The sequence below is a fragment of the Bufo gargarizans genome, chromosome 3 (assembly GCF_014858855.1).
Source record: "Bufo gargarizans isolate SCDJY-AF-19 chromosome 3, ASM1485885v1, whole genome shotgun sequence".
Taxonomy (NCBI): Eukaryota; Metazoa; Chordata; class Amphibia; order Anura; family Bufonidae; genus Bufo; species Bufo gargarizans.
This window is the reverse complement of record NC_058082.1, coordinates 237,998,412-238,142,590: the sequence shown is the minus strand read 5'-3', so window position 1 is coordinate 238,142,590 and position 144,179 is coordinate 237,998,412. Positions and strand designations below refer to the sequence as shown.

The window sequence follows — 144,179 nt, the reverse complement described above, 5'->3', positions numbered from 1 at the left end:
GAGGGATCGCAATAGCCATCCCTCGTCCTCATACTGTGAAGAAGATCACTGCATACAAATGCACGGTCTTCTTCACTGAACGACAGCTGACTGGAGCTGGACACCTTTGTGACTGTACAGTCTATAGTTAGGAATCTATAGTGAAGCCATAAGCTTCAAATTAGTAGCTCGGTTTTCCAGCTACTGATGATGTGTGACCCAAAGGGAAACCGAATTCATAAGATGTAGGTGCCTTTCCCATGATAATGATCAGGTATGAGCACTAAGCGTGGAGAGTCCGTTTTTTCTATCCTGTTAGATCATGGTGCAATGCCTGGTATGAAGGTGAGAATTCCCAGAATATTAATCACCATGGCACGCTGTGAACAGACATGAGAATGCTGAAGTCTGCAGAATGGTGAATGCAGGATAAGTAAGACTATATTGATACCGACGTTCAAGGCTCTGTCAGGAGCATCTATCACACATTCTGTAAAAAAAACTCCATACAAAATGGTACTGTTGGTGTCCAATGACTGAGCAGAACAACGAAAAATAATTACTGCAGATTTGAATGAGCTTTAGGGCTCATGTACACTGTTGTTGCCTGTTTTGCGGTCCGTAAATTGCGGATCCCCAAAACACAGATACCGGCTGTATGTGTTCTGCATTTTGCAGAATGGAACGGCTGGGCCATAATAGAACAGTTCTATCCTTGTCTGTAATCCGGACAAGAGTAGGACATGTTCTATATTTTTGCGGATGTCACGGAACGGACATACGGATGCTGTATGCATCTTTTGTGGCCCCATTGAAGCGAATCGCTGCGGATTGGATGCTGACAAAAAGTACTTTCATGTGTAGGTGCAGGATTGTAGCCAAGAAAAAAAATTGATCTGACGGATCGAGAAAAAACTGATCCATATGGGATCATGTCATATCCGTTAAGATTCCTGTAATAATGGACATCATGTCATCAGTGTTAACACAGCCGTATACACTTTATGTCCTGTGCTGTTCATGTTCTCATGGACTTTTAATAAAGAAGTTTTTACTTTTATCGGATGCTATCCACATTTCAAGTGTTCCTGTCACCTTGGTGCAGCTGACTTTCAGGGGGAGCTAGATTTCTTATATATCTTCAGAGCATATACAGTATGTTTATATTGCTGAGGAATTTATGTGAAGCAGTCTCAAACACAAGTCTTTTTTTTTTCCCTTTTTTTTGTTGCTAGGTTTCCTGGTAGATTTTTCATTCTATGAAATTCATTTACAGCATCTCATTGAAAATTCTCTTCCACTTTGTGAATTAAAATGTAGATATAAAGAATTCATAGAATATCTGACAGAAGGCTGCGGGGGGTACCATTTCTCATCACGGAGAGTGCCCACTGCCTATTAGGCGTAAGGAGTCTTATAGGTCAAGCGATGACCCTCTGATTCTGGGAAAATGATATGCAAATTAGGTCTCTTTCTAAAAAGAAAAGAAAGCCGAGCCTCTGCTGCCATCGGATGTCATTTGGTTATGGAATAAACGAGTTCTCTCTTTTGGGGAATTTATCTTATGAGCATGCCAGAAAAATTTATTTTTTCCTAATATTTAGTAAACGTGCTGCTTGTTTCGAAAAAATTTTATTGTATCTTTGTGTCCAAAGCTAACTCAATGCCCAAAATAAGAGCTGCAAAATTCTGTGTTACAAATAGCAAAGGCTCCCAGATGACCCCTCCGCATATTATAGCAAAAAGGAATAACATACAAAGCCCTAAAATTCCTATTTATATGTAGATTGGCAAGCACAGTCATTTCCTGTGTAACCCATGATTGCTGTGACAGAACCATATAATGGATAGGAACATCTCGCCTACCAGTAATTAGTCTGCATTCTTTCTTCACTTTCTTGCTGAGCTAAAATTACCAGCAAAGGCTTACACAAAGTGCTGTTGTTTCTCTTCATTTCAGTGAATCTGTCTGCCTGGTGATCCTCAGCCCTGTACTGCGCATGTGCCGAATGAGCAGCTGTGATTTCATGGCCAGACATGATTACATCTACACTGCCTGGCCACGTCAGTCAAAGTGGTGGGGGCACAACTGACAGCAGAAAATTAGCCTCCGGGTGCAACTGCAACACCCTTGTTGCACCAAGGGGCTCATTAGCACATCATAATTTCTCATATCATTTTTCTCAGAATTGGGATCAGGATGGGTCGAAAGTCCATCATATTCAGGGGGAAAGCAAACATCCAGTGGGCTAGCTTCATTTACAGGTATATGCTGACAGATTCCCTTTAATAGTTTTTAGGAATCAATGTCAGGAATGGGTATAGTAATGGCAACTACTGTGATATGAGATAGTAATGGCAACTACTGTGATATGAGATAGTAATGGCAACTACTGTGATATGAGATAGTAATGGCAACTACTGTGATATGAGATAGTAATGGCAACCACTGTGATATGAAATTCCAGTTAATCCACGACTAAAATAATTCAACATCAGTCCAATACAAATTTGGCAAAGAGTCAAGCAGTAGTCCCTTGTTTTATGCTCTCAACCCAGAAGAATAAAGGCCGTCCAGTCGGCAATAAAGTTTGATCCATGAAGCGCCTGAGAAGAGTTACAATATAGTGAAATAAAATCCAGTAGTCTGGGTGTAACAGGTTTTTTAGAGTCCCTGTATGGTCCCCTGCACTGAGCACCATCTACCTTTTATGACACTCCTTGCATTCAGTATTGATGGTAAGCTCTTATGCACAGTGACCTCTCTGCTTTTGTGTCTGTAAAACGGTTGCCTCCCCACTTTTAAAGATGTTGGCACTATATAAAGATTATTATATGGGCACCAGACCACATGCATGCTGACATTCAAATTTCCATCTGCAAAGCACGGACATATCTGGACGGCTCTCTTTTTCCACATCTATTGATTTGAATGGAAAAGTCTCAGATAGAAAATGGACAAGAATTGTGCAGAAGGACAGCTTGAGTCCACCAGAACTGGATCCAAGGAAGGGGGGCTCCAAGCAGGGGACCCCAAGTCAATAAAAGGCATATGGACAAGGATTGTTTTCATGGGGCACCCCCTGTAAGCACCATGAATCTGCAGCTACAAAATTGCCTGTGCAGCACTAGCTTCAGTGTACGTCTACATGGTCGTGACAAATACATAGTCACTGAGCCCCTCACCCAACTGATGTATGCACATTCACACAGATATGTTAGGAATTAATATATATTGCCAAAGCTTTGCAGAACATGACCTAGCATTCAAACTATCAACCTCATTCTCCAACCTTACTGCAAGAAAAATATTGTGCATTCCAAACAAGATTAGAACCGTATTTTCCCCACACGTCGGTTTCGTAAGTACTTCTTAATGCTCTATTTTTTCAGGTAAGTTTCAATTGAAATACTTTGAATTTTCTTAAGATGCACGGCTGGATAAATGACATGATTGGCATTGTGGAGCTCAAGGGAAACGGCCAACGGTGTCTGTTTCTATGGTTACCAGGCCCAAAGGAACATGGCAATGCATTAGGGTGGAAAAGACAGAGGTAGATAACCAACTCTGTCAACCATTGCTTCAAATTGAATAGTAATTATTGTTGTTAGAATTGTTAATTAGAATTTATTACTGCTCCAAACATAAGATTTTATTACTGGAAACCAGACTACAATTTGTTTTTTAGCACACACAATACTTTTCTGCAGCGCATGCATAATGAATCTTACTTTTCTTAACCACAAAAATGTTATATGTCGGAATAAAAACAAACTCTTTGGTCTGGATGTGGACAAGTTAGTCCTCTATTCGTTCCTTTTGGAAAGCCAACTATAACTTGTAGTACATCCAGCAGTAGTAGGTACAAAGTGCAGTTTCTGTCACAAGATGATGAGGTACAGTGGCTGGATAAATTACAATTTAATGGCACCAAGGTGTGTGGTCTTGCTGATGTCTCTCTCTCATGATTCTGGCAAACAGAAGTATGCAGGCACTTGTGGAGATAGGTGTCTACTGTGTGATACAGGCTTGGAGTTAGACTGGTCCTGGATGTTGCTTAGGTGATGTGTGTCCGATCTGTATTCCCTCACCTGCAGCAGGGTCTGTAAAGCAGTGGTTTGCTGGTCACTCTGCTGACTAGGAAGTAATCTTGATTCTGTGAATCTCTCTGGAGTAGTGGTATCACAGGGGTTCTGTTACATAGTTACATACATAGTTGATATGGTTGAAAAAAGACATAAGTCTATCAAGTTCAACCAAGAAATAGGTGGGGACCAGAATCCCAGAAAGAAGTGAGACATTTTCATAAGTATTAATATTGTTTACTTTCAAGAATTCATCTAAACCCTTTTTAAACGGTCCACTGTTCCTGCTGTGACCACGTCCTGAGGAAGTCTCTTCAACAGATTCACAGTTCTTACAGTAAAGAAGCTTTGCCGCTTCTGGAGACTGAACATTTTCTTCTCCAGTCGGAGACAGTGCCCCCTTGTCTTTTGAGGGCATTTTACATGGAACAGTTTTTCACCGTATTTTTGTATGGCCCATTTATATACTTGTACAGGTTAATCATGTCCCCCCTTAGACGTCTCTTCTTAAGACTAAATAAATTCAATTATTTTAATATTTCTTCATAACTAAGACCCTCCATGCCTCTTATCAGTTTATTCGCTCTCCTCTGTACTTTTTTTTAGCTGCAGTGCATCCTTTCTATGTACTGGTGCCCAGAACTGAACTGCATATTCCAGATGAGGCCGCACCAACGCTTTGTAAAGTGGTAATATTACATCCCTGCCCCGCGAGTCCATGCCTCGTTTAATTCATGACAATATCCTGGTGGCCTTAGAAGCAGCTGATTGATATTGTATGCTGTTATTTTATCTACCATCCACAAGGACACCCAAATCCTTCTCTATAACCCTGGGTTCACACCTAAGCGTTCCTCAAACGCGCGTTTTACGCGCATTTTTGTCGCGCGTTTTTATGCGCGTTTTTTGTAATAGTAAACGCGCGTTTGACGCGCGTTTGTGTCATTGACTGCAGTGTCCTATGGCCACAAACGCGCGTCAAAACGCCCCAAAGAAGCTCAAGTACTTGTTTGAGCGTCGGGCGTTTTACAGCGCGTTCGTACGCGCTGTAAAACGCCCAGGTGTGAACCCTTCCCATAGGGAAGCATTGGTTTTCATGTCTTAAGCGTTTTACAGCGCGTTTGAACGCGCTGTAAAATGCTCAGGTGTGAACCCAGGGTAAGTGATTCACCCAGTGTTACATCACCTAGGACATATGAAACACAGAGATTATTACTACCAAAAAGCATAACTTTTACATTTATCCACATTGAACCTCATTTGCCAAGTTGATGCCCAATCATTTAGAGTGTTCAAGTCAGCTTGTAGTTTATGGACATCTCCCATAGACTGTACAGTACTACATAGTTTGGTGTCATCTGCAAAAATAGAAATGGTGCTATTAATCCTGTCCTCGATATCATTAAAAAATAAATTAAATTATAGAGGGTCCAGCACTGAACCTTGGGGTACACCACTTAGGACCATTCTGAATAGGAATCATTGACCACAACTCAAGCACGGTCCTTCAACCAGTTTTCAATCCAACTACAAACTATACTTTCCAAGCCCATAGACCTTACTTTACCTATTAAAGGTCTATGAGGGACAGTATCAAAAGTCTTTGCAAAATCCAGAAACACTACATCCACAGCCGCCCCTCTGCCCAGGCTACTACTTACCTCCTCATAAAAACAAATCAGGTTAGTCTGACAACTTCTGTCCTTGGTAAACCCATGCTGATTATCACATATAATATTATTTAAAGTCACATACTCCTGTATATAGTCCCTTAAGAGTCCTTCAAACATTTTTCCCACAACAGAAGTTAAACTAAATGGTCTATAATTACCTGTGAAGGACCTAGATCCTTTTTTGAATATGGGCACCACATCTGGATAAGGTCCCTTGGAAAAGGATCTCAAGCATGTGCTTCCTTCCTCCACACAATCTCTCAGGAACTCACCCTCCTGGCAGGATGCAGAACCAGCCCCAAGAGGGGAGGAACGTGGTGATAAACCTTGTACCTGCCAACCATACCTTCTCTGTTAGTGTACAGGGCATAACATAACAATAACACATAAAACAGTTGCAGATATTTCCAGGTCTGGGGTACTGCACTATCATGATAATGCAACCCTGGGTTAGTCATCCTTTAGGAGGAGAAGATGGAGGAGCTGTAGAGCAGCGCCCCTACAGGAATGTAAGTATTGGCATTGGGGGCAAGCTGATGGCACTTAGGGGGGGCAAGCTGATGGCACTTAGGGGGGCAAGCTGATGGCACTGGGGGGGTAGCTGAAGGCACTGGAGTAGGGGAGAGCTGAAGGCACTGGGGGAACGGAGCTGATGGCACTGGAGGATAGTGGAGCTGATGGCACTGGGGGGGAACTGATGCACTTGAGCTGATCGCACGGGGGGGGGGGGGGGGGGACAGAGGATGTGGGGAATGATGGCAGGGGGTCTGAGTTTTTATAAATGAAAACAGTCTATTAATCCATTTTTTCTTATTAGAGTACTCGATTGATCGTAAAAATAATCGGTAGAATACTCGATTGCTAAAATAATCGTTTACTGTAGCCCTAGTGTACAGTACACATCTTGTGCGCTTGCCCTGCTTTCCAAACACAGGCTCTCTTTTGTATGCATTCACTCCTCTGAGCACAGCAGAATAGTAGAGGGAGTGCATGGAACTGTGTACTATATGAGCAGTAAAATATATCATCCTTGGCCACCAGACATTTCTTGAAATTGCTGCAGAATCACTGCGACACACAATTATGGTGCTGCGGGTCAGCTGCTTAGCTACTTGCAAAGAGCGAGCACCCACCTGAAAAGGCAGGAACAGTTTTGCTCTCAGGCTATATTTTAGCAATGATAGAAATAGGCACCTTCCATAAAACACAATAAAAGAACAGCAATAGCCTACAGAAAAAAACTGTAATTCATAGTAGACATAGGAACATGTTTAAGAGGGATTATGCCCTTATCATAACCTAGGTACTGGATTTCCAAAAATAAATTTAATAAGTACACAGTAAAGTATTGATTATCAAAATTGATGCGCTTTGGAGGGTTCAGGCGGTCAATGTAATAAATAAGTAGGAGTTCCAAAATGTATTTATTGAGTCCCCATGAAGAGGCTAACAAAAATGAATTGAGTTTTCCAAGATTTTTTTAACTGATGACCTATTTGTTGCATAAGTCATCAATATCTAATCTAATCTGTGGCTGTCTGACACCAGGGACCCCCACACATTAGCTCGCAGCAGTGTTGCTCACTTCTCTCAGCTCACCAAGCACAGCGCCGTACACTCTACAGTGGCTGTGCTTGGTACCGCCGCTCTGTCCCATTGACTTCAATAGGGCTGAGCTGCGCCTAGGCCATGTAACTAATGAACGTGACGTCACATGGCCTAGCCAAAGCTGAGAAAACACTGCAGCGCTACTACCAGGGCCGGTTCCTTCTCAAACAGCTGATCGGGTCCCGGGTGTCGGACCCCTACTAATCAGATACTAAAGACCTATCCAGAAAATAGGTCATCAGAGAAAACATTTCAAAAAATCCCTTTAATATAGACTTTTTTAAGCAGGCACATTAGGGCATTGGTGACAATATCATAAGGCAACCCTTCAAAAAGAGGGTCTTGTAGTAATGAATGAAGGCGCCTGGCTACACAATTGGTTAGAGAATAAGATTATCCTGTTCTCTGATAATACTGCCTTTTATAAGGCTGAGTTCAGCATTCAGTTTTCCTCCAAGAGAAATAGAAAAACTGGGAAAAACATATCCATTTTAATCCCCAGTGTGCTTTGAGCATCAGTAATGCCCTGTTGGTGTCTGCTCCTTTAGATTTCTGCTATTTTTAGCAGAAGAAAAAAGTCCTGTCTGTAGGACTTTTATTTCCGCCCCAAAAAAACTATATATATATATATATATATGTCAGAATACAGCTTACTCTTTTTTTTTACATTATAGTCAGTGAATGATAGAAACATCCATTTGCATCCCTCATTCTATCCATTTAACAGATCCATTTCATTAGGTTATACTGTTATTCTGACAAAAATAATAATAGAAAAGTCAATGCAGATGTGAACTCAGACACCTAAAAAAAAAAACTCGCTCACAAAATAAATACCAAAGTTTAATATAAATATTATTCTATTTATTTATGATAAAACTATACAGTAATCCAAATCCCATAAAAAAGATGGAACAGAAATATAAGGGGCCACTGCAGTACATGTAATAATGAAATTGTATCAATTAGCATAATCAGAATGTATGCTGGATATTATCTAAAAATAATAATTTGTGCAATATAACAACCTGTACTAACTAGTTCTCTATGAATGATCTAAATGTAAATAAGATGAATACATATATAAAGTTCAAGTGCAATAATATAATCCAACAAAATTAATTAATAATAATAATTATATATATATATATATATACTGCATTATAAGGCTACCCAGGCTGGAAGTGCCATTAAATAAAAGCAGAAAAATATAATACTTAATAAAGTGCATGTGCTATATATATAAAAAAAAAAATGAATACAGACCAGGCTGGTCTGTATATATAAAGTAGTGTGGTCCCTGTTGAGATAGAAGATTTTCAATTTACATCCCTCATTCAATCCATTTAACAGATCCATTTCATTAGGTTTTACTGTTATTTTAACTGAAAATAATAATGGAAAAGTCAACACAGATGTGAACTCAGCCTGAACTTGTGATCAGAAAGGTTTTTGTATTCACTAATTATGAATAAAAGTGTGAATACTGACCTTGCATCTAGGACTTTGAGTATGAGTATGGGCAAGCACTCCTAGGCAACGCAGAATGCCACAGATTTCTGATGAATTTATGTTATTTTTTTTAAGCAGTTATTTTTTAAAGGGAGTCTGTCTGTCACCTATATTTCTACTAATATAACTAACAGTAATGGCTATCAGGACATTGAATAAGCACTGTGAATTGTATGCAATTTGTGTGTCAATGAAATCTTCAGAAAAAAAGCAGTTTTATTCCTTTGGAATATGGCTCACAAGTAGTGTTGAGCGAACTTCTGTTTTAAGTTCGGCGTCTAAAGTTCGGCTTCCGGTTAGCGGAGAATCCCGATATGGATTCAGAATACCGTTGTGGTCCGTGGTAGCGGAATCAATAATGGCCGATTATTGATTCCGCTACCACGGACCACAACGGAATTCGGAATCCATATCGGGATTCTCCGCTAACCGGAAGCCGAACTTTAGACGCCGAACTTAAAACAGAAGTTCGCTCAACACTACTCACAAGTGCCCAGTTAGGCAGGCTTTTCTGTTCAAAGTGCCCAAAACTGCCTGCCCTCCCCAATGTCTACTCCTTCCTATAGCCTCCCAATGCTTCCTCCCCTCCCCTGACGTCAGGTCATACAGTTCCGTTTCTCACATAGGTGCTGTGTGCTGTGCATCTGGCGCCTGCTTGTGAAGATCGGAAGCACAGCACATGGCGCCTTTGCATTACAACATAAATTACATACAGGTATGTTAACAATGCTTATCCAACGTTCTGATGGCCATTACTCTTTTATATTAGTAAAAAAAAATAGGTGACAGACTTCCATTAAAAAAAAAAAAATAATGTAATAAAGAGTCTCCTCCACTTTACCACTTTATCCTTCTTCAGAAAACGTGGAACAGGTTTTAAAAAAAATATGGTTCAATGTAGTTACACCAGATAAGAGGCATACATACAATGAACAAAAATATAAACGCAACACTTTCGGTTTTGCTCCCATTTTGCATGAGCTGAACTAAAAGATCTGAAACATTTTCTACATACACAAAAGACCCATTACTCTCAAATATTGTTCACAAATCTGTCTAAATCTGTGTTAGTGAGCACTTCTCCTTTGCTGAGATAATCCATCCCACATCACAGGTGTGGCATATCAAGGTGCTGATTAGACAGCATGAATATTGCACAGGTGTGCCTTAGACTGCCCACAATAAAAGGCCACTCAGAAATGTGCAGTTTGATCACACAGCACAAAGCCACAGATGTCGCAATGTTTGAGGGAGCGTGCAGTTGGCATGCTGATTGCAGGAATGTCTACCAGAGCTGTTGCCCGTGCAATGAATGTTCATTTCTCTACCATAAGCTGTCTCCAAAGGCATTTCAGAGAATTTGGCAGTACATCCAACCGACCTCACAACCGCAGACCACGTGTAACCACACCAGCCCAGGACCTCTACATCCAGCATGTTGACCTCCATGATCGTCTGAGATCAGCCACCCGGACAGCTGCAGCAACAATCAGTTTACATAACCAAAGAATTTCTGCACAAACTGTCAGAAACCGTCTCAGGGAAGCTCATCTGCATGCTCTCGTCGTCCTCATCGGGGTCTGGACCTGACTTCAGTTCGTCGTCGTAACCGACTTGAGTGAGTAAATGCATTGATGGCGTGTAGCATGTTGGAGAGGCGTTCTGTTCAGGGATGAGTCCCGGTTTTCACTGTTCAGGGCAGATGGCAGACAGAGTGTGTGGCGTTGCGTGGGTGAGCAGTTTGCTGATGTCAACGTTGTGGATCGAGTGGCCCATGGTGGCGGTGGGGTTATGGTATGGGCAGGCGTATGTTATGGACAACAAACACAGGTGCATTTTATTGATGGCATTTTGAATGCACAGAGATACTGTGACGAGATCCTGAGGCCCATTGTTGTGCCACTCATCCACGACCATCAACTCATGTTGCAGCATGATAATGCATGGCCCCATATGGCAAGGATCTGTACACAATTCCTGGAAGCTGAAAACAGTTCTTGCATGGCCAGCATACTCACCGGACATGTCACCCATTGAGCATATTTGGGATGCTCTGGATCGGCGTATACGACAGCGTGTTCCAGTTCTTGCCAATATTGTGCAACTTCGCACAGCTATTGAAAAGGAGTGGACCAACATTCCACAGGCCACAATCAACAACCTGATCAACTTTATGCAATGGAGATGTGTTGCACTGCGTGAGGCAAATTGTGGCCACACTAGATACTGACTGGTTTTCTGACCCCCCCCCCCCCCCCCCCCTGTGCACATTTCAGAGTGTTCTTTTATTGTGGGCAGTCTAAGGCACACCTGTGCATTAGTCATGCTGTCTAATCAGCACCTTGATATGCCACACCTGTGAGGTGGGATGGATTATCTCGGCAAAGAAGAAGTGCTCACTAACACAGATTTAGACAGATTTGTGAACAATATTTGAGAGTAATGGGTCTTTTGTGTATGTAGAAAATGTTTCAGATCTTTGAGTTCAGCTCATGCAAAATGGGAGCAAAACCAAAAGTGTTGCATTTATATTTTTGTTGTGTATATTGAGAAATTTCCTACTTCTCTTCTATTACAAAGCTGGCTGCCTGCAGGAGGAGCTTAGAGCATAGAAATGTATATACTTACTACTGACTGCAACGGAAACTGTAATAATCTCTTTGCACTGTGCTGTCCTTTGTGGTGGCTTCATGAAAATGCAGTGTTTTTTTGTTTGGAAGAGAAGAAGTTCAGTGCCATAGCCCCTACTCCAGGCACCGTAGCAATCATGTGATCTGCTTCTATTGAAGGTACGCCACTGGTTCTAAGCACCTGCATGCCATTGTCCACATAGAGTATTCCTGAGTGAACCATGCCATGTGCAGTGTTATTCAATGGAGGCGGCTGATGGACATGTCTGGTCACAAACGCTGCCATCAGAGGCCATGTTGGGACCAAATGACTATGCTACCCATGGTGGTGGCACTGCTGAGGGGTGGACAACAGCACTGATGTGTCTAAAACAACACATTTACAGAAGTTATGATAATCTGGCAAACCCCTTTAACTCAACGGTAGATTGACGCAATTATACCGCTTTATTGGATTGTTACTCTACATACTTTCATGTATGTACAGTAGTTTTTTCAACAAAAGAGCAACATCGTATCACTAGAATATGCTAACATTTTCTGACAAATGTATATGTGGAGGGGGGTTCCTGGACCATCACAGTCCTCAGAATGAGGGACCATTACACTAGTTTAGCACTATGGCATATTCACAGTTTACTCTGCACAGCATTGTTCACTCACCAGTTGTATGGGGAACTGCCTCAGTCACATATGCATAATTCTCAGTGGGAGACCTAGTAGTCAGACTACCATAGCCCACAAGATATTGCATAAGACTGAATAATGGGACTACCCATTTTAATCTACACACTCATTAATTTCTTGTTGCTTATATGGCACCAACATATTCTGCATGCACACAACCGTATGTATTTTGAGGTCCGCAAAAAAACAGATCCGCAAAAAATACGGATGACATCCGTGTGCATTGTATTTTGTGGAATGGAACAGCTGGCCCCTAATAGAACAGTCCTATCCTTGTCCGTAATGCGAACAATAATAGGACATGTTCTATTTTTTTTGCGGAATGGAAATACGGACAAACAGAAATGGAATGCATACAGAACAGACACAGAATGGAAATACGTCCGTGTGCATGAGGCCTTATAAAGAGATTATGGACTTCAAAAGGTTTTCTGAGATTTTACAACTAATGTCTTATGCTCTGTATAGGTCATCAGTATCTGATCGGTACCCCCACCGATTAGCTGTTTGAGAAGGCACCAGTGATCCTGTGAGCGCCGAAGCCTTCTCCATGCTTACCATGCACAGCGCCGTACATTGTATACCGGCTTTGCTTGGTATCAGGCTCTGCCCCATTCACTTCTAGAGCAGAGCTGCACCTAGGCAACATGACAGATTAACGTGTTGTCACTCGGCCTAAGTAAAGCAGCGAGAAGGCCGCGGCGCTACTGCTCAGCTATTTTTGGAACTCCCATAGCAGTGAATGGAGAGTGGCCCACTTGCATGGTGTACTCTCCTTCACTTCAGGGGAGGCGGCTTTGGAAATGGGAGAAGGAGAATATCATAGCAATATGCCATCAATATCTGAGATGAGAATACCCCTTTAAAAGGTCTTTTGGGTTACTCATAATATCGATAAGGAATAATGAATCATGCGAACACAGAGAATTGTACAGCATAAAGAAGGTAGAAAATAGTTGAATATAAGTAAATCTATTTTACAGTGATTACCATATATTCTGCTGCTATTACATAAGTCACAAAGCAATGATGAGGTAAGGTACAGTATGTGCTATATATCTTGCTGTGCTGGGACTTAACTGTCAGGCAAGATCTGATTTCATGCCACTTGATAGAAATGTACCTGTCCGTCCGCTATTCCTAATGGAGCGTGGTTAATATGCACATGCTGTAGAATGTAAGACAATCATTCTGGGTAACTCCCTGTCTGTAGGGGAGGTAGCTATAGGTTTCCTCATTAAAAAAAAAATCTACATCAAATGTTAATATAAATAATCAAAGGCACATATTATTACAGAAGCTTCGCTGAATCAGAAAATCCTTGGTTTATTAATATGTTGCCATGAGAAATGGTCCTTTTCATTATAATGTATGCATGCATCCTAAATTAAATTGTACAGTTTCAGCAGCAGAAATTAATTTACTATTATTGGATTTCTGTTACAAGAAACAGGATAAAAGGGTAAATGACTCTCATCCACTTATATGAAAATGTTAATTTTTTCCGCTTTTTCGAATATTTCTTTTTGGCGATTGACTCACATATATTACTTAGCCTGGATTGAGTCTGTGAGTCACAAATTGCATCCTATGGACGCATTTGGATTAGCTGTTCTGAAAGATTTTTTTTTTTTTCATTTCACTGGCTTTTGACAGGAGCAGATTGATTGATTCTTTGTTTCAATAGTGGATGTGCGCCATCTGCTGGAGACAAGTAGACACTTCCATTCCCAGTTGTCTTATTAGACCTCATTAACTGTCATGTGCTTGATAATGTGTTCTAGTTACCATATCTGTCATATGGTGGACTATTAATCTTCTACTCTGTGTTCCCCGTTGCTAATACTGTACTTGTCGGTGATATGCCGTAGAAAGAGATTTACATTTGAAATGAAAATTACAGGTTGAATTCTTGCTTATTGTTACAGCAGATATTGGATGCTGCCCAGATATTCTTCTATATTGCTTTCTACAAAATAATACACTTATAGTGCATTATATTGTCTAGCCGGAGAGACAAACTGAGCAAACTGCCTTTATGTGGATGTAACAGTTGTACTTATGGACAGTACTGATCAGTAACATTGGACCTCTTTATATCAACCATCGAATCGAAACATGATGTGTTTCCGTAATATTTATATTTAAAAAAATTATGATTTCGAAAGAAAGCCTAGAACCCCTGCAATGCATTGCAAGAGCTGCTGCAAAGTAGTGTACCAAAGGCTACTTTCACACTCGCGTTTGGTGCGAATCCGTCATGGATCTGCACAAACGCATCCGTTCAGATAATACAAACCTCTGCATCCATTCAGAACGGATCCGTTTGTATTATCTTTAACATAGCCAAGACTGATCCGTCTTGAACACCCTTGAAAGTCAATGGAGGACGGATCAGTTTTCTATTGTGCCAGATTGTGTCAGTGAAAACGGATCCGTCCCCATTGACTTACATTATGTGCCAGGACGGATCCGTTTGGCTCAGTTTTGTCAGATGGACATCAAAACGCTGCAAGCAGCGTTTTGGTGTCCGCCTCCAAAGCGGAATGGAGATGGAACGGAGCCAAACTGATACATTCTGAGCAGATCCTTTTCCATTCAGTATGCATTAGGGCAAAACTGATCCATTTTGGACCGCTTCTGAGAGCCCTGAACGGATCTCACAAACGGAAAGCCAAAACGCCAGTGTGAAAGTAGCCTTATACTGTATGTAAACTAGCATAACCAACATTAGGAGGACTGATGTGCAGTAAGAAAGCTTACAAGGCATGTAAAATCAGACACACACAATAGTTTAACACTTCCTTTTCTGTAGCTCACTTGTTAGTTTTACTGTATAGATTAAGACAGAATGAGCAGAGTCATCTCATTATCATTACAAGGTGAGGGATTTAATTACTGCATTACTGTACTGCTAGAGGCCTACATAAGGGAAGATAATAACACTATGCACACAGGTAAGGCTTAGGTGTATCTCTCCTGCCTGTCTCTGGGGGAGGGGCTTTACTCCATCATTTTCGATTTCGATTTACTTCCAGTCATTGCAGCTGCCACATGCTGCTTTACTGTCTATACCGGCAGGAAAGGTGTGTGCCTCCAATATGTTGGCAACGTTTAACCAAAAAAAAAAAAGGTTTAAGCTTTTAAACACATAATTAATAAGGCTAATAATTAAATACATGAGACATTTTACACTTTTTTAGACATAGCTTTAGAGTGCCAAAGCTAAATTATTTAGAAGGTGTTGCTTCTCAGGACACTACCATACAGAAATCCTGTTGCAACGATTGAGGACCTACTCCCCCCTCCCTCCAAACCCTTTGATCATTACAAGCTTAACATATTTGGAAAATGTTTAAACTTTAGAAAAACTATTTAAGATTACAATCTGTGCACCCAGCATTTTTATTTTTGTTCATAACTTATACTGATGTATATAGTTAAAATTAACCCCTTCATGCATCATGCTGCACAGTTTGTTTACGTAAGAAGGTTGTTCTCCTGAACCAATATGCTTTTATGGTGCAGTAAAGGTACAGACATAGGACCTGTGCCCATTCCATCACTTGTGGGTGCTAGCTGTATTATACAGCTGACACCACATTTTAACAGCAGGGACCAGCGATAACTAGCAATTGAGTGGCTCCCTCTGTAGGCTCATTGGTGACCCTACAATATACGTAAGACTTTTAGGCACTGCCACAGGTATTGCAATATATTACTGAAATGATCAGAGGATCGCAGGGTCAACTCCTTTAGTGGGGCTTAAAAAAGTTTAAGGCATGAACACCTTTGGGGCAAATTTTTTATGATTGCATTTCACTCATTTTGGGTTAAAAATCATTAAATCAGTTGGTCTTTATTAAAAAATCTTCTACAGTTTTTGTTCCAGTTATATGACAGCTCATGTTTAGTCCTTATCTCTTAACTCCTGACAGCTCATAAACACTCATTATAGCTATATTATTATTAAATGGATAAGACGCTGTGGTTTAACTTTTTTAAAACACAGTTTTTCTTTTGTTGATCTTAGGCTCCTCTCCTGAGTTTTTGCCTAATATACAAATTAGGCCTTTGGTGCAATGAAGGCATCACCATTGCGCTTGTTGCACCCAAGCTCCACTCCTTTTTGTGGCCAGCCTCTCCCTGTCGACTTTGAGTGACAGGGCCAGGAAGTGGCAAAGCATGAAAGGGAGTGGCTGACCACAAAAAGTAGTGGAGCTTGGGTGTAACAAGAGCAGTAGCCACACTCTCATTGCACTAAAGGACTAATTTGCATATTAAGACTCTGATAAAAAAAAAAATCATAAGGTGAACCACAGCTATGTGTCTATACAAATAGTCAGAAAGGGAGGTGACTGGTTACAGACCCTCTTTAAACCAGACACAATGCCTTGTAGGCCTAGCTCAGATGAATGTAACAATACCTGTCACTTAACGATCTGTTGCTTTTTAATCCCTATGCAAATGAGCAGTTAAATGCACTGTGGGTGGGCCCAAACCACTCTCCGTACCTTTGCTCCACTTGCTTCCTCTATCAGCCCCTCCCTCTTCTTCTTGATTGACAGGCTCAGACCAGATGACTATGCAGCACCCTGGCCCTGCCAATCTGATGAGTTGACTCCTTTAAACCAAGGCAAGGAAAACCATATTAAGCTTGGAGTTAAAGCTGTGGAATCACCTCTTTGAACTTAAAGGGCCAGTTTCCTATATTGATGACCTAGTCCTTTATGTGCTGGTATGTCAGGATTTTCTTATATTTTTCCTTTTGCATCTAGCCTCTTTATGTTACAACATTTTATTTGTTATCAATGTTACATAATTTTGAATAACCTTCCATGAAAAATAGTTTGTAAAAAAGTAAATATGAGCCTAGAACATACTGTCTATTGCGGAACAAACTGCATACTGATGTAATATTAAAATCTTAATAGAAAAGACAGCATATATAATGGCCCAGATTAATTAATATGCCTATGCCTAGAACCTGTCTAAAAAGTGGCACAAGTTGGCACAACTAGGGTTTCATCACTTTTTTCTGACCTACTCAAAAAGGGGTGTTTTTTGTCATGAAGGGCCTAAGCTTTTCTGGAAAGGGGGCAGGGCCTAATATGCACCATTTTGCTCCAAAGTTGCACCACAATACTAGCGTAAAAATAAGTCTCAAAGTAAGCAATCCAATATTTTGTATAGAGTCAGAGAAAAGTATATATTCCTGTACCATATTAATTATCTACCCTGAGCCACTGTGATCAATCTGGTGCATGTCCAGACAGCTGGTGGAAGCTTATGCCATCTACAGGATTAGTAAATCTGGGCCAAAGTGTAAGACTAAGACTATACCAAGACTCAGGCACAGTGAGACCGAAAAACTAAGCAGTGGAAAATATAAAAAATGTGAAAAAGAAAAAAATGAGTTAAGAATTCTGCTCTGGGTACAGCTGTGTTCAAAATAATAGCAGTGTGTTTAAAAAAGTGAATAAAGCTCAAAATCCTTCTAGCTTCTATTTCCATACACACAAATGCATTGGGAACACTACACATTCTATTCCAAATCAAAACATGAAGAAAAATATATCAAAATGTGTGTTGTTCCTCTAAACCAGTGGTGCCCAACCATTTTTCGTCTGAGGACTGCACTAGACTTGATATAAATTTCGCAGGCCGGAACCAGGTAGCTTTGCCAGAAAGAAATGCAAATGCTGTGAGGGGGCACGTGTGAGCATTACTACTGTGAAGAGGGTACATATGGGCATAACTACTGTGAGGGGGCACATAGCTGGGCATAACTACTGCGAGGGGGCACATATCTGGGCATAACTACTGTGAGGGGACACATATCTGGGCATAACTACTGTGAGGGGACACATATCTGGGCATAACTACTGTGAGGTGGGCACATTTTAGGGCATAACTACTGTGAAGAGGGCACATATCAGGGCATAACTACTGTGAAGAGGGCACATATCAGGGGATAACTACTGTGAAGAGGCCACGAGTGAGCATTACTACTGTGAAGAGGGCACATATCTGGCATAACTACTGTGAGGGGGCACATATCTGGCATAACTACTGTGAGGAGGGCACATATCAGGGCATAACTATGTGAAGAGGGCACATATCTGGGCATAACTACTGTGAGGGGGCACATATCTGGACATACCTACTGTGAGGGGGCACATATCAGGGTATAACTACTGTGAGGAGGTCACATATCAGGGCATAACTACTGTGAGGGGGCATGTGTGAGCATTACGTCTGTGAAGAGGGCACATATCTTGGCATTATTACTGTGAGGGGGCACATATCTGGGCATAACTACTGTGAGGGGGCATGTGTGAGCATTACTACTGAGAAGAGGGCACATATCTTGGCATTATTACTGTGAGAGGCATGTATACACTGCACTACATACATTACACACATGTATACATCACATACTGCGCTGTCACCTTCTTCTGCAGGTCTACCTTGATGTCTGGTCTTTAGGCTTCAGTCAGATCCTCCACCGCTATACTTGCGCCGTGTGCCCGACACCACCAGGAGCTGGCTCCTCCTCCTTTCATCTCCCGCCGGCTTCTCCTACAGCAGGGTGCTCTATGGCTCCAGTGCCCGCCCTTACCAATCAGGGGCATAGCTAGAAATAACTAGACCCCATAGCACAAATTTTTAAGAGCCCCTCCTCCCAGATCTCCCACCCCTTCCAGAGCTCCCACCCAAACACCCCTCCAGGACCTCCCACCCCAACATCCCCCAACCCCCTCCCCAGATCCCCCCTCAGTGTCATCCACAGATCCCCCCTCAGTGTCATGCACAGATCCCCCCCTCAGTGTCATGCACAGATCCCCCCCCTCAGTGTCATGCACAGATCCCCCCCTCAGTGTCATCCACAGATCCACCCCCTCAGTGTCATCCACAGATCCACCCCCTCAGTGTCATCCACAGATCCACCCCCTCAGTGTCATCCACAGATCCCCCCCCAGTGTCATCCGCAGATCCCCCACCTCAGTGTCATCCACAGATCCCCCCCTCAGTGTCATCCACAGACCCCCCCCTCAGTGTCATCCACAGATCCCCCCCTCAGTGTCATCCACAGATCCCCCCCTCAGTGTCATCCACAGATCCCCCCCCCCCCTCAGTGTCATCCACAGATCTCCTCCCCACCCAGAGCCGCTTTCTAGCTAATTTATTCACTGCACTTGCCTCTATGAAATTGAAGAGAAGCGCCATAATCTCGCACAGGCGCACTGGCAAACGCCAGGAAGACAGTGCATGGGCACTTCGATGCCTCTGCCAGTGCGCCTGTGCGAGATTACGGCGCTTCTCTTCAATTTCACAGAGGCAAGTGCAGTGAATAAATTAGCTAGGAGGCGGCGCTGGTCGGGGAGATTGCAGGCACAGGCAGCATCGCTTTGCTGCCTGTGCCAGTCGCAGAGCGCCCTGCTCTGATAAAGTCCTGTTACTGCGCGGGCCGCATGACACGGCTTCGCGGGCCGCAATTGGCCTGCGGGCCGTAGGTTGGGCATCACTGCTCTAAACAAATTGAAGAAAAGTGAATATTAGACTGTTCAAAAAAAAAAAACTGTGTTTGTATTCTTCTTTACAAACTCAAACATTCACTATATAAAATGAAAAATGTTTGAAGATTTTGCTTTCCTTTGAATCACTTAACTAATATTTAGTTGTATAACCACTGTTTCTGAGAACTGCTGTACATCTGTGTTTCATGGAGTCAACCAACTTCAGGTATTCCAGCCCAGGATGTTTGGACTACATTCCACACTTCTTCTCTATTTCTTGGTTTTGCCTCAGAAACTGCATTTTTTTATGTCACCTCACAAGTTCTCTATGGATTAGGATCCAGGGATTGGGCTGGCCACTCCATAACGTCAATCTTGTTGGTCTAGAACCAAGATGTTGCACGTTTACTGGTGTGTTTGGGGTCATTGTCTTGTTGAAACACCCATTTCAAGGGCATTTACTCTTCAGCATAAGGCAGCATGACCTCTTCAAGTATTCTGATGTAGTCAAACTGATCCATGATCCTGGTATGCGATAAATAGGCCCAACACCGTAGTATGAGAAACATCCCCATATCATGATGCTTGCACCACCATCCTTCACTGTCTTCACAGTGTACTGTGGCTTGAATTTAGTGTTTGGGGGTCGTCTGACAAACTGTCATTAGACCCAAAAAATCTTACATTCATCAGTCCACAAAATGTTGCGCCATTTCTCTTTAGGCCAGTCAATGTGCTCTTTGGCAAATTGAAACCTCTTCAGCATATGTCTTTTTTTCAACAGTGGAAATTTGCGGGGGCTTCTTGCAGATAGCTTGGCTTCACATAGGCTACTTCTAATTGTAACAGTACTCACAGGTAACTTTAGACCTTCTTTGATCTTCCTGGAGCTATTTTGGCTATTCTTCTATCCATTTGAATGGTAGTTTTTCGTTTTCTTCTACGTCTTTCAGGTTTTGGTTGCCATTTTAAAGCATTTGCGATAATTTTAGCTGAGCAGCCTATCATTTTCTGCACTTCTTTCCCCTCTCCAATCAACTTTTTAATCAATGCATGCTGTTCTTCTGAACAAAGTCTGGAACGACCCATTTTCCTTAGAATTTCAGAGAGAAATGCACTGTAACCAGCATGTACAACATTGCTGCCTTCCTTCTTTAAATAAGGGGAATAATGGCTACCTGTTTTTCAAAGAATAAATGACTTCACTAATTGAACTCCACACTATTATTTTGAACATTCCCCTTTCAATAAGTGATTGAATTACAAAGAATCAGCAGCATGTATGGCATGACTGTTGGGTCTGTTGGATTTCTATTACTCTACTACACCTGCTAGTAAATTATTTGCCATGTAGAAATATCATTTCTGACAAAAACAGTGATTGATCAGGTTAGTGATGTCTGACTGCTATTATTTTGAACACAACTGTACATATATGAAGTAATGTTGAGATTTGTATAAAGATTTTAATTTTGGGATTAAGGAATTTAAGGTGTGTTGAATACATTGAAAATAGGACACAGTAGAGTAGATCTTAATTATATGTATAGATCAGCATTTCTCAACAGAAGGTTCAGCAGAGCCCTGGAATTCCATAGGACCACAAAAGCAATTCCACAATGATCAGGCAACCTGATGTCAAGTGAGATCACGGCATCCCCTGCAGCGAATGGGGATGTCGGTAGTTGCTTTGAATGCTGTGAGTCTCGCTGACGAGACCCACAGCATTCATGCTGCAATTCTTAACAAATACCTTCATTATTTGGTGCAATTTGGACCTTAAAATATCTATAATCTGATGATTTATCTGATAATATTTAAATAGATATTGAAGCACAAAAACAAAACTCACCTAAACGATCCCTAGCTGCTGCAGTTCTGACCGAGTCAGTAATTATGCTATGGGCAGAGTTAGAGGTGTGTACTACCATGAAAAAAATTACCCTGATGTGTGCCGCACATATCGTCCCTCTTTGCGATTTTCAAAGGTTGAGAGGTATGTAATCAAGCTGTACTGGAATGGTTGACTTGCTCTTAAACATCATCTCAAGTGACAACAGATACACACATGAAGGAATTGGTGGGTTCCTCTGAAACCACACTTAGGCCCCTTTCACACGGGCAAGTTTTCCGTGCGGGTGCGATGCGTGAGGTGAACACATTGCACCCGCACTGAATCCTGACCCATTCATTTCTATGGGGCTGTGCACATGAGCGGTGATTTTCACGCATCACTTGTGCGTTGAGTGAAAATCGCAGCATGCTCTATATTGTCCGATTTTCACGCGACGCAGGCCCCATAGAAGTGAATGGGAAGCGTGAAAATCGAATAGCATCCGCAAGCAAGTACGGATGCGGTGCGATTTTCACGCACGGTTGCTAGGAGACGATCGGGATGGAGACCCGATCATTATTATTTTCCCTTATAACATGGTTATAAGGAAAATAATAGCATTCTTAATACAGAATGCATAGTAAGGACCTTTGATGACGTCACTCCGGTCATCACATGGTACGTCACATGATCTTTTACCATGGTGATTCACCATGGTAAAAGACCATGTGATGACCGGAGTGACGTCATCAAAGGTCCTTAACCGGTATTTAATGCAGCAGCTCACCCCAGGTCTTGTTCAGTGCAGAGGAGACACAAGTGGACTAAGGTGGTTTAATTTTTTATTTTATTTTTTAACCCCTCTAGCGCTGTTTTACTATGCATTCTGTATTCAGAATGCTATTATTTTCCCTTATAACCATGTTATAAGGGAAAATAATACAATCTTCAGAACATCAATCCCAAGCCCGAACTTCTGTGAAGAAGTTCGGGTTTGGGTACCAAACATGCGCGATTTTTCTCACGCGAGTGCAACGCATGCGAATGTTTTGCACTCGCGCGGAAAAATCGCTGCATTTTCCCGCAACGCACCCGGCTCTTATCCGGGCAAAAAAACTGACACCCGTGTGAAAGAGGCCTTAGATGGCATTGCCCAGGAACTGCCTGTGTCTCACCTGTCCTGAACTCTCCTCTTGCTTTTTCTGCTCCTTCTGCTAGCCAAGTAATGTATGCCACTGGATCTGCTCTGCTTTTCAGTGAGGATGAGCTTTTTGTGGACAGCAGTTACAGGCCAGCACAGACTTAGAGGAGACGTCCGCTGCAGACTCCTCTAGGCGAGGGAGCACATGTTGCGAGAGGTAAAGGACATGTGCAAGAAACAGGCAAGGGTGACATTAGTGAGGAACAAACTGATGTAGATGATGTAGTCAATCGTACGTGGGAGCTGGGTGAAGAGGGGGCATTGTTATCATCGGGGGCGAGGATGTCACCGTGTACGCGAGGCAGCAGGGTGGAAGTATACCCTTGAGACAGCAGGGTGGAAGCATGCCTCAAAGACAGCAAGGTGGAATCAGTGGAGATCTGCAGCCAAATGCGGCAGGGGTACACCAACTGCTACCACCTATAAGGAACCCACTAGCAGTGCACGGGTTCATAAAAGCAGTGGTAGCCAGGCATCATGCAGTGGAGAAGGGAAATTCCCTACTCAGCAGTGTGAGAATTTTTCAGCAAGTTGCTGGGGAGACGTTAGCATGGCAGTATGCAGGATATAAGGCAAAAGGTGAGGTGCAGCCACGGTGCCAATGTTGGCAGGACAGCCCTGCGTCAAGACATGGAACATCGCCATAAAGTGCTGTGGGAAAACCGTCCCACTCATTTAGTGTTACAGCCTGATGCAGTAAGCACTGCATCTCCCACTGACCTGCACACCCTCTCCAGCAGTCAGGGCTCGCCAACATCAGCAGAAGGAAGCTCTTCTCCCTTTCCATCATCTCTAGCTCCGGATGCTCTTCTTTCTCATATGTTTTGGCAGCAATCGATCACCGAGGCGATTGCTAAAATACTTTAGTATGCGTGCACTTATCCAACAGTGCAGAATCTGAACATGCACCTGGCCAAATTGCTGGTACTACAGTCCCTCCCTTTCCATGTAGTTGTCTCTGCACATTTCAGAGAACTGATGGCTTGTGCCCTTCCAAGGTGGAAAGTCCCAAGCCAACATTACTTTTCCAGTAAAAGCTGTACCAGCCCGGCACATATAGGTTGAGCAGAAGGTGGGCCAGCCTTGGGCCTCTCGGTGTCTGGTACAGTTTACACTAGCGCTGAAATATGGAGTTGCAACTATGGTCAAGGACAATATATGTTGTTCATAGCCCTCTGGGTAAATGTTCTGACGGAGCACACCAGCAACTTGGCCCCCACGTTGTAATACTGGGATTTCTGCGCCAATGTCGCCCCCTGCCTCCTCATCCTCCACTTTGTCCTCAACCTTCAATGTAGGAACAGTTCACAGTGGTCCTCCAGCATATCACCTATGCAAATTGAGGCACTGTCACGCGGTTCTGCACCTGGTCAGCCTGGGCGAACAAAGTCACACCAGGGAGGAATTGCTAAGCGTCATCAATACAAAAAACACTGTCTGTCTCCTTGCCAACTGGAGATCGGAACCATGGGGCTGACTCATGCGCCCTGCATGGTGCACTTCTTTAATCTCGTTGTCACCTGGTTTCTCAAGTCTTCCACTGGACTGCAAGAGCTATAAAAAATATTCAGGAAACTGTGCATACACCACAGCCACTCTTACCATGCAAAATACACCCTCCTTTAGCTGTAAAGGCAAAATGCTCTTTCCCAACATCGCCTGATATGCAACGTTTCCACCCATTGGAACTCCATGCTACAATGTTATACCGCTTGCATGAGACGAGGAAGGCGGTCAACGATTTCTTAATACAGCAGACGGACAGATGTAGTCCCCAGTGTAACTTCCACATTAGCCAGTGGCAGCTCATGCATGACACATGCCTTTTTCTCAGGCCCTTTAAGAAGGCCACTTTATTTGTCAGTCAGCAGAACTATGGGATTAATGATGGCATTCCACTTCTTCACGTCCTGGAGGAGATGATGACAAATCTGATTGGCTAGGGGACAGAAGACATGGCACCTAAATCTCACGGCCACCTGAGCCCCTAGGAGGATGAGGACAAGGACATAAACGCCCAGGAACTCTATGCACAACTAGGTCATTTATCTGCCCAAGCAACAGGAGAGGAGCAGGAAGAGCTGGAGGACGACAAAGACAATGCAGGTGACCCCGATAGACAGTGACAGTATGCAGTGGAGATGGAGGGGGCAGACCTTCCGAGTCCCTTGTGCAAATGACCAGTTGCATGCTTTCTTGTATGCTTATTTAGAACCTTATTGTCAGGATTCAGCAGAGGGATGATTACTGGCTATTAAATCCTTGCTACCAGTCAAAAATGGGGGCATTTTTTAGACCTTCTGATAGGGATACGAAAAAGGACTACTACAGAGACTTGCTGTGTAGTCGGTTGGTTGCTGCCTATGAGCACCATCGCCCATCCTCAAAAAGGTCTGACCAGGAATGGCCAACCTGAGGCTCTTTAGCTGTTGCAAAACTACAACTCCCAGCATGCCCACACTGCCTACAGCTATCAGCCTACAACAGGGCATAGTGGGAGTTGTAGTTTTATAACAGCTGGAGAGTCACAGGTTGGCCATCCCTGCTCTACGCTCATGCTCCACTGCCAGCAACTCCATATGCAGCAACTTTAGTCTGGAGTCTATGATAAGCAGTTTTCTTCACCCGCCTACTGAAGAAACAAACCAGAAGCAGTAGGACATGCAACAGAACCTCAACCCGCAGGTGGTGGCATACTTGGACTGCACCCTGTCCCCCATGATCCAAGATCTCCTGGACTACAGGGCATGCAAACTTCAATTGTGGTTCCAACCGAGTTTTCCATGGGTGTGCTTTCCTTCCCAGACAGTAGTGTGGCTTCCGAGCGGGTGTTCAGTGCTGCAAGGGGCATAGTTACCCCTGTGAGAACTCACCTTTTCTCCCAAAATGTTGAGAGACTAACCTTCATAAAGATTAATTAGGCGTGGATCAACCAGGATTTCCAGACACCAATGCCTGATGCAACAGACTAGATCAGGGGTAATCAACTGGCGGACCATGGTGAGAGTGTGGAGCATGGTGGCCAGCTGTCCGGATCGCTCCTCTGAATTGTATCTGTGTCCTTGGGAAACAGATACAGTTGAATGAACTGGTGAAGCAGGAAGCCATCGGCTCTCTGCTTCACTGTTCACCTGCCACCGGTGATTCGGTGCCAGCAAGCGCGATGCGATGATGTCATCATGCCTGCTGCACCGAACCACAAGCAGCACAGCACAGAGCGAAGGTCTGCTCTGCATTGTGCTGTCTGTGGCTCGGCACAGCAGGCATGATAATATCGCATCACGCCTGCCAGAGCTGAATCACTGATGAAGAAGCAGCAAATCAATGTTGGGGAATATTGTCTGAGGGGCAACTAAGGGGCCATCATTAGTGGCACTAAGGGTACATTCTTATTGTGTTGAGGTCCTAAGGGCATTGGGTGGGATTAAAGGTATTGCTATTTTTCAGAAAAGAAATAGCTGTAGAGCAGTACACACCACCCTCCTTGTCCCTCCTTAAAAAATGCTTTTGCGCCTTACACCTTCACCCAGAGGCAGACCCAGGTACAGTATGTGGACCTTTACAAAAAGTACTTGAGTGCCACTGGACTAGATAATTTTGCCACTAATGATCATACTGTGGTGCGCTGGCACACCAGAATATTCTGCAAAATGGGTCATTACTTCTGGCTACCCACCTGCTGCCTCTACTGCCATTGCTACAAAGGGGGTTCCTGGCCTACTGATTTCTTCATGTTAATTTTTTTAAAAGGATATGCATGCCACTGGACCTTGCTATTACACTGCTATCTGCTACTTTTGTGATTACTATTGTGACCGTTGCTGCCATCACCGTTCCCACTCTGTAATAGGGCTACTACTGCCACATCTCCACTGTCATGTGACCACTACTGCCAATACTACTGCTGCCACCATCCCCACTCTGTCATGGGGACACTACTGTCACTGCCACCTTCCCCACACTGTCATTGGGCCACTACTTCTGCTATCACTGTCCCCATTCTGTCATGGGGCCACTAATGTCACAGTCACTGCCACCTTCCTCACTCTGTCATGAGACCACTACTGCCGCTCCCACATACCCACTCTGTCATGGGGCCACTACCACTGCTGCCACTATCCCCACTCTGTTATGGGGCCACTACTGTCACTGCTATTGCTGCCACCATCCCCACTCTGTCATGGGGGCACTATTTCCACAGTTACTGCCACTGCTGCCACCCTACCCACCATGTCATGGGGCCACCACTTCAATTTTGGGGCACTGCACGGTTAAGTCCAGGGGGATAAATTAGACCTGATGCTAACATTGACCTTGTAATACTGACGCACATTGATTTGAAACCTAACAAAAGGGATTAAAAGGCATGTGTTTGGACTGCTACAACATGCATTAAAATAACCTTTTTTTCTCCACTTCTTTATTGGCACTGCCTCCATTTCTTTATTTTGTTCCACTAAAGAGCTATTTGGACACAGCTCCTGTAGGGACGCGCATGTTTTTTTTTTTTTTTTTGCTTTATTGAAGGGTGCTGTATGCTTTTCTTTTCCTTTAAGAGAAGGGATTTGCTATAAATCTTACTGTTACTGCCACTGCTGCTGAAGACTTGAATCTTGGTGCACTGCACAGTTAAGTGATAAATTAGACCTGATGCTTTTTTTGACCTGTAATACTGACACACAGTAATTGGACAGCTAACAGAAGGGATTAGCTATGAATCTTGGTGCCCTGCACAGTGATGTAGACGACGATAAATTGCAACTGCCTGTAAGGCCTCATGCACACGACAGTTTATTTTCACGGTCCGCAAAAACAGGGGTCCGTAGGTCCGTGATCCGTGACCGTTTTTTCGTCCGTGGGTCTTCCTTGATTTTTGGAGGATCCAGGGACATGAAAAAAAAGTCGTTTTGGTGTCCGCCTGGCCGTGCGGAGCCAAACGGATCCGTCCTGAATTACAATGCAAGTCAATGGGGACGGATCCGTTTGACGTTGACACACTATGGTGCCATTTCAAACGGATCCGTCCCCATTGACTTTCAATGTAAAGTCTGGAGTTCTTTTATACCATCGGATTGGAGTTTTCTCCAATCCGATGGTATATTTTAACTTGAAGCGTCCCCATCACCATGGGAACGCCTCTATGTTAGAATATACTGTCGGATATGAGCTACATCGTGAAGCTCAGATCCAACAGTATATTCTAACACAGAGGCGTTCCCATGGTGATGGGGACGCTTCAGGTTAGAATATACTACAAACTGTGTACATGACTGCCCCCTGCTGCCTGGCAGCACCCGATCTCTTACAGGGGGCCGTGATCAGCACAATTAACTCCTCAGGTGCCGCACCTGAAGGGGTTAATTGTACTATCATATCCCCTGTAAGAGATCAGGGCTGCCAGGCAGCAGGGGGCAGACCCCCCCCCCCCCTCCCCAGTTTGAATATCATTGGTGGCCAGTGCGGCCCCCCCCCTGCCTCCCTCTATTGTAATAAATCGTTGGTGGCACAGTGTGCGCCCCCCATCGCCCCCCCCTCCCTCCCTCTGTTGTAATAAATCGTTGGTGGCACAGTGTGCGCCCCCCATCGGCCCCCCCCTCCCTCCCTCTATTGTAAAAAAACTTTGGTGGCACAGTGTGCGCCCCCATCGGCCCCCCTCCCTCCCCCTCCCTGTATTGTAATAAATCGTTGGTGGCAGTGTGCGCCCCCCATCGGCCCCCCTCCCTCTATAGCAGTAACAACATTGGTGGCCAGTGTGCGGCCTCCCATCTCACCCCCCCCCCCCCGATCATTGGTGGCAGCGTAGTTCCGATCGGAGTCCCAGTTTAATCGCTGGGGCTCCGATTGGTAACCATGGCAACCAGGAAGCTACTGCAGCCCTGGTTGCCATGGCTACTTAGCAATAGTACAATAGTAGAAGATTCATACTTACCTGCTTGCTGCTGCGATGTCTGTGACCGGCCGGGAGCTCCTCCTACTGGTAAGTGACAGTTCATTTAGCAATGCGCCGCACAGACCTGTCACTTACCAGTAGGTGGAGCTCCCGGCCGGACACGAACATCGCAGCAGCAAGCAGGTAACTATGAATCTTCTACTATTGTACTATTGCTAAGTAACCATGGCAACCAGGACTGCAGTAGCGTCCTGGTTGCCATGGTTACCGATCAGAGCCCCAGCGATTAAACTGGGACTCCGATCGGAACTCCGCTGCCACCAATGATCGGGGGGGGGGGGGGGGCGATGGGGGGTGCACACTGTGTGCCACCAACGATTTATTACAATAGAGGGAGGAAGGGGGGGCCCGATGGGGGACGCACACTGTGCCACCAACGATTTATTACAATAGAGGGAGGAAGGGGGGGGCCCGATGGGGGCGCACACTGTGCCACCAACGATTTATTACAATAGAGGGAGGAAGAGGGGGGCCCGATGGGGGCGCACACTGGCCACCAAGCTATTATTACAATAGAGGGAGGGAGGGGGGGGGCCGCACTGGCCACCAATGATATTCAAACTGGGGAGGGGGGGGGGTCTGCCCCCTGCTGCCTGGCAGCCCTGATCTCTTACAGGGGGATATGATAGTACAATTAACCCCTTCAGGTGCCGCACCTGAAGGGGTTAATTGTGCTGATCACGGCCCCCTGTAAGAGATCGGATGCTGGGAGGAGGGGGCAGTCTTGTACACAGTTTGTAGTGTATTCTAACTAGAAGCCTCCCCATCACCATGGGAACGCCTCTGTGTTAGAATATACTGTCGGATATGAGTTTTCATGAAGTGAAAACTTAGATCTGAAAAAGCTTTTATGCAGACAGATCTTCGGATCCGTCTGTATGAAAGCAACCTACGACCACGGATCACGGACACGGATGCCAATCTTGTGTGCATCCGTGTTCTTTCACGGACCCATTGACTTGAATGGGTCCGTGAACCGTTGTCCGTCAAAAAAATAGGACAGGTCATATTTTTTTGACGGACAGGATACACGGATCACGGCCTCGGCTGCAAAACGGTGCATTTTCCGATTTTTCCACGGACCCATTGAAAGTCAAAAAACGGAAAACGGCACAACGGCCACGGATGCACACAACGGTCGTGTGCATGAGGCCTAATACTGATGGCACAGTACCTACAGAACGGATTAACTATGAATGTGGATGCACTTTCCCCCTGCACTCTCCCTACAGTTTAAGTTCCAAGCCTTCACACTGAGATTGGGCCTGAATAATTATGATTAGGCAGAGGGGCCTGGTTATACCGGATTTTTCGCGATTCATGACAAATTAATTTGGAACGAATCAAATTTCTTGACGAAGTTCAGCGAATTGTCCGAATCAAATTTTTCAAAACTTTGCTCATCTCTAGTAACAACATATCCGCATTTATACTACATTTCATTCCAGCAAAGGAAAAAAAGTTAATTACATACAGCAAAACTGCTTTACATTAATTACAAAATTGAGTTACATTAATTTAAGTCTGCAGTGTGTCTGCGAAAGTTCCCATTTATCCAGGTCATGGCACCGTATATAAGTGGTGATAAGTCAGGGCTTGGTTTTTATTTTTATTTTTAAGACGTTTCTTCGAATTTTACAGCATTGCATACACTACTAGTTGTGAATTCCGGCAAGCTGTTTCAGCAGAGAACAGCCTGCCGGAATTCACTGGATCTGGCACTGTTGCGGACAGAATGCCTGCCAGCCCCATTAAGTATAATGGGTCTGGCAGAGATCCAGCTGCATTCTGGAAGACAATGCGTTGGATCAGCCGGACACAAACTGTTGTGTGCTGCGGTTTGTGTCCGGACGATTCCTGGCATTGTCTGCCAGAACAGCCCGACGGATTTCACGGTAGCCTAACACTCTTCTGAGACAGTTTAATGAAACCAAATGGCTCCAGTCATGCAAATGCAATCAATATCTTACCTCCATGACTGAAGCACGAGTCACCAGTATCTAATGCAGAAAATTCTTAAGCCATACTCACTGAGAAAGCCGGTCAGAAAGCAAAATGTCTTCAAGAAATACAAGTCCAGTTGCTCTGGCTTATTGCTATTGATATGTCTGCTGTGTGTTTTGTCAAACTCTAGATAACCGCAGCATAATTGCAGGTATCTTGTTGTGCAGGTATCTTGTTGCAAAAACCGCATGCGTTTTTTTAATGCATTTTTTTCCGCTGAAAAAATGCAGCACAGGGTGTCTCAACACCCTAAGAAAGGGCTCTTTACATTTAAGTGGTAATCCTGGTTCAGCAAATAAATATTATTTTAATTATTTAATTTCAAGATTTTTGCTTGCTGTCATTTAACCCCTTAGTGGCTGCCAATACACCTTTTAACTGATCTAATGTTTTAGCTTGGCACTGGTTTTCTATGCTGATGTAGCTGGTGCTTGGCTGTCTCTTAACAGCCAGTCTCCTACTTTACCAAGATTGGAGAAACCTCTAATCCTGGCTGTTTAACTGCTTGGATGTCATTTTTAAGAGTAACCGCTGCATCTAAATGGTTACAGATGCAACGGGCCTCTCTTTCACCACCATTGGCCCCACACAAAATGATCACTGGGTGCTGATGGTTGGTATGGCAGCTGGAGATTGAATAATGGTCCCTGCGTCCGCCAAGTGTGGTAGCCTATAAGCCCCTTCCAGAGATGGTGTCTAATAAACTGTATATTAGTGTAAAATGGCAGGTAGTACACACAGCATTACAGACGTAGTGCAGAGTATTAAGTTAGCAATCAAATTATCACATGTTCAAGTCCCCTCCTCTAGGACTACAAAAATGTAAATACAAATTCAATAAAGTTTTCATTAAAAAAAAATTACAAATAAAAAAATCTACATTTTACCAATTATCTTTTTTGATGGAAAAAAAAAACATAATTGGTATTGTCACATTCAGAAAAATCTGAGCAATGAAACATTGCTAAAATTGCTATTCTTGGTTCATTCCCCTTGCAAAAAATGGAAAACAAGTGATCCCAAAAGTTATGTTACCCTAAAATGAGATCAATAAAGACTACAACTCCTCCCACAAAAAACAATTAAAAACTGTTCCATGTAAAATGCCCTCAAAAGACAAGGGGGCACTGCCTCCGGCTGGAGAAGAAAACGCTCAGTCTTCAGAAGCGTCAAAGCTTTTTTACTGTAAGAACTGTGAATCTGTGGAATAGACTCCTTCAGGACGTGGTCACAGCAGGAACAGTGGACAGTTTTAAAAAGGGTTTAGATGCATTCTTAAAAGTAAAAAACTATTAATGTTTATGAAAATGTGTAGAAATCTGAGTCTCTCTTCCTTCTGGGATTCGCGTCCCCACCTATCCCTTGGCTGAACTTGATGGACTTATATCTTTTTTCAACCGTATCAACTATGTAACTATGTAAATGAGCCCTTAAAAACCTCCAACAACTGTAAAATAAAAAAGTTCTGTCTCTTGGAATATGGCAACAAAAAGACAGTTAAAGGGTTTTTATTACACAGTAGCAAAACAAACTACTGTATATAAGATTGTTAAAAAAAAATCTGTTTTTACCGCATTTCACCCCTCTCCTCCAAAAAAATAATACATGTCATACATTATATGCGCACCAAAATGGTGCTGTTAAAAAAAAACAAGCCTTCATAAAGCTACAGAATGTTCATGGAAAAAACGTTATAGCTCTTGGAATGTGAAAACCTTCAGTGCTGGTCACTAAATGTTAATAGAACTTACATTTTTTTTAATCTGAGCTCAGCTAGTCGCAACACAGATCTCTGATATACAGAATGCACCTATGCTTATGACATAACCACAACAGATTTTTATGAGGTCTGTTTGGGAGTCTGATTTAACATTGGGGTCTGATCTGAGGTCTATTTGGGGGTCTGATTAACACTGGGGGTCTGGTCTGAGGTCTTTTTGGGGGTCTGAGCTAGAGACTAATTAACTTTGGGGGTCTCATCTGGGGTCTTTGAGGGGGTCTGATTAACAACAGAAGTCTGAACTGAGGTCTAATTAACATCGAAAGTCTGGTCGGTGGTCTGTTTAACACTGGGGGGTCTGATTGGGACTCTGAGCTGAGGTCTGATTGACATTAGGGGGTCTGATCTAAGGTCTGATGGAGCTTAGGGGGTCTGGGGATTTTTCTCTTCTAAAACCCAGGTGCGTCTTATAGGGTGAAAAATATTATAATGAAGGCTTTTACTAAATAACAGCAACCAGAGATCTTCAAAACCATGAATAATTGCAACAAAAACTACACTGATCACCCATAGCATCACAACTACTTACAGATGAAGAGAAAAACATTGATTATCTCATGACAATGACACCTTTAAGGGTCAGGTTATATTAAGCAGCAAATGAACAGTTCTTGAAGTTGATGTGCTGGAAGCAGCAAAAATGCAAATGTCAGGATCCTGTGGATAGGTGATAAATGTTCTTCCTTTAAAGGGGTATTCCCCTCTCAGACGTTCTGGCAGGGGCATGGCATGAATGTCTGATAATGCGGGTACCACCTTTGGGACATGCAAAAACCTCTATAAAGGGGGAGGAGGGGTCCCCTGACCCTGCCTCTCCTAGATGCAGTAGCCATTAAGGGAACAGAGTAGCAATACGTGATTATCTATATCAGTCCCAACAGAAATTGAATAGAGTTGCAGTGCACATTTGTGACCACTACTCCATTCAGATTCCTTTAAAACAGGGGCTCGAGACCCTGTTCTAATAACCTAGTCAGCAAAAGCCTCCAGGATTCACATTTATCAACTATCCTGTGGACGCTTTCCTGGGATAACTAGGATAACCCCTATAACAAACTAAACCATCAGAGCTCCTCACCAGTCATCTTTCGACTGTCTAGCAGTAACAAAAGGCTTGGCCCATAAATCAAGCTCTTATAGTTATTTACTAACAGCACATTAAATAATCATCAAAGAAGATTTGAAAAGAAAAATATTTTAAAAAAGTAACCAGATGCTTACTGCCTGTAAGACTTACTGACTTGTCATCTCAGTGCTTTGCTGAATGTACTGGAAAGAAAATAAATAAAAATGAAATAGTGGTTAGAAATATTGGGACAGCGCATCTTTATTTCAATTGTTATTGGAAGAAATTATTAAAATACACTTAAATAATTTACTGCGTTGTAAGAATACAGGATGAATAAAGTCGTACTGTGAAATCTTAGCAGTCTTGGCAACATTTAAAATTGCCAAATGCATAATTTATCCTGTTGGGTCAAAAACATTTTGAATGAAGCAGAAAGAATCAAATATAACAGTCTTTAGCAGACAGACTGGTTTTAAGGCACTGGACTTCTCTGCTTATTTATTAAAGTTTAACAGTCATGTTTTCATAAAAAAATAAATTTTAGCATACAGTATGTTACTGCTGAAGCAGCATTATGCATAAAGCGATCTTTAGTTTCTTCACATACCACTGTTTTCCTTGAGTTTTTCCCTAAGTTACAGCTGTTTAAACATTTACAATATGAGGAAGACTTTCTCAAGATGGCTCCTCTGCCAGTTCTCTGAGGCCAAAACTGCTTTCTCTCACTTTACATATACACTTGCTGTAGCCAGAAGCTCCCTGCCAGCCAATCAGATTGGATTACTGAGAGACACGCCTCCTCACTCTGAAGCCTACGGGTCCATTCACACATCCGCAAGTGTTTTGCGGACAAGAATAGGACATGTTCCATTTTTTGTGGGGCCGCGGAACGGAAGTGCGGTTCCGGACAGCACACTGTGTGCTGATCGCATCTTTTCCAACCATATTTAAAATGAATGGGTCCGTACCCGTTCCTCAAAATTGCGGAACGGATCGCTCATGTGAAAGAGGCCTTACGGTAACAATCAAATTATCGCTAAAAAGTGCAGTAAATACAAATTGAATAAAGTTTATATTAAAAAATATCACAAGTTTTAAAAATCCAAACTTTTTTCATGGAAAAAAAATGTAAAAACCCAAGATTCAACCCGAAAAAGTTCCAGCACTCACGTTTTCTTGGTAGCTTAAAATTCTTGTCTTTATTCAGGCAGTAGAAACCATGTACAGGACATACACCCACTAGTGTAGAAACATTGACGCGTTTTGAACAAAGTTCTTATTCTTAACTGTTGAGAATTTTGCTATAGAGGCTCACCTGCCTGTTCCGTGCACACGGGCGATCCAGTGTGATTGAGTGAGCTGGACATTTGCTTTATCTACTGCTGTAAAAACCCAAGCTAGGAAATTACAGTTAAAATCTTTATAAAACTGTTTTTTTTTTTTTTTTAAAGAGAGTTTATTGTGAAAACAGAAACTATATAAAATTAGCATTGACACAATTATATTAGCTCAGAGAATACATTTACCATGTATGCTGAACAACATAAAACGAAAAAAATGGTATCAAAGAAGAAAAAAATAAATAAAAATAGTAACCAGATCCATATTGTCTTACTGACATGTCTTCTCCGTACTTTGATGAATGTACTGGATAGCAAATAAACTAAAATGAAATGTTAATTCAGTGTTAATAGCTGTCGAAAATATACAATCACAGACCAGGATGGTAACATGTTAAATCCATACAAAGAGAAGGTCTCACAGCGTTCATTACCTACCATCCACAAAAGCACAGTATACCAGCAATCCTATTTATCGGCTTGTTTATATAGTCATGCATAGCTGTGCTGTATCATGCAACAAAAATATAGGAAAAAGGGTCATATTTACCAATATGTGGTCAAAACGCTACAAAGTCCAAATACACAAGTGAGATCACATGGAGACAACCAAGTGGGCGGCATGGTGGCTCAGTGGCTAGCACCAATGCCTTGCAGCGCTGGGGTTTTAGGCAGTAGAGTAACTAGAATTGAATAGGCCCCACAGCAAATTTTTGAATGAGCCCTTTATCCATGCAACCCTCACTCCTGCGGCTAGTCAAGATCACTCTCTCAGACCAGGCCAGGCAGCCGCTCCATCCATTTCCTACACATATATACTGTATGTCATGTTACTGAATATACTGTCACTGTATAATACTGTTGAGAGGCCCTCCCAGGAAGGCCTCTTCTGAGTTTGGGCCCCGTAGCAGCTTCCCCTGCATCCACTATAGCTACGCCTCTGGTTCTAGGGTCAAATCTGACTAAGGGCAACATCTTCATGGATTCTATGGGGGATATTCATCATCTCCCTTGCACCTAAAAAGTGGTATGAGATGCGCCCACTTTATTAAGAGGCAGATGCCTCTTAACAAATCAGGCACATCTCTGCCCTGCCATGCACGAGAAGTCTACATCAACTACAGGCTGGCGTAGACTTCAGCTATAACTACTGCCACTTTCTGGAGAAAGTTCTAGTAAATGAGGCGGGCGGTGCAAAGTCCCAACCATTTCAACTAAACCCTGCCCCTTTTTTGGACACTTCAGAAAAGCAGCGAGAAGCCTAAAAAGTCACAAATTATGGTGCACATATGGCTTGCACCATAATAGTGACATAAAGGGCTAAATAAATGTCTCTCATTGCGTTTGCGACTTTTAAAAAAAATTGCCGCCTTCGGAACTTTACCTAAAGAGACATGACAAGGGCCATAAAGGGGCATGGTTAGCTGACCCCCCCCCCCCCCCCCCAATCCCCCAACAAATTTGTCTTCATTTACTGTTTTCTGGGGAAAATTAAGCCAGAACTCTACGGCAGCTCTGAGCTGTTGTAGATTACTGTTTAGGCGCATCCTTTGGTGGCACAAGGGATATCAGAAAGTGCCCGTCTTGATAAATCTCCCCCTATGTGTTCTCCCTGTTTTTGTGTGGGTTTCCGATGGGTGGTCAAGTTTCGTCCCAAATACATACAAATAAGGAATCTGGATTGTGAGCCTCACTAGGGACAGTGAAGACTATTGGGATCATTCATTTATCAAACTGGTGTAAAGTAGAACTGGCTTAGTTGCCCATGGCAACCAATCAGATTCCACCGTTGATTTTCCAAAGGAGCTGTCAAAAATGAAAGGTGGAATCTGATTGGTTGCTATACCAGTTTGATAAATGACCCCAAATGTCTGTAAAGCACTACAGGATATGTTGGTGCTATATAAGCAAGCGCAATAAATAAATAAATAAATAAATAAAGACAGAGCGGGAGTGGAACAAGTATGTGTACACATCTGCAGGAATTCAGGAGTCCTGCCCCTTTATCAAGCATGCATTATAGGTTCCATCAAGTAGTCATACTGCCATCATCGTGTGACAGCCCAAACAGTGGCGTAGGGATCGCCATAGCAACCATAGCAGTGGCTATGGGGCCCTACGCCACTGGAGGCCCGTCTGGGCCGCCTTCTGTTGATTTTTTAAAATTTTATTTACACACACACAGCACAGGCAGCCAGGCCCGAGCCGCGGACCGCCCGCCCACTACACTAGACTACTATAGTGGGCGAGGCGCAGGCGGTCCGGTTGGGGAGAAGGAGTCAGGACTGGAGCAGGGCGAACACACAGCAGATGAGGTAGGTGGTGGATGGGGCGGGACGGGGCGTACCTGAGGGACGGAGCCAGCCACCAGCGCCGCAGGCCCGCAGCGCAGGAATCCTCAGTTCCGGATCTCAGTTGAAGAGGTAGCGGGCGTGTTTGGGGGGTGGGGCCTGCTGCCGGCGACTTGCGGCGCCATTGTGAGATGCAGGGCAGGCTAGGGGAGGGACGAGGGCGGGCACAATTAGTGGGCGGTCTGTCCGTGGCTGGGGAGGAGTCAGGAGCAGTCAGAGCAGCACAGATAGAGGTAGGCAGGGGGGCGTACCTGAGTGGAGGGAGGAGGGACTGGAGCCAGCCAGCCACCAGGTTGGAGAAGCAGCAGAGGGAGGTGGACTCAGGCGGTGGAGGGGGCCGGTCCTCTTCTCTCTGCTCGGTGCTCCTGCCTCCTCCTCAACTGGTCTCCACCCCAGTCTCCAGTCCTGCCAGTCTGTGCCTGCTGTGACTAGTGTGCTCTAAATAAAAGTAAGTGAAAGAAAGTGAGAACTTATGATTTATGAGATACTTGATCTAAATTCTGAAGTTAAAAAGAGCTGCCTGCAGAGTGGGGCCCCCGAGAGAAGCAAGGGGCGCCCTCCTTATCATTGCAGGTCTGCAGGCAGCTCTTTTTAACTTCAAACTTCAGATCATCAGACTCTCACTAATTACAAATTTACAGCACACACACCCTGGCCTGTAGTGTCCACCATCAGACAGGGGAGGGAAGAAACCCCAGAACTAGAGTGTGCCCCCAACTTGGGGGACACAGACACTCTAGTTCTGGGGTTTCTTTCCTTCCCTCCCCTGACACTACAGGGGTGTGTGTTGTAATTAGTAAGTGAGAGTCTGATGATCTGAAGTTAAAAAGAGATGCCAGCAGTGATAAGGAGGGCACCCCTTCTTCTTTTGGGGGGCACACTCAAGTTCTGGGGTTTCTTCCTCCCCCTTATATGACAGACTAAGGGTACTTTTGCACTTGTGGCAGGACAGATCCAGCAGGCTGTTCAGCCTTTCGGATCTGTCCTGAGCGGTGGGAGAACTAGGATGGGTGTTTGGGTGGGAGCTTTGGAAGGGGTGGTGGGAGGCCCGATAGATAAGTGGGGGGGGGGGCATAAATTTTTTTTGCTATGAGGCCCATGCATTTCTAGCTACGCCCCTGAGCCCAAACCAAACTAATAATAACATATCCAACAGAAACATACAAAATATCAGCAGATATCAACAGAGACAATGGTGGCAAAATATAGTTTTTGACTTAAAGGGAATCTGTTACCAGCAACCTTCCTATCAAATTGTTTGCATAGACACATAGCTGTGGTTCACCTGATTAAAGCATTGTTTTTCTTTTGTTGATCCCCGGCTCTGTTGCTTCATATGCTTAATATGCAAATTAGGCTTTTGTTGCAATGAGGCCATTACCAGTGCTCTTGTTGCACCTAGCCTCCATTCATTTCTGTAGTCAGTCCCTCCCCTGCTGCTTTGATTGACAGGGCAGTGGACAGTGGCAAAGCAGTAAGGGAGGGGCTGGCAACTCAAGAACTACAGACTGCATTTCACAGAACTGAACTGTGCTTCATATCCTCTGTTACAGGGGTGGACTGGCCATAGACCGAAATTTCCCAATGGGTTGATGCCAAGGGGGCTGCCGGTTGGATACATAGATATCTGATGCTCTCAGCATTAATTAATGGTAGTAGCATCTGGTACTTATGCACCTGGTTGGCAGAAGAACATGCCCTGCTGCATTCAACTGTATTGCTGCGGGGGTGGCAGTATTTTGTGCTGCACTACAGTACTGCAGACCATACCTGCTTATATTGGCCCTGCCTTCTGTCGATTTGGACCTGCCAACAACATGGAGCCACTTTTAAGTTTTTTTTCCAGGGCCAACAATGTGGAAGGGAAGCAGTGGTAATCATTAAAACATAACTTTTAATGTATAAAGGCTAAAAAAAAAATATAATAATGCCCTTAAATAAATAAATAAAAATAAAAAAATATATAGCATCTTGCGCATATATAGATTAACCAACAAATTGAAAAAAGGCTGGTAAGAAAGTAGATGAGCCTTACCAATCCCGTAGTTCTGCCTGATGTGAGCGTAGCTCGAAATGGAGTGCAGCAAGCGACAAATCTCTCCTGACGGTCCTCAAGATGCTTTTCTTTTGATGTCACATACGGCTTCAACACGTGATGGGTGGGGACAGGGACCTATTCTGTTCCTAGTAGTCCCTAATCAAGCTGTTAGACCCTAATGACCTCCTAATACAGAGTCATCGCCCTGAAAAGAGTGGCCCCGTCCGGAACCTTGCCCTGATCTCAAGGCCCTGGGCAGCCCTCACGCTGTAGTACAATATATATGTTTAAAACTAGCGGGATGCCTGTCTCATCGTTCCCAGAGACACCAAGCATTAACCAGGGACACTGAAAACCAGGTAGTGTCCCACCTACCTAAGGAGTATTATCACATGCATGCTCTAATCTATGACACATAAGTGGGATTGCGATTCTGCATCCCCTTCAAGGACTTCTTCTGGGATTACCTACACTCCTTGCTAGCAGTAAGTGCATTGCTGGTTTCTATATAGGGGAATATGGATATACCTTTTTGCCTATATGAAGATACCCAGTACTTATTGTCCTATCTTTCTCCTGTTAAATGTTTGTATTTCAGGAGACATTAGCCCCGTGTCCCCTGATGATTATTGGGACACGTTATAGGTTTCTTTTTGCACTTCTCTATTGTTTTTTTTCTGCACGTTATAGGTTTCTTTTTGCACTTCTCTATTTGTTTTTTTTCTGCACTTTATATTTGTTACTACAAGAAATTTAGACTAGCACATTCATATTCATAGTCACAGGTGCATATCCAGTAAACATGGAGCTGCAGCGACACATGTCTCACCCAGCCATGAGCAAGCCACGCCCCCCAAGCAAACATGGTTGGGGGGCGTGGCTTGCTCATGGCTGGGTGAGACGTGTGTCGCTGCAGCTCTCCCGCCATTCCAGCTTATTCAGCTATTTCTACGCTATAAAATCTGCTTCCATCTGACTGCCATGGGCAGAAAAACAGCCAAGAACGCTGCGGACACCGATCAGCAGGGTGACGGAGCCGGCATTCAGAAATTTTTCGGTTCCCAGCCGAGCACAACGGGACAGCAGGGAGCCCTCAAGATGGCCGCCGGCACCTCCACGCCGCTTCCAGAGCGCGGCTCCTGCTCGGCCCCCTCAGATGCTAACTCCAGGAGTCCCTCCTCGTGCACCTCCGATATCGGATGGGACCTACAAGCACAACTGAGAGCCTTACCTACAAAGGAGGACTTGGAACACTCGGTCTCCCGCCTTGAACAGACTTACAGATCAGAGATGGAGGTACTGAAGGGGGAGATTGTTCACTTGGGTCACCGGGTGGAGGCTTCTGAGAAATCACAGGAGGCCGTCTTTGAGCACCTTGCAGACCATCAGCAGGTGCTTTCTGCTCACTCCATGCAGATCTCCCAGATCTTATCCCATATTGACGACATTGATAATGGTCACCGGAGAAATAACCTCCGGATAAGGGGGCTGCCAGAATCCGTTCTGCCGGCTGACTTGGATGCCTCTGTCCAGGCGCTATTTAGATCTTTACTAAAAGGCTCTGATGATTCACCTATTGAGCTGGACCGGGTCCACAGGGCCCTAGGGCCTAAATCAGCAGACCCCAACAGACCGCGGGACATTGTATGCCGAGTGCATTTTTTCAAAATCAAGGAGGACATTATGAGGGCCGCGCGGCAGTCCGAGGACTTGTCCTACCAAGGGGCCCAAATTCAGATCCTGCCTGACTTATCTAGGAGGACACTGCAATTACGTAGAGCGGTCCGCCCTATTCTTACCCTGTTGAGAGAGAAGGACATCATATATCGCTGGGGCTTCCCGTTCCAGCTACATACCAGGAAAGACGGCAAGATGGCGACGTTACGAGACCTGGAGGATCTCCCTAAGTTCCTTGAGACTTTCTCTTTGCCTAAGGTTTTCCTCCCAGAATGGCCAGTGTTGCCATCCCCTGCACAGCTGCCAGAGAGAGCTCGGTGGACACAAGTATCTCCGCGGTCAGCGAAGTCAAAGAACACGCCGTGATACCCGCGTTTACTTTTCTCATGTTGGACTATCATGTGCCCACGTGATGAGTGATCCTTCACTCCTGTTCTATATTCCTCAGGGTCCTCGTACTTAGTTTTTCTGCACATTGTTCCTGTTAGTCTAATCTGTCTGTTTTCAGCCCTCATTTACACTCTTTTGTGAGTGTTACTTGCAGTTTTGTTTAGTCTGGCTATGACCTGGCTCCCATATCGGGGCTAGTGCATGGGCAGTAACATGTTTACTAAATAGCTTACTCCGGTTTTTCCTTCATTTTGAATGGCGGGAGGATGCCTGCTCGCCCTGAGCTTCCACCGCTCCTACCTGTCTACTTGGTGTGGCGGAGACCTCCCTGAGATGCTGAATCCTCAGGCTGAGTGCCACCAGTTTTTGCCTTGTGTATTATCTGTGAGTCTTTGTCTTGTTAACCCTGTCTTGTCCTCTCTCCCCTATTGTTCTTTCCTTCCCCTCCCTTCCCTGATATGGTTGTACTTAGATTCCCTAATCCTACTTCTCTAGATGGCGTCTGTTAAGTTCGGTTCCTATAATGTGAACGGACTTAATGAACCCGCTAAGCGCAATCAAATCTTGTATAGTATGCATAAACAAAGGGTCTCGATAGCTCTTTTGCAGGAGACTCACTTTAAGGGTCTATTCACACGTCCGTTTTTTTCTTTCCTGATCTGTTCCGTTTTTTGCTGAACAGATCTGGACCAGATCTGGACCCATTCATTTTCAATGGGTCCTGAAAAAAAACGGACAGCACAATGTCTGATTTTTTTTCAGGACCCATTGAAAATGAATGGGTTCAGATCTGGTCCAGATCTGTTCAGCAAAAAACGGAACAGATCAGGAAAGAAAAAACGGACGTGTGAATAGACCCTTAGACTGGACATGTGCCCTCCTGCAAAAGCAGATATTACACGACCTGGTCGCACTGTACTCACTCAGAGTCCAAATCTCGGGGTGTGTCCATTGCCGTCCATAAATCAGTACCTTGTGAAATTTTAGACACAGTCTCCGATGCTTCTGGTTGTTTCCTCTTCATTAAGGTTTCCCTGTCGTCTAGACTCCTAATAATTGCTAATGTTTACTTTCCTAATGCAGGTCACTCGCGTTTTGCCTCCAGGATGTTTTCCACCTTGATTGACTTTGCGGATGGGCTGCCAATTGTCCTAGGAGGGGACATTAACTTTACCTTGGACGTGTCCCTGGATGCCTCCTCTAGAAGGATCTGAGGGCCTGGAGGGGGCTGCCAATGTCTTGGTTTGGTAGGATTCACACACTTAAAATGAATATTCTCCCTCGCATCTTATACCTATTTCGCACCATCCCCATACCCCTCCCGAACACCTTCTTTAAGACTTTGAGGTCTATGTTCCTTAAATGTATCTGGGCCGGATCCTCCCCTAGACTGGGGATGAGATTTTTAACACGGAGTAGGCCAAGGGGAGGCGCGGGGGTCCCGGATTTATCTACCTACCATAAAGCGTCAATCCTTTCATACATATTGGGTTGGTTTCACAATGGTCAATCTAAAAGGTGGGTCCAGTTTGAGAAACTCACGGTAGGCTATCCAACCCAAAACATACTCTGGATCTCTAAGTCCAGGAGACCCTCGCATCTCCCCCTACTGACCTCGGGTGTCTTGAAAATCTGGGATAGAATAGCTCTACCATTAGGCCTCACTAAGTCCCCCAGCCCTATGACCCCCCTTCTTAATAATCCTGACTTTCCTTTGGGAATGGGTCGTACATCATTTCTGGGTTTGGTCCTCACAGATAATCCTACTATATCTACGGTCCTGGCGAGGGGCTCCCTTCAGCCACTCTCCTCTTTCCCGGAGAGGTCATCTATAGGGGCATGGTTTAAGTACATTAGCTTAAGAGACTTCCTGTCCTCCTTAGGCCCCATTAACACTCTATCTAGAGACCTCACCCCACCCCATTTGAGGCGTTGTGTACCCAAACTCCCCCCCCCCACTCATTTAGTGTCTCTGGTCTACGGGCTACTCCAGGGGAAGGACGACTCCATCTCCGATCTACCCTTTGTAAGGGTCTGGGAAAGAGAATTGGGGAAATATTTTTCTTCTGACCTATGGGAGAAGGCATTCGAGTTATCTCATAAGTCTTCTATAAGCTGTGGACTCCAGGAGAAGAATTTTAAGATTATGTCCAGATGGTATAGGACCCCGGTCCTTCTGTATTCCTTCTTTCCTACCTGCCCTAGCTCTTGTTGGAGATGTGGTCATGAGGAGGGTAGCATGCTCCATATTTGGTGGTCCTGTAGCAAAATCACTCCTTTTTGGGGAGCTATTAATGATCTGTATGACATGGTTAGCAGTAGCTCCTCCAGATGGACCCCTGAGGGCGCTTTGCTCTCCATGTTTCCTGGCTCTATCTCCACATTGAAAAAGGGTCTCCTGAGATTCTTTGTTCAGGCAGCACGCCTGGTTATCCCTAGATTATGGAAATCGACTTCCCCCCCTCTCCCTAGGGACTAGCTTATCACTTTTGATAAAATCTTCAGAATGGAGGAGCTCTGGGCGGAGGACATAGGTAACTCCACTAAGTTCTTAAAGATTTGGACTCCTTGGATCTTGTTCAAGGGTTCTCCTGAGTTTAACACGTGGCTAAATAGAGATGTCGCCAGTCCCTAGGGGGATTACACCTTTCATGCAGATGTCATTTCCTTCACCTGCTCCATTAGCAGCGCCTATACTAGTGAGTACTTCACTTATGGTCCGTGAAGCCTAGGATTTGCTCCGCACGGTTCTTTAAACTTCTGCTGGTATTATCAGGGTTCCCCCCCCCCCCCTCTTTTCCCTCCTGTTGGTCTGTGGTCTTGTCCTAGTATATGTCTTCTGTTGTGTAGTTTACGTTTGAGCTTTATATCCATATGTTCTCCCGTAACTGGGATCTTGTGTTTTCTTTACAATGGAAGCTGGGTTCCCGAGTTATACTCTGGTACTCATTTTATTACAATGAATCTGCGTACATGTATTGTGATTGTTTGAAAGTGTACACAGCTGTACACAGCCTTGAGTTGTAATCGGGCTGTTTTCATTGTATTGCTACTATATTGGCTCGTCTAATAAAAGAATGTGAACCATAAAGCAAACATGGTTGATAAAAAAATGGCTGCACAACTTTACACATACAAACAATAGAGCTGAGGAATGGGGATCATTCTAAATTATAGTGGTATTATACCTACTATAAATGGAAAAATCTCTTAGCGCACATTTTGATCAAACTTGTGTCGGGCCCGTCTACCAGGCGTCAAGGTGGCTTCGCAGACGGGTACCTAACACTAATTTACCGCCTCTCTTGGACTTATCTAAGCCTACATTTTCAGGGCAGTGTTATATGCCGGAATTACACGCTGGATCCGGAAAAACGCAAGTGAACTGAAAGCATTTGAAGACGGATCCGTATTCAAAATGCGTTCAGTGTTACTATGGCAGCCAGGACGCTATTAAAGTCCTGGTTGCCATAGTAGTAGTGGGGAGCGGGGGAGCAGTATACTTACAGTCCGTGCGGCTCCCGGGGCGCTCCAGAATGACGTCAGTGCGCCCCATGCGCATGGATGATGTGCCATGTGATCACGTCATCCATGCGCGTGGGGCGCCCTGACGTCACTCTGGAGCGCCCCGGGAGCCGCATGGACGGTAAGTATACTGCTCCCCCGCTCCCCACTACACTTTACCATGGCTGCCAGGACTTTAGCGTCCTGGCAGCCATGGTAACCATTCAGAAAAAGCTAAACGTCGGACCCGGCAATGCGCCGAAACGACGTTTAGCTTAAGGCCGGATCTGGATTAATGCCTTTCAATGGGCATTAATTCCGGATCCGGCCTTGCGGCAAGTCTTCAGGATTTTTGCCCGAAGCAAAAATCAGTACTTTCTCTGGCCAAAAAACGTTCCGGTCCGGAACTAAAGACATCCTGATGCATCCTGAACTGATTTCTCTCCATTCAGAATGCATTAGGATAAAACTGATCAGAATTCTTCCGGCTGCCACCAATGATCGAGGGGGGGGGGGGGGGGCCGCACACTGGCCACCAATGAAATGAATACAATAGAGGGAGGGAGGGGGGGGGGCCGGGGGGGCCGCACACTAGAGAGAAACCTCAGCTCTGAAAAATCTTTTATGCAGACGGATCTTCGGATCCGTCTGTATTAAAGTAGCCTAAGGACACGGATCACGGACACAGATGACAATCTTGTGAGCATCCGTGTTTTTTCACGGACCCATTGACTTGAATGGGTCTGTGAACCATTGTCCGTCAAAAAAATAGGACAGGTCATATTTTTTTGAAGGACATGAAACACGGATCACAGACGTGGATGAACAACGGTGCATTTTCAGAGTTTTCAACTGACCCATTGAAAGTCAATGGGTCCGCAGAAAATCACGGAAAACGGAACAACAGACACGGATGCACACAACGGTCGTGTGCATGAGGCCTTACTTTCACAGTTGGGCATTCCTTCAATGTTTGTATTTTTTTTTTCCAGGGCCTCTTTAAATTCCGAGTCCAACTCTTGATTACATAAACATGCCAACTGATACTTGGCGTAGAGGGCATACCAAATTTGTAGGCTGGAAAATAGGCACTTGGTGCCACTTAGAAACTATAATTTAAAGAAAGAGCAGATAGGATCCACAACATGGAAAACATACACAAACTTATTGAGGGAGAACTAAGAAGTGTTAAAACATAGCACTAGTTGTGGACAATTTGGCATTATTAGGCCTTTTTTCCTTATGCCACTCATGTTATCATAGATTTAATGGCCACAAAGGGTTAAAAAAAAGAAAAAAGAAAAAAAAAAGAAGCCATAGTCACCCTCATAGATTCCTCACGCTAGAAATTCCAGGAAAGGTCTGCTCAGTCAATCATTAGCTGAAGTGCTGAAGTGGATCACCGATATGGCAAGCAATTTATTAAGTAGGCCTTCCCTGGCATTTTGGCATGTCAAACCTGGGACCAGGTAATGTATTACAGCAGATACTAGCATTGGATCAGCAGCAGAAGGGGATCAGTGAGGGTTAGTATGTTTTTTTTTTTTTTTTTTTTTTTAAGCATTTGTGGCAAAAACTGAAATGTATCTCCCCTGAAAACCCATCTAAAAGACTGGGGTCACTTTGATTCCTCTTAGTACCATAATTTTTCAATCTGTCAAGGTAAATGTAAAAAGAAACATCATAAATTTGGCACATCCCTTGCATTTTTTTTTCCAAAACCTGTGACAGGTTTGGTTAAGAATAGGGATGAGCGAATTTGTGTTTTCAAATTCGGTGTACAAGGTTCGGGTCCAGGTTATCTAAGAATTCCGTTATGGATTCCGCTACCACTTATGGTCCGTGGTAGTGGAATTCATAACGGAATTCTTAGATAACTCGAACCTTGTACGCCGAAATTGAAAACACAAATTCGCTCAACAATAGTTAAGAGACCTTCTGCACAGGAGCTGGTTACTAACAAATAAAACCTTAATGTATATTAATAAAATTAAAAATATATTTTTTTTTTACTCCATAACAACACATGAAACTAGACATCTGGCATATTGTAAAAATGCCACCAAGCACTTGATAGTCATAACCACTTTCATCCAATTTGGCATAAAAAAAGTTTTGTAAGAACTGCTTTAAAAAGTAATGTGTGTGGCGAAAATTCTAACCCAAAGTAGAGTTTTTAGACACATCTAAGGCCCCTTTCACACGGGCGGGTGAAATGAGTGAGTTGAACGCATTGCACCCGCACTGAATCCGGACCCATTCATTTCTATGGGGCTGTGCACATGAGCGGTCATTTTCACGCATCACTTGTGCGTTGCGTGAAAATCGCAGCAAGCTCTACTTTGTGCATTTTTCACGCAACGCAGGCCCCATAGAAGTGAATGGGGCTGTGTGAAAATCGCAAGCATCCGTAAGAAAGTGCGGATGCGGTGCGATTTTCACGCACAGTTGCTAGGTGACGATCGGGATGGGGACCCGATCTTTATTATTTTCCCTTATAACAGGCATCCTTAAACTGTGGCCCTCCAGCTGTTGTAAAACTACAACTCCCACAATGCCCTACTGTAGGCTGATACCTGTAGGCTGTTCGGGCATGCTGGGAGTTGTAGTTTTGCAACAGCTGGAGGTCCGCAGTTTGAGGATGCCTGCCTTATAACATGGTTATAAGGGAAAATAATAGCATTCTGAATACAGAATGCATAGTACAATAGGGCTGGAGGGGTTAAAAAAAAAATACAAAAAAATGTAACTCACCTTAATCCACTTGTTCGCGCAGCCAGCATCTCTTCTGTCTTCTTCTGTGAGGAATAGGACCTTTGATGACGTCACTGCGCTCATCACATGGTCCGTCACATGATCCATCACCATGTAGTAAAATTGAGTAAAAAATGTTATTTATAAAAAAAATACCAAATTTACCAATTACCATTTTCAAATTTCAATTTCTCTGCTTTTACAATAGATAGTAATAACTCCAAAAATAGTTATTACTTTACATTCCCCATATGTCTGCTTCATGTTTCGATCATTTTGTAAAAGACATTTTTTGGGGACATTAGAAGGCTAAGGGTACTTTCACACTTGCGTTTTCCTTTTACGGCATAGAGTTCCGTCCTAGGGGCTCTATACCAGAAAATAACTGATTAGTTTTATTCCCATGCATTCTGAATGGAGAGCATTCCGTTCAGAATGCATCAAAATGTCTTCAGTTCAGTCTTTTTGACTGATCAGGACAAAGATTAAGGCCTCATGCACACGACAGTATTTTTTCACGGTCCGCAAAACGGGGTTCCGTTGGTCCGTGATCCGTTACCGTTTTTTCGCCCGTGGGTCTTCCTTGATTTTTGGAGGATCCACGGACATGAAAGAAAAAATTGTTTTGGTGTCCGCCTGGCCGTGCGGAGCCAAACGGATCCATCCTGAATTACAATGCAAGTCAATGGGGACGGATCCGTTTGACGTTGACACAATATGGTGCAATTGGAAACGGATCCGTCCCCATTGACTTTCAATGTAAAGTCAGGAGTCCCTTTTATACCATCGGATCGGAGTTTTCTCCAATCCGATGGTATATTTTAACTTGAAGCGTCCCCATCACCATGGGAACGCCTCTATGTTAGAATATACCATCGGATTTGAGTTACATCGTGAAAACTCATATCCAACAGTATATTCTAACACAGAGGCGTTCCCATGGTGATGGGGACCCTTCTAGTTAGAATATACTACAAACTGTGTACATGACTGCCCCCTGCTGCCTGGCAGCACCCGATCTCTTACAGGGGGCTATGATACGCACAATTAACCCCTTCAGGTGCGCACCAGGCAGCAGTCATGTACACAGTTCGTAGTATATTCTAACTAGAAGCGTCCCCATCACTATGGGAACGCCTCTGTGTTAGAATATACTGTCGGATCTGAGTTTTCACGAAGTGACAACTGAGCTCTTAAAAAGCTTTTATGCAGACGGATCTTCGGATCCGTCTGTATGAAAGTAACCTACGGCCACGGATCACGGACACTGATGCTAATCTTGTGTGCATCCGTGTTTTTTCACTGACCCATTGACTTGAATGGGTCCGTGAACCGTTGTCCGTCAAAAAAATAGGACAGGTCATTTTTTTTGACGAACAGGATACAAGGATCACGGATGCGGCTGCAAAACGGAGCACCTAGGTCCACTAGTTGTGTAGCCACCATCTATTCTATTTACTGATTCTGTAGTTTACAGAAACACCCCATATGTGGTTGTAAACTGCTGTACGGGCACACGGCAGGGTGCAGAAGGAAAGGAACGCCATATGGTTTTTGGAAGGCAGATTTCACTAGTATAATTTTAAGCTGCCATGTCACATTTGAAGACACCTGATGCACCCCTAGAGTAGAAACTTCAACAAAAATGACCCCATTTTGGAAACTACGGGATAAGGTGGCAGTTTTGTTGGTACTATTTTAGGGTACATATGATTTTTGGTTGCTCTATACTACACTTTTTGTGAGGCAAGGTAAAAAATAATTGCTGTTTTGGCACCGTTTTTATTTTTTGTTATTCACATTGTTCATCTGACAGGTAAGATCATGTGGTATTTTTATAGAGGAGGTTGTTACAGACACAATACCAAATATGACTGGTTGGTTGTTTCAGTTTTACATAATAAAGCATTTTAGAAAAAAAATAAAAAATTGTGTCTCCATATTCTGAAAGCCATAGTTTTTTTTTTTTTTTGGGCGACTGTGTTATGTAGGGGGCTAATTTTTTTCTGTATGACATGACAGTTTGATTGGTACTATTTTAGGGTGCATATGACTTTTTGATCGCTTGGTATTACACTTTTTGGATGTAAGGTGTCAAAAAATAGCTTTTTGACACCGTTTTTATTTTTTACCATGTTCATGTAATATTTTTTTAGAGCAGGTCATTACAGACATGGCAATACCTAATATGTATACTTTTTCATTTTTTTATTTAGGTTTAACACAATAATATATTTTTTTAAACAAAAAAAAAATCATGTTTTAGTATCTCCATATTCTGAGAGCCATAGCTTTTTTTTATTTTTTGGGCGATTGTCTTAGGTAGGGAATCATTTTTGCGGGATGAGATGAGCAGTATTTTGGGGTGCATATGACTTTTTCATCGCTTGCCATTACACTTTTTGTGATGTAAGGTGGCAAAAAATGGCTTTTTTTTACACTCTTTTTATTTTATCTTTATTACGGTCTTCACCTGAGGGGTTAGGTCATGTGGTATTTTTATAGAGCAGGTTGTTACGGACGCTGCGAAATCTAATATGTCTACTTTTTTTTTTTTTTTACATTTAACACAATAAAAGCATTTTTAAAAATCATGTTTTAGTGTCTCCATAGTCTAAGAGCCATAGTTTTTTTTATTTTTTGGGGAGATTGTCTTAGGTAGGGGCTCATTTTTTGCGGGATGAGGTGACGGTTAGATTGGTACTATATTGGGGGGCATATGCCTTTTTGATCGCTTTAGTGTCTCCATAGTCTAAGAGCCATAGTTTTTTTTATTTTTTGACGGTGTTCACCTGAGGGGTTAGGTCATGTGATATTTTTATAGACCCGGTCAACACGGATGCGGTGATACCTAATATGTCTACTTTTCTTTTTTTTCCCTATTTAAAAAATAAAAAAATTACTTTATTTAGGGAAAAGGACGCTTTTTTTTATTTGAAACTTGAAATGTTTTTTGTAAAACTTTATTTTTTTTTACTTTTTTTTTTGTCCCACTCTGGGACTTCAACTTTTGGGGGTCTGATCCCATTTACAATGCATCACATTAAGTGTGTAAGTGTGCAAGTGTATTACACACTGTAATACACTTCAGCCAGCTTGCCTGTGAGATCCAGGGGGCTGGATCTCACAGGCTGTCACGGAAGGCAGACACGATGCCTAAGTAAGTTTTCTCTGACACAATCTGGCACAATAGAAAACGGATCTGCTTCTCTGATTGACTTTCAGTGGAGTTCATGACGGATCTGTCTTGGCTATGTTAATACATAATACAAATGGATCCGTACATGACGGATGTATACGGTTGTATTATTGTAACGGATTCGTCTTTGCAGATCCATGACAGATCCTCCCAAAACGCGAGTGTGAAAGTAGCCTAATATAACTGAAATAAAACCTGTCTGGCAATGTGAAACAGGATAAAATTCTGTGAACTGATGAGTCAAATGTGGAACTTTTGGGGAAATAAGGTTTAAGGGAGCAATTAATGTTTCACATGGGTGATAACTTTTGAAAAAAATCTGTATCGATATCTGTAATAATCATGTAATAACAGCATTTTGTATTTATTTGGATTATCTTTGTCTAATATTAAAAGTAGTTTGATGATCTGAGATATTAAAATGTGACAAATATGGAAAAGTAGAAAAACGTAGATCCAATCCCAGCAGTAGGTAGATCCAATCCCAGCAGCTGTAAAGTGGGACTGGCTGTGCATTACAGCCAAGATCCTGCCCCAATCCTGTGGAGACACTGAGCAGTGCCCATGAGATCCTCTTGATGGATACATCCATCATGATCTGGCAACTAGCACCCTATCATGAGAAATATATTTGTCATTCCTCATTAAGGGGTTAATGCTGCTTCCCAACTTCAAATGAGTGCTGTGTCCCTAAATACAACACCTCGAATATTTAGAATTTAAAAGTGAAGGGTTAAGACTTTCACATTTGAGATTCTATAGTATACTAGCAGAAGGACCCGGCTTCGCACGGGTATATTTCATCTATTTAATGTTTCCGTGTGTCATAAAAAAATATCAACAGTTTCCCCCATAACAGTGACCTCTACAGTGCCCGCCCCTTTAACTGTGACTTTCACTGTGACCGTCAATTTAACTGTGGATTTCACTGTGACCGCCCCTTTAACTGTGACTTTCACTGTGACCGCCCCTTTAACTGTGACCACCCCCTTTAACTGAGACTTTCACTGTGACCGCCCCTTTAACCACCTCCGGACCGCCTAACGCACATGTGCGTTCCGGAGGTGGCAGGCTGGCGCACAGTCACGCATCGGCGCGTCATCTCGCGAGACGCGAGATTTCCTGTGAACGCACGCACACAGGCGCGCGCGCTCACAGGAACGGAAGGTAAGCGAGTGGATCTCCAGCATGCCAGCGGCGATCGTTCGCTGGCAGGCTGGAGATCCGAATTTTTTAACCCCTAACAGGTATATTAGACGCTGTTTTCATAACAGCGTCTAATATACCTCCTACCTGGTCCTCTGGTGGTCCCTTTTGTTAGGATCGACCACCAGAGGACTCAGGTAGGTCAGTACAGTCGCACCAAACACCACACTACACTACACCCCCCCCCCCCCGTCACTTATTAACCCCTTATAAACCCCTGATCACCCATGATCACCCCATATAAACTCCCTGATCACCCCCCTGTCATTGATCACCGCCCTGTCATTGATCACCCCCCTGTCAGGCTCCGTATGATTTTTACGGATCCACGGATACATGGATCGGATCTGCAAAAAGCATACGGACGTCTGAATGGAGCCTTACAGGGGGGTGATCAATGACAGGCGGGTGATCACCCATATACACTCCCTGATCACCCCCTGTCATTGATCACCCCCCTGTCATTGATCACTCCCCTGTAAGGCTCCATTCAGACGTCCGCATGATTTTTACGGATCCATGGATACATGGATCGGATCCGCAAAACACATGCGGACGTCTGAATGGAGCCTTACAGGGGGGGTGATCAGTGACAGGGGGGTGATCACCCTGATTACCCTGATCACCCCCTGTCATTGATAACCCCCCTGTAAGGCTCCATTCAGACGTCCGCATGCGTTCTGTGGATCCGATACATGTATCCATGGATCCGTAAAAAATCATGCGGATGTCTGAATGGAGCCTTACAGGGGGGGTGATCAGTGACAGGGGGGTGATCACCCTGATTACCCTGATCACCCCCTGTCATTGATAACCCCCCTGTAAGGCTCCATTCAGACGTCCGCATGCGTTCTGTGGATCCGATACATGTATCCATGGATCCGTAAAAAATCATGCGGATGTCTGAATGGAGCCTTACAGGGGGGGTGATCAGTGACAGGGGGGTGATCACCCTGATTACCCTGATCACCCCCTGTCATTGATAACCCCCCTGTAAGGCTCCATTCAGACGTCCGCATGCGTTCTGTGGATCCGATACATGTATCCATGGATCCGTAAAAAATCATGCGGATGTCTGAATGGAGCCTTACAGGGGGGGTGATCAGTGACAGGGGGGTGATCACCCTGATTACCCTGATCACCCCCTGTCATTGATAACCCCCCTGTAAGGCTCCATTCAGACGTCCGCATGCGTTCTGTGGATCCGATACATGTATCCATGGATCCGTAAAAAATCATGCGGATATCTGAATGGAGCCTTACAGGGGGGGTGATCAGTGACAGGGGGGTGATCACCCTGATTACCCTGATCACCCCCTGTCATTGATAACCCCCCTGTAAAGCTCCATTCAGACGTCCGCATGCGTTCTGTGGATCCGATACATGTATCCATGGATCCGTAAAAAATCATGCGGATGTCTGAATGGAGCCTTACAGGGGGGGTGATCAATGACAGGGGGTGATCAGGGAGTCTATATGGGTGATCACCCCCCTGTCATTGATCACCCCCCTGTCATTGATCACCCCCCCCCCCCCCCCCCCCCGGTAAGGCTCCATTCAGACATTTTTTTTGGCACAAGTTAGCGGAAATTTGTTTGTTTTTGTTTTTGTTTTTTCTTACTAAGTCTCATATTCCACTAACTTGTGTCAAAAAATAAAATCTCACATGGACGCACCATACCCCTCACGGAATCCAAATGCGTAAACATTTTTAGACATTTATATTCCAGACTTCTTCTCACGCTTTAGGGCCCCTAAAAAGCCAGGGCAGTATAAATACCCCACATGTGACCCCATTTCGGAAAGAAGACACCCCAAGGTATTCCGTGAGGGGCATATTAAGTCCATGAAAGATTGAAATTTTTGTCCAAAGTTAGCGGAAAGTGAGACTTTGTGAGAAAAAAACAAAAAAAAATCAATATCCGCTAACTTATGCAAAAAAAAAAAAATTCTAGGAACTCGCCATGCCCCTCATTGAATACCTTGGGGTGTCTTCTTTCCAAAGTGGGGTCACATGTGGGGTATTTATACTGCCCTGGCTTTTTAGGGGCCCGAAAGTGTGAGAAGAAGTCTGGGATCCAAATGTCTAAAAATGCCCTCCTAGAAGGAATTTGGGCCCCTTTGCGCATCTAGGCTGCAAAAAAGTGTCACACATCTGGTATCGCCGTACTCAGGAGAAGTTGGGGAATGTGTTTTGGGGTGTCATTTTACATATACCCATGCTGGGTGAGAAAAATATCTTGGTCAAATGCCAACTTTGTATAAAAAAATGGGAAAAGTTGTCTTTTGCCAAGATATTTCTCTCACCCAGCATGGGTATATGTAAAATGACATCCCAAAACACATTCCCCAACTTCTCCTGAGTACGGAGATACCAGATGTGTGACACTTTTTTGCAGCCAAGGTGGGCAAAGGGGCACATATTCCAAAGTGCACCTTTCGGATTTTGCAGGCCATTTTTTACACATTTTGATTGCAAGGTACTTCTTACACATTTGGGCCCCTAAATTGCCAGGGCAGTATAACTATGCCACAAGTGACCCCATTTTGGAAAGAAGACACCCCAAGGTATTCCGTGATGGGCACGGCGAGTTCCTAGAATTTTTTATTTTTTGTCACAAGTTAGCGGAAAATGATGATTTTTCTTTTTTTTTCTTTTTTCCTTACAAAGTCTCATATTCCACTAACTTGCGACAAAAAATAAAAAATTCTAGGAACTCGCCATGCCCCTCACGGAATACCTTGGGGTGTCTTCTTTCCAAAATGGGGTCACTTGTGGCGTAGTTATACTGCCCTGGCAATTTAGGGGCCCAAATGTGTGAGAAGAACTTTGCAATCAAAATGTGTAAAAAAATGCCCTGCAAAATCCGAAAGGTGCACTTTGGAATATGTGCCCCTTTGCCCACCTTGGCAGCAAAAAAGTGTGACACATCTGGTATCGCCGTACTCAGGAGAAGTTGGGGAATGTGTTTTGGGGTGTCATTTTACATATACCCATGCTGGGTGAGAAAAATATCTTGGTCAAATGCCAACTTTGTATAAAAAAATGGGAAAAGTTGTCTTTTGCCAAGATATTTCTCTCACCCAGCATGGGTATATGTAAAATGACACCCCAAAACACATTCCCCAACTTCTCCTGAGTACGGCGATACCAGATGTGTGACACTTTTTTGATGCCAAGGTGGGCAAAGGGGCACATATTCCAAAGTGCACCTTTCGGATTTCACCGGTCATTTTTTTACAGATTTTGATTGCAAAGTACTTCTCACACATTTGGGCCCCTAAATTGCCAGGGCAGTATAACTACGCCACAAGTGACCCCATTTTGGAAAGAAGACACCCCAAGGTATTCCGTGAGGGGCATGGCGAGTTCCTAGAATTTTTTATTTTTTGTCGCAAGTTAGTGGAATATGAGACTTTGTAAGGAAAAAAGAGAAAAAAAAAAAATCATCATTTTCCGCTAACTTGTGACAAAAAATAAAAAATTCTAGGAACTCGCCATGCCCCTCACGGAATACCTTGGGGTGTCTTCTTTCCAAAATGGGGTCACTTGTGGCGTAGTTATACTGCCCTGGCAATTTAGGGGCCCAAATGTGTGAGAAGTACCTTGCAATCAAAATGTGTAAAAAATGGCCTGCAAAATCTGAAAGGTGCACTTTGGAATATGTGCCCCTTTGCCCACCTTGGCAGCAAAAAAGTGTGACACATCTGGTATCGCCGTACTCAGGAGAAGTTGGGGAATGTGTTTTGGGGTGCCATTTTACATATAACCATGCTGGATGAGAGAAATATCTTGGCAAAAGACAACTTTTCCCATTTTTTTATACAAAGTTGGCATTTGACCAAGATATTTTTCTCACCCAGCATGGGTATATGTAAAATGACACCCCAAAACACATTCCCCAACTTCTCCTGAGTACGGCGATACCAGATGTGTCACACTTTTTTGCTGCCAAGGTGGGCAAAGGGGCACATATTCCAAAGTGCACCTTTTGGATTTCACCGGTCATTTTTTACACATTTTGATTGCAAAGTTCTTCTCACACATTTGGGCCCCTAAATTGCCAGGGCAGTATAACTACGCCACAAGTGACCCCATTTTGGAAAGAAGACACCCCAAGGTATTCCGTGAGGGGCATGGCGAGTTCCTAGAATTTTTTATTTTTTGTCGCAAGTTAGTGGAATATGAGACTTTGTAAGAAAAAATAAATAAATAAAAATCATCATCATTTTCCGCTAACTTGTGACAAAAAATAAAAAGTTCTATGAACTCACTATGCCCATCAGCGAATACCTTAGGGTGTCTACTTTCCGAAATGGGGTCATTTGTGGGGGTTTTCTACTGTTTGGGCATTGTAGAACCTCAGGAATCATGACAGGTGCTCAGAAAGTCAGAGCTGTTTCAAAAAGCGGAAATTCACATTTTTGTACCATAGTTTGTAAATGCTATAACTTTTACCCAAACCATTTTTTTTTTGCCCAAACATTTTTTTTTTATCAAAGACATGTAGAACAATAAATTTGGCGAAAAATTTATATATGGATGTCGTTTTTTTTGCAAAATTTTACAGCTGAAAGTGAAAAATGTCATTTTTTTGCAAAAAAATCGTTACATTTTGATTAATAACAAAAAAAGTAAAAATGCCAGCAGCAATGAAATACCACCAAATGAAAGCTCTATTAGTGAGAAGAAAAGGAGGTAAAATTCATTTGTATGGTAAGTTGCATGACCGAGCGATAAACGGTGAAAGTAGTGTAGTGCCGAAGTGTAAAAAGTGCTCTGGTCATGAAGGGGGTTTCACCTAGCGGGGCTGAAGTGGTTAACTGTGACTTTCACAGTGACCGCCCCTTTAACTGTGACTTTCACAGTGACCGCCCCTTTAACTGTGACTTTCACAGCGACCGCCCCTTTAACTGTGACTTTCACAGTGACCGCCCCTTTAAGCAGTAAAGAAATATGGCTGGGTTGTTATGGAAACCTGGAGTAAAACTGTGTTTATGGCAGTCGGGATTTGAAGAGAAAGAATTGCAGGCTTGTATTTGGGGGGGGGGGGCAATTTTTTGGGGGAATATCTCAGTAACGGTACGTCCTAGAGAGCTGAGACCCGGTCTAAAACCTTCCTGGACACCTGATTTACCTGTGTGCCAAATTTGATGAAGATCGGTCCAGTCGTTTGGTCGCGCATAAAGAGCGTCTAGACAGACAGAAACTCATTTTTATATATATATATATATATATATATATATATAAGAGATTGTACATACTTAGCTTTCGATTTTTGGTCTATAGCTCACATCTCAGAAAGTTGTCCTTTATCTAGCTCTACTACTAGGATCCACAGAACACTAAGTATAGTGGCTTGAATATTTCCAGACACTCTGACTCAGCTTTTTGGAAGACCAGTTGTCCCCAGAGTAACATGGGTTACATCTCAAGATCTGTCTGGCTATGCAAGAACATTCATTCCAATTTGGTTTATGACAGAGCAGAATTAAAACAAGTAACTTTGAAAGCAAACTATCCTTAAATGGTTAATATTCCTGAAGGTTGTAAGGTCAGACATGAGTGAAACGTCATATTTGTGAGGTATGTTAAGAGATACTGCTTCATACCAGGATCTGCTTTTGTATTATGCATTTATATCACAATGAAACAAATACATGGAAGGGTGTTAGTGGAAATATCTCTGTGCATACTAATAAACTACACTGAACATTATATCATTAACCCCTGAAGTACCAAGCTGATTTTGGTATTAAGGCCCTGAGGAATTGTTTTTTGGTTTTGCAACACCGCATTCAGACAACCATATCTTTATAAAGGGAACCTGTCATGTGGATATTTGATTATAATCTAACTAATTATATACAATCATTAACTACTAAAAAGTACCTTAGATGTATTCCCTTACTGGTGTGACAGATGGTTACCTCATAATATACACACAAAGATGCTGCATGCTAATGAGCTGATTTGAGTCCAGCGTGATGTCATTGAGTCCAGCATATATTTAATTCAGAGCTATAGCCACTCCCCTGACCACCTGCTGCTGATTCATATGGAAAAAAACTGTCATTCAGCAGCAGGTGGGCAGGGAGAGTCAGGAGCTCATGAATATTCATGACTCATCATTATCAGCTGGAGCTTTTCAATAAAAGATGTTGGCAGATTGACTGGGTCAATTAAAGAAAGTGACCCAGCATTTTGCTAAGATAATCAGTCATTTATGTTGCCCTTAGTTAGGACACCATAAAACTGGTGACAGGTTCCCTTTATATTTTCCATTAAAAGGATTATGCCAAGATTAAAATTTTAAAGGCGTTATCCAAGACTATAACAGACTACCCAGGATGGGTTACCCACAGTTATAATCATACTTACCTGGTCCCCTCCGCTGGGTTCGGTTTCCACCACGTCACAACCGTCTCTTCATCTAACTGCTGTGCTGAATTCAACATCCTGTTGACAGGGCGGGAACACGTGACCACTGCACCCGATCGGTAGTCACAGTAGTAGTGACCTGCTCCCCTTGCATCTCAGGGGAACATACAGAGCAGAGAATCAGGGAGGGAGGCCAAGAAGCCCACTATGACATATTCCAGTCTTATAAAAGTGGCCGGGAGGGTCAGGACTATGATGATGATTGCATGTTGGACATGATCTGGGAGCCAGATCTGGGTACTGACGAGGAGGAGCAGAAGACATCAGAGAAGAATGGTGGTGGCCGCAACAGCAATAAAAAGTGTAGGCAACATACTGCCTAAATCTCCAGTGGTAGTGCCGCTGATAATGTGGGTACAGGCTCAAAATAAGTCAGACCAAGGCCAAGCTTGACTGCTGCTAGCTGTGTGTGAATATGAGTATCTACGATCTGGCGTTTTTTTCTCAAGGAGAGCACACAAAACTATAGCCGTGTGTAAGATCTGCAGGATTAATACAAACCGGATTCCAAAAAAGTTGGGACACTAAACAAATTGTGAATAAAAACTGAATGCAATGATGTGGAGATGGCAAATGTCAATATTTTATTTGTAATAGAACGTAGATGACAGATCAAACGTTTAATCCGAGTAAATGTATCATTTTAAAGGAAAAATACGTTGATTCAAATTTTCAGTGTCAACAAATCCCAAAAAAGTTGGGACAAGTAGCAATAAGAGGCTAGAAAAAGTGAATTTGAGCATAACGAAGAGCTGGAAGACCAATTAACACTAATTAGGTCAATTGGCAACATGATTGGGTATAAAAAGAGCTTCATAGAGTGGCAGTGTCTCTCAGAAGCCAAGATGGGTAGAGGATCACCAATTCCCACAATGTTGCGCAGAAAGATAGTGGAGCAATATCAGAAAGGTGTTACCCAGCGAAAAATTGCAAAGACTTTGCATCTATCATCATCAACTGTGCATAACATCATCCGAAGATTCAGAGAATCTGGAACAATCTCTGTACGTAAGGGTCAAGGCCGTAAAACCATACTGGATGCCCGTGATCTGCAGGCCCTTAAACGACACTGCACCACAAATAGGAATGCTACTGTAAAGGAAATCACAGAATGGGCTCAGGAATACTTCCAGAAACCATTGTCAGTGAACACAATCCACTGTGCCATCCGCCGTTGCCAGCTGAAACGCTACAGTGCAAAGAAGAAGCCATTTCTAAGCAAGATCCACAAGCTCGGGCGTTTTCACTGGGCCAGGGATCATTTAAAATGGAGTGTGGCAAAATGGAAGACTGTTCTGTGGTCAGACGAGTCACAATTCGAAGTTCTTTTTGGAAATCTGGGACGCCATGTCATCCGGACCAAAGAGGACAAGGACAACCCAAGTTGTTATCAACGCTCATTTCAGAAGCCTGCATCTCTGATGGTATGGGGTTGCATGAGTGCGTGTGGCATGGGCAGCTTGCATGTCTGGAAAGGCACCATCAATGCATACAAATATATTCAGGTTCTAGAACAACATATGCTCCCATCCAGACGTCATCTCTTTCAGGGAAGACCCTGCATTTTTCAACAAGATAATGCCAGACCACATTCTGCATCAATCACAACATCATGGCTGCGTAGGAGAAGGATCCGGGTACTGAAATGGCCAGTCTGCAGTCCAGATCTTTCACCTATAGAGAACATTTGGCGCATCATAAAGAGGAAGGTGCAACAAAGAAGGCCCAAGACGATTGAACAGTTAGAGGCCTGTATTAGACAAAAATGAGAGAGCATTACTATTTCTAAACTTGAGAAACTGGTCTCCTCGGTCCCCAGACGTCTGTTGAGTGTTGTAAGAAGAAGGGGAGATGCCACACAGTGGTAAAAATGGCCTTGTACCAACTTTTGGGGGATTTGTTGACACCATGAAATTCTGATTCAACATATTTTTCCCTTAAAATGGTACATTTTCTCAGTTTAAACTTTTGTTCCGTGATTTATGTTCTATTCTGAATAAAATATTAGAAGTTGGCACCTCCACATCATTGCATTCAGTTTTTATTCACGATTTGTATAGTGTCCCAACTTTTTTGGAATCCGGTTTGTATAAGCTGTGGGCATTCAAACACAAACATTTGTACCAGGGCTCTATTGATCCTGTGGGAAAAAAGAACTGGCCAGCATTCCAAATCGTAACAAGTCTGTCCTCCTTCTGCTGGCCTTCTTTGTGGCAGTCAGGCTGCGTCCCCAAGCAGTGCAGTGTCCTTGTTATCATCATCAGCTTCTTTTTCTCCTGCTCAGACTCCTTCTCCTCTCCATCTTGAGACATTCATAACGGAATGTATGGTCATGAGAAAACTATTTGCAGCAAGCCCAAGAGGAGCTGGTGCAGAGGATGGGAGTGGTAGTGGCCCTGATGAAGTGTTGTGTCACAATGTACTCCTTCAGGCTGTTGCCCCCTAGGGATCGGTGCACTGGAAATATAGTAATAAAAAATGAGGGCAGAATTAAATGTATAAAAGTCTCTTTTACTAAGTGCAACATATCACTCCTAATACATTCAATAGCAGCTGATTTCAAGTGCAATTTCCTAGCACCAGAAAGGAATATGGAGGCAGGCTGGATGTCTGCAGTTTAGCAATAGTATTGTACTGGCCTCGTAGTAGTCTGAGTAATGGGTGTCTTAGCCGTAGTCGCTCAAATTATGCAGTGTCTGTAATGCTGGTTGTAGCTGTTCACTCTGCTGTATGTCTTCTGAAGGATTTACTCTCTGGAGAATCCCCTTGAGGAGCATAACACAAAAATATACAATAGTAGTACCTCTAGGTCTGGGGTACTACATATTTTAGACCAGAATTAGCTAGTGTGTGTGTAAGTTATACTCCCACTTGGCCAAGCTTCTAGTGGCGCAGTTGCTGCCATACCACTTAGTTGTGGAAAATGTGATACAGTTCCATGCCTTCACTCAAATTTAATTATTTTCTAAAATGTAATTCTCTATGCCTTAAGCAGAACTTTTTGACAGGTGACTCAGGGGCGCAGTTACACACCTTCTCCAAAATGTAATTCATCTGTATGCCATCAGTCAAACATTTTGCAAGGTGTCCATAAAAATTGTCTTGTCAGAACAAGCCACTGTTTCTTCTGACAATTAACACTTGCATGTGTATAAATACAGGAAGGCATTCTGGCTCCATTAAGGCATAATTTTTGAATGTAGTTCAGAACAAGCCACTGTTTCTTCTGACATTAAGATGTGTGTCTATAAACACGGGAGGGATCTGATCTGTTAAGGCCTAATTTTTGGATGCTTGTTCCTAACTAGCAACAGTTTTTTTTTCTTTAACAGCATGTGCGTTTAAACCATTTTTGGAAAGTTTCTAATATTAAATGCGACAGCTCAGTGTGTTTTTAAACATGCTGTTTGTGAACATGCATTTTCCCATAGCTATATATGTCAGTGTCACTCAGCGTCATTGCATTCAAGAATTTAAAGGAAAATCTGAGTCCTAGGAGACCTCAGAGTATCAAATACCAATTTTCAGACCAATTAGGCTACTTTCACATATGCAATTTACTTTCCGACACCATGTCAGTCAAAGGTGCTGAATCAGTTTTTTTTGGGACATGAAAAAAACTGATCCACATTGACTCACAATGGTTTCTTCATTTTCAATATAATACAACCGGATCAATTCTGAACAGATGCAGCCGGTTGTATTATTCGAATGGAAGCATTTTGCTGTGGTTTTGAGATCTCCTGCCGGATCTCAAAACCGGATAGCATAAACGCTTATGTGAAAGTAGCCTTAGAGCACTTTTAATTCAAGACAAATCAAATTTCAAGAAGTTCCCTCTTCTCTACAGTACTAGTACATCTGTCCTTGTGTGCATTATTGTAGCAGGGCCGATATCACAGCTAGCATCACAGTAAAAGACCAGCATTACTTTTCTACCGTAAGGAAAATAACGTTTAGCAGTTTTAAAGATTCTCATTCTTGGTCACATGTTCAGATCTAGGAGAAATAATACAGTGAACTGAAATTATATATTGCATTTAGAAGCATTAACTTTTCTGCTGGAACTCTGTAGATGCTTCTAGGAGTACGGGAACAGAACAGCTACTTACAAGAACTTATAATCAATAACCAATTAAACTATAGAGTTCAGACAAATGTGTACCCAGGCTCTAGGAAAACAAATTCACAGGGCTTAAAACTATTTTGCTCTTTCTTTCCTGCATGCATTGATCCAAACTTAGCAGAAGGTCAAAAGCAATAAGAGATCTTGCCTGTTGGTGCACATACAACAATATGGATCAGGTTATTAAATGTTATGAAAGCAGATGCCAGAATATGTTGGTTTTCTATAGGGCGAACAGACAAAATTTTTGTAATTAAAGGGGAAAACGTATTGGCAAGACAGTGTCACATTAATCGATGATCCAGAGTTATTGCAATCCCTAGGGTCAGGATATATTTCATCTATTCATCAATATTACTCAGTGCAGTAGTAAGCCGCTAGGGGATGACATGCATATAACTGGACTTTAAATAAACTTAAGGCATGTCATTTTTCAAGACGTTTATGGAACTTAGCATCAAATTGGCACCGTGTATGTAGAGTAGAAAAGCAGGAAAATAGGTGAAGACTGGTTAACTACTAACTGAAATGGTGTTGAAAGGTCAAAAATTAAAATAATAGCACTAGCTACTGAGCAAGGACACCTTATGTAGGGAGACATAGTACAGTTTACTGGGGTCACTATGCTTGTCTGGGTCAAAAAGACGGCTAAGTTGTTCTGAGGGGCACTGTTTGGCTGGCGCTATTATGGGAGGCACTGTCGGGCTGTGTGGATTCTATTTAGAAAAATGTAAATTAGCAATCCTAAGAACACTGTTACTATGGTATACCCAGTGCAGGGTGAAATTATTTTTGTTACAAACATTTATGGCATATCAACAGTGTATGCCATAAATGTCTGTTCTCTGAGACCCTATATTTGGAAATACCCCTGTATTCAGCACTCCAGATAGGAGAAGATCAGGGGGAAATATGGCTGCTCCTATGTAACTATCTCCACTATAGTTAATGACAGTCACCTCATCTTGTTCTTTTGAAGCGGCAAATAGTGAAGCACGGGACCACCATGCTTTCCATAAGTAACAGTTTAAAACATTAAACTTCCACAAATCAAACATTTAAAGTGTTTGTCTCACAACACTTGTCGCCAATTCACAGGATAGGGGATAAGTGTCTAATTAGCAGGGGTCTGTCCACTGGGGCCCATGCCAATCACAAAAAAAGAGGGCCCAGGGTTCCCCCATTTGAAAGTAGCAGCGGTCATGCTGGGCGAAGGACATAGTAGGTGAGGGTAAAAGTTGCTCATCTGGCTTTATGGTGGCAACATGCTTACTGCAAGTAGTAGGCATTCCTGAAGAGGTGGGTTTCAAGGGTACTTTTGAAGGTTTGGATTTTGGGAAGAGTCTGATGTATGTACTGGGCTAGCGATTTCTAGAAAAGGGGAGAGGAACGTGAGAAATAGCCTAGTACAGCGCTTAGTGATCTCTGGCAGTCCCAAAGACTTCAATGGAGGGGCACTGCTGATGCATGAACATTCATCCATTCAAACAGTTAAACACAGGAGTCCCCTATGTTTTGTTCAGTAGCGGACTCCAGTGGACAAACCATTACCATTCAGACACTTATGCCCTATCCTGTGGACCCAGAACATTTTTTACTGACAACATAACCATGAGAGGGCTAACTTATTTGATTCGTCCCTAGTGATAGTTGTTATCCCTCTTATTGTAGCATGTAACTGGTATCATGAGAAAAGAGGTCTGCATACTGTATGGTCAAGATACCATGTGGAAAGGAGGGACAGTAGAAAATTGAAACTTTATAGAGGTTTGTGTGTGTGAGGTGCAAGTGTTTGAAGCCCCCCCGATGCAACCCTAGAGTATAAACTCCATAAAAGTGACCCCATCTAAGAAACTACACCCCTCAAGGTATTTAAAACTGATTTTACAAACGTCGGTAACCCTTTAGGTGTTCCACAAGAGTTATTGGCAAATGGAGATGACATTTCAGAATTTTAATTTTTTGGCAAATTTTCAATTTTAATCCCTTTTTTCCAGTAACAAAGCAAGGGTTAACAGCCAAACAAAACGTAATATTTATTGCCTGGATTCTGTAGTTTACAGAAACACCTCATATGTGGTCGTAAACTGCTGTACGGGCACACAGTAGGGCACAGAAGGAAAGGAATTCCATATGGTTTTTGGATTTTGCTGGACTGTTTTTTTTTCACCATGTCCTACACCATGTCCCATTTGAAGCCCCCCTGATGCACCCCTAGAGTAGAAACTCCAAAAAAGTGACCCCATTTTAGAAACTACGGGATAGGGTGGCAGTTTTGTTGGTACTAGTTTAGGGTGCATATGATTTTTGGTTGCTCTATATTACACTTTTTGTGAGGCAAGGTAACAAGAAATAGCTGTTTTGGCACAGTTTTTATTTTTTGTTATTTACAACATTCATCTGACAGGTTAGATCATGTGGTATTTTTATAGACCAGGTTGTCACGGACGTGGCGATACCTAATATGTATACTTTTTTTTATTTATGTAAGTTTTACACAATGATTTCATTTTTGAAGCAAAAAAAATCATGTTTTAGTGTTTCAATAGTCTGAGAGCCATAATTTTTTCAGTTTTTGGGCGATTATCTTAGGTAGGGTGTCATTTTTTGCGGGATGAGATGACGGTTTTATTGGCACTATTCTGGGGTGTATATGACTTTTTGATCGCTTGCTATTACACTTTTTGTGATGTAAGGTGACAAAAAATGGTTTATTTAGCACAGTTTTTATTTTTTACGGTGTTCATCTGGGGGGTTAGGTCATGTGATATTTTTATAGAGCCGGTTGATACGGACGCGGCGATACATAAATAAAAAAGCTCTATACCCAAAATCCCGGTGACCGGTTCCCTTTAACCTCTTCAGGACACATGACGTACTGGTACGGCATGTTGTCCTGGTACTTAAGGACACGTGACGGCGGGCGGTGAACGGAACCCGGTGCCTGCTCAAATCATTGAGCAGGCACCTTGGCTAAATGCGCGGGGGGGTTGCGGCTTTTACCTGCGCTTGCGGCGATGATCGGAGATGCCATTGGGTCCCCCTGCGGCTGTAGGGGGGACACGGTGGCATGGAAGGCAGCGCGATGCCTAAGGAAGGCATCACGCTGCCTTCCGGTGACGAGCCTGTGAGATCCAGCCACCTGTTGAGAAAATTATGTTCACCCCCCCCCCCCCCAAAATTAAAAAGTTTAAAGTAAAAATAATAGGGAGAAAAAAGTATACATATTAGGTATCGCCGCGTCCGTATCGACCGGCTCTATAAACATATCACATGACCTAACCCCTCAGATGAACACGGTAAAAATAAAAAAATAAAAACTGTGCTAAATAAACTTACATAAATAAAAAAAGTATACATATTAGGTAAGTTTTACACAATAACAGCTTTTTTTAAACAAAAAAAATGATGTTTTAGTGTCTCCATATTCTGAGCCATATTTGTTTTTATTTTTTAGGCGATTGCCATAGTTTTTTTTATTTTTTAGGCGATTGTCATATGTAGGGGCTCATTTTATGCGGGATGAGGTGACGGTTAAATTGGTACTATTTTAGTGGGCAAACGCCTTTTTGATCGCTTGCTGTTGTACTTTTTGTGATGTAAGGTGACAAAAAATGGTTTATTTAGCACAGTTTTTATTTTTTTATTTTTACCGTGTTCATCTGAGGGGTTAGGTCATGTGATATGTTTATAGAGCCGGTCGATACGGACGCGGCGATACCCAATATGTATACTTTTTTCTCCCTATTATTTTTACTTTAAACTTTTTAATTTTGGGGGGGGGGGGGGGGTGAACATAATTTTCTCAACAGGTGGCTGGATCTCACAGGCTCGTCACCGGAAGGCAGCGTGATGCCTTCCTTAGGCATCGCGCTGCCTTCCATGCCATCGTGTCCCCCCTACAGCCGCAGGGGGACCCAATGGCATCTCCGATCATCGCCGCAAGCGCAGGTAAAAGCCGCAACCCCCCCGCGCATTTAGCCAAGGTGCCTGCTCAATGATTTGAGCAGGCACCGGGTTCCGTTCACCGCCCGCCGTCACGTGTCCTTAAGTACCAGGACAACATGCCGTACCAGTACGTCATGTGTCCTGAAGAGGTTAAAGGGAACCGGTCACCGGGATTTTGGGTATAGAGCTGAGGACATGGGTTGCTAGATGGCCGCTAGCACATCCACAATACCCAGTCTCCATAGCTCTGTGTGCTTTTATTGTGTATAAAAACAAATTTGATACATACGCAAATTAACCTGAGATGAGTCAGAGCTTAAAAATATTACTCTTCTTTGGTAACAATATAGTAAGATATGACTCTTTTATGTTAATTTGCATATGTATCAAATCTTATTTTTGTTACTGAATAAAGGCACAGAGAGCTGAGGGGAATGGGTATTGCGGATGTGCTAGCGGCCATCTAGCAACCCATGTCCTCAGCTCTATACCCAAAATCCTGGCGACAGGTTCCCTTTAACTACTATGAGGCCACCTCCACCTGTAAAAGAAAAAAAAAAAAGGGGGACTAGAAAAAAAAAGTTATGGGGATCAGAATATGGTGATGTAAAAAATGTTTTTTTTCAAAGTTTTAATATATTTTTACACTATTTAGACATGTGGTATCGTTATAATCGTAATCACCCAGAGAATTAAGGGCACAGGTCAGTTTTGCCGCAAAAGGGAACGCCGTAGGGACAAAACCCGTAAAACAGTGGAGGAATTGCGTTTTTTTTTTCCAAATTCCACACCATTTGGGAGTTTTTCCTGCTTCCCACTACATTGTATGCCATATTAAGAGGTGGCATTAGAAAGTACAACATATTAAAAAAAGAAGCCATACACTACGTGCACAATTATTAGGCAAATGAGTATTTTGACCACATCATCCTCTTTATGCATGTTGTCTTACTCCAAGCTGTATAGGCTCGAAAGCCTACTACCAATTAAGCATATTAGGTGATGAGGCATCTCTGTAATGAGAAGGGGTGTGGTCTAATGACATCAACACCCTATATCAGGTGTGCATAATTATTAGGCAACTTCCTTTCCTTTGGCAAAATGGGTCAAAAGAAGGACTTGACAGGCTCAGAAAAGTCAAAAATAGTGAGATATCTAGCAGAGGGATGCAGCACTCTTAAAATTGCAAAGCTTCTGAAGCGTGATCATCGAACAATCAAGCGTTTCATTCAAAATAGTCAACAGGGTCACAAGAAGCGTGTGGAAAAACCAAGGCGCAAAATAACTGCCCATGAACTGAGAAAAGTCAAGCGTGCAGCTGCCAAGATGCCACTTGCCACCAGTTTGGCCATATTTCAGAGCTGCAACATCACTGGAGTGCCCAAAAGCACAAGGTGTGCAATACTCAGAGACATGGCCAAGGTAAGAAAGGCTGAAAGATGACCACCACTGAACAAGACACACAAGCTGAAACGTCAAGACTGGGCCAAGAAATATCTCAAGACTGATTTTTCTAAGGTTTTATGGACTGATGAAATGAGAGTGAGTCTTGATGGGCCAGATGGCTGGATTGGTAAAGGGCAGAGAGCTCCAGTCCGACTCAGACGCCAGCAAGGTGGAGTACTGGTTTGGGCTGGTATCATCAAAGATGAGCTTGTGGGGCCTTTTTGGGTTGAGGATGGAGTCAAGCTCAACTCCCAGTCCTACTGCCAGTTTCTGGAAGACACCTTCTTCAAGCAGTGGTACAGGAAGAAGTCTGCAAGGTAAGAAAAACATGATTTTCATGCAGGACAATGCTCCATCACACACGTCCAAGTACTCCACAACGTGGCTGGCAAGAAAGGGTATAAAAGAAGAAAATCTAATGACATGGCCTCCTTGTTCACCTGATCTGAACAAGGAGGGAAAACAGTACACCTCTCTGAACAGTGTCTGGGAGGCTGTGGTTGCTGCTGCACGCAATGTTAATGGTGAACAGATCAAAACACTGACAGAATCCATGGATGGCAGGCTTTTGAGTGTCCTTGCAAAGAAAGGTGGCTATATTGGTCACTGATTTGTTTTTGTTTTGTTTTTGAATGTCAGAAATGTATATTTGTGAATGTTGAGATGTTATAGTAATAGTCACCTGCACACACAGATATCCCCCTAAAATAGCTAAAACTAAAAACAAACTAAAAACTACTTCCAAAAATATTCAGCTTTGATATTAATGAGTTTTTTGGGTTCATTGAGAACATGGTTGTTGTTCAATAATAAAATTAATCCTCAAAAATACAACTTGCCTAATAATTCTGCACTCCCTGTAGTATGGATATGTGAACGGAAAAATAAAAAAGTTATGGCTCAAGGAAGATAGGGAAGAAAAATGAAAACGCAAAAACTAAAGGGGTCTTTAGGAAAAGGCAAAATCTTTGTTGCAGGTCCACATGATCAGTGCCGCTTACATGCACATATAACTCACCAAAACAACTTTTTTTTTTGTTGCATTTGTATTATTTTACAGTAATATAGAGGTTTTAAAAATCTTGTTCAGTCAGTAAGATATTTTCTAGAATTTGCCCTACAGCTGGGTTAATATAATTTGGCCAATTCTACAATGTCAATTTATTTATGTAATTACCGGTAATTTCTTCAGGTGAAGAGAATGGGAAAGTAATTTACATATTTTTAAATATGACATCTGACAACTATTTGTATGTTGCAATACATGTTAAGAGTTCTGACAGGAGGAAGTAGAAGTACGTCATCACACAGTCACCTCCTGCGGCTAAACAGGCAGTGCTAATTGTATTATGTCCCCATGGTGAGGGAAAACAATACAACCACTATGAGCATTCATAGTGTTAAAGGGGTATTCCCATCTGCAAGATCATATTTGAGAAGTTTACACTAATGCCATAGATATTTTTTGCAATTTGCTTGTATTATTTAAAATGCACCCTCTTACGCCATTGTTGACATCTGCCAACCCATAGATACGGCCACCGCTTCACGCAGACTGCACTTACTTTTCACCCAGGCGGCCGGTCATTCCCATAAGATCGCGCACGGTGCAGCGCATGCGCATTTCTTCTATCTTCACGGCCGCGTCTGATACAGAGCCGTGCATGCTCTGTATGCAGCACAGCCGTAGGAGCGAGCGGGGGAGAAAGGAGCTGAGCGCGCAGGAGCAAGCAGCAGAAAGAGGATGTGACTTAAAGACCCGGAGGACCAACAGCCTATGTAAGTGGCTGCAGCACATAATTCCCTCATCCACTAAACCACCAACGATTTTATATGTTATAACAATCAAAGGGGGAGAACTCTATATAGTGGAGGGAGGCTGGGCACAACAAAATATAGGAAAATGGACCCTGGGGACAATAATATTCTGGAAAATGGACCCTGGGGACAATAATCTTCTGGAAAATGGACCCTGGGGAGACTAATCTTCTGGAAAATGGACCCTGGGGAGACTAACAGGCAGTAAAATGGACCCTGTGGACAATAATATGCAGGAAATAGGACCCTGGGGACAACAATATGCAGTAAAATTGACCCTGGGGACAACAGTATGCAGTGAAATGGCCGCTGGGGGACAACAATATGCAGTGAAATGGCCGGTGGAGGACAACAATATGAAGTGAAATAGCAGCTGGGGGACAACACTATGCTGTGAAATGGACCCTGGGTACAACAATATACAGGGAAATGGCCGCTGGGGGATAACAGTATGCAGTGAAATGGACCCTGGGGACAACAATATGCTGTGAAATGGCAGCTGGGGGACAACACTATGCTGTGAAATGGACCCTGGGTACAACAATATACAGGGAAATGGCCGCTGGGGGATAACAGTATGCAGTGAAATGGACCCTGGGGACAACAATATGCTGTGAAATGGCAGCTGGGGGACAACACTATGCTGTGAAATGGACCCTGGGTACAACAATATACAGGGAAATGGCCGCTGGGGGACAACAGTATGCGGTGAAATGGACCCTGGGGACAACAATATGCTGTGAAATGGCAGCTGGGGGACAACACTATGCTGTGAAATGGACCCTGGGTACAACAATATACAGGGAAATGGCCGCTGGGGGATAACAGTATGCAGTGAAATGGACCCTGGGGACAACAATATGCTGTGAAATGGCAGCTGGGGGACAACACTATGCTGTGAAATGGACCCTGGGTACAACAATATACAGGGAAATGGCCGCTGGGGGATAACAGTATGCAGTGAAATGGACCCTGGGGACAACAATATGCTGTGAAATGGCAGCTGGGGGACAACACTATGCTGTGAAATGGACCCTGGGTACAACAATATACAGGGAAATGGCCGCTGGGGGACAACAGTATGCGGTGAAATGGACCCTGGGGACAACAATATGCTGTGAAATGGCCGTTGGGGACAACAATATGATGTGAAATCGACGCTGGGGAGAACAATATGCAGTGAAATGGGCGCTGGGGACAACAATATGCAGTGAAATGGGCGCTGGGGCAACAATATGCAGTGAAATAGGCGCTGGGGACAATTCTATGGAATGGAAGGACGCTGGGGACAATTCTATGGAATGGAGTGACGCTGGGGGGACATTATGGAATGGAGGGACGCTGAAGACAAATCTATGGAATGGAGAGACGCTGGGGACAAATCTATGGTATGTAGTGATGCTGAGGGAAGACAATATGCAGTGAAGTGGACAACAATATGCAGTGAAATGGTCACTGGGGACAACAATATGAAGGGAAAAGGCCACTGGGGACAACGATATGATGTGAAATGGACACTGGGGAGACAATATACAGGGAATTGGCGCTGGGGACAATTCTATGGAATGGAGTGACGCTTGAGGGGACACTATGGAATAGTAGGACGCTGGGGACAATTCTATGGAATTGAGTGACGCTGGGGGGAACACTATGGAATGGAGGGACGCTGGGGACAAATCTATGGAATGGAGGGACGCTGTGGACAATTTTATGGAATGGAGGCACGCTGGGGACAATTCTATGGAATGTAGTGATGCTGTAGGAGGACAATATGCAGTGAAGTGGACGCTGTGGACAACAATATGCAGTGAAATGGCCACTGGGGACAACAATATGAAGGGGAATGGCCACTGGGGACAACAATATGATGTGAAATGGGCGCTGGGAACAACAATATGCAGGGAATTGGCAAATGGGGACAACAATATGCAGGGAAATTGGCGCTGGGGACAATTCTATGGAATGGAGTGACGCTGGAGGGGACATTATGGAATGGAATGACGCTGGGGCCAATTCTATGGAATGGAGTGACGCTGGGGGACACACTATGGAATGGAGGGATGCTGGGGACAAATCTATGGAATGGAAGGACGCTGTGGACAATTCTATGAAATGGAGGGACGCTGTGGACAATTCTATGAAATGGAGGGACGCTGGGAACAATTCTATGAAATGGAGGGACGCTGGGGACAATTCTATGGAATGTAGTGATGCTGTAGGAGGACAATATACAGTGAAGTGGACACTGTGGACAACAATATGCAGTGAAATGGCCACTGGGGACAACAATATGATGTGAAATGGGTGCTGGTGACAACAATATGCAGGGAATTGGCCAATGGGGACAACAATATGCAGTGAAATGGGGGCTGGGGGCAATTCTATGGAATGGAGGGACGCTGGGGACAATTCTATGGAATGGAGTGAGGCTGGGGGGGAACTGGAATGGAGAGACGCTGGGGGGAACTGGAATGGAGGGACGCTGGGGGGGACACTATGGAATGGAGGGAAGCTGGTGACAAATTTGTAGAATGGAGGGACGCTGGGGATAATTCTATAGAATAGAGTGAGGCTGGTGGGGGGACACTATAGAATGGAGGGACGCTGCGGACAACAATATGCAGTGAAATAGATGCTGGGGACAACAATATGCAGTGAAATGGGCGCTAGGGACAATTCTATGGAATGAAGGGACGCTGGGGACAATATTCTATGGAATAGAGGGACGCTGGGGGGGGACACTATGGATTGGAGAGGTGCTGGGGGAGGACACTATGGGGTGGAGGGAAGCTGGGGACAAAGCTATGGAATGGAGGGACGCTGGGACGAATCTATGGAATGTAGTGATGCTGGTGGGGGACACTATGGAATGGAGGGACGCTGGGGACAATTCTATGGAATAGAGGGACGCTGGGGGGGACACTATGGATTGGAGAGACGCTGGGGGAGGACACTATGGGGTGAAGGGAAGCTGGGGACAAATCTATGGAATGGAGGGATGCTGGGACGAATCTATGGAATGTAGTGACGCTGGTGGGGGGGGACACTATGGAATGGAGGAACGCTGGGGACAATTCTATGGAGTGTAATGTAAATTGTTTGAATGGAGGGACACAGAGGGGATGACCTTATTGAAGGGAGGACAAAACATACAATGCAACAGCACTCTGCAAACCAAATAAAGTACAAAAATGAGTTACAGACGTGGACAAAATTGTTGGTACCCTTTGGTCAATGAAAGAAAAAGTCACAATGGTCACAGAAATAACTTTAATCTGACAAAAGTAATAATAAATTAAAATTCTATAAATGTTAACCAATGAAAGTCAGACATTGTTTTTCAACCATGCTTCAACAGAATTATGTAAAAAAATAAACTCATGAAACAGGCATGGACAAAAATGATGGTACCCCTAACTTAATATTTTGTTGCGCAACCTTTTGAGGCAATCACTGCAATCAAACGCTTCCTGTAACTGTCAATGAGACATCTGCACCTCTCAGCAGGTATTTTGGCCCACTCCTCATGAGCAAACTGCTCCAGTTGTGTCCGGTTTGAAGGGTGCCTTTTCCAGACTGCATGTTTCAGCTCCTTCCAAAGATGCTCAATAGGATTGAGGTCAGGGCTCATAGAAGGCCACTTTAGAATAGTCCAATTTTTTCCTCTTAGCCATTCTTGGGTGTTTTTAGCGGTGTGTTTTGGGTCATTGTCCTGTTGCAAGACCCATGACCTGCGACTGAGACCAAGCTTTCTGACACTGGCTAGTACATTTCTCTCTAGAATTCCTTGATAGTCTTGAGATTTCATTGTACCCTGCACAGATTCAAGACACCCTGTGCCAGACGCAGCAAAGCAGCCCCAGAACATAACAGAGCCTCCTCCATGTTTCACAGTAGGGACAGTGTTCTTTTCTTGATATGCTTCATTTTTTCGTCTGTGAACATACAGCTGATGTGCCTTGGCAAAAACTTCGATTTTTGTCTCATCTGTCCACAGGACATTCTCCCAGAAGCTTTGTGGCTTGTCAACATGTAGTTTGGCATATTCCAGTCTTGCTTTTTTATGATTCGTTTTCAACAATGGTGTCCTCCTTGGTCGTCTCCCATGTAGTCCACTTTGGCTCAAACAACGACGGATGGTGCGATCTGACACTGATGTTCCTTGAGCATGAAGTTCACCTTGAATCTCTTTAGAAGTCTTTCTAGGCTCTTTTGTTACCATTCGGATTATCCGTCTCTTAGATTTGTCATCAATTTTCCTCCTGCGGCCACGTCCAGGGAGGTTGGCTACAGTCCCATGGATCTTAAACTTATGAATAATATGTGCAACTGTACTCACAGGAACATCTAGTTGCTTGGAGATGGTCTTATAGCCTTTACCTTTAACATGCTTGTCTATAATTTTCTTTCTGATCTCTTGAGACAGCTCTTTCCTTTGCTTCCTCTGGTCCATGTCGAGTGTGGTACACACCATATCACCAAACAACACAGTGATTACCTGGAGCCATATATATAGGCCCAATGGCTGATTACAAGGTTGTAGACACCTGTGATGCTAATTAGTGGACACACCTTGAATTAACATGTCCCTTTGGTCACATTATGTTCTGTGTTTTCTAGGGGTACCATCATTTTTGTCCATGCCTGTTTCATGAGTTTATTTTTTTACATAATTCTGTTGAAGCATGGTTGAAAAACAATGTCTGACTTTCATTGGTTAACATTTATAGAATTTTAATTTATTATTACTTTTGTCAGATTAAAGTTATTTCTGTGACCATTGTGACTTTTTCTTTCATTGACCAAAGGGTACCAACAATTTTGTCCACGTCTGTATATTGCTAATGCTATGCTTATAAATTAGAGATGCTTGGCAAATCATTTTGTACAAAATTATTTGAGCCCGTCTGCCACACATCAAGGCGATCTCTGTAAGACGGGAACCTAACACTAAGTTTAACCTGTTAAGCGCCATGACAGCGACCATGAAGTTCAGGGGGTGTAGGTTCCTGATCAGCCTGTTTGCCTCATAGGCCGATTTTAAATTAGCATGAGTATAAAACTTAGTTTGCTCTGCATGCATGTTGGTACTTGTGGTCCCTGGATTCAATGGAGGCCATTTTGGCACCGAAAATAAAAAAAAACAAAGGGGGCCCAGCATGCATGCGGAACCTACACCCCCTGAACTTCATGGTCGCTGTCATGGCACTTAACAGGTAGAACTTAGCGTTAGGTTCCCCTCTTACAGAAATCGCCTTGACGTGTGGACGACGGGCTCAAATAATTTTGTACAAAATGATATGCCAAGCATCTTTAATTTATAAGCATAGCATAAGCAATATAATTAATTTTTGTACTTTATTTGATTTGCAGAGTGCATTGTATGTTTTGTTCTATGTTGTGTTTTCGGCCATGGCAACGTGCATCTGTGCATTGGGATGTGCTGACTAACCCCCTTTTTTTCTTTGCATTATGAAATGGAGGGACACAGAGTGGATGCCATTCTGAAGTGGATGGACACAGGGGAGGCCATTACTGGAGGGACACAGAGGGGATGACATTATTGAATGGAGGGACACAGAGGGCATGATACTATTGAATGGAGGTGATCCAGCGCCATTCCCGACAGGCAGCCACATCATAATAGACCTCTGAAGAAGGTCTTCACGGGCCAAAACGTCCGGTCGCTATATCTTATGAATGTGATCACTGTAAATTTCCTATGACAGAACTGGAACATGAACTTTATGTGATGTAATATAAATAAATAATTAATTGCAGACAAAAAGAGACTGTGTGCCGCAATTCTCTACTATTATTGAATGGAGGGACACAGAGGGCATGACATTATTGAATGGAGGGACACAGAGGGCATGACATTATTGAATGGAGGGACACAGAGGGCATGACATTATTGAATGGAGGGACACAGAGGGGACGACATTATTGAATGGAGTGACACAGAGGGGAGGACATTATTGAATGGAGTGACACAGAGGGGAGGACATTATTGAATGGAGTGACACAGAGGGGAGGACATTATTGAATGGAGTGACACAGAAGGGATAACATTCTGAAGTGGAGGGACACAGGGGACGACATTCAAGTGGAGGGACGCAGATGGAGGGTATATAGTGGGGGAGATGGACAATGATGGCGGACATTGTGGAATGGAGTGACACAGGGGAGGCCATTATGAGTGGAGGGACGCAGATGGAGAGTATATTGTAGGGGAGATGGACAATGATGGCGGACATTATGGAATGGAGTGACACAGGGGAGGCCATTATGAGTGGAGGGATGCAGATGGACAATGACGGGAGACATTGGGGAGGCCATTATGAGTGGAGGGATGCAGATGGAGGATATATAGTGGGGGAGATGGACAATGACGGGAGACATTGGGGAAGCCATTATGAGTGGAGGGATGCAGATGGAGGGTATATTGTAGGGGAGATGGACAATGATGGCAGACATTATAGAATGGAGTGACACAGGGGAGGCCATTATGAGTGGAGGGACGCATATGGAGGATATATAGTGGGGGAGATGGACAATGATGGCTGACATTGTGGAATGCAGTGACACTGGGGAGGACATTATGAGTGGAGGGATGCAGATGGAGGGTATATTGTGGGGGAGATGGACAATGACGGCAGACATTGTAGAATGCAGTGACACAGGGGAGGCCATTATGAGTAGAGGGACGCAGATGGAGGGTATATAGTGGGGGAGATGGACAATGACGGGAGACATTAGGGAGGCCATTAGGAGTGGAGGGATGCAGATGAAGGGTATATTGTAGGGGAGATGGACAATGACGGCAGACATTGTAGAATGCAGTAACACAGGGGAGGCCACTATGAGTAGAGGGACGCAGATGGAGGGTATATTGTGGTGGAGATGGACAATAACGGTGGACATTGTAGAATGCAGTGACACAGGGGAGGCCATTATGAGTGGAGGGACGCAGATGGAGGGTATATTGTGGGGGATCCTGAGGAACTCCTATATGTAATGTAGTTACGATAACCAAGTGTCTACAAACCAGCACTAGCGTGCTGAAAAATTTTAAACACGGCATACAAACTCCGTGGGACGCCACGTGACACTCCCGACAACACATGAACTGCCTCTTGGAAGAGACTCGCAGACCGCGAGACAATTCCTCGGCTATACAGCGAGCAGAGCTCCACCAAGCTGGCCGATATCTGCTGAAACAGAAGCCGTAGACACGGTAAAACCGTACCAACTAAACATTAATGTACTACTGTTGACATTATCTTTATAAGCCACAACTTTGTCAGCTAAGGAAGAGCACCTACATAATCGCATACTATACAGAGTGACACTAATTTGCGGATTATGCGAAACTGTTAAAACAGATACAGATCAGGTCATATTGGGTTACAGTAGGTCTGACTGATCAACTAATCCTTCAGTGCCCTTGGCCTCTTACAACCTGATATATTTTATTCAGTTTTTTATATTATACAGAAAAGTGGAATGATAAAGGAGGATCATTGGGACAACATACACCAACCCAGTCCAGATTTGGTGTCATCCATACCTACCACCTAGAATACATGCATTTATGTTTTAATACCCTATGATCCCAACCTTAGTATTTTGCATCCTGTATTTTAAAACTCTTAATTTGCTACATTTATACTTCCAATATGTATATTGATGTCTGCAACATCCAAACGGACCTAGCCTGCTGTCTCTACTCCCACACACACAGCCCCAACTGGGAGTTGCCTGTTGGAATACAGCTAGCCTGAAAACGTCCTATATATTTACATGCATATATGATATATGCTTTTTATGTTTATTTTGTATATACCCTTCATATTATCCTTCGGGTATTTTTAATTATGTATATAAACTACAAATTGGCGTGGAGATGAAAAGCAGGAAGTGCTCAACCCCATATGCGGTGGTGCATCTATACAGGGGGGGCAGATCCTGCACTTGTGGTCCGCTGCTAATGGCAATCCCCGGCAAAAATGCATACAATGGAAGGATGCCTGCAGCGGACCACAATAGACATGTGATAAACAATAAAACAAAATAACAATACATTTTACAAAGACAGGTGCACTCTGCGGTCTTACTAAACCCTCATACTGATGTAAAATTGAGAGGTTAGTTAACATATCCTACTGTGGAGGACATATCTGAGCCTGAGCACCGCCCCAAGGTTTCTCAAGTAGCTCAGGACCTAACGCTAAACCTACCTCTCTCTCCCTCCTCCGATTGTAAACATGGCTGCATGCTGGAGGTAACTGGGAGTGTGCTGTGAGTCCTGTAATTTGCTCACTGGCTCCTGGTATTGCCCATACGGCACAGGTAGGTTTAGCGTTAGGTCCCGAGCTACTTGAGAAACCTTGGCGCGGTGCTCGGGCTCAGACATGTCCTCCACAGTAGGATATGTTGGCTAATCTCTCAATTTTACATGAGTATTTTTTATTGTGATTGCAATTTTAGTAACAATCCTAATAAAACATCAATCTCTACCTACAACTCGGGGTGATAGAGTGCCTGTTCCACTACAATCTATACATTTTCACTCTTTAACAGGGCTGTGGAGCAGTCCTGGAACATGAGCACCTAGGTCCACTAGGTGAGTGGGGTGAGCCGCTATCTACAAAATTATATCATTAGAAATGACCAGATCCAACACAGAGCATTGGCCCTAGTGGGAGCTTCAATTGTTGCATAAAACCGAGGGATGATGTAAATTAGGGAAGGGACTGGTAGTCACTGGACTCTGCTGATGTCTTACTGACCACTCTCTTTCACCCTCTCCAGGCACTGTGCACTGCACAGGAAGAGGAACTTCTGGGCTCCCATGTTATTTTTCCCCTCCCTCCATACCGGCCTTCCACCCTCAATGACACTCCCCCTGGTCCATCATGTATATTTTCATTGGCGGGGCAGTGGCTGACAATCTTCCTCCCTGACTCTCCCTTTCTCAGCCATTTCAGTGGTGGCAGTGGCTGACGTCACAGTGGGAAGGAATGCTCTCCCTCCTTCTTGCTGTGTGGCCGCAGATGAGAGCATAGCCTGCGCATGAGTAGGCTTATTCCCTCCTGATGTCTTCTCCTCTGTGTACCCACTGCCCGGCAGCAAACCATCCAGGACCCGGTACACTGCCACAGCCTGGTTGTTTGGGACCACTGGCTTAAAGGACAGGGCAGGATCAAATGATATCCCCAGGCATCAGACCTGCGAGACTGAGAAAGTGTTGTGCTATTAACGGTAATGGACTGGTTAGGTAAGGGGACTGAGTGACGCGTGGGAAAGACCATGAATTCAGTTTTCTCCATGTTGAGTTTTAGGAAGCGTGAGGAGAAGAATTAAGCTATATACTGCGATTCTAATAGCAGGGAAGTGACATCTTGGCCAGAGAGTTTCTGTAGATTCCAGTGCCGTCAGCATAGAGGTGGTATTGGAAGCCATGGGACTCTATGAGTGGTCTCAGGCCCATCGTATAAATGGAGAAAAGTAGGTGACCCAGGACAGAGCCTTGAGGAACACCAACAAAGAGGGGATGTGACGAGGAGATGGGGACGTATGAACGTGGAACGCTGAAGGTTCTTTGAGGTACAGGGAGATCCAGGAGAGGGCTAGGTCTGTTGTTGAGGGAAGGAGGAGAAAGTGGTCAACAGTGTGACAGTGACAGCTCATTTCCTCCTCTGCACAGGTCACAGACTATGCCTAGAAACCTCTCCTGAAGTCAATGTGGTCCTCTCCTCTCCATTGTGTCTATAGACCAAGGGGCTGCCATAAAGCTTTTTTTTTTAAGCTGTTAACAGCTCAAGCAAGATGGCCGCCCCCTAAATCATGTGTAGAAAATAGAGTTAAAAAATCTACAATCAGAAAATAAAAACATATTAGAAAAAAGCCATGTGTTCCTATCTGGTAAAAATGTTTGGCGTCACATATCCTATAAGGTAAATAGTGCAGCAGACTGCGAGCCATCCCTTCCCTCTGACTGTAGAGCAGGCTGAGCTGTGGTGGACAGCAAGCCTATAGGATGGGTGGGTGCCTCCAGCAGTAACCCGTCTATCACACGCACCACAGGGCGCAGCGGGAGTTCCCGCGAGAACGGGCGGGATTGTCGCTCACATCCCACAGCCAGCCGGTCACCGCCTCTCGCCTGCGTCAGGCACCACGGGACCGGATCCAGGAAGTGAGCGGGGCTCAGCGCTGCGGGTCCTTATCTCGGCAGTGCACTGGCGGCCCCTGCTCCGGCCTGGTGACGTCACCGCCCGCTTAGCTGGGCCTAAAGTAGCTTAAGCCGGGGAAGCAGCCCAAAGGATAGGCTGGTGTGCAGCCGCCTCCCTGGCATGGAGCAGTGCCAGCTCCGGGGCACCTCCTGCCACCTGGAAGTGGACATGGGAGATGAATGAGCACAGCTGTTTTGCAGGTAGGATGAGTGTTGTGTCAGTCAGCTGCTGCACAGCCTGTCAGTGACGTGAGAGCCTGGCCGGGCAGGGTTCACAGAGGGGAGCAGCCACTGGTTGTACCAACTATAGGGAAGAACCCAAAAAGTTACACAGTCTTATGTCAGACATGTATATGTGGGCACTGTGCATATCGCTCATGTATATGTAGAGGCACACCTGTATATCACACACACATATGTGGACGCACATACATATATCACACGTGTGTATATTAAATGTGTATGTAAATGCACCGTCTTATATCAGACATGTATATGTAGCCACGTGTGTGTATATTGCTCATGTATATGTAGATTCACACCTGTATATCACACACACACACACACACGTATATGTGGTCACACGTGTGTATATTAAATGTGGATGTGGATGCACAGTCTTATGTCAGACATGTATATGTGGGCACTGTGCATATCGCTCATGTATATGTAGAGGCACACCTGTATATCACACACACATATGTGGACGCACATACATATATCACACGTGTGTATATAAAATGTGTATGTAAATGCACAGTCTTATATCAGACATGTATATGTAGCCACGTGTGTGTATATTGCTCATGTATATGTAGATTCACACCTGTATATCACACACATCACACATGTATATGTGGTCACACGTGTGTGTGTGTGTGTGTGTGTGTATTACACATGTATATGTGGATGCACAGTCTTATATCAGACATGTATATGTGGACGCATACATGTATATCACTTATGTATGCACTTTATAGGACGAATCTCATAAGTCCATATGGAATTATCCGTCTTACTGCATAGCAGTCCTATATACGGCCACCAGTGTATGGGAGCAGTATTGCTGCTAATATATGTATACCGCCCTTTATTGCTCTTGATGTGCTCTGTTAATCCGATTTTTCTGTGTGTACAGCATTCTTCTCATGCAAATACCTTCTGCCTTACATCATAATTCCATCACGGATTTCCAAAACAATGCAATTCTTCCTAATTTTTTTTCTTCTGTTGAATAGAGCTGCAACGAGTTCCTTTTTTCTAACTATAAATTCAGAGCCACTAGGGCAGTGATGGTGAACCTCTTAGAGACCGAGTGCCCAAACTGCAACCCAAAACCCACTTATTTATCGCAAAGTGCCAACACGGCAATTTAACCTGAACACCAATATCATATATCTTCCATGTACTTTATCATTTAGCTATAATATCCTGCCTACATTCAATGTGCTGCCTGTGCTGTTCATAGCATGTCCTGCACTATTGAATGGCAGGCAAATTCTAAGGCATATTGGTACACCATAGACTTTCTCCAGGGTGCTGGTGCCCACAGAGAGGGCTCTGAGTGCCGCCTCTGGCACCCGTACCATAGGTTCGCCATCACTGCACTAGGGTATAATTCAGACACAGCCTAAGGCTACTTTCACACTTACGGCTGTTCACCCTGTCGGATCCGTCCTTCCGCCGTACTGCCCCATTGACTATAATGGGGCGGAGCTCCGGTGCAGCACGGCAGTGCACGGCGAAAGGCCGCCAGACTAAAAGTCCTGCATGTCCGACTTTTTAGTCCGGCGGCCTCTCACCGCGAACTGCCGTACTGCGCAGGAGCTCCACCCCGTCCCCATTATAGTCAATGGGGACGGAGCGGCGGTACGGCGGAAGGACGGATACAACTGGGTGAACAGCCTGTCTGATCTGTCCTGCCGCAAGTGTGAAAGGAGCCTAACACTGGTGGTGACCTGTATGAAAACATCTGGACACCTATCTTCTTATTGACATCTTAGTTCTTTCTGGTTAACCACACTATTTGGCCTCTTTCACACGGGCGTTGCGGGTGACATGCGGGAAAAGATGCGAGTGCGTTGCAGAAAAATGTGCGATTTTTTTATATATTTTTTTTTCCCCGCGAGTGCAAAGCGTTTTAATGCGTTTTGCACACGCGTGAGAAAAAAATCACCATGTTTGGTACCCAGACCCAAACCCCAACCCCGACTTCTTCACAGAAATTCGGGCTTGGGTTAGGTATTCTGTAGATATAGAATATTTTCCCTTATAACATGGTTATAAGGGAAAATAATAGCATTTTTTTTTTTTTATACAGAATGCTTAGTAAAATAGGGATGGAGGGGTTAAAAAAAAAAAATAATTAAACTCGCCTTATTCACTTGTTTGCGCAGCCCGGCTTTTCTTCTTCTTTGAGGACAGGAGAGAAAGGACCTTTAGGTAACGTCACTGCGCTCATCACATGGTCCGTCATTAAGGACCATGTGATGAGAGCAGTGATGTCACCAAAGGTCCTTTTCCTCCCAGGTCATCAAAGAAGAAGAAAAATAACGAGTCGGGCAGTGCGACCAAGTGGATGAGATGAGTTTAATAATTTTTATATACTTTTTTTAACCCCCCCATCCCTAATTTACTTTTCTGTATTCAGAATGCTATTATTTTCCCCCTATAACCATGTTATAAGGGAAAATAATAAAGATCGGGTCCCCATCCCTATCATCACCTAGAAACCATGCGTGAAAATCACACCGCATCCGCACTTGATTGCGGATGCTTGCGGTTTTCACGCAGCCCCATTCACTTCTATGGGGCATGCGTTGCGTGAAAATTCATGCAAGCAAAAAAATAAATAAGAGAAAACATTCCCACAAGCAATCCTGGGAACACACGCTCCGCACTGGAGGCAGCAGGACCTGATGCTCCCAGTCTTGTCACGTCACAAAGGCCCTTTTTTTTTTTTTTTTTTTTTTTTTTTTTTTAATTACACAGTCTACCCGTTTTTAATGGATGTTAGAAAGGTGCAGTCCTGTCTAAATGGGCCCACTAATTAAAAAAAAAACAGCCATGTGAATAGCCCCCTAAACTTTATTTGATTCTGAAGGCAGCCATGTTTTATTGGCTGTCATTCTGCAGCCTCGGGAGTGGGCATTTGAGTGCTGCTGGGCAGATACCCGCTCAGGAGAATGTCGGTGGCCCTAATTATTTCACTCCATGCCACCTTAGGCATGTCAGGGACGTATTACACTTACAGTCAGTATTTTACCATTGCCAGATTTTCTGCCTTACCAAATAGTTTGCTTACTGGTCCTTTTTTTTTTTTTTTTTTTTTTTTTTTTTTTTTTTTTAAGGACCTCGTTTCTTTGCAATTTTTGGTGGTGTCTACTATAAATCAGTGGACAACAACTTTGAAAATGTAGGTGGAAGAAGCATATTTAAAACCACATGGGCTTCCTGGCTCCTGACATACGACTTTCCCTTACCAGACATCACGTGTACCTACCTAGTGGAGCGCTGGGTGTGCACTCCTGAATACATATTCATTAAGTAAACACCTCCTCGATGAAAATGAGTGTGACGACTCGTAAATGGTCATCGCCTACACTTGTTATGGTAGGGTTTACAGATAAGTACAGTGATCTCTCAACATAGAATTGTCTTTTCTGACCCATCGTAAGTTGAAACCAGAATCAACATACAATGTCTCAGACTCAGCTCCAACCAATCAAGGACACTTCTCCGGTAAAATAGCTGTATTAGTTACTAGTTAGCAGCTATTCCAGACTGTTACATGTAAGGACGTGTTTTATCTGTTAGGCTACTTTCACACTAGCGTTCGGGGCTCCGCTTGTGAGTTTCGTTTGAAGGCTCTCACAAGCGGCCCCAAACGGATCCGTACAGCCCCAATGCATTCTGAGTGGATGCGGATCCGCTCAGAATGCATCAGTCTGGCACCGTTTGTCCTCCGCTCCGCTCAGCAGGATGTCCGCCTGGCCGTGCGGAGGCAAACAGATCCGTCTAGACTTGCAATGTAAGTCAATGGGGACGGATCCGTTTGAAGTTGACACAGTATGGCTCAATTTTCAAACGGATCCGTCCCCCATTGACTTTCAATGTAAAGTCAAAACGGATCCGTTTGCACTATCGTGAACAAAAAAAAAAAAAAAAAAAAATATTTTTTGTTCATGGTAATGCGAACGGATCTAAGCGTTTGCATTATAGGTGCGGATCCGTCTGTGCAGACACCAGACTGATCCGCTCCGAACGCAAGTGTGAAAGTAGCCTTAGTTATCTGCTTATTTTTCTTAAATACACATTTTCTCTTATCTTGGATCACATTTTGGGGCTTCAAAACCAATTACTCAACTTACGTTGGTTTCAACATACAATGGTCCTCCTGGAACCAATTTTGTAACTTGAGGGCCAAAATTAGTACAGGTGTAATATAACACTCCTCATGAGATATATCACCTTAACGTTATCTTTTATTATACATGTTGCAGATATTTCTGCTTCTGAAAATCTGTTCTGGAAGAGCACATGTAGCTGGTTTGCTGTAGAAAATCCACAGCGGATCGTGCTTGTTTTTGTGGTGGCTTCACTTACAGGATCAGAGCGGGTCTTCTACTGCTTTCGGCTTTTGACATTTGACATGTCGTAGATTGAAAACCTGCTGCTTTTATGCTGCATTTTTGTGGATCATGCAAATTATCTGCCTACAATTCCACCATGGAGAACACCACCAAGTCTGGCTGTACCCTACACCTGAATGGGGCTGTTTCTACAGGTTGTAAAAGGGAACCAGTTGTGTTGAACATGACGTCTGAGCTGCAGGCGGCATGTTATAGAGCAGGAGGAGCTGAGCCAATTGATATATGGTTCTATGTGAAAGGATTCAGTAAAACCTGTAATTTAGGCTACTTTCACATTAGTTTTTTGCTGGATCCGGCAGGGTTCAGCAAAAACGCTTCCGTTACTGATGACACAACCGCCTGCATCCATTATGTACTGATCCGGTTGTATTATTTTTGGCATAGCAATGATGAATCCTGTATGAACACCATCTAAAGTCAATGGAGGACGGATCTGTTTTCTATTGTGTTTGAGAAAACAGATCCGTCCCAAATGACTTACATTGAGGGTCATGCCGAATCTGTTCTGCTCCGCATCCCATATCGGCAAGAAAACGGCAGCTTGCTGCGGTTTGCTCTCCGGTATGAGAACAGAACGGAATGCATTTTGGAACATTCCGTTCTGTTCAGTTCCGTCCCTATTGACAATGAATGGGGACAAAACAGAAGCGTTTTTCTCCGATATTGAGATCCTATGACTGATCTCGATACTGGAAAAGTTAAACGCAAGTGTGAAAGTAGCCTCATCCATCTTTGCTGTTTCTGAGCCTAGGAGTCATGTGGGCGGTGCCATCCTTTTATCCCACATTTAGGGAATGCTATCAGTCATTGATAAGATGACCCACTTTACTGAGCTCCGAAAGAACAGGTTTAGGCCTCGTGCACACGACCGTTACCGGCTGTGGCGTGTATTGCGGCCTGCAAACTCTTGAATGGGTCCGCAATCCGTGCTTCTGTGCAGTTCCTCTCCGTGCCTCCGCACCGCAAAAAAATAGTACTTGTACTATTATTTTACGGTGCGGACAGATTGCGGTCTCCAATGCACGCAACGGCTCTGTGCATTAGGCCTTACTGAACCTTTTCACGGGCTGCTTCTCAGTCTTCATTCAGGTGGGCTGTTTGGTGGTCTTTCTCTGAAGGGTTACTTGCCGTTCAGACAGATCCTGCCGGCTTCAAAATGCTTGGAAGCCAGGGATCATTGCACATGGTAGTGACTTGTGACTTGCTTCCATTAGAGACAGACTGACAGGCTTTGATGAATTGCTGTTATTTTGAGGAGGTGTAAATGTGCGCTTCTTGGTATTTTGGGTTCTTCGTAGTCTCCTGCAGTTGCTGGATGATATTCCGAGAGCGAGGTGACTCTGGTAGGGGCCATTGTTATTTGCTGTTCTTGCATGATTTATTCTAGACATTTTAAATGGTGGGGTCAGTTTCACCCAACTGTGCAAATGTAGATTTATTAGTCTGACTCATTTCTAATTATACGGCTCCCCTCTAAAAGCAGGAGAGCCTCACAGATTTACACTAGGCTTCATGTGCGTATGGTACTAGTTTGTGCTCACTACGGCTCACGATCAGTACAAGTCTTCTTACTCAGAAGGAACACAACATGCTTTTAAAAAGGGTCAGTTTTTGTGTGGATGAGATTTGTTCAAGAGACCTCTATATGGACAGCATTTCTTAGGGCTCATGCACACAAACGTGTGTCGGCTGTTCCGATACACGGGCACCGTCCGTTTCACCGCCGCAGACGGATGCAGACCCATTCAACTTGAATGGGTCCGTGATCCATCCACACCGCAAAATGAATCCTTCTGGATTGCGGACCCATTCAAGTAACTGGCTCCGCATCGATGATACAATGTGCTCACGACCATTGCCCACATATTGCGGACCCGCTGTTCGTGGGCAGCAATACGAACACGGTCGGGCAACGGCTGTATGCTTATAGGTTTGGTAATAATGTGGATCCGTTGAAAATTTCTTTTTATTGTGGTGGTAGAGTATTTGTAGCATATATTACAGTAGTGCTTCTCAAACTGTGCCATGTGTCACACAGCGGTACTGAGCAGTGTAATTGTGAATCCTAACACTGGAGTGAGGTGGAAAACTTGATGGATATGCCTCTGCCTTTCTCCAGCAGCCGACTCCTCTCCTTTCCATCTCGAAAGACTTCAGATGAATCAGCGCTCCAGACTGAAAAAAATATCAAGGAGCCATTGGCTCCTAACCTGAACAATTTCGGAGCCAAATTTAAAATGCATATAATTACCATTTAATAAAAAATGGCATGTCTTACCTAGGGTTGTCACTAAACCCAAATTTTTATTCGATTTCGATACCATAAAAGTGTTGCCATACTCGATACCACGCGAAAAAAATAAAACACCAAAAAAGCTGCGTGCAGTCCGCATTTTATAGAACGTCTGCACCATAATAGAACAGTTCGATCCTAATTTTTGTCGGGCCAAGGTGACAAAAAAATGCCAAATTGCATGTTTTTTTTTTTTTTTTTCTGTTACGGCGTTCACCACATAGGAGAGATATTAATAGTTTACTCTTTTTCGGTTGTGGCGATATGTAATATGTTTCTTTTTTATTGTTTATATGTTTTTGATTATATATTTTATATGTAAAATTGGGAGAGGGGGGCGATTTAAACTTTTAATTTGGCGTGTTTTTTTTTATTTTTGTAATTTTTTTTTTATGGTAGGCCTTCACCTACCGTAACTGATGAAATACACTGTGCTGGTCCGGCACCACAAATCTGAATCTGTAACTGCAGTTAGTCTGAGCCACACCCCCTGTCTCCTCGTTTGCTCTCCATGTCCCTACAGCTGCTGTGGTTAAACACAAGCCAGGGAGTCAATGGCCCAGATTTACTAAGGATGTCTAGACCTGCACCAGGGGCTCAGGCTGGATGATAGATCTGGTGCAGGGATAGACACTTTTCTCCGACTATGTATCAACTATTTAGTTGGCTTACTTTGAAGCAGATTGTTATGCCTGAATTATGGTGGAATTTTGGCACAAATGGTGCACATTACAGAAAATAGCGTAGAAACCCTTGATGTGCCAAATTGTGCCGGCTTGGTGCACTTTTTTGGACAGATTTTGGTAAACACACATTAATAAATCTGTCAGCAAGGATAGTAGGATTATAAAGTCCAGGTCAATACTAGTGAAAAAACATGACTATTAGGTAATTGCCAAACACATGCTAAGATGCCCATACACCATCAATAGCTGTTGGCCGAAATGTGCCCGGGCATAATGCACATATTGCACATATCAAACCTGGGCTACACAAAGGCTTTTTTTCTAGGGTAACACCTTGGTTCAGCCGTGCTGCAGTCTGAAGGATTGCACTGACTTGTATGTAGTCTGTGCAGTCCAGGCCTAGACCAGTGCGTACGTTACTAACCTTTGAACATCAGGTACAAGATAAGGAACCATACACTGATCATATTACCATCATATGATGCTGTGTTTACTATGTTTGACCTATTAGTGCTGTATTATGTAAGGTTTCAAAAGGGAAGGCCAGTGGTTTAGACCTCATGCACATGACCGTATGTATTTTGCAGTCCGCAAAAAATACGGATGGCGTCCGCGTGCATTCCGTATTTTACGGAACAGCTGGCCCCTAATAGAACAGTACTATCCAGACGGAAACGGAATATACACGGAGTAACGTCAGGTTTTTTTTTGCGGACCCATTGAAATGAATGGTTCCACATATGGTCCCATGTTTATGGACACATGTTCCAAAATTTAAGGCGACGGCCACATTTCTTAAAATCTCATCCATTTTTGCTGATACTGTACAGCACTGCAAATCTGCCGCATGTAAGTCCCCTGGGGCAGATCCACTGTGTTCATGCCATATGTGAACATACCATGAAGGATTTACCGCCATGAATTCTTGGCCTACACATGAACCTTTCGAGGCTGAGTGTTTCTTTCTAGCTCTTCCATACTTGAAGATTTTTTTGGCATTTTTATTGTGTGGTATCGCAATACTTTTTTATGGTATCGAAACCAAATCAAAATTTTGGTATCGAAACCATCCTAGATAAATGGTCTTCAGAGAGGTTGTCTTATGAAAACGGCCTCATGGCTGAATTCTGAAAGTGGTTGTCTCAGATGAGATTAACCTCTTTAGGCTGCATTCACTTGGCCATAATGCTGTCATTTGCAGTACCAGCCAAGTGGATGAGATTTTAAGATTTCTCAACCACATGCTGCAAAACAGTCTGTAGTGTAAATTTGCCATAAATAAATTTATGCTGCAAATGTCCACAACAGATTTCCCCCTTTGCAATGTGTAGGGTAAAATCCATGGCAAGTCAAAGTCTGCAGTGGAATCTGCGATGTGTGGCCATACCCTTAGGCCTCTTGCACACGACCGTATGGCTTTTTCAGTATTTTGCAGTCCGCAAAAAAATACGGATGACGTCCGTGTGCATTCCGTTTTTTTTGCGGAACAGAACAGCTGGCCCCTAATACAACAGTACTATCCTTGTCCGTAATGCGGACAATAAGGGTCCATTCACACGTCTGAAAATGGGTTCGCGTCCGTTCTGCAATATCGGGAACGGGTGCGGACCCCTTCATTCTCTATTGGGCCGGGAGAGATGCGGAGAGCACAGTATTAGTAGTCCCGGCATCCAAATTTCTGGAACGCGGTCCCGATCTTCCGGACTTCGGACCTGAACTTCCGGGTCGTTGCTCCGCAAAGAAATAGAACATGTCCTATTCTTGTCGGACAATTGCGGACAAAAATAGGCAGTTCTATGGGGGGTGCCGGCCGCGTGTATTGCGGATCCACAATTTGCATATCCGCATTACACTACGGACGTGTGAATGGACCCTAATAGGACATGTTCTATCTTTGAACAGGACGAATTTGCGGACCCATTGAAATTAATGGTTCCGTATACAGATGCGGACCCATTATTACGGATGTGTGAATGGAGCCTAAGGCTAGATTCACACGAACGTTGTTTGTTTAGGTGTCCATTCCGTTTTGTTTGCGGATAGGATGCGGACCCATTCATTTCAATGGGTCCGGCAAAAAAAAGATATATATAGAACATGTCCTATTCTTATCCGTTTTAGGCATTGTTACAATAGATCCTCAAAAAAATGGATGGCATATATTTTTTTTTTTGATCCGCAATTTGTGGACCGCAAAACACATACGGTCGTGTGCATGTAGCCTTAAAGAGGACCTTTCACCTAAAAAAATAAATAAAACTAAGACCATAGCTTAACTTACATGCCCCTATGAAGTCTTGATCGTTTTTTCTTTTTTCAAACTGTGCCCCCGTTTGTCCGCTATGCCCTCCGGAATAATTCCCGCCGTCTATGCTAATGAGCCAGCCTCAAATGGGCTGGCTTTAAAAGTTCTCCTCGGCGTGCCTTCTATCTTCTCCCTGGCACGGAGCGCATCCAATCAGCGCGCTCCGCTCTTAGCCAGGGAGAAGACGCTCCAGTTCTCGCGAGACTTCAGAGAACTGGAGCGATTTCGTCTATCCGGCTAAGAGCGGAGCGCGCTGATTGGATGCGCTCCGTGCCAGGGAGAAGATGGAAGGCACGCCGAGGAGAACTTTTAAAGCCAGCCCATTTGAGGCTGGCTCATTAGCATAGACGGCGGGAATTATTCCGGAGGGCACAGCGGACAAACGGGGGCACAGTTTGAAAAAAGAAAAAACGATCAAGACTTCATGGGGGCATGTAAGTTAAGCTATGGTCCTAGTTTAATTTTTTTTTTTAGGTGAAAGGTCCTCTTTAAAGAGAACTCGCTACCTCTCCTGACTTTCATAAATTATTGAATTCCATGCAATAATGATTCTGAAGTGTATTTTCTTATAACACTATGTTTTTCCATTCTTCTGTTATTGCTACTAAGGCTGCTTTCACATTAGCGTTTTTTGCGGATCCATCATGGATCTGCAAAAACGGTTCCGTTACAGTAATACAACCGCATGTATCCGCCATGAACGGATGCGGTTGTATTATGTCTTCTATAGCCATGACGGATCTGTCATGAACACCATTGAAAGTCGATGGGGGACTGATCCATTTTCTATTGTGTGAGAGAAAACGGATCTGTCCCCATTGACTTACATTGTGGATCCGTCTTGCTCCGCACCACATGGCGGACAGAAAAATGCTGCAAGCAGCGTTTTGGTGTCCGCCTGCAGAGCGGAGTAGAGACTGATCGGAGGCAAACTGATAATTTCTGAGCGGATCCTTTTCCATTCAGAATGCATTAGGGCAAAACACGTTTTGGACCGCTTGTGAGAGCCCTGAACGGATCTCGGAAATGGAACGCCAAAACGCTAGTGTGAAAGTAGCCTAATAAGTTTATTAATGTAATTTAAACTGGGTGTTACTGGTTGGTGGTGTGTCCTTGCATTGTCTGATACTGTTCAGTCAGTGCTGTCCATGCCAATCTGTTTAGGGAAACGCTCCCAAATGGTAACACTCAGTTGTAAATGTATCCATAAGCGTCTGTAGGAATAATAGAGAAACTGCACAAGAATTAGTTATAGGAAAATATGTTCCAGAATTATTTCATGGTAAATGTAAGTACCATAGTTTTCACTTTAGAAGACCACTTTTTGCCCCCAAAAGTGGAAGGAAATGGCAGTGCGTCTTATAAAGCGAATACTAATGAGTGCTTCCATTATGGTATGCTGCAGGCGCAGGGAGTTGTGAATGTAGCGCTGCTAGTGCAGGCTGTACTCACCGCTCCTTGGTCGTCTTTGGGTGCTGCACTGCATAGTCCTGACTGCATACAGCATTCGCTCATCATGACCTGGCACTATGCGACGTCGGGGCACAGTGCAGCGCGGGCCCAGAGAAGGCCAGGAAGCATTGAATGCAGAAAGAGCATCTGGATGTGCAGAGCGGCAGCGCCATGTATTTTCTAAAGTGAAAAATATGGTAGTTACTAAAACAGACATGTCAGAAGAGGATAAAAAGAGGATTTCCACAATACTGATCTATGAGTAAATTAGAAGTCTGATGAGATGGTGAAAGTTTGATTTATGTAACTAGGCACTTCCAGTTGTCACTTTTTTTGGTAAAAATGGAAGTGATAGTTGTCACCTCTGAATGGGCGTCTAAAACTGATGATAAAGCCTTCTAACAAAGTCTTCTAACAAGAGTTTATTAGACGGGAGTTAAAATGTTATATAACACCCATGGCTTGAAAAGAGATTTTCTTGTATGTATGGATGAGATGTGCTTCTCTCACTTACTTTAGTCCAAGTAGGGATGTGCATGTTTGCCTGAATTATGTAAGGATTCTTCATACAGGACGTTCTAAAATGTCCAGTCTAAAATGGTTAAGGCCACATGAGTCATTGGCCCACAAGCAAGAAGCAGGGAGGAATCATGCATTCAGATGGAAAAAATGCTGAATATTCTAAAAACAAATATATAGCACTATATTAAATATAGTGCTATATATTCGTAATGATGAATATTCATAATTTTTTCCATCTGAACACATGATTCCTCCCTGCTTCTTGCTTGTGGGCCAATGACTATAGCACTATATTCTAAATATTCGCAAATTCTCGAAGTGCAGATATTTGCGATTAAAATTCGCTATTCGAATATTCACGTTCAACACTATTCTCTACATGATAAATGCCATTTGCAGAAGTGACTCATCCCCTTTAAGTTTCAGGTATTTGCAGTTAAAGGGGTTCTCTAGGAATAAATAAAAAAAAAAGAAAATTCTGAAATATTATTTTATAATATATTCACAAATACCTTTCATTACTTAGAATGGCTTGTTTTGTCTAGGGAGCAATCATTAGGAGAAATAATATGGACGCCGTCCTATCATTTCACAAAAAAACTGTCCTAATCGCACAGGAGGAAAAGTTGCTTCAACACAATGAGCCATAGTGCTGCCTCATCCTCCTCTCTGCTCTGCTTGTCAGGAATCATGATCCTGAATACAGGTGGGATCTATGGGAATGGAGATGCTGAGGAGCCATGAGAGAAGGGTGGGGATGTGACTAATGAGCAGCAGCTCTTGTATGCAGCCTCCATTACCACAGTCTGTCCTGTCCGTCCTCTCTGTACTTCGTCTCCTCATGAACTAGATTCCCCAGAGATTCAGCTAAAGTTCTTATCATCTGTATTCGGGATCATAATCCCTGACAAGTAGGAGTAGAGGATGAGACAGCTCTTTACCTCAGTGTTGTAAAGTAACTTGTCCTCATGTGTGATCAGGTCAGGTTTTGTGTGAACTAATGGGACAGCGGCCATTTTGTTTCCCCTGATTATTGCTCCCCAGACAAAACAAGCCATTATAAATAGTGAAAGGTGTTTGAGAATATTTTTTTTATATATATTTATAATAAAGTAATATTTAAGGTATTTTCATTTTCCTAATTCCCGGAGAACCCCTTTAAGTAAGGACACATGTTACTGAAAACAGTGCATAGTATGGGGAAGCCTTCTGAGACTAGTTTATGTTCCAAGCAAAATTAATGAAAGCACTTCCTGGGTTTGCTGCCTAATAAAACAATGGCTGGAAGGGTGTGTTGCTACTGTAGCTTTAGTTTCATAGGGGTTCTTTTTGTACTAAAATATATTAGTCCATTTTTTTTTTTATATCCTTTGAATTGAATGCATCTCATGTAACGTGTGCAGTATGTGTTGTTTTTTTTTTTTTTTTTTTTCTTTTTTTAAGGTTGTCTGGTGCAGTTTTTGTAGCCAAAACCAGGATTGGATTACAAAAAAGAGCATAGAGCAACTATGTATTCTCCTGTCGTTTTAGTTTCAAAAACTGCATCAGAAAACCCAAACATGTAAACCCAGCCTGCAGATGGAAGACTCTCATTTCTAAGTGTTAAGACCTGTAGAAAAAAACTTCACTGCCTGCCTCCCACCAGCCCAGTCTCTTCTGCAGAAGGAAGACCTGGCAGATATGAGAAGAGTAGAACTTTGTGAATCACAGCCCTCTACTCCTTGTAATGGGGACTGTGTCTGTGAAGCGGGGCTGTATTTTACAAATATTTTTTTCCCTTCACAACATTTAATACATCCATCAGAAAAGCGACATTAGAGCAGGTGACCGACTGTATTTGTGAAGCAGGATATATTTTTAGAATTTTGGGCTCGTCAGCTTGAAAATTGAATACAAAACTTTGTCTTTCTGTAGGAGTCAGCAGAGACATATAAAACTCATCTATAGATGTTTAAAGGGGTTTTGTCACTACAGAATAGGGTTGTTGCAATACCCAAATGTTGATTCGATTTCGATACCATAAAGTATTGCGATACCAAAAAAAAAAAAAAAAAAAAAAAGCAGCGTTTTATGGAACGTCTGGCCCATAATCAAACAGTCTGATCCTATTTTTTGTGGGGACAAAGTGACAAAAAAATGGCGAATCGCGCAGGTTTTTTTTTTTCCTGTAACGGCGTTCACTGCATAGGAGATTTTTTTTTAATATATATATATATATATATATATATATATATATATATATATATATATATATATAATTTTTTTTTTTTTTTTTTCAATAGTTCACGCTTTTTTGATCGTGGTGATATGTAATATGTTTGTTTATTTATTTGATATGTAAAATTGGGAAAGGGGGTGATTTTAAAGTTAATATTTTGTTTTGTGTTTTTATTTTATTTTTTATTTAATAACTATTAGCCCCCTTAGGGTCTAGAACCTGGGATCTTTTCCTCCCTTGTCCTATTCACCCTAATGGAGCTCTTTTAGGGTGAATAGGAATAGGATTTCTCACTCTCCCTGTGCATAGTACACACAGCAGCAGACTACCATGGCAGCCAGGGCTTTAGTAGTGTCCTGGCTGCCATGGTAACCGATCGGAGCCCCAGGATTACACTGCTGGGGCTCCGATCAAAAGCTGCCACTGCCACCAATGAGGAGGAGGGGACCCTGTGGCCACTGCCACCAATGATTATAATACTGGGGGGGGGGGTTGGGAGGGGCGCCATCAAAGTTTATAGTACTGGGGGGGGCAACATACTGCGCCACCAATGTTAGATAAGTAACTCATTAATACAAATACAGGAGGCGGGTTCCGGCAGCAGAAACAGATGGCCAGCACTCGACCTCTATGACAGGGCGCTGCGATCCGCGGCAGTTAACCCATCAGGTGCCGCATAAACTAGTCTGTATTTGTATTAATAAGTTACTTATGTTCATTGGTGGTGCAGTGGCCACAGTCCCTCCCCTCCTCCGCCCCTCTCTTCTCATTGGTGGCAGCGGCACAGGGGGGACGGAGAGAGTCCTTCTCTCCTGTGCTGCTCAGGAGAACATCGAGCGCACTGAGAGCAGCACGCACCATGTTCTTTGATACTAGGCTGTGCAGTCAAATCCCGGTATCGAATCAATACCAGTACAAAAGTATCGATTGGGTATCGATAATTCGATACCCACTACAACCCTACTACAGAAAAGCATTTATTGCGTATAGGGAGTTAATACAAGGCACTTACTAATGCCTTGTGATTGTCCATATTGCTTCCTTTGCTGGCTGGATTCCTTTTTCCATCACATTATGTACTGCCCATTTCCATGGTTATGACCACCCTGCAATCCAGCAGTGGTGGCCGTGCTTCCACACTATAGAAAAAAACACCAGCCTGTGTGCACTCCTACGGTCTCAGCCACCAGAGAGGCCAGCACTTTTTCCTATAGTGTGCGAGCAGGGTGGACGTAACCATGGAAACGAGCAGTGTATAATGAGCGCTGGAAAAATGAATCCAGTCAGTAAAGGAAGACTATTTCTCTACAACAGGCCACTCTATCCAGCCGGCTTCCCCTATGACCCAAAATCCTCCATAAGCCAAAATTAGTTTGTACTTACACTTATCAGGTTTGTCCTTACTCATAATTTTTTCTTTTTTTTTCTTTTTGTTGCCCGCTCCTACCATCATCTCAGGGGTAGAAGTGGACATGCTAATCTCCTCCTGGGCTGGTGGGAGGATACCACAGTGTTTCCAGCAGAGGAGATGTGGTGGAATCCCAAAATAGCTTTTTTGGTCTAGGTTTATTGATGTTGTGTTTTTAGTCTGGACAGGCACTTTCCAAGTTTGTAACAGCACTCAACCTCAGCCTCACCTTTAGGGTCCATTCACACGTCCGTTTTTTCTATCCTGATCTGTTCAGTTTTTTCAGGAACAGATCAGGACCAGATCTGGACCCATTCATTTTCAATGGGTCCTGGAAAAAATCGGACAGCACAATGTGTGCTGTCCGTTTCCGTTGTTCCGTTCCGCATGTCCGTTTAAATATAAAACATGTCCTATTCTTGTCCTGAAAAATCGGATCCTGGTACAATACAAAGTCAATGGATCCGCAAAAAACGGATGACATTCGGATGTCATTCCGTATGTCATCCGTTTTTTGCGGATTCCGTTCCTGGAAACACATAACAAATTTTTATTTTTTATTTTTTTTTTAATTTTTTTTCAAAGAAATCCAAACAACTTTATTTGATTATTGAAATGTATACATGTTCCCGTTTTTTGCGGATCCGCAAAAAACGGATGACATACGGATGACATACGGAAACATTTTCAGGAACAACGGATCCGCAAAAAACGGACCGTTTTTCAGGATGAAAAAAAACAGGACGTGTGAATGGACCCTTACATCTGAAATCAACCCAGATACACCACCCTTTTCTTGACGTTAGGGTCACTAACACTGGCGGTAAACTGGCCACCAACAACCTCCTCCACTGACAAAGTTTTCATCCCTCCTCTCTCCGCTGTAGTATATCTAGAAGTCAATATCTGTGGTGCACAGAAACTGCTCTACGCAGGCTGACTTTTACGCAGAGGCCAGGGGACTTTTTGGCCGATTCAAGGTGAGAGGATATCCCCCCCCCCCCTTCAGTGTCCTCCACTCAGCTTTCCATTCTGCTGAACGTCAGGATAGAGATCAATTGTTGGTCCTCAGAAGTAGGGTGGGCTCCGGGGGTGTTACCAGGATTATTGGAACCTTCGATAATCATAATCGAGCAGTTTGTGATATACTATCTGAGTATTGGCCCATTCTCTTTATATGGAAGTGTGACATGTAGGCGAGGAAGGAACTTGTCTGATAGCCATTGCTCTAGACCCCCAGTTGTAGGCACCTAGCCGGAGAGGCGCCCACTTGGTATTTTCAGATGTGGAGGCTGTAAGACCTGTAGCTATATACATCCCTCCAAAATGTTCATATCGGCGGTAACTAATCGGACATACTCTATACGGGACTTCCTAAATTGCAAAAGAAAAGGAGCACTATACCACTGTAAATGCACGGGTCCACTGGGTTACATTGGAAAAACCATTAGAGAACTATGTAGGAGTATCCTAGAACTTTTGAATTACATTGACAAGAAAAAAGATACCCCAGTGGCGAGACACGTGCATAACATGGATGTGGTCCTCGAGCCCTTATGTTTTTTGCGATTGAGGCAATTCGTCCATCACTGAGATGTTGTAATTGGAATAAACACATATTACAAAAAAGAATCCGAATGGATATATAGATTCAAATCTCAATTACCTGGAGGCTTTAATAAAACTCACTTTTACCTGCTTCCTTTAGCATCAATACTTCAGTAGATTCACAATTAGAATCATTAGCCTAAGGGTCCATTCACACGTCCGTTTTTTCTTTCCTGATCTGTTCCGTTTTTTCAGGAACAGATCAGGACCAGATCTGGACCCATTCATTTTCAATGGGTCCTGGAAAAAATCGGACAGCACAATGTGTGCTGTCCGTTTCCGTTGTTCCGTTCCGCATGTCCGTTTAAATATAAAACATGTCCTATTCTTGTCCTGAAAAATCGGATCCTGGTACAATACAAAGTCAATGGATCCGCAAAAAACGAATGACATTCGGATGTCATTCCGTATGTCTTCCGTTTTTTGCGGAATCCGTTCCTGGAAACACATAGCAAATTTTTTATTTATTTTTTTCAATTTTTTTTCAAAGAAATCCAAACAACTTTATTTGATTATTGAATGTATACATGTTTCCGTTTTTTGCGGATCCGCAAAAAACGGATGACATACGGAAACATTTTCAGGAACAACGGATCCGCAAAAAACGGACTGAAATTCGGATTATAGAAAAATACTGACGTGTGAATGTAGCCTAAGTCAGGGCTTGACAAATTTCTTTCCTTGGAATCTAGGATCCAGCAAATTTTTTTTTTTTTTTTTTTTACCTAATAAAGCCTTATTTTTTAGCGACAAAAATAACACCTCTTAAATGATACCGGCCGGGATTTCTTCTGCGTGCAGGAGCGCACGGCCTCATCAGTTGCTATGACGCGTGCGCTTCCTGCTGCCGCCGCAGTACGGTACTACACTAGTATGATCTATACCAGTGTACTACTGTACTGCGACGGCAGCAGGAAGCGCACAGCGTCATAGCGACCAATGACGCCATGCGCTCCTGCACTCAGAAGAAATCCAGGCTGGTATCACATGGTCCGTGTTCCACGGACGTGTGCATGAGTCTTTACGGTGATGAGACTACTCATCTCCGGGAAACGCTGGAAGAGTCTTCGTACAGGAAAACGGAAACCCCGCCGTAGTCACCTGGCCCGCTTACGGGACATGTGGAGAGCGCCTAGCGGGCAGGTGAGCGCTGCCACGTACATGTCGTGTGTCACTCCGCAGCCAGCTGACAGGAAGAGGTTTTTTTTCTCCCAGGCTGTGAGCTCTGCACTGCGATTGGCCAGCACTACAGCCTAGGAGAAGGAGACGCCCAGGAGAACAAGGGCAGTTTCCTCCTACTATAACCAAGTGACCGAACATGCCGAAGGGCATAGCAGGAGAACGGAGCGGCGCCCAGGGATAATAGTAAGTGCAGTGAGATCCCTGGGCGCCGCTGTACAGATCGTGACACTTGGTTCACAATTTTTTGCCAGATAAAAGGTCCTTGCTCCAGTGGCTGCGCCCGGCTGCTGGTGTGCTGGGCCTATTTTCAAGCAGGGGCAAATACCCCTGGCGCCTGGGATTTGTCGAGCCCTGGCCTAAGGGCTCGTTCACACGAATGTGTGCTACCAGTTGCTGTATTGCGTACCGCATTTGTGGATTCTCAATACACGGGCACCGTTCTGTGTGCATCACTTCAATGGGTCCACAAATCCGGAGATGTGGAATGGAACACTAAGGAAACACTTCAGAGTGCTTCCTGGGGTTTCGCTCCGTGCCTCCGCACCGCAAAAAGATAGAACATGTTCTATCTTCTTGCGGAATGGAGGGATTGCGGACCCATTCAAGTGAATGAGTCCATGATCCCCATGCGGCTGGGCCACGGTCGGTGCCCATGCATTGCGGTCCACAGCACAGGCATAGGCATGGGCTTCACACGATCGTGTGAACGAGCCCTAAGTCAGCATATCTGCAAGAGAAAAAAAAAAAAGCAAAAAACACAGATTAAAGGCAATTTATTTGCTTCTGTATCTAGGCCACCTTTTTATGGGGCCCACCTGTTCGCAAGACTGTCCCTGACTTAGAATACCAACCAATAGCGTGGCTTCCTAGTCTGGCATTATGTGCCCATTATAGAGGTGGGCTGCCTGTCGGGTATAAGATATGTGTAAATATTATCTAACTCCACCCTGACTGCACCTGCTTCCTCCATGCAGGCCCTGTTATCTATGCTGGCGACTGGATGCTGTAGGTGCATGGATATGATCCCAGTAAGGCGAGGGAGGTGTGTCTTTGCACATTATACACATGTCCACCTATCAATATCCTAAACACGTCATCACGTATATACCTATTAGTCTTATGTCCAGCATGCGTCCGGATTTCTGTACTAATGTGGAGGCGCACATCACCACCTTTTGATAATCTGTGAGCTAGCATCCCCTAGGACACACGTTACTTGCAACACTCTGTTGAGATAGATGCTTACATGAGGTTTAGGGGCAGGGCTATGACGTGTGATGGAGGGGCAGGGCTATGACGCAGTGAGAATACTTAACCTCAGGCCTCTTACACACAAACGTATTTTCTTTCCGTGTATGTTCCGTTTTTTTGCGGACCGTATGTGGAACCATTCACTTCAATCTGTCTGCAAAAAAAAGTTAGTTACTACATGTGCATTCTGTTTCCGTATGTCCGTATAGAACATGTCCTATTATTGTCCGCATTACGGACAAGGATAGTACTGTTCTATTAGAGGCCAGCTGTTCCATTCCGCAAAATACGGAATGCACACGGATGACATCTGTATTTTTGGCGGATCCGTTTTTTTGTGGACTGCAAAATACATACGGTCGTGTGCAAGAGGCCTTAAGCTACTTTCACACGAATGTATTTTGTGTCCGTTCCGGCTGAGGACCCATTCATTTCAATGGGTCTGTAAAAAAATAAAATAATAATGTGGACACCATGTGCTGTCCGCATCTGTATGTCTGTTTCTGTAGCCCTGCGAAAATTTTTGAGTATGTCCTATTCTTATCCGTTTTGCAGACAAGGATAGGCATTGTTACAATGGATACGCAAAAAAAACGGATGTCATTCCTATTTTTTGTGGACCGCAAAACACATACAGTCGTGTGAATGTAGCCTAATGGAAGGTCATGAAAAACAAAAAAACTCACTGAAAAAAGTAGCCTAAACGGGTGAAAATGCTCCAAACCCAGACACTGTAGCGTGTCTATAACCGGGGGAGCAATTCCTCCTTTTCTTTTCTTTTTTATGGAAGGTCATGTCCTTACAGGAAGCACCACATTGTCACATAACCAAGGGTCAGAGCAGACCTCGCAACTAAATTTTTACGAGTATTTTTATGAGTTGTGCCTATTGCCAACCTGAGCAAACCTGACCTACATATGACAGTTAAGGCTGCAAAAAATTATATTTTATAATTGTAAGTGTGTAAAGTAGAAGCCCGTATCCATCACACAATAGTATATACGGTAACAGCTGATACAGACAAGATTGGCCACTGCAACCCCAGCTTCCACATTGGAACATGCATTGAGATTGCAGTCACTTCTGTGGTTTTCACTTTTTTAAAGGGGCATTCCGGTTATGAGCCGGTAGAGTGCATGCTCAACCTGCTGCAGCACCTCAGTGTTTACCTGCATGCCTTTGAGTGTATAATAAAGGTGTTTTAATACGTATCGTGCATAGTTTTGGGCTTTTCTCTGTGCACTTGTTGCTAGTAATAAACCCTCTTTCCCTGTTTACCACTCTTGACCAGTAGGGGAATCCCTCCGTCCGATATTAGGCAGAATCGGGGATAGAATCATCAGGTCCTACACAGAACATCAGATACACAAATCACGGGTGGCGCCAATTGCAGAACGGCGCGGACAGCCATTAATATAACTGCCTATTCTTGTCCGCAAAACAGACAAGAATAGGACAGGTTATATATATATATATATATTTATATTTTTTTTGCGGACCATGGAACGGACAAACGGATGCAGAAAGCACACGGAGTGCTGTCCGCATCTTTTGCGGCCCCATTGAAGTGAATGTTATTTGACATTCAGAGGCAATAACTGTGGGATCAGTGATTTAACAGGACCGATGTCTCAATTTTGCTCAATAAACAATTTGGATCAAAGAGATAATTACACGTTGTGTTGCCTATCTGAACTGTGAAGCGCTGATGAATATGTTGGCGCTATATAAATAAAGATTATTAGAAAAGCACAGCATGAACACCATAGGCATGGTGTGTACCAACAGGGAACATCTATCAAAGGTTGGGAACCTAGAATATATATCGCAACCCATGATGGGCATGGCTTACAGTGCACCAATGTGTGCCAAAAATGATGGTGCAGTATTCTGGTACAAAGTAAGTCATTATAAAGGTTATGGCATGATTGATGTAAAAAAATGAAAATGAGCCCCATACTACACATGGATCCAGAGATTTTCCCATTCGTTGTTCCAGTTTCTCTGCTAGATTTATTTCAGGATGGCAGCTCAGGGGGAGTGTCATGTCTCAGGGGGAGTGTCATGTCTCAGGGGGAGTGGCCTTTCTGCTGTAGCTCTTTCCCTGCCACATTTTCTAATTTTTCATATGGCTGGATGCAGTTGAAGATGTATACTTGCTGAGGTGGACAAGAAATAAGAAACAGAACTAACAGCAGGTGGCACTATACAAATAAATTTCATTAAAGAGGACCTTTCACCGGATTTTATTAAATGAGATAAGTATCTGTACTTGCGGGGTACCCTGATGCTGCTACCCTGCCTGTTTTGTTAAAATAGCGCTCCTACGCCATGCTGTACCCCCGGTGTTTTGCCCGCTCAGTAGCAATGGGGAGGAGACACAGTCTTTCTCTGTGGGCGTCTCCTTCTCCCTGGCTGTAGCGCTGTCCAATCGCATCGGAGAGTGTCACAGCCAGGGAGCTTTTTTCTGACACTCTGCACTGCGATTGGGCAGCGCCACAGAGAAAGGCTGTGTCTACTCCCTGTTTCTCCTGAGCGGGGAAAATACTGAGGGTACAGCGCGGCGTAGGAATGCTATTTTAACAGAACAGGCAGGGTGGCAGCATCAGGGTACCCCGCAAGTAGAGGTACTTATCTCAATTAATATAATCCGGTGAAAGATCCTCTTTAAATAACTCTGTGGCGAAGTTAAATTTTTTTATTACATACCGAAAAGTATTCCAGGTGATGCTTTGAAAAATGTAGAATATTTTTCATGGCACAACCTCTTTAATAGGTGGTATAAACTAGACAGTCTAAGGCTAGGGCTTCACGGCACAATAAGTCGCGCAACAAAAAGGGAACAACTACACTGCAACATGGATTTTGCAGTTGCAGTGCGACATCATTGACTATCATTATAAAAAAAAAAAATATGTCACGCGGCAATAGGTTGCGTGACACACATCTTAATGGTGCATCAGATTTATCATCCAGCATCAGCCACTGTGATAAGTCTGGCTCACCTTTAGACATCTTTAATCTTAGTTTGCACTGTCCTAGACAGTATTAGTAAGTCTAGGGTTGAGCGAATTGACTTTGGATGGAACATCCGAAGTCAATTCGCATAAAACCAAGCATTAGTTCGGGGATTTTTTTTTTTTTTTTTTTTTTTTTTACAGTACAAATTAATTTATGAAGTTATTGCTCGAGGTCTCGTGAGACTTCATGAAGCAATAACTTTGGCTCATCGGAGCCAATACATTCTAATACTGTACGGAGCTCCTAGTATCTTCATATGCACTTCCCCATAGAGACATAAAATCAATACAGCGACATATTTATTCTTACTCGTACTGTATGCTGCCATGGGTACTAGTCCAATATGTCTGCATTCCGTATGTAGACTAAAATGAAATGTAAAATTCCTGCCTCAAGGGAAGCACTTTGATTTGTCCCTTTAAATCTTCCATTTCCTTTACACTGCTTCTTATATTTCAGTAGGCTTTTTACAGAGTACTGGAATGTGTTTCCACGACTAGGAAGCCTCAAACAAGTAACACCATTCCCTTATCTACAAATAGACAGTGGCAACGCTTCAGCGAAGGAATTCTACGTAGAAGAAGGTGATAAAGAGATAAGTCCCCAGTAGTCATAGCGGGCATATTTCCAGGGAATTTCATGTAGGTTACATTGATACAGTAGAACGAATGATGCTGCTTTTCATAGAATATTATATTAAGAATAGTTGACCTGAGATCATCGCCCGGTGTAAACAGTTCACAACAAACGCCTCCAAAACGATCGCTTGTCTTCAGCCCATCTCCCTGTATGAACAGGGAATGTTAGGTGTATGAGAGGAGGGTTCACCCCTTCGCAATCAGTGAAAATGAAAGTAATAGAGTTCGGATCGTCCTTCGGCGCTTGTTATGGCCAGAGAATCCGTCTGTGTAAAGGGACTTTTAGAGGATTTCCACAAGGTGAAATGTTATTACATGTAATACATATATTAGGGTACAGTAGTCAGATGTAGCTGAAATATTTCTCAACAAATCTATTACATTGAGGGCATGTGGTAGATAAAAAAAAACTACTGTGTGTACTAAAATCTGCACAGTTTTTTTTTTTCTTCTGTTTTTAGTAAAACATGGGGGGAGATTTACTAATCAAAATGTGCCAAAATTGGGAAGTGCGGAATCGCCCATAGACTGCAATGGTAAATCATTGCAGTCTATGGTAGGAGTGCTTAGACAGTCTCATGTTAAAGTCCCATAGGGGAAACAAGTTTTAAAAAATTCTAATTGCACCCATTTTACATTTAAAAAAAAACATCATCAGTATCACTGTCCCAAAATGCTCACACTATTAAATATAAAAGGATTTATCCCTTACAGAAAAAAACTAAAAGCGGTCACTGTTTTTTGGTCGCTTCACCTTCCAAAAATAATTGAAAAAAATATATAAAAATCCGTACACAGCCCAATCCATGAAAAATGAATCGGTGGTGTTGATGAAAATTACTGGGATCTTTGTAATCGCATTGACCTCAAGATAATGCGTTGTTTTTACTCTGTAAAAACCATGAAATTGTGTTTTTAATTTTAATCCTAAAAATAAAAAATAAAATTCAAATCTCACTTGGGAACTTTTTATTTAATTTTTTATGTATAATGCATTGTAATACTGTATTTGGATAATCAAATGTATTACTGCTTTTTGCTAAAAGAAAACCAACTGTGGACATGCCTGAGGTACAGAATGTCCAACTAGTTACCGTAATTACTTTTTTATTTTTTTTGGGCCGTTTTTCTATTTGCCCTACAGGTGCTTTGACTGTGGCATCTAGTGGCTTAAATGGCAAGAATTGGAGTGTCTTTACAATGCATCTTGTGCACGTTTAGGCCTCTTGCACGCGAACATATATATATTTTTTTTTCGTGTCCGTTCTGTTTTTTTTTTTGTTTTTTTTGCGGACTGTATACAGAACCCTTCATTTCAATAGGTCCACAAAAAACCAAACGGAAGTTACTCCGTGTGCATTTAGTTTCCGTATGTCCATATTCCGTTACACAAAAAAATAGAACATGTCCTATTATTGTCCACATTATGCGCAAGGATAGTACAGTTTTATCAGGGGCCAGCTGTTTCGTTCTGCAAAATACAGAATGTACACGGATGTCATCCGTATTTTTTGAGGATCCGTTTTTTGCAGACCGCAAAATACATACAAAGAGGCCTTACTCTGTGAATCGTCCTACAACAAGGCGTGCCTGATGAAAGCACTTTAGGCTATATTTTGCACAGTTGCTTTATATTCCTCAGCAGCTTCTTGAATGCTTGCTTGAGGAGGGTCTTCAAGGAACTGCAATTACTATTTACTACTGGTAGAAAATAGAAATTCCGGCGTTGGATTATTCATGTGTGGCACTTGTCTGTGTCCTGGGTTTTGACCTTTTGTAAAGCTAATGTTGACACTGGCGTAGTGTACACAGCTAACCTCTCCAGGACTGGCACACGTACAGGACAGTTTTTTCAGGCCCAGACTACTTCTGTACGAACAGAAATATGCGTGTCTGTATGAATTCTTCATCCTGAAGATCAGCCCCAGAGGTTGGCTTCTGGGAACTCGTTGTGCATGGCAGGGTACTTTCACACTAGCGTTATTCTTTTCCGGCACAGAGTTCCATCCTAGGGGCTCAATACCAGAAAATAAGTGTTTATCCCCAGGCATTCTGGATGGAGAGAAATCCGTTCAGGATGTCTTCAGTTCAGTCACTGAACGGCGTTTTGGACGGAGGAAATACCGCAATGCCGGATCCGTCCTTCGGGTTCTTACAATGCATTTGTAAGACAGATCTGCATCCAGATCCATCTACAAATGCTGTCTGTTTGCATGCAGTTCCTGCGACGGAACTGCTTGCCGGATCACTCTGCCGCAAGTGTGAAAGTACCCTAAATCATAATTAGTGAAGGTCACTTTGTGTCAGAGCTCCAAGAATCAACTAGCAGTGCTTATTAAAAAAATGTAAACCGGAATTACAGCTGGAAGACGTGAACTCCTCCAACCCACTGCATGAAAAGTAAATTCAACAAGAACTTTTCTATAAAAAGTCAATTGCTGCTGTTTTGTGGTATATTTGCCAGTTTTTGGCGCTTCCTTTTTTTTAACTCAGATGGCAGTGGGTTTTTTTTTGTGTGTGTGTGTTTTTTTTTTTTCAAAATGCAGCATGCTTCTAGGTATGTCAAAAATTTGTGACCAAGAAATTCATGGCTTTTCTACACGCCCAAAAACTGCCACAGCAATTAAAAAATGATATTCTACAAGAACATGAAGATCTGACCCTGTCTGTTACTGAGTAGCTGACTAAATATGTTGATATCTCTACTTGGTTACAATCTCCTGACCTGATTCAGTTATCACAATGAGGAAATGAAATATTCTGATGTTTGCCAACCTTGGCATAAAATCTGAGTATATCAGCATTTTAAGGTGGTTCAGCACCCCTGGGGGGGAAGCTCTCGGGCAGACCTGCCAGCATGGAAGGACCTGTGGAGGAAATCATACTTGCCTGAAGTTTTGGATCCCCCGGGCCACTGCTGAACTCGGCATCCGGTTGGACATTGGTGATATGATGCACGATATGCCACGTGACCTGTCAAGTGACACATGGGGCACACGTTGCTGCAGTGACCTCGTGACCCGTGTCACACCAGACTTGAGAGCTGCAGTGGCCCAAGTGGGGGAAGGGTGGAGGCGATGAAACCCACCGGTGGGGATCAGGTAAGTATGATTCCCTCTACAGGACTGGCCATGCTGGGGGTGGGATTTGCCAGAGAGTCCCCCAGGGGTGACCAACCTTTTTGACTGTAATCCTACTGTGAGATTTTTAAGGCCCCCAAACAAATTAGGTTATGGTCGGCCGAACCCACTGTTTATCTAATGTGTATGTGGAGCTTTCGACTCCCCCGATAACAGTGGAGAGAAGGATTAGACCCTCTGAAATGCAACACCCGATGGATTTTATTCTCCAGGGAGAGGTGTCTTGCAGCAGCTTTCTCTTCTCTCCACATTGAAAACACATACACTCTGGCGTGTTTGTACGGTGGCGGTCGGCCGATCTATTGAAAGTGTACGGGGGAGCTATTGAAGGTGTGTAGCACCTTTTAGGCTATGTTCACATTTGTGTTGGGAATTTGTTTTTTCTGTTCCATCATAGGAGCACAAAAACGGAGCATGATCAACACCAGTGGCACCTAACGGCCCCCATTGACTTTTATAATGTAGTTGGTATGGTTCCATCATGGCGTCCATCATCATTTTATTAAGAAATATAGTGCTGCATGCTGCAATTAAATATGACCAAATCTGTGGTGGAGGCTCTACCTCCACAGCAGATATGAACAGGGCCTTGCATTGTAAATATGTTCAGTAATTATTTGTAATAGTGAAATATAGTATGGCATTTGTGTTTAAAGGCATTGTGCCCCCCCGCCCCCCCCCCCCTCCCAATTCTGCTGGACCCTCAAACAGAAGATTACTTGTCTGCTTCCCGGCGCCGGCTCCCCTCTTTCTCCAGCAGGCCCTTTGATGCTCCCCTTGGGTCCATTGATGTAAACGTCCAGTTTGACTTCACCGCAGCCAATGACTGACCCCGGTGGTGTTTAGCACCCCTTGTATCATGTGATTATTTGTCATGACACAAAAGGTGCTGAGGCGATGTCAAACTGGATGCATACCAGGCCTGTTAGAGAAGGAGAGGGGAGCCGGCACCAGGAAGCAGGTAAGTCATCTTCCTTTTGCAGGTCCGGCAGAATCGGGAGGTTCTCTCGGTCCCCCCCCCCCCCCCCCCCCCCCTTCCTTTCTGGCACAACCCCTATAAGGCTCAATTGCAGACTTGCAAACTCCATCATTTTTGCTGGAAGCGAAAGTAGCTCAGCATGCAGTGCTGTTTTCCAGATAAAATGATGGACATCTGGAAATATGTTTTCACATTAAGAAAGTCGCTTTCTCTGAAATATTGGCAGGAGTGTTTAAAATACTTTTTTCTTTTTTTTTTTGTGGCAGAAAATGCCAGAACGGTCAGAAGACCACAACCACTGGTGGGCGTTCTGAGTCCCGTCCTGTCCCGTCCTAATCCAGCACGCATCCGGAGATGGCACAGAGCAGTCATCAGCTTGACATCCAGGTATTAAATGATCTGCAGCAACGCTTCCCTGAGATCCCACTTGACGTGGTATCTCATTGCATGATGCAGGTATGTGCTAGCATCTTGATAGTATCTTTGCTCTGTGTATTGTCTGTATTCTGCTATTTTACTAATAAAGTTCTGATAATGCTACCTGAATACTGTTCTATGCTGCCAATAGTAAAAATTCCATCCTGATTGTCTGCATTTGTGTAAGGCTCTATTCACATTAAGCTTGAACCATACAGTAGGGATATATTTTGTTTTTGGTGAAAAAAATGTCCACATCTTAGGCCCCTTGCAGACGAGCAGGTCTGGATGCGTTCCGGGTGCATTGCGGCTAACCCGCGCAAGTAGGTACGCAATTGCAGTCAGTTTTGACAGCGATTGCGTTCCATTATTCAGTTTTTATCGCGCGGGTGCAATGCGTTTTGTACACGCGTTATAAAAACTGAATGTGGTACCCAGACCCGAACTTCTTCACTGAAGTTCAGGTTTGGGTTCGGTGTTGTGTAGATGTAATTATTTTCCCTTATAACATGGTTAAAAGGGAAAATAATAGCATTCTTTAATACAGAATGCTTAGTACAAGGTCAATTGAGGGTTAAAAAAAAAAAAACACCTCTTCCAATTGATCGCGTAGCTGCCGGTCTCCTGTTCTTTCTTCATGACCTGTCAAAGGACCTGTGGTGATGTCACTGAGCTCATCACATGGTCCATCACCACAGGTCCTTTAGCCGACAGCTCATGATTAAAGAAGTAAGAAGAGATCGGCAACTACGCGATCAAGAGGAGGAGGGGAGTTAATTTTTATTTTTTAACCCTCAATTTACCTTCTACTAAGCATTCTGTATTAAAGGGAAAATAATACAGTGAATAGACTGTCATCTTAGCAACCATGCGTGAAAATCGCACCGCATCCGCACTTGCTTGCGGATGCTTGCGATTTTCACGCAGCCCCATTCACTTCTATGGGGCCTGCGTTGCGTGGAAAACGCACAATATAGAGCATGCTGCGATTTTTCCCGCAACGCACAAGTGATGTGTGAAAATGACCGCTCATGTGCACAGCCCCATAGAAATGAATGGGTCTGGATTCAGTGCGGGTGCAATGCGTTCACCTCCCCATTGCACCTGCGCGGAAAACTCGCTTGTTTGAAAGGGGCCTTAGAGGCTCTATAAGGAGTCTCAATAGCAGGTTCTGTTTTCGGCAGGAAGAATAGCACTAGCTGATATCTGTTGGACTTCATTATGTGTCGATAGGATTTGTCACAACTGGTGTCAGGATCCAGCCCTGTATCATAGGTATCCATTTGTGTAAGAAACTACAATGCAGAGGTGAACAGAGCGTAAAAAAAAGTGTCAAACATACACTACTCACAAAAGGTTAGGGATATTTTGCTTTCGGGTGAAATTTATGGAAAACGTAAAAAGTGAATGCTACAGTGATATTGTATCATGAAAGTAGTGCATTTAAGTAGAAGCATGCAATGGTTATTCCTAATCTCAAACAATTTATTGAAACAAAAGCCAACTACGGTGGTGGGCATAACCCCACAAAGAAAAATTTCAATGTATCAAAAATGTATGTGCCCTTGAGCATCAATTACAGATTGACAACAATGTCTCATGTTGTTCACAAGTCGACTTATTCTTTGTTGAGGCATGGCATCCCACTCTTCTTGAAGGGCGGTCCTCAGGTCATTGAGGTTCTGGAGTACAGAGTTACGAGTCTCTACACGACGACTCGGCTGATCCTATAGGGTTGTTATGGAATTCCGGTCTGGAGAAAGTGCAGGCCCCTCTATTTGAGGTACCCCAGTCTCTAGCAGCTGTTCCCTAAGGATGCAACCTCGATGAGCTGGCGCATTGTCCATGAAGATGAAATTAGGCCGGTGTTGTTCATGCAGAGGCACAATGACTGGATTAATGATGTTATTCAAGTAGTATGGGCTTGTCACTGTACCATTCACAAAGTGTAGGGCTATTCGGTATTGACTAGACACATCTGCCCAGACTGTAACATCACCACCACCACCAAAGCCAAACAGTGGCTAATGCATAGAGCTTTTCTTGACGTCTCCAACTTTGTTGGCAGCCATTATTTCTGCTTAGTGTGAATCGACTTTCATCAGTGAACCAGTGGGGTCCCTCATCCAGCGTAGATGCTCCCTGGCCCGAGCAAGACGATGATGCCTGTGGTCCGGTATCCTTGCAGATCGCTAGCACGCAGACCACGCTGTAAACTGTTTTGAATTGTCTGGTGTGACACTTGGTGCCTTTCGTCTTTAAATGTGCCTGGAGTTGTGTGACATTCATCATCTGGTTCCTCAGTGCATTGTTCATAAGGAAGCGGTCATCAGTGTAGGATGTGGCCAAAGGACATCTATGCCTTTCTGTGACTCTTCCAGTCTCTCTGAATCTCTGTTGTAACCTGCTGATGACACGCTAAGCTCAGTGGCCACTTATGTCTGAGAACATCCTGCTTGAAGCCTCCCAATGGCGAGGTACTGTTGATCAGTTGTTAGGTGTCGTCTTGGTCTGATTATGTCAAAATGTGAACAGCATGATGAGGAGGACTGTTTTAAATACCAATTCTAATTGAACTAGGAAATGTTTTGGGTGCATTTTTGTGTCATCCTAAAATTTCACCCACAAGCCAAATATCCATAACTTTTTGTGAGTAGTCTATACCAGTGCACATGCTTTTTGCAACTTTAGGCCTCTTTCACACTTGCATTGTCCGCATCCGGCATGTACTCCACTTGCCGGAATTACACACCGGATCCGGAAAAAACGCGAGTGTACTGAAAGCATTTGAAGACGGATCCGTCTTCAAAATGCTTTCAGTGTTACTTTGGCACCCAGGACGCTATTAAAGTCCTGGTTGCCATAGTAGGAGCGGGGAAGCGGCATACTTACAGTCCGTGCGGCTCCCGGGGGGCTCCAGAGTGACGTCAGAGCGCCCCATGCGCATGGATGACGTGCCAATGCGATCACGTGATCCATGCGCTTGGGGCGCCCTGACGTCACTCTGGAGCGCCCCGGGAGCCGCACGGACGGTAAGTATGCTGCTCCCCCGCTCCCCACTACACTTTACCATGGCTGCCAGGACTTTAGCGTCCCGGCAGCCATGGTAGCCACTCTAAAAAAGCTAAACATCTGATCCGGCAATGCGCCGAAACGACGTTTAGCTTAAGGCCGGATCTGGATCAATGCCTTTCAATGGGCATTAATTCCGGATCCGGCCTTGCGTCAAGTCTTCAGGATTTTTGGCCGGAGCAAAAAGCGCAGCATGCTGCGGTATTTTCTCCGGCCAAAAAACGTTCCGTTCCGGAACTCAAGACATCCTGATGCATCCTGAACGGATTTCACTCCATTCAGAATGCATTGGGATAATCCTGATCAGGATTCTTCCGGCATAGAGCCCCGACGACGGAACTCTATGCCGGAAGACAAGAACGCAAGTGTGAAAGAGCCCTTAGAGAATGTCCTTAAAAGTGTATGTACAACTTTGAGCAACATTGTATATACTGTATGTCACTGTGAGGATGTCGTCTACTTGAGACCCTCCTGAATTAAAATGGGTACCATATAAGAATACATATCCCATACCGCAGCAGAAATGCATGGTTGCTCACAGCTTCACCCAACCATAATATGGGGGTTTTCTCAGCAACTATACCCGTGGTCGGCAGCAAATTGTTAGGTTGGTCCAGGGGTTGTCCAAATGGGACATCCCCCCTTAGTTAGATTATATTTGGTAGTATTTCATGAATAGATATAATTGCTGTTGTCAGCGATCATGCCGTATTTGAAATTACCCATCAAACATACTGCAATAAATCCATGAAAATGGGATATATTAGAGATGGATAGACGGATGGGTAGATTTTATATACGCTAAAACTCCATTCCGACATCCGTAGAATGGGTCCGCACCCGTTCCGCAATTATGCGGACCCATTCATTCATTCTCATTCCGCGGCTCCGGAAAAAAAATAGGACATGTCCTATTGTTGTCCGCAATTGGGACAAGAATAGGCAGTTCTATGGTGGTGCCGGCCGGGTGTATTGCCGATTCGCAATGCACTACACACGTCTGAATGGACCCCAAGTCTCAGATTTACTAAAACTGTTGATGTAGGCTAAGGTTCCATTCACACGTCCGTATGTGTTTTGCAGATCCGCAAAACACTGACATCGGCAATGTGCGTTCCGCATTTTGTGAACCGCACATGGCAGGCACTCTCATAGAAAATGCCTTCTCTTGTACTCAATTGCAGACAAATGCAGATGCGGAAAGCTCATACCAGCCCCATTGAAAATGAATAGGTCTGCACCTGTTCCGCAAAATTGCGGAACGGATGCGGACCCATTTTGCGGACGTGTCGATGGACCCTTAGGCAGGATGTCCAGATCTGCACCAGATTTATCACAGTGGTTCAGGCTGGATGGTGAGAGACACTTTTCTAACTGTATACAAACTGTTGGTTGGCTTACTTTGAGACTGAATTTTATGCTAGAATTGTGGTAGAGTTTTGGTGCATCTCGGGCTACTTTCACACTTGCGTTCGGGGCTCCGCTTGTGAGTTCCGTTTAAGGGTTCCCACAAGCGGCCCCGAACGCATCCGTACTGCCCTAATGCATTCTGAGTGGATCCGCTCAGAATGCATCAGTCTGGTAGCGTTTGCCCTCCGCTCCGCTCAGCAGGTGGACACCCGAACGCTGCTTGCAGCCTTCGGGTGTCCGCCTGGCCGTGCGGAGGCAAACTGATCCGTCCAGACTTACAATGTAAGTCAATGGGGACGGATCCGTTTGAAGTTGACACAATATGGCTCAATTTTCTAACGGATCCGTCCCCCATTGACTTTCAATGTAAAGTCTGGACGGATCCTTCTGAGCTACTTTCACACTTAGAATTTTTTCTAAAATATAATGCAGACGGATCCGCTCTGAACGCAAGTGTGAAAGTAGCCTTAGACTTCCTGTTGAGCCCTGCCCACCTATTCAAGCAAGTTGGAAAAAGTGTAGGAACTCTTGTTGCACCAAAACGCACCACTTTTTAGACAGATTTTAGGCACAAACACATTAGTAAACCTATGTGCGCTGAAACATTTTTATTCTTCACTGTAGACAATTATGTGATCTGGCAAAACCACTGGGCTGTATGTCCACCTAAAAACATCTCAAGCTTGACCACAGTTGGCATTAGTTATATAGTCCTTCAGCACAGGATCTTTAGGGGATTATACACACTGAATCTACAAAGTAATTAGAGCTGTGATGACCTTTCGGATATTGGTTGGCACCATTAATACATGACTCGGCGTGATTGGTCACTACTTTGAGTCTTTTTGTTAAAGGGGCTGTCTCACTTCAGCAAATAGCATTTATTATGTAGAGAAAGTTAATAGAAGGCACTTACTAATGTATTGTTATTATCCATAATGCTTCCTTTGCTGGCTGGATTCAACAATATTTTGCCCCCGATAAACCCCTTTAATAGACAGGCACCAAGCTAGTGTATGATTAGAGTGCTAGATAACATGCTGCAATGCACCTTAAAACAGTCATGCATTACAGACTGCATTTAGTAACCAATATCATGAAACACCAGCGGCTCACCCTTTCACCTTAAATGGATGAGGTGCTCACCTAAAGCGGCCCACCCTTAGGCCCAAAAAGCATAAACTGTGTATATATAAATAGTGGCACACTGCAAATGGGAGTACTAAAGCCACTAGGCGGATGTAATTTATTTAAAGGTACAAATTAAAATGCTAACACATAAAATACTATAATAGGCAACGTGGTGTATACCGTACAACCTCCAGCACACAAACCCCAAAGCAATCCTAAACTGGCTGTACCATCCCTTTCCTTAATCCAGTAGAAATGCTTCTAGGATCGTCCAGCTTAGGCGAACAGTCAATAAACTAGTGCATTCAACCTGCCGAATGTGGTGTATGCAGGTGACTATAACAACACTGTGGAGGACTATATCATCATTACATTCAAAGTCCAGGTATAATCCAGTACGTGCTATATTTGGATCAATAAACAGTCACTGGTACCTTAGAAGCTGCTACAGCAGCTGTGCCTGCAAGTGCACACAAGAATCGGCAGCACTCCTAAATAGGAGATGGGCCTTCTTCACTGTGTTGTAGCAGCGTTGGTTCCAGGCGGCCGCACACCAGCGGCGTCCCACATGGTGTGCTGAACCCCTACGTGGCGTCCCACGTGATCTGGTTGCTCCAGAGATCAAATGGAGCTGAAGTGATGTCACTGGTAAGCAACGATTTTCCGGATCGAATGTCTTTGAATTTTCCGTCTTTCTCAAATTTTTCAATTCTTTTGATTTTTCCTTTTAGAAAGTGATATTGTCTCTCCTTAATTGCTGAGACATTCGCTCACTCCTTACGCCAGACGCGTTTCGAGGTGCTGTACCTCTTCCTCAGTGGCCTCGTACTGGATTATACCTGGACTTTAAGTGTAATGATGATATAGTCCTTCACGGTGTTATAGTCACCTGCATACACCACATTCGGCAGGTTGAATGCACTAGTTTATTGACTGTTCGCCTAAGCTGGACGATCCTAGAAGCATTTCTACTGGATTAAGGAAAAGGATGGTACAGACAGTTTAGGATTGCTTTGGGGTTTGTGTGCTGGAGGTTGTATGGTATATACCACTTTGCCTATTATAGTATTTTATGTGTTAGCATCTTAATTTGTACCTTTTTAATAAATTACATCCGCCTAGTGGGTTTAGTACTCACATTTGCAGTTTGCCCCTATTTATATATACACAGTAACCAATATCAGTTGGTGTAATACTCCTCATACACATGGATAAGAAGAACATGCCACAGGAGGTATCAATCCAATGTATGCATACAAACATGACAAATAATGCAATGTCAAAATATCATGACGTCAAGAGGGTCCCAGCAACGGTAACTGTCAGGACTGCACCAAAACTGTAAAGTGTGAACTGGACCATATAGCGCTTGATGCACTTGTTTTTTTTTTTCCTTTCGCAGATACTTGTCATTCTGTTCTCCTAAATGCAGAATAGTAATCTTACATTCTCCCCATTCATTTCTCCTACTTTTTCTTGCGCTAAATGATGGGCTTTTGTGCACAGTGCTGCATGACGACATGTATTGTAATATAGAGAACGGTGTAGTATCAGTCGTTCCACTCTGCTGCATGTCTGGGTGGTGCTGCATAGTGTAGTGTCTGTGTCATGGCTTTATTCTAATCTGGGAGAAAAGGAATCTTCTGTCCCTAATTACCCATCATAAATCTAATTGTTTCTTGCCACCTTCGAGAACAATAGCTTGCAGTTAATCTATGCTTCTTCATTAGTCTTATGGCAAGGAAAGTTATTAATATTTACAGTACAGGTACAGCCCACAAATAAAAGTGGTTTGTCAGGGCGACTGGAAAAATGGTATCTGTGCCCATAAAAGAAAACGAAATACTGTAGAGTTTGTCTAGAGAAGGATAATAAGTTGAAAGGTGGCACACATATATAAAGGTGTTCTACTCAGTGACCCTATTCACTAGTTCTGTTATTAGAAGGAAAAATGGGAAATTTCTAGCTGATCAATACACTCTGTCCCAAAAAAGTCGCCACCCAAAAAATATAAATGCTCTAATATTTTGTTGGACCGCCTTTAGCTTTGATTACGGCACGCATTCGCTGTGGTATTGTTTCGATAAGCTTCTGCAATGTCACAAGATTTATTTCCATCTAGTGCTGCATTTATTTTCCAAGATCTTGCCTTGATGATGGTAGTCTGACTGCTGCGCAAAGCCTTCTCCAGCACATCCCAAAGATTCTCAATGGGGTTAAGGTCTGGACTCTGTGGTGGCCAATCCATGATGTCTCATGCTCCCTGAACCACTCTTTCACAAGATGAGCCCGATATATCCTGGCATTGTCATCTTGGAATATGCCCGTGCCATGAAGGAAGAAAATATCCATTGATGGAATAACCTCATTCTTGGAGCACATACTGTTGTTGAACCTAGACCTGACCAACTGCAGCAACCCCAGATCATAGCACTGCCCCCACAGGCTTGTACAGCAGGCACTAGGCATGATGGGTGCATCACTTAATCTGCCTCTCTTCTTACCCTGATGCGCCCATCACTCTGGAACAGGGTAAATCTGGACTCGTCAGACCACATGAGTCCAAGCTTTATGCTCCCTAGCAAATTGAAGCCTTTTTTTCTGGTTTGCCTCACACGGCCGTGTTCCGAGAGCGGACCATGGAAACCCTGCCGGATTCCTCCTGACAGCATGAGTGCACGGCGTCATTGGTTGCTATGACGCTGTGCGCTTCATGCAGCCGCTGCTGTACAGTAATACTAGTGTATTACTGTACAGCAGCGGCTGCATGAAGCGCACGGCGTCATAGCAACCAATGATGCCGTGCGCTCATGATGTCAGGAGGAATCCCGGCAGGGTTTCCACGGTCCGCTCTCGGCCACGGAACACGGCCGTGTGCATGAGGCCTTAAACATAGCCGTGAGTTCTACTGTTGTTTTTCTTCGATTTCACCAAACGTTTAAGTGATCGCCGCTCACAATCATTCAGGATTTTTTTCCCGCCACATTTCTTCCTCGAATACGATGGGTCCCCACTGTCCTTCCAGTTTTTAATAATGCGTTGGACAGTTCTTACCCAATTATAGTAGTTTCTGCAATCTCCTTAGATGTTTTCTCTGCTTGATGCATACCTATGATTTGACCCTTCTCAAACAGACCACAAGATGTGTCTTTCGACATGGTTGTTTAGGAAATGAGAAGCAACTCATTGCACCAGTTGAGGTTAAATAACTTGTTGCCAGCTAAAAGATAATCGCCCATGCAGTAATTATCCAATAGGAGGCTCGTAACGATTTGCTTAGTTAAATCCAGGTGGCGACTTTTTTTTTGGACAGGCAGTGTATTTTGACAGTATTATAATATGCTAGAAACCCAAACAAACAAAAAATGGCACCTCAACATTTTCATGAAATTTTCCTATAAGGGCTCATGCACACAACCTTTTTGCGGATCTACAAAACAGAAATGCGGGACACAGGGTGCTGTCCACCTCTTTTGTAGCCCCATTGAAATTAATTGGTCCGCATCCGATCCACAAAAAATACAGATCGGATGCAGAGTGAACTTACGGTCGTGTGCATAAGGCCCTTCCTGAACACCATGTTCAGTATGGTTTTCCTGCCTTGTTTTCCCACTTCTCAAAATACACATAATGATATGCATAAAGTAAATGTTGTGAAGGTTCACTGTGACACCAGGGGAGAGGGGTGGAAGCCTTGTGAGGTTAAGGGAGGAGCAGACAGCGGGGAAGTGCAGCGGGCTTGGGCACTTTGAAAAGGAAAGTCTGCCCAGCTGGGCACTTAGGAACTGGACACAGAATAATCACCCAGATGACATAAAGGGATGGTTATAATGCTTTTACAACGTTCTGATGGTCATTGCTGGTAGTTATATTGGTGAAATTTACTTAACAGTCTCCCTTTAAGGATAGGTAATCAATGTAAATTCCTGGAAAACAGTTTTAGGTACACAGACGTTTGAGAAATGTAGGTTAAATTATGGCTCGGCGGAGGCGAAAGTTCACGTGTTGTGAATATAGACAAAGGGCAAGTTGCTGCCAGACAACTCTGGTGGCGGTAGATCAGAAATGTTGAGAGCTATCAATCTGATCCTTTATTCCTCTGACAACTGCATTTTTTTTGCTCCAATGACTGCAGTGGGGAAAACCGCATCAAACCGTTCCAAGATAATTTGCTAAACTGTGTGTGTAAAATTGTGTGTATTTATTAGTAAATGTATATAATGTACTTACGGTACATTATATACTAATTATAGGTCAATATCTACTTTCAGAGAAATTGCTCATGGGGTATTTTGTACAGTTTCCGCATATATTTGAAGACTGCCTATGGAAACTACATGCTGTTTTTTGTTTTGTTTTTTGCCATTTCTAATTGTGATTTTTCTTTTGTTTCTTTTTATTATCTGATTAAAGAACAATGGCAATATTGAAGCTTGCCACAGAGTGCTGCGCCAAGAAAGCTGCAAGTACCTTTATATGGAGGGCCACAATCCAGAGGACAGCAGAACCAACGGCAATCTTTTGCACATCAATCTTGGCATCCATTCAGGCACAAATTTCCAGGGAGGAGATGGAACACAAGTGAATGGACGTCCCCTGGTTCACAGTTCAAGTGACGGCCACATTGACCCACAGCGTACTTCTGGCAAGTTTATCTGTTTGGTTGAGCCCCAGTCGGCGCCAGCAATTGTGGCACAGAATTTCAACCCATTTTTCTTGAATGACCAGAGTCGAAACTCGCCGACTCCACCCCCACAGCCTCTTCAGCAGCAAGGTGTGAACACCTCAGCTATGCAACCTTCGGTGCCAACATATATGCACTTACCTCACTATAGTCAAAATCCAATTACCGTAACAGTGTCGCAAAATATACCTTCTGCTCACAACGTGCCAAGAGCTTTACAAATTGTTCCCCAAGTTCAAAGCAATCCTTACGGGACTCCAAACTCCATTTACATAAGGCAGTCATCACAAAATTCTCCAGGCAGGCAAACCCCACAGAACTCACCTTGGACACAATCTCCTCCAGTTCCTCTGCCTAGCTATAGTCCTTGTCCTCTTCCTTTATACTCGCAAGGTTATCAACCTACACAATATTCTCCAAAGCAGACTCAGATCCCACAGTCTGCTTTTTGTTCCCCTCCCACATCTCAATGCACATCTCCTTACAGCTCTCCACAGCATCACAGCCACCAGACTTCCCATGTGTTTATGCCACCTAGTCCATCAACCGCTTCACCTCATTCTTATCAGCAAGCTCCACCTTCTTATCCTAAACAAAGTAGCTTATCCTATCTTCCCTATGGATCTGGCATGAATAAGGCTCCTATGAACAAGATAGAAATTACTGTGGAGTCACCGCAAAGACCAGGAACGGCGATGAATAGAAGTCCTTCACCAATAAGTCATCAGTCTTCCCAGAGGAGCCAACAGTCTGCATATGCCTCAAATGCACGGCCAGGGTCTCCATCAAGAGCTATGCCTGGCCAGCCAAAGACTCCTTATGGTGTTAACCCATTGTATATTACATACACACAACCACCTGCCACTTCTGGCTCTCCAACCCCTTCTCCTCGCGTCCTGATGTCCCCATCTAACCCGGCTTTTTTAAAAATCACTGTTGCACGGGCTCCTACTGAAAATCTTTTAAATATTGTGGACCAAGAGCAGCATCCAGGGACTCCAGAACCTATACAGCCCATTTCTTTGATGCCAATTTCAGGTGTAGAAAAAGGTGTTCCCAAATACCACAGAAGTTCAAGTTCTGGCTCAGATGATTACGCGTATACACAAGGTACTATTTTCTTCTTCTTTTTTGGCAAGTGGCTAATTAATTGTCATCATTAATGCACTAAAGTCTTGTTTAATAATGCAGAAATTGTGATGATTAAGTGAACAGCTTTTTAATTGTGTTTTATATTCAGCATTCTTTTAAAGCAGGATTTTTTAGACAATTTAAGAAATGCACTTTTGCTGTAAGCCACTGAATACCTTCTATGCAGAGATGTGATCACGGAGATGACGTCTTAGTTGCCAACAATTCCAGATCCACCTGGATTTCCCTGCACTGTCCTGTGTAATGGGACCACAAAGGTGTCTTTACACATACAGATATCTGTAGCAGAGTACTCTTACCCAGATTCCTGTGCCCAGGGGGCCCTGACTTCTACCCAGTATATTCTCAGGCTATAGTAATGTGTACATGCATCCTGTAATGTTATTAAGCTGCATAATATGGGGACAGGTCTACTTCACTGTTGGCGCTCAACAAGCACAGTAAATTAATGAGTCTGTGGTATTGGTGAGGGGATCAATTCTTGTCCCCCCTCCCTCACTAGCAGCTGATGTCCACGGAATATGCATGCCGATAGGACCGCCGTCAGCCTCTCACTATAGTATTGCATCCTGCAGTATTATTATGCTGCATAATATGAGGAATGGTTTGCCGTACTGTTGAATAATAGGAGTGATCATGAGCATAGCAGATCAATACTTATGAGGCCATGTTATTGATGAGGGGATCGCTTTTTGCCTCCCTTCCCCACTAGCGACTGATCGCCATTGAATATGCATGCCGATGCGATCGCTGTCAGTCTCTGGTGACAGGCGAGTGGGAAAACGCTTTATGTGAATATGGCAGGCTATTAGGGCCATCCATCTTTGTTAGGTTTTATTAGGCAAATGGTGCAATTTGTGTATATTATTTTTTGGGTTGATAGTGCAGCAGACCTGTCCACCTGTCAGTAACACACAGGACCCCCCCTGATTCTTCCTTGTAATTAAATCTAACATGATCTCTTAGTTCATCATATTTTCATGCTGCCCTATCTGACAAGTAAAACAGCAAGCAGCTCTAGTTGTAATGTTTCTATGGTGTCTGCATTGTGTAATGTTCCCTATGAGTCAGAAGCATGCACTGTGCTTAATCCATAAATCCATGTGGGATTAGGCTGATAATGCTACTATGCACATACTGGAAATAAATATGAACTGCGTGTACCGTAAAGGGTTACTTTCCCTGGATTTCAAAGGTATGTGTATTGCTGTATGGCATATTTGCTGATTTATAGAAATAAGGTTTGCTAAAAATGCTGTTATATACCCCGGTATACACTGTGACATCAAATCGAGCTTCCCGAAGACGCTGAAGACCTGCAGCTAATGTGACCAGTGTGCTTGTCTCATGAATATCAAGCTTATTCTTCTAATTCATGCGCGGAGATTCAGAATAAAAGGCGGCACTCACAAGCGTCTTCAAATAACTTCACCATTTATTTGTATCCCCTGCACCGCTTGGATACAATTAATCCAGATAGGTACAATTAGCTCCAGATAGGTACAGATCCAACAAAATTGTAGTAGATTGACTATATGGAGACAGTTGTCTATCTCTGTTAGGTCAAGCGTGGACTCCACGCACCTCCTATATTGAATAGGACGGAATGGCCAAGAATAGTGAAGTACTGCTAGCACTTGGTATCAAACCAGTATTTATTATACTTGCAAGATTCCAGAAAACATAGACATGTAAAATTGGTCTCCCATCACTCGCCCGACTCAGGTTTCGCCTTTGCTTCGTCAGGGGCTTGGATACAAATAAATGGTGAAGTTATTTGAAGACGCTGGTGAGTGCCGCCTTTTATTATAAATCTCCATGCATGAATTGTATATTTATCTTTGCGGGGAGGCACAGCGAATATAAGTCTTATTACAGACCATGTCGCTCTGTATAGTGGCTACATGAGGGTACGTCAGCAGTGCCATCACAAGTGACTGTCTCTTGTATCAGGACAAGTCACATTATGGAGTAGTGTATTCACAGAAACCGCATCCTTCATTGTGTATGTAAGAGTTAGGGACCATTCAGACGGCCGTAGTGCTTTGCAGATCAGCAATTTGCACGGATACCGGCCATGTGCATTCCGCAATTTGCGGGCCACGCGTGGCCACAACCATAATAGAAAATGCCTATTCATGTCCGTGATTGCAGACAAGAATAGGACCCGTTCTACCACGGATGCGGACAGCACACGGTGTACTGTCCGCATCTTTTGCGGCCCAATTGAAATAAATGGGTCCAATGCGGACTCATTCATACGGCCGTCTGAACAAACCCTTAAGATGAGATTTAGTCGCTGTCTCTTATAAATCTTGAACAGCAGTGCCAATAAGAGTTAGACGAGATAATATACAGGCAGGTACTAGAAGCTGGAGTCTTATATTATTGGCAGAGCTATGCTTTATCTGTCTATAGATAAACTGAAGCAAGAATGAACACACAGCTAGATTACAGAAAAAGGCGTATCTTTAGTATCCGAAAGGGAACTTAACTAAAATGAAGTAATACTACCAGGAAATGAAGACACTCAGTTTTCCTGATGTGTGTGTTTTTTTTTTTTATCTCATTTGTTAAATGCATTTTTTTTTTTATATCTTGGGATTTTTTAAATAAAATGTTTCTGTTTGAGCTGTTGGAGGTTTTCCACTTTTTCTTATTACTAGTATTAGAATGAATGGGAGCTGAGCCGCAGTAACCTGGCAACGCTACTACACAGTACAGTGGACGCACACTTCTGCTTCCCTTTCCGTTCCCTGTTTTGTTTTTGCCGCCATCAGCTGCCAAATACATATTCTGTTTCTAAATGTGTTGAACCCCCACTAATCTGATACGGATGACCTATCATGAAGATGGGTCATTAGTTATCTACAGGCTAAAAAGCCCCTTTAACCCCTTAAGGACTCTGGGATTTTCCATTTTTGCGTTTTCGTTTTTCACACCCCGCCTTTCCATAGTTCTAACTTTTTTTTTTTTTCCGTTCACATAGCCTTATGAGGGCTTATTTTTTTCCGGGACAAGTTGTACCTTCTAATGGCACCATTTACGGTTGCATACCATGTAGTAGGGAGCGGGAAAAAAATTCCAAATGGGGTAGAATTGGGAAAAAACGCAATTCTGATCATTCCCCAGGTCAATACAGTTACAACGATACCACACTTGTATAATTTTTCTTGCGCTTTAATACTGAAAAAAAAAAACATATTCTGACCCCCTATAACTTTTTTGTAGCTATGTGTACGGGGCTGTGTGAGGGCAAATTTTTTGCTGAACGATCTGTTCTTTTCAGTAATAATTGTAAGTGTGTGCCACTTTTTGATCACGATTTATAAAAAAATTATTGGGTAGTTGTAGTGACAAAAAATGTATTTTTATTTCTGCTACGCCATTTGCCGTATGCCATTATTATTGTTATATTTTAATAGTATGGGCATTTTCGCATGCGGCGATGCCCATGATGTTTTTTATTTTTATTAGTTGTGTTTTTATTTTAATCAAAGAGGGGTGATTTGAACTTTTATTTTTTTTATATTTGTAAAAACTTTATTTTTTTCTTGCTTGGGTGACAAACACTGGCAGTCATTCAATTGCCCATATTATTCAGTGATGGCTAAATAGCCATCATTGAAGACTTCATTTGCACTATATCAATACAAGGCTGCCACCTAGTGTTGTATTGATATATACATCTAATTGACTCTGAAGCCTCTTTGAGGCTTCGGTCAATTGGCTCAAGGTAACAGGTCCCCCGTTCTCAGCCGGTGAACACTGTTACTGGACCGGAAGTGCGCGTCTTCCGGTTCCGGTCTGCGCAGATGCCGTGGTCACATTTGACCAAATGCACCTGAAAGGTAAGATGTATGTTATCAGCCTTATGGCTGATCGCGTACATATGCCACGGGTCTCTGCTATTTAAAATGTCTTTATTTTTCCTGCTAGAAATTATGAATGACTTTCCTGCAGTTCGAAGCAATGGTCCACAGGGGTGTTACCAGTTGGGGTGTGTCCCGCCGGCACCGTCGGACACTGACAGCACTGATTGAATATTGTCAAACTGTGCAGAAACCTTGTACTGGTGACACCCATCTGAACCTTTACAGCAAACTGCTATTCATTTATAACTTCTAGCAGGAATAATGAACAAATGATATGACATAGAAGAATAGATGCTCCAGAATTATATGTGGAAAGCAGTTATTTACTAAAACAGACGGGAGACGGTTCTCCTTAACATTCAGAATATATCCATTATTATTAATACATTAGAGTGCACAGTTCAGGAATGGGAATCGCACATGACAGGCGGCCTATGGCCGTTTTGCACGCTCACAGGTAGGTCATCAATATTAGATCGGCAAAGGTCTGACTCCCGGCACCCCCTGTTTGAGGCTGCAGCATTTGTGAGAGCACTGCGTCCTCTTCAGTGTTTGTCATAACGAGAAAACACGCAGTGTAATGTTGGAGGAAGCAGCACTTGCACGAGCACCACCTCCTCTTCAAACAGTTGACCAGTGAGGGTGGAGGGTGTTAGACTCCCACCATTTTGATATTGATCATCAATATACTGACACTGCTCAACCCTTTTTAAAGAGGTTTTCTGAGAGTTTTACACTGATGACCTGTCCTCTGGCACCCACAGTAGTGCAGCGGCCTTCTCTCGGCAAACCAAGCACAGCACCGTACATTGTATAGTGGCTGTGCTTGGTATCGCAGCTCATTCCCATTCACTTCAGTGTGGTTGAGCTAGGCCATGAACATGACATCACACGGCCTAGGAAAAGCTGGAGAAGGGCGTGGCTATAGATGATCGGCTGGGGTCCCGGGTGTCGGACCCCCACTAATCAGATACTGATGACTTATCCAGAGGATAGGTCATCAGTAGGGATGAGCGAATCGTCTTTGGATGCTTCATCCGAAGTCGATTGACATAAAACTTTGTTAGAATACTGTACGGAATGAGTGCACCGTACAGTATTAGAATGTATTGGCTCAGATGGGCCGAAGTTATTACTTTGTGAAGTCTAATGAGACTTTGAGTAATAACTTCAGAAATTAATTTGTACTGTAAAAAAAAAAAAATTGTACAGAGTTTTGGTTCGGTTCCAGGTGGTACGAGACTTCGCAAAGTAATAACTTCAGCTCATCAGAGCCAATACATTCTAATACTGTACGGAGCGCTCGCTGGGTACAGTATTCAAACAAAGTTTTATGCGAATCAATCCTATTGTTACATGAGCTCTGAGTAGTAGCAACCATTTTTCTGTCTTGGATTGAATGTTGACTCAGCCCACCAATTTTGATGAGACTAGCCAACCATCAATGTGTGGTGCTGTCCTGACTCTCTCCCGATAGCAGATGTCAGGGGATAGATTGGACGTGTTGATATTTTGTAGATTACCCCCCTCTCCCTGTTAAGAACATGCACTCTCAAACAAGGGAAGCATGCATGTTTATTGGGTAGTCGAAAGGAATAGCTGTTCGGCTAACTCCTATCTAAAGTGTAAGGTCAACCATAGTCATTTAGGTCATGTTCACGAGATGTCTGATGGGAAGTCCCACTTCTGGGACTGTCACCTATTTGGACAACAGGGACTCGCATCCAAGTGCAGACTGCATGGAGAGATGTATGCACATGTGCGCACTTCTTTTCAATGAATCTACATGATGTACAGTAGCAGCAGGGCAAGCTGTAGATGTATCAGAAATGTCTGCCATCCCCTTTTAGAGAAAAACCTTGACAAGCTGCAGAAAAACCTTGCTTGTCTGTGCAAAAATATTAAGGTTCAACCATGATAAGTTAAATAATTTCTTAAAATTCTAATTTCATGTGATATGCATGACAACCACTAAAGGGCAAGGAAGCATTGCAACATATATCAGATATTCTCAACTTACATTTCAGTGGAGAACGTCTCATAATGAAGGACACAATTTCCATTTAGTTTGACAGTACAAGATATTGACTACATGGGAAACATCAATAATACAGTCTTCTCTTATACATAGCCTTATTGCTACACCAGCGTGCAAGAATGGAAAGACTTGCTAAGGAACTGAAACTTGAAAAACAGGGTCTGGAGATGTTGAAGGCAGAAGTGAATAGTATGGAGCATGATCTGATGCAAAGACGCCTGAGGAGAGTGAGCTGCACCACATCGATCCCAACTGTAAGCGGTCTGCCCCCTGGCGTTCACATCTGTCTCTGTAGTAAGAATACAGAGGCTCACTTCACTCTGTGTCATGGCTTCCATTGTTAGAGGGGCATTCCCATCTGAGATATTGATGGCATATCGCTAAATATGGGGCATCTACACAAATATTGGGGCATCTACACAATTCTAACATTTTTGGCTCTATACACCACCACAATGGATTTGAAATGAAACGAACAAGATGTGCTTTAACTGCAGACTGTCCACTGTTCCATGGCCAGGTGTGTGTTATTCCCTCATATCCCAATTGCAATGAGCAGATAAAAGGTCCAGAGTTCATTTCAAGTGTGCTTTTTGCATTTGGAATCTGTTGCTGTTAACTCTCAAGATGAGATCCAAAGAGCTGTCACTATCAGTAAAGCAAGTCATCATTAGGCTGAAAAAACAAAACAAACCCATCAGAGAGATAGCAAAAACATTAGACGTGGCCAAAACAACTGTTTGGAACATTCTTAAAAAGAATGAACGCATCGGTGAGCTCAGCAACACCGGAAGACCGCGGAAAACAACTGTGGTGGATGACCGAAGAATTCTTTCCCTGGTAAAGAAAGCACCCTTCACAACAGTTGGCCAGATCAAGAACACTCTCCAGGAGGTAGGTGTATGTGTGTCAAAGTCAACAATCAAGAGAAGACTTCACCATAAGGTATACAGAGGCTTCACCACAAGATGTAAACCATTGGTGAGCCTCAAATGCAGGAAGGCCAGATTAGAGTTTGCCAAACGACATCTAAAAAAGTCTTCACAGTTCTGGAACAACATTATATGGACAGATGAGACTAAGATCAACTTGTACCAGAGTGATGGGAAGAGAAGAGTATGGAGAAGGAAAGGAACTGCTCATGATCCTAAGCATACCACCTCATCAGTGAAGCATGGTGGTGGTAGTGTCATGACGTGGGCATGTATGGCTGCCAATGGAACTGGTTCTCTTGTATTTATTGATGATGTGACTGCTGACAAAAGCAGCAGGATGAATTCTGAAATGTTTGGGACAATATTATATGCTCATAATCAGCCAAATGCTTCAGAACTCATTGGACAGCGCTTCACAGTGCAGATGGACAATGACCCAAAGCAACCAAAGAGGTTTTTAAGGGAAAGAAGTGGAATGTTATGCAATGGCCAAATCAATCACATGACCTGAATCCGATTGAGCATGCATTTCACTTGCTGAAGACAAAACTGAAGGGAAAATGCCCCAAGAACAAGCAGGAACAAAGACATTTGCAGTAGATGCCTGGCAAAGCATCACCAGGGATGAAACCCAGCTTCTGGTGACGTCTATGCGTTCTAGACTTCAGGCTGTAATTGACTGCAAAGGATTTGCAACCAAGTATTAAAAAGGAAAGTTTGATTTATGATTATTATTCTGTCCCATTACTTTTGGTTCCTTAACAAGTGGGAGGCACATATGCAAACTGTTGTAATTCCTACACCTTTCACCTGATTTGGATGTAAATACCCTCAAATTAAAGCTGACAGTCGCAGTTAAAGCACATCGTGTTCGTTTCATTTCAAATCCATTGTGGTGGTGTATAGAGGCAAAAATTTCTGAATTGTGTCGATGACCCAATATTTATGGTGTGGGACCCACCGCTGCGACCCGTTCCGATCTAGAGAATTGGACCCTCAAAGTGAACCACACTGCGCAATGAATGGAGAATGCACCGCACAAGCACAGTCACCTCTCCATTCAGTGCTATGGGACTGCGGGAAATGGTCAAGCCAGCGCTTGGCTATTTTCAGAACTTTCATAGTGGTGAACGGAGGTTAGCCAAGCATGGGTGGCTGCTCTCTGTTCACTTTGGGGAAGGGGTCCCTTTCTGGAGATAGGAGTGGGTCCCTAGAGGTATGCCATCAATCTCCCAGGTTGGAATACCGCTTTTAAAGCATTTTAACGTAAGTGTCTGTTCTTGTGTAGAGGAATTTCATGAAGCAGCCATAGCTCAACTTGTTGTCCTCACTTTTCCCATTGCTTAGGCCTGATTTACACGATCGTCCTTGTGTTGGCCATATCTTTTGGACTGACTGCGGATCCCTGACCCAAACGGACTTTATCATAGTTTTTTTATTTAGTCAATTCCTGTCTGACCACAAGTCTATTGTACTGTACTCACAAGTTATATGCAGACGGAGTGGCAGTCCGGAGGCACACGGTCACTAGTGGCAGGACGGATCCAACAGGCTGTTCACCCGACAGAACAGCCTGCCGGAGGTCCGTGCCGCTAGTGTGAAAGTAGCCTTAGAGGAGCCGCGGTTGGTCCGGGACAATGTTTCCTGGACCAAGCACATGTCATGTAAATCAGCCTTTACTCTGTATGGCACATACCTTCTATTTTAACTGATTGTGCCTATTAGTTATAGTGTTTAGTTATGATTTCTGCTGCACCTCTCACATTTTCTCTTATCTTTTCAGCCAGAAGAGATGAACAGACTGAGGACCCTAAATAGGCAGCTGCAGATAAATATAGATTGTACACTGAAAGAAATCGACCTGCTTCAGTCAAGAGGTAGACATTAAAGATCCAATGTGACATTCACCATTTAGAATTTACTATAGTGATGACTTCAGTGCAGCCCTGCCGGTGACTGTGTAATGCTTGTACCACCGCTACTTTGACAGTAAAGCAATTGTTTTGGTCCAGACCGCTTCTGCCAAAAAATGGGCTGATTGAATGCATTACTGAAACAAAGGGCGTTTTTCGTTGTACTATGCTATCGTACTGTAGGAGTAACTGCGGTGCGCAGATGCAATAAAGTCACGAAAGCTTGGTAAATAATTACAAAACACTTTTTAATGTAAAAAAAAAGTAACTAATTTTCAAATAAACTGGAGAATTATGGTTGTAAGTATCCATTAATATTTACTGGCCTCCCATTAAATCTTGTAATATTGTACATTATGCATACAGGTTCTGTTTGGCATGTGGCAGATATTGAAATGTTCTCCAAAGCCCTTCAGTTAAAGTCTACTTTTCATCTCGTAATAAATGTTTCCATCGCTTGCATTTTCTGGCCAGTTGACACTGTGAATTATTGGTGGAGGATTTCCACCCAAAACTTATCTTTCCATATGTTGGCTGATCAATTAGAGGGAACGTATGGTCATTATGGGTTCATTTATTAACCTGAAATACGCCTATATTAGGTGTATTTCAGGCGCAGATTGCAGTGCAACGGCTGGTTTTGCTGCAATCTGCGACTTTTCCCCAGTCACACCAGGTCTAAAAAAGTGGGCATGGAAGGCCAGCAGGCCCATCTGAGTCATCATTTTCTACGCTAGGAAGGTGTCTTGCATTTATAAGTTGCGCTGGGTGCGCCGAAGTTTTGTAGAGGCCGACTCCTGTACATAACTTTGGCGCTCCACTGCCAGGGCTTTATTAAGACCAGCGTCTAGACTTAGAATTTTTTTTTTCCCCTTTACTTACAGACACATTAGCATTCTTATGTCACCGAAGCATTCTTATGATTCAACAGCCATATGCAAAAGTGATACCAGGATGTTTAGAGCCATGGCTGTCACTTTTGGATTAACTGCTTTGCTAATCTTTGCTATTGACTAAATATACAGACAAAATGATGGTCTTTTGTCACTTTTTATGCATTTAAAAAGTTTTTGTGTGGATAAATTTATTTTTTTTTAACTTAAAATGATAAATGACCTAATTCTTGCTGCTCGGGTCAGGCCACATCCGTTTATGCTGTTGCCTGCTGAAATGTCATGTGAATGGACCAGCCAATCACAGGTCACTAAAGTGACGAGTCAGTATGAGTGACGTCACTACAGAGGACCATGACTGGCTTCTAAGAGCGGAGTGTAAATGGAAATGTGGTCATTATTTCTAGTAGGAGGGCAGGACTTTAGTGTTTTGAAATCCTGTGAATTCTGTAAATGTATTTTTTCTTTTGGATTGATTGATTCACTTGTTCTTACAAAGATCGGTTTAGATTTCATGTCTGTTTCTCACTAATCTCTGTCATAGTCATTGGTTTATATAGTTTCTTTTCTTTTCTTTTCATTTTTTTTTTTTTTTTTTTTTTTTTTTTTATAGGCGTGGGGAAACTTGATGCCAAGGCAATGAGCAACTTCTATGATAACATAGCTCCTGGTCCTGCTGTACCTTCCAACTCAAGTAAAAAAGGTATATTTAACAAGTTACAGGTGGGGTTCTTCCTTAAGGCCCCTTGCAGACTAGCTTGTCCGGATTAGGTCCGGATGCGTTGCGTCTGCAATCAGGGAAAATCATGCGAGTGGGTACGCAATTTCAGTCAGTTTTGACTGCGATTGCGTTGGGTTGCTCAGTTTTTTCCGTGCGAGCGCAATGCGTTTTGCACACGCGTGAGTAAAAACTGAATGTGGTACCCAGACCCGAACCTGTACTTCTTCACTGAAGTTCGGGTTTGGGTTAGGTGTTCTGTAGATTTTATTATTTTCCCTTATAACATGGTTATAAGGGAAAATAACAGCATTCTTAATACAGAATGCTTACTAAAATGTGGCATGAGGGGTTAAAAAAATAAAAATTAACTCGCCTCTTCCACTTGTTTGCACAGCCGGCATCATCTTCTTTATTCTTCTTCTTTCAGGACCTGCCAAAGGACCTTTGACGTATTCATGCTCACCACGTGGTGAGCACGGTGACGTCAGCGCAGGTCCTGCTGAATGACTATAGAAGATTCTATCTTCATTCAGCAGGACCTGCGCTGACGTCACAGCGCTCACCACGTGGTGAGCGCTATTACGTTATCAAAGGTCCTTTGGCAGGTCCTAAAAGAAGAAGAAAGAAGACATGCCGGCTGCGCGAACAAGTGGAGGAGGTGAGAACTTTTATTTTTTAACCCCTCATGCCACATTTTATTAAGAATGCTGTTATTTTCTCTTATTAACCATGTTATAAGGGAAAATAATACAGTAAATTGACTTTAATGGGGTTGCTCATCCCTATCATCACCTAGCAACCATGCATGAAAATTGCACTGCATCCGCACTTACTTGCGGATGCTTGCGATTTTCACACATCCCCATTTATTTCTATGGGGCCTGCGTTGCGTGAAAAATGCACAAGTGAACAAACGAACAAGTGATGCGTGAAAATCAACGCTCATCTGAACAGCCCCATTGAATTGGTCCGGATTCAGTGCGCGTGCAATGCCTTCACCGCACACATTGCACCCGCATGGAATTCTCGCCCGTGTGAAAGGGGCCTAACTTTTTCCAGCATTGAAAAACAAAATTGAGCTTATTCTCTTGGGCATTGTGAATAGCGCAAAGGCTGGTCATATCTCAAGCTAAGAGGAAAGGTAAGGAAGCACATACCTGTAATAATCTCCTTATGTGTCTTTGTTATTTCACAATTGCACACCATGATAAATAAACTAGAAAAGCAGTGCATTTTTCTCTCAGGCTGCAGCCGTGTCTTCTCTCTCCCCCTCCCCCCTCTGATGCTAGTGTACATGACCCAGGAAGTTTACCAGGAGGGAGCTGGGTTTAGTCTGAATAATTTTTGTCTACCCAGTGAGTGTGGCCATTTTGTTAGAAGGTATCTTTTAGTTACTTATAGTACAAATTAGATTTGGTAACAGCACCAACCATATTACCAGCTGTAGTATATACATCGTACCAGCCATAGTACATGAAGCCGAATATCTAATCTGCCCATTTACACAGCGCTAATTCTTCTCTTCACTGTATAATTGTGCAGATTTGCCTTTCAGCAGCTTTAGAAAGCTGGTTGTCCTGATATTATATTTATGGATGTAGTGTATACAGAATGTATGTACCATGTGTGGCTTCAATTTCATCTCTGTGGTGGTTGTGACCCAGCTTTCCCAGATTGCTGAATTCCAAATTTGCCTAGTTGTGTAGTGATAAATCCCTTGACATAGCTAGAACAATTTGTCTTTCAGGGTCCTGGAAAAGCTGGGTGACAAGACTGTAGCGCTGCATTAGTGACAATAAATGATGTTGCCCTGGTAGCATATGGTAGATTCGCATAATGTGTCAGGGCAGCATTGTGTGTATTTTATAAATCCAAATTTTCCCCCTATCAGAGCTCCGGAGACATTATCCAGCTTTCCCAGACTACAGAATACCCCCAGTATTGTAGAATACCTAGCTGGATTTGCTAGCCAGGGACCTGAAAAAAGTGAGTAAGAATCCCAGTGACAAATCCTCTATACTGTACCATAACTAGACAGATTTGTCATTCTGGGTCTGTGGAAAAATGGGTAACACATTATGTGGAGCTGTGATAGGGACTGCTATGTACGAAGTCTATCTAAGTAAGCCCCTTTCTTCACTCCAAAATAGTGCTCTATAGCTAGGCTGATTTGCCTTTCAGGGTCCTGGGAAAGCTTGGTTACCACCATGTGGGGTTATAATGGGGGCTGCTAAATAAATCCATTCTCACTTCTAAATAGTTCCATAGTTTGGCAGATTTGCCTTTCAGGGCCCTGGGAAAGTTGGGTTACTTGCCTATTGTACAGGTAATGTTATCTGGATAGTGTATAAAGCTCCACAAGACTTGTAATCCAGCTTTCCCACACAGATGGATGTCATATTTGCCTAGACAGACAGTGAGAAATGCTTCCTGCCTATATAGGTAAACTTTCCATTCAGTGGCGCTTTCTGTAGTGTCGGTGCACTGGTATTGTCTAGCATCCCTACACACAGTAACGAGAATATTTTGTAAGAAGCTGCCGGTTTCCAATGCTTGATGAGTATTGGAGAGAAACACCGCCCCTTTTCTGAACTTACTGTGTAACTGTGAGGTCATGTTAGGCTACTTTCACACTAGCGTTCGGGTTTCCGTTCGTGAGCTCCGTTTGAAGGGGCTCACGAGCGGACCCGAACGCAGCCGTCCAGCCCTGATGCAGTCTGAATGGAGGCGGATCCGCTCAGACTGCATCAGTCTGGCGGCGTTCAGCCTCCGCTCCGCTCGCCTCCGCACGGACAGGCGGACAGCTGAACGCTGCTTGCAGCGTTCGGGTGTCCGCCTGGCCGTTCGGAGGCGTGCGGATCCGTGCGGATCCGTCCAGACTTTCAATGTAAGTCAATGGGGACGGATCCGTTTGAAGATGCCACAATGTGGCTCAATCTTCAAGCGGATCCGTCCCCCATTGACTTTACATTGAAAGTCTGAACGGATCCGCGCAGGCTACTTTCGCACTTGCGCACTTGCGAATTTTTTTAAAGTTATTAATGCAGACGGATCCGTACTGAACGGAGCCTCCGTCTGCATTAATATGAGCGGATCCGTTCAGAACGGATCCGCCCGAACGCTAGTGTGAAAGTAGCCTTAGTGCACATAAACTGATGACAGCCTCTCTCCAGCCAAAGATGGAGAGGCAAGGAGGGGTGAGGGACTTGTCTGACTCCAGTAAATCTCCTGAATCTACTTTCTGTAGCAGTTTGAAACAGAAAGCGGTAAAGACAAACTTCCCTTATCAAAAAAATGCTTTTCCTTGTGACTTCTGCTGCAAAATGTGATATGTATCAAACTGTGACGCTGCCCCTGAATTGTCTTGTATTGCAGTTTTAAACATACAGAATTCGGTTGGTTGATACTTGTTTTAATTGCATTCCATATGTTTGTAGAAAAGGTCACCTTCTCAAATTTTACAACTTTATATATAATATACATATAGTTTTATATACTTTTTTGATGTTTTTGAGTGTCTTTTTATGATTAATAAGCAATGACTATACAATGTATGTTTTCACTTTTAATACTTTCGTGTTATCTAATTTAATTTAAGAAAATAAACGTTTTTGTTTTATTTTTTTTCATTATAGAATCTACTGAGTCTTCATCCGGAGAACGAAAAGCCAGAAGAATAAGTGTGACTTCAAAATTAAAAGTTGAGCCACCTGATATTCCTAATCCAAGTGCTGTGGACATTGGTACATATTAATTTAGATTTCCATTCTGAATGCTATTCTTCTTGTCGTGTATAGTACCTATAAGCTACTCTAGTGTTATATAAATGTTTTAAGGATTTGTCAGCCATTTACAATTTTTTCTTAAAGAGGTTCTACAGTGGGTAGATACTGATGACCTATCCATATATCCTCAGGCTAGGTAATCCGTATCAGATCGGTGGGGTCTGACCTGAAGAGGGTGTAGCACTCACTCGAGCGCTGTGTCCTCTTCAAGATTACACTGCTTGTCTTCCTTCTTGTCGTGGCGGTGCAGATTAATTAGAGCTGCTTATCCCATTCACTTGTAATTACACTTCGCTGCCAGCTAGATGACGCACACAAATACCGCCTCCTCTTCAAACAGTTGATTGGCAGGGGTCCCAGATGTCAAAACCTACCGATCGAATTTTGATGGCATATCCTGAGGATAGGCCATCAATATGTACTGGCTGCTCAACTCCTTTAAGCCGAATATAAAATATACGTTGTGTTTCCTGATTTGCTGTTTAGACTTGATCAGTGTCTGATGATCAGACGTCGGGTTTAGAGTCACAGGATGAATTGCTGGAAACCTAGATAATGAGGGATTGCACCACTGACCGTGAAATGAATGCACATTATGTGGATTAACAGTCAACTGCAATTATGTTGCAATTTGAGAACATGTTTTCTTTAATTCACTGCATACCCTGTACATTGTGAGCATTTTCTGCAATTCTGTGTGGAAAAAACAGCATATCGGCTCAGTCGTACGACCATTTCCAGCCTGGGAAACGCAGCCCGTTTGTTGGCCTTTTATCCCAGATTGATGTATTCATCATTATGGGAGTAAAATAGACCTGCAGACAGATAGGAGCTCATTGTATCCTAAATTGCTATGATGTAGTGAGTTCAGGTCAGATGAGTTGCTATCGGTCCGGGAGATGCAGCAGACACACGGGCATGTTTCCCAGACTGCAAACTGTTGCATGCATGAGCCCTATTACACGTTTATGCATTTTGTATAGTGTCTTGTTTACATACATGTCATTGTCTGTCTTCCAGCTAATCGAAACAGGCCCAGTCAGAGACCAGCAAGAGATGAAGATTTTGAAGGGTCTCCATGGAACTGCAATAGCTGTACTTTTCTCAATCACCCGGCACTAAATCGCTGTGAGCAGTGTGAGATGCCTCGGTTCACCTGAGCTCTCCGCCTACTGCTTCACTTTGCTTGAAGTTTTTTTTTTTTTGTAAAGATACTACTATCTAGCATGCACGAGAAAGTAAAGGGACCTTTCTCTAATTAATTTAATCCACAAGCTGAGCCCAACTCCAGTGCTGCAGTTAGAGACACATTGGTCACACGTTATGAGTGAGCAGGACTGTTTTGCTGGTGATCCACCAAAACCCTCTCTGCAGTTTCGTGGATGATGGAGGTTTCAAAATGCTGGTCATTTGGTTTCTACTCCAAGACGAGATGTTGTGGAGGGGCACTTGAGGATGTAGTTTTGTAGACCAATTAATTGGATTTGAGTTGGAAGACAGAATACACACAAAAAAAAAAATTGCGCTTCCCAGAAGTATCCTACTGAAAGAAGACTTTGGCAGGGAGCAGGTGTTGTAGTATAAAATATCTTATAAAGCATACTTACAGAGACGTAATTGCTGCTTTTTTTCAGGGTAATTAAGTCCATACAAAATGAAAAATGCTGTTCTAAAATGTTGCTGGTGATGAGAAAGCAAGGTTTTAGCCCTCTCTTTTAGAGCACATTATCTGATGTGATAATGCAGTCCCTTTTTTTAGTTTTTGTTGTGTCCCGCAGGCTGTATCATTAAACTACTGGTTATGTTCACAATTTTAATATATAAAAAGCTAAAGATGGAAATATTACTGCATGTGTTAAGTCTGTATTCCTGTTCAAGTGATTCCTCCAAAGCTGTTAGGCACATTAAGTGTGACCATCTTGTATGATTATTCGCGGCACTTCTGCCAAGCGCTGATTTAAGTTCTCGGAAATGTATACACTAATATATATCTATATGTTGTATATTTATCAGCAGTCAAGATCAAGAAGTCAATCGTCCAACTAATCCTAATGTATACTACAGCATTATTTTATCTATTCACTGGATTGTGATATTTCGCAAAAAAGTGGACACGTCCAGACCCTATGGTGTTAAGTGTGTGTATGGATGCACACATTCTTGGTTTCCTCCATTGTCTTTCCCTTCTTCACCCTAACCTGCTGTTGAGCTTCCCTTTTTGTGAAAACTGCTTGATGTTTACAGCAAAGAAGGTACTTTGTGCCCTCGATGGACCCACTTGACTTTAATTAAAATAAAATGCCAGAGTCAATATAGCTGTATTATTTGCACATTGTTAATGAGCCTACTCATACAAGTGAAGGCAGATTTAGAAATGTTGTGCACTGCATACTTTTTTTTATGAAGGTAATATTTTTAATGTTTTTTTTTTTTTCTTAGAACAAAATACATGATAAATTAAAGAAATATATATGGTTGAAAGATTCATACTGGTACTTTAATGCATCTAAATTCCTGTATTGTCAAGGTGATTGGTTTGCATCATGCAAGTGGCTGAAAAAAAATAAAGCACCCAATTCTTTTGTGAAATGAAAAAATCTGAGTTTTTGAAACTTCTAAGTTTTGATAAAAAATTTTTTTTTTAAACATAGGTTGATTGTATGTAACCATTTAATCAATTTCTAATCAGAAAGTGTCTGTGTATCTAATGGCCTGCATGTGGCTGACTGTGAGGGACAAGTTATTAGTTGAAGCACTCAATGTGCATTGGGTCATTGTACTGTTAAAAACAAAATGGCTGCTCAGCTAAGTGGAAGAACGGGTCCGGAACTGAATATGGGATGGTGTAACCTCTGTTTTAAATAAATCACTAAGACTGGATTTCCACGTTCATGTTTTTAGATATATGTGTAAAGGAAAGTCTGAGTCTGATTCTATTTTTTAATCCACATCTGGCTTTGGCTTAAAAAAACAAAAACTACATAAAAACCTGAACATGGAAACCCAGCCTAAAAGCATCACTAAGAAATCATCCTTTGCTTCATGGTTGGTTCCACACAACCAGACACTACCCCTCACCTTCACTGTGCCCCCCCCAAAAAAGGTGGATTGGACCAAAGATCACAAGTTTGGACTTATCAGACAAACTACTAGATCTTGAGTTGTGTGATTCACCCCACTGCCTATGCTTCTTTTCAAGATGTTTATATTATTTGAAATTATTGAAGGGGTTGTCCACTTTTTTTTATATTGATGACCTATCCTCAGGGTTGGTCATCAATATCAGATTGACTGGAGGCTGCCTCCTGGCATCCCTGCTGATCAGCTGTTTGAAGAAAAAGCATCGCTTGTACAAGCGCTGCCGTCATTTCACTGTTTGCCTGCTCACTATTGCAACTGCAGTCGTGAGCAGGTGTAATTAGAACTCCGCCATGTCATTTACTTCAACGGGGCGGCTCTATCTAGTTCAAGTGAATAGAATGGAGCTGTCCCATTGAAGTGAATGGGTAGAGATGTGCTGTAATTACACCTGCTTACCACTGCGATTGCAGTGGTGAGCAGGTAAACAGTCAAGAGGAGGCAGTGCTCATACAAGTTCAGCTTTCTCTTCAAACTGCTCATCGACGGGGGGTGCCAGGGGTCAGCCGCCTGTCAATCTGATGTTGATGACCTATCCCGAGGATAAGTCATCAATATAAAAAAAAGCGGACAACTCCTTTAAGGGTCTACTTGGGCCATTGACGAGGAATAAACAATGTATGTTCCTAGTCATTGTCCCATGTAAAAATGCTCCTTTGTTGGGTGATTCAAGTATAAAACTGCTGGTTTATTGGCAGCACATTTCCCAGCGGAGAAGAGGATTAGCTGCCTCTAAGGCTACATGCACACGGTCGTTGTTTTTCACTTAACTTTGATGGGGCCACAAAAGATGCGGACAGCACTCAGTGTGCTGTCTGCATCCGTGGCTCCATTCCGCGGACCGCAAAAAAAAATATAACCTGTCCTATTCTTGTCCGCGCTTTGCAGACAAGAATAGGCAGTTGTATTGAAGGCCGTCCATGCCGTTCCGCAAATTGCGGAACGCACACAGACACCATCCGTGATTTGCGGACCGCAAAACGCACAATGGTCGTCTGCAGCCTAAAACTCAAACTGTGGGAACAAAAGATCGAACAGAATATCTACCTGCGTAAATGGAGCCTGGTGATAATTAGAGGGGTTTTCCAGACTCTTGATATTGATGACTTCTCCTCAAGTGAGGGTCTGACACTCCACCTCCACCAGCTGTTTCCTGCAGCCTCAGGCTTCGGAGCTGTCTCTTGAATGGAGCAGGGAGCACAGTTCCTTTCAAAGTGTAGTGGCCATGGTGGGTTACTGCTGTTTCAGTGGTTTCTAGCAGATGATTGGGGGAAGAAACACAGAAATTCATACATGGCCATTAATAGTTAAAAGGGTTGGCCACTTTCTCACTTCTTGTGACCAATGTGTATGTAAGATGATGCTATGGCACTTAGTAATATAGCTTTTGTTGATATTCTGTCCCATTTGCTATACTTCATAAGCCATGCCCTGTCATAAGGTAAATCTGTGCTGTCCACATAGAGGTCCTGTCCATAAGATGGCCGCTGGTGGAGGGTCATGTGACAAGACAGTGTCTCCTCCATTCCAACACATTGGACCTGCATTAAACTCCCAGCAGTGCAAGTACAGATGGCAGGTACAGTGTATTTGAATTGAGGAGGCCCCATCAACAGCCATTTTATGGACAAGACCTCTGTGTGGACAGACTTGGCAAACGCAAGAGGTCATACCTTATGAAATATAGAAAATGGTGCAGAATTTCAACAAAATCTATATTAGTAAGTGCCATATAACCATCTCACAAACACATTTGTGAGCATTTAACCTTTTAATACACAGTGTATTGTTATTTTTTTCATCATGTATTATTTATTACATTTTCGGCAGTACATATTTTCTGGGGTAATTTATCTAGTTATGTCCAGTAGCTATCACGAGAAACTGTAAAAAAAAGTTTTTTCCTTCTATGACCCTGAACCTGCACAGTGAAGCTCCTCAGTGGCTGCCATGTTCATGTGAAACACGCTTTCAGTCATATATGTTAGCCTGTTTATATAGGATTACCAGATGTACAAACTGATTTATAGCACTAGTTCTGTTGGAATTATTTGTCTGCGCTCAGTACGTTGTGACCGCAGCATGGATGAATGTAACCTGGAAGATTCATCTTTATTATAATGCACCTTGAACAGTCCTTATCCTTCCTGTACTATGCAGAATGTGAATTTACAATGGAGCTCAATTAATCTCCATGGTTACATCTGTCAACTGTGCCCCCACCTGAGTTATGTATGCCGCTTCATAAAAGCATCTGCAGTCATTTTAGAGAACATGCACCTGTTCCTTTCATTCCACCGACATAAAGCAAATACATGGCAAATCACTTCTTAGAGAACATTCACACTAAGGCCTCTTGCAGACGAGCGTTACTCCCGCAACGCAGCTCCCAGCCTGACCTCCTAGTGATGCCGGGGAAGGGGGGGTGGGAGGGGTCACATAGCATTATATTGATTTATGATGCTATGTAACCCTTAAAGTTCTGGAATGTATTGGATAACACTGGCAGCATTCTGCCAGTGTTATCCAATACATTCCAGAACTGTAAGGTTTACAAAGCATCATAAATCAATATAATGCTATGTGAATCCCATCATTGCTGGGTGGTCAGCCCGGGAGCTGCTATGTGTTCTCGCTGCGTGAGGAACGCTAGTCTCCAAGGGGCCTAAGAGTTAATGGTGCTGCAGAAAGCTGCATATTTATTGCATGGTAAAAAAAATAAAAATTAAAAAGTGCTGTATAAAAAAAACGTGGGTTTTACTGTGTCTATGGGCCAAGGGGAGATAAGTTGATTGTTAAAGGGGATTTCCAGGACTTCCTAAATCCCTATTCATCTGTGTGGACCTCTAAAATACTCATTTTTTTAATGTACTCACTATTTCAGAACCAGTCACGTGACTGAAAATCTTGACTCCTGTCAAAGTCGCATCCATTTTCTTACTCTCTAATCCTGTGGCTCCATCCTCCTATCTGCGCGTGCAGTGAGTCTGCTCTGCACATGCGCGATAGATGAGAGAGGATTCAGTCCACAGGATTACAGCCCCGTCTACCGCAACGCCCTTATGCTGGTCCTTTCCAGGGGCAGGAAACTTCAAGAATAAGAAGATGGTTGTGACGTCTGCAGAGGTCAATATTTTTCTGAAGTGGCAAGCCGTATGAGTGCTTTGATCCCCAGCAAAAAAATGCTTGCAATGGAGGATGCCCACAGCGGACCACAAGTGCCACAAAAACATCCTACACCAGATAACAAAATGTGTGGATGTAATTGATTATATGAAATAAACTTTTACCCCTGTGAGGCCTGCTTCATATCAGTCAGCCTTGGGTGGGACTCGCAGCCTCCTCCCATTGTATGTGTGGTTTCACACTGTAGGTAACAGGGAGCTGTTTGCTGTGTGTCGGACCTTGCACTCCTGTACTGCCCATACGGCACAGGTAGGTTAGCGTCAGGTCCTGTGCCACCTGAGATACCTTGACGTGGTGCGCGGGCTCTGGTATGTCCTTCATATAAGGATATATTGGCTAAAGTCTCATTTTAACATCGGTGTGAGGGTTTAGTCAGATTTGGTTGATTGCATCCACCACAGTAGTGCACTTATTCGTGTAAAAGTTTATTTCTATGCCAGCCACACGGCCTAGTTTCTCACCGCCTAACCTTGCTGCTTCTCCAAGACACACACAAACAGACACGCTAGTTCCAAATGTAGTTTAGGATAGCTTTTATTGGATGGAGGAAGTAAGAGATCCTTCTCTGATGTGTGAGATGGAAGGATTGTTAACCCCTTTATGTCTAGAGGGCTTTCAGTCCTTCATGCTCAGTGAAATTTGACCTTTTGGAATACCATATTATAAAAATAAGATATATATATTTTTTTTTTCATTTAATGGCCTATGAAAATGATTTCATGTATTTCTTAACTGCATAAGAAGTGGAGCATAGTACCATACTCAAATCCAGGACTTAAATATTGACAACCTAGCCTCAAGATAGGTCATCCATATCAGATTTGTGAGACTCCCAGCACCAATTTCAATCAGCTGTTTGATGGGACTGATTACAGTACAATGCAAGTGCATGGGGTTTTAAAAAAACTTGCTAATTAATTTTAGCTCCATAATGATTTCCAGTGCACAAAATGCCTCTCTCTTGGACATTGGAATAGGAGTAAGAGCACAACTATATTCAGAACAGAGATTATTTTTGAGGGATTGGGTTAAGATATACAGTATATTGTGTTATACAGAAATGGTGCCTAGGTCATGTATACTGCTGGTTAGCATGTTTTACTTTTTAAACTTACTATAAAAAAAATGCATAACAGATCTTAATATGTTGCTTTACCTATGATTCTGTATTATGTGACTTTGTATTGTGCCTCCATAAGACACTTTTGGGGTCATTTATCAAACTGGTGTAAAGTAGAACTGGCTTAGTTGCTTATAGTAACCAATCCAAGTCCACCTTTCATTTGTGACAGCTCCTTTGGAAAATGAAAGGTGGAATCTGGTTGCTATAGGAAACTAAGGCTACTTTCACGCTTGCAGCAGTGTGATCCGGTGGGCAGTTCCGTTGTCGGAACTGGCCGCCGGATCCTCCGATCTGACGCTGACTGAAAGCATTTGTAAAACGGATCCGTCTTGTATCTTTTTTCAAATTTTTACCGGTCTGCGCATGCACAGGCCGGAAGGACGGATCCGGCACTAATACATTCCTATGGGAAAAAATGCCGGTATTCAGGCACATCTTCAGTTTTTTTTGCCGGAGATAAAATCGTAGCATGCTACGGTTTTCTTTTGCCTGATCAGTCAAAACGACTGAACTGAAGACATCCTGATGCATCCTGAACTGATTACTCTCCATTCAGAATGCATGGGGATATGGCTCTGCCCCCGTATATAGTCTGAGGTACAGCATTGGCACCCATTTGTCGTTCACACAGTATCGCTTGACATCATGGTGACTGCATGAATTTAGAATTCCAGCTTCTGCCCACATGCGCGGCCACCCTTCGTTCACCATAATGGGACTTTCTAAAATAGCGATTGCAGTGAATGGAGAGTATTCTGCGCGTGTACCATGTCTCCATTCATTTTGGGACCCCATCCTTGAAAAAGAAACAGGTCCCACAGGTGCACCTATATAACATATCTGTTAGCCTTGTAAAACAGTCACATGATGGTTAGATGTTGACTGTCATTACAATAGGATCATGGTTGTGGTCTATTTGCCAGTCATATGTAGATTTACTGAGGGTCACTACCTCCCTTCAGTACCACCTCAGCCCAGGACTACCCCACATGTCATAGCGCACACCTACCTCCAGCCTTCTGAACCTCCCCCATAATGCACAGCTCTGCAACCTATTTTATAAAGTAGTAGTGGGGTCCTATTGTACCCTATGAACTGAAAATCCTTATGCGCCTCAGTGAGTGACTAGGAGCAAAACTGATCACAAATGGAGAAAAATTACAAGTACGTAGTACCTGGAGTTTTACTATAAAATGTGACTAGCCTATAAGTATGGTACTGCTCCTGCTCACTAAACATAGATTGTGTCCTAGTTCACAGTACCAGACTTGACTTTCGTTCCACCTCAAATGTTTGCAACATTCCTTGGTATCTTCTGTCAGATATATAACTTAGCTGAGCTTTTTTCAACCTCCACCTAGAAAATGCTCCAGAAATGAAGTAAGACTTAACCTCTCACTAGACAAATCATTCTCAAGTCTATATAGTATACTAATTAATGTTAGTCATATTGGTCCTAACCAGGCAGAAACACAGGGACAGATTTACTAAACCTGTGGATGGCGTAAGCTTAGATGGGCTGTTTAGACCTGCACCAGATTTATCACAGAAGCTCAGGCTGGATAATTAACCTGGTGCAGGTCTAGACACCTTTGTCCAACTCTATACCTATTGGTTGGCTTAATTTTAAACTAAATTTTTCATCAAAATTATGGCATAGAAATTAATTTCTACTGTTAAAAACCTTTTCCCGAACTCTGGCTCAGTTCCAAGGTACCCCTTGGAACCGAACCGGAGTTCAGGAAAAGGTTTTTAACAGTAGAAATTTATTTTTGAAGTTATTACCCAAAGTCTTGTGTGACTTATAACTTTGGCTCATCTTAGGCCAATACATTCTAATACTGGCTGGTCCCCTTGTTCCGTACAGTATTCTAACAAAGTGTTATGTGAATCAACTTCAAATGAAGCATCCGAAGTCGATTCGCTCATCCCTACTGATGACCTATCCTCTGGATAAGTCATCAGTATCTGATCGGTGGGGGTCTGACACCCAGGAACCCAGCCGATCATCTATAGCTGCGCCCTTCTCCAGCTTTTCCTAGGCGATGTGATGTCATGTTCATCGGTCATGAGCGAGCGCTCTGTACCGTTTTCAAACAAAGTTTTATGCGAATCGACTTCGGATGTTCCATCCAAAGTCGATTCGTTCATCCCTAGCTGCAGTGGCACAAGTGAACACCGTCCATGCAGCAGTTCCCAAATGGGAAAGGAAGTCCAGTGAAAGGAGACAGGGCAGCGTGAACAGTGCAATTTCTTCACAGGTATCCCAGGCTGAGTTAAAAATTAAAGAAAAAACCCTGGAATCCCCTTTAATTGATAATTGTGAAGACAGTCTAGAACAGTGGTGGCGAACCTATGGCACAAGTGCCAGAGGCGGCACTCAGAGCCCTATCTGTGGGCCCCCAAGCCCAGGAAAAGTCTATGGTGTACCAATATGGCTTAGACTTTTCCTGCCATTCATCAGCGCAGGGCGCACTATGAACAGCACAGGCAGCACATTGAATGTAGGCAGGATATTATAGCTAAGTGATAAAGTACATGGAAGATATACTATGGTGGACTGCAGTATTCAGGTTAAGTTGCCGCGTTGGCACTGTGAGATAAGTAAGTGGGTTTTAGGTTGCAGTTTGTGCACTTGGTCTCTAAAAGGTTCTCCATCACTGGTCTAGAACCATAGGAGTGCAATGGATTATAAAACGTCAAGCCTTCCATGTCTGCATGATGACTGGTTGACAGACTTGTTTGTGTGTGGCCACAGCCCATTTTAATTGAGATCCACAATTCAGTTGGCTTTTGCTTGGCACTCAGATGTTTCAGCATCTGTACACTGCTCTGAATTATCTTTGATACGGCAGCTGATTTGCCTCTGGAGCATTGGCGAGGATTGCTGCAGTTTTGCCTTAGGAGCTTCTTGGTTTATTGAACACTCTAAATAGTTTAAGGGATCATGAAAAATGCAGGGGTGGCCTGTGGATGCTTTTCCCATCACACCAGCCTTTAATCCTCTCATTGCAAATCAATATCAAAGTAGAGTTTTATATTCATGGACACTACTGTCAAAATTCACTACTCAGTTCAAAATCTGAATGAAATACTGTTCCATATGTTAGGTCTGCAGCCAGGAATTTCAGATGATGATGCTGCGAACCAACACTGAAGCTGTTGAAATGGGATTTACACCAGCATGATAGATTTGCAGTCGGCAAGCTTTCATTCTTAGAATCTAAACACATTTCTGTCCTACTTCTTGCTTTGACCAAGGGCTTGTTCACACGACTGTTGCCGTATTGCGAACCACATACGGCGTGCCCGCAATACATGGGGCACAGGCCATGTGCATTCCGC

At 43.4% G+C, this 144,179-nt stretch overlaps 1 protein-coding gene across 3 annotated transcripts; it reads left to right on the top strand.

The window, feature by feature from the left end:
• Positions 1-79,958: 79,958 nt before the first annotated feature.
• TAB3 (TGF-beta activated kinase 1 (MAP3K7) binding protein 3) lies at positions 79,959-135,984 on the top strand. Of its 3 annotated transcripts, none has more exons than XM_044285157.1 (8): positions 79,959-80,207; positions 107,628-107,748; positions 117,805-119,185; positions 125,234-125,394; positions 127,859-127,952; positions 129,495-129,584; positions 133,238-133,345; positions 134,408-135,984. In XM_044285157.1, the coding sequence occupies exons 2-8, from the start codon at positions 107,716-107,718 to the stop codon at positions 134,545-134,547; spliced, it is 2,007 nt and encodes a 668-aa protein (XP_044141092.1). In that variant the 5' UTR covers positions 79,959-80,207; positions 107,628-107,715; the 3' UTR covers positions 134,548-135,984. The 3 variants fall into 3 exon arrangements, with proteins under 3 accessions (XP_044141092.1, XP_044141090.1, XP_044141093.1); XM_044285155.1 differs by having other exon boundaries at positions 107,628-107,817; XM_044285158.1 differs by lacking the exon at positions 134,408-135,984 and having other exon boundaries at positions 107,628-107,817; positions 129,495-129,583; positions 133,236-133,297.
• The last annotated feature ends 8,195 nt before the right edge of the window (positions 135,985-144,179 follow it).

Coding starts and splice junctions, on each gene's coding strand:
- TAB3 (XM_044285155.1), top strand. CDS start 107,716: ATGGCACAGAGCAGTCATCAGCTTGACATCCAGGTATTAAATGATCTG. Junction 125,395..127,858: donor GCACCACATCGATCCCAACT/GTAAGCGGTCTG, acceptor TTATCTTTTCAG/CCAGAAGAGATGAACAGACT. Junction 129,585..133,237: donor TTCCAACTCAAGTAAAAAAG/GTATATTTAACA, acceptor TTTTCATTATAG/AATCTACTGAGTCTTCATCC.